This window comes from Bubalus kerabau, chromosome 19 (assembly GCF_029407905.1).
Source record: "Bubalus kerabau isolate K-KA32 ecotype Philippines breed swamp buffalo chromosome 19, PCC_UOA_SB_1v2, whole genome shotgun sequence".
NCBI classification, from domain to species: Eukaryota; Metazoa; Chordata; class Mammalia; order Artiodactyla; family Bovidae; genus Bubalus; species Bubalus kerabau.
Window position 1 is genome coordinate 33,349,794 of NC_073642.1, and position 142,539 is coordinate 33,492,332.

General features: G+C 53.6%; 1 protein-coding gene and 1 long non-coding RNA gene across 3 annotated transcripts; both read right to left on the reverse strand.

The window, feature by feature from the left end:
• Nucleotides 1–439: 439 nt before the first annotated feature.
• LOC129634180 (uncharacterized) lies at nucleotides 440–9,233 on the reverse strand. Its single transcript, XR_008705461.1, has 3 exons — nucleotides 9,114–9,233; nucleotides 8,435–8,751; nucleotides 440–617 (listed from the first exon to the last, which is right to left on the reverse strand). It is a non-coding gene; the product is annotated as an uncharacterized LOC129634180 (long non-coding RNA).
• Nucleotides 9,234–13,225: 3,992 nt separating this feature from the next.
• On the reverse strand, nucleotides 13,226–83,166 carry LINGO1 (leucine rich repeat and Ig domain containing 1). Of its 2 annotated transcripts, none has more exons than XM_055556059.1 (2): nucleotides 83,069–83,166; nucleotides 13,226–16,222 (listed from the first exon to the last, which is right to left on the reverse strand). In XM_055556059.1, the coding sequence occupies exon 2, from the start codon at nucleotides 16,208–16,210 to the stop codon at nucleotides 14,366–14,368; it is 1,845 nt and encodes a 614-aa protein (XP_055412034.1). In that variant the 5' UTR covers nucleotides 16,211–16,222; nucleotides 83,069–83,166; the 3' UTR covers nucleotides 13,226–14,365. The 2 variants fall into 2 exon arrangements, with proteins under 2 accessions (XP_055412034.1, XP_055412033.1); XM_055556058.1 differs by lacking the exon at nucleotides 83,069–83,166 and adding an exon at nucleotides 31,815–31,943.
• Nucleotides 83,167–142,539: the final 59,373 nt, after the last annotated feature.

Sequence of the window (142,539 nt, forward strand, 5' to 3'; positions counted from 1 at the left end):
AGCATGCATAGGTGGTATATTACCATTCAGCCCAGTGTTCCCAACTTGACTGGTGACAAGAATCAACAGAGCACCATCCCAGACATTTGGATTCAGTATGGCTTGACTGGGTCTGGGAATCAGAATTCTGACTTTGTCTTATCTGGAGGATGACTTGGGAAGCACTGATTTAGGCCATGCAGGGTAAACGTCTCACCTGGTCTAAAATGAGACCAAAGTAGAGGGATAGATGACACCACGGTGTGGACCCACCCTGGGAAGTCTTGTGAGTGGTGGTCTGCACGCTGGCTGTACATGAGAATCCCCTGGGGAACTCGAGAATCATATTACTCAGGCAGCACCCAGACCAATGAAGTCAGGATCTCTGAGAGCAGGATGTGTTTCTTCTTTCTTTCTTTTTTTTTTTTTAAGTATTTATTTATTTATTTGGCTGCATTGGGACTTAGTCATGGCTCATGGGATTTTCACTTCAGTATACAGTCTTTTCTCCAGCTGGACGTGGGCTCCAGAGGATGTGGATATAGTCGCCCCTGTGGAACGTGGGATCTTAGTTCCCCGACCAGGGATTGAACACGTTGGAAGGCAAATTCTTAACCACTGGGCCGCCAAGGAAGTCCCTGAGAGTGGGAGTTAAATAGCAGTTTAGTTGCTTTTAGTTTTTAAAGGTCCCCTGGTGATTTCAGTGTGCAGCCAGGGTTGAGAACCACACTGATCTAGAGAAAGTCACCATTTCACTGCACTCACACTCTTACTTACAGACCCCACCCCGCCCATAGCCTAAAAGAGGTGGCCTTCCCTATCTTCTGGCCCCGCCTCAGCTGATTGGACCAATAGTGGACACCGCATGTAATCCTGGCCCATCATAGTTTCTCTTGGGAATTTAGAATTGAACACAAAGGCTGAGTGAGTGGCTGTGGAGAGCTGAGGTTGCCCTCTTAAGGGAGCTGTGCTCAGTCAGACACCCCCTGGTTGGGTAGCAGAGCAAGGAGCGGGTGACCTGAGCCACTGTGCAGCCTGAGGCTGAGCCAAGAGGAAAGAGAAGCGGTTTCCTGTGATGAATTTCCCTTACGGCAACTCCCTTATTAGACTCCCTTATGGCAATCCTGATGGCAACCCCCTTGTTAAAGAGCATCTTTAAACGGACTTCTGTTCATTGCACTCAAACTGGATACCCCAGCCCAAGAGCCCTCCACCCCACTGCAGCCCCCATGGATCCACCCTGGAGGCCCAGGGAGGGGCAGCAGCTGGCGCCTACTGGGCACATGCCACAAGCAGGTACTTTCCGCGGGTTTTGTCTCCAAGCTTCCCAGCACCCCTGTAAAGTGGGAATGATTATCATTGTTCTAAGGGGAAGTGGGTGTTGTGCCCCAGCCTACCTGACTGATTAGTGTGGAGAGGAGACATAAAACTGGGTGTGCCAAACCACTTCCAATGCATCTTGCCGGAAGCCAGTTACACAGAGCAGGGCAGAGTGGAGGTCTTGCTGCAATAGGGAGTGCGGGGGCTGCTACTTGCCCTCCACCAGAGCAGGGACAAAGCATGAGAGGAGGGGGGCTGACCACTTGGAAACAATGCCACTGGGCCTTAGGCGTGCAGGGACGCACAGAGGACACTCACGGTAGCTGAAGCTGTGGCTGCTCTCATCACCACTGTGGCTGTCACACAGGCTGCAGAGTGCTTTGTGAACCAGCTCACTCCTACCCCATCCCGTGTGAGTCCTCATAATGTCTGATCCCTGTTGCTCTGATCACAATTTTAAAATATGTATTATTTGAGTGATTGGCTGGCTGGAGTCTGCTCCCCCATCAGATTCTAAGCTAGGCAGGAACTTTCCTCCGAACATTCCTGGTGCCTAGCCCAGTGCCTGGTGAGAGGAGGTGCTCAATGAATATGTTAAGAATGCGGAAGAGAGACAGTGCTCAACAGCAAGAATTATGACTCCATTTTCTAGATGGGGTGTGTGAAACCCAGAGAGGGGAAACCAAGTGGTCAGGATCAGACAGGAAGCAATGGATGGCTAAGCTGGGCGAGGACCTGACCCAGAGCAGGGAGGGAGGCCCAAGAAGACATAGCAGAAGTGAGATTTCAGAATGGCTGTAGGCATGAACAATTCTGGACAAATGAGTGTGGGACAGATGCCAAGAAGGGCCCCATGGGACTCCTGGGCACGAGACCTTTTTGTCCCCCATTCTTTGTAGGCAAGACTCCAGCAGCTTCCATGACCTTCTCTGAGTTCCAAAGGGAAGAGCAGTTGCTAATCAAGCGAGGAGCAGCAACAAAACCACCTGAAGCAGAGGCTCATCAACATTAGGTGACAGACTGTCCAGGATCCTTATTGTTGTCGTTCAGTTGCTCAGTCGTGTCCAACTCTCTGCAACCCCATGGACTGCAGCACACCAGGCTTCCCTGTCCTTCACCATCTCCTGGAGTTTGCTCAGACTCATGTCCATTGAGTCAGTGAGGCCATCCAACCATCTGTTGCCCCTTCTCCTCCTTCTTTCAATCTTGCCCAGCATCAGAGTCTTTTCCATTGAGTTGGCCCTTCACATCAGGGGCCAAAGGATTGGAACTTCAGCTTCAGCATCAGTCCTTCCAATGAATATTCAGGACTGATTCCCTTTAGGATTGATTGGTTTGATCTCCTTCCAGTCCAAGGGACTCTCAAGAGTCTTCTCCAGCATCACAGTTCAAAAGCATCAATTCTTTGGTGCTCAGTCTTCTTTATGGTCCAACTCTCATATCCATACATGACTACTGGAAAACCTGGGACCCTGCATACATCCTAATCCTATCAGCAACCCCACCCTATTGAAACTGCAGAAAAAAGAAGAATGCAAGACTGTTACTGCCTTGATCCTTATCACATACTCCTGCTTGACTATATAACTTTTCCTGACTCACCAAGGAGAGGGGTATAAGTCTTGAGGTGTGAGTCTACTGTGTTCCCCCTTTGCCTGTCAAAGTAATAAAGCCACTTTTTCCTTCTCCTCCATAATCTGTTCCCGTGTTCCTATTTGGCATCGGTGCACAGAGAGCCAAGATTTTGGCAACAAGATATAAAAGTGATGGTGGGGTCCTGAGTGAAGCCCCTTCCTTTGACAGAGACCTCTCTGATGGGGAACCACCCCTTCCAGCAGGTGGAATGAGCAGCTCTCTCCAAGGCTGAGAACCATAGGCCTGACCCAGAGCAAGCAGGAGGTGGGCCACAAGCTGGAGAAGGTGAAAGGCCTGCAGAACCTCACTACAAGGCCCATTAGAAAACGTGCTTTTTTTTTTTTTTAATGTGGACCATTTTTAAAGTCTTTATTGAATTTGTTACAATATTGCTTCTGTTTTTTAATGCTTTTTGGTTTTTTGGCTGCATGTGATATCTAAGCTCCCCAACCAGGGATCAAACCCACCACCTCTGCACTGGAAGGCGAACTCTTAATCACTGGACCACCAGGGAAGTACCTATCCTTGTTTTTAATGTTCCTAAATAGAGAGAAAGAGGGAGAGAGTTGAGCTTGTCTGTACAATAGGGAAAGACAACTATGATTGGTTGTCACCATGGGCTCTTAATTTCTATCCTGATGGAACAAGTCTCCCTCTTGGGCAGGGCACCCAGTATTGGAATGGGTCTGGCTCTGTGTCAGGGACAAGCCCTGCATAGCTCACCACCTGTGAGTCTCCTGGTTCACTGCCCCATGCTTGTTCTGAATGTCCTGAATGAAGGTTGGGGGCTGGAAGCTGAGTCGAGAAGGTGCCAATATATATATTGGGGAGTCCATAAGAATAATAACAGTAGAAGCAAACACTCACTGGTCACTCGCTCCATGCCAGACACCATTTGAAGTGCTTTGCAGGCATGATCTAATTCAATCCTCACAAGTTACATGGGCAACCTGCCCAAAGGCACACAGCTGGTATGTGGCAGAGCCAAGATTTAGACCCAGGTCGTCTGGCGCCAGATCTCATGCTCTTAACATCCTACACTTGCCACTGTGACCAGCCTTCACCTCTAGGTATGCTTTGTGTTTCAATGTGATTCAAATATCCAAGGTATGATTTTGCCTAATCCCAGTGCTGGCAGGCCCTAGGCCAGGGGATTGATTCAGAACTGGGGATTCAGCAATGGTGATGAGCAAAGGACTGTTTGGGGAAGTGACCTATATGAGCCAAAGGTTGCCAGGAAAAAAAAAGTGGGCGTGTGTGTGTTTGTGCGGGCGCGAGCATACATGATTAGGGAAGGGTGGGGGGATAGGGAGCTTCTTAAGCAGTGGGAAGAACATTTGGGTAGGTCTGGAGGGGAAGGAACTTGTGCATTTCAGGAAAAGGAGGTCAATGCAAGCTCTTGGGAACCCTCTGGAGCGAGGAAACCATACTGGGTCCTAAAAGCTCCCCCAGAGTCTTTGAGCCAGGTCCCTTCACAAACCTCCCTGGCTGAGTCCCACAAGGCACTTCTGGCCAGGATGCCGGCCTGCCGCTCCTATCCAGGTGGCCAAGCACCACTGCGGTTTCTCTTGGGCTCAGTATCTGGGTGCCTCTGAGGAGCCCCTACCATTCCTGCCCTCAGTCGAGTCGTGCCTTCTAACCCTGTAACGAAGAGGGTCCGAAGAGGGTCGGGGCACAAGGGTCCGAAGTGAGGGGTGGGGATAAAGGGAGGGTCCCGCGGCCAAGCTCCTCGCGGACGGCCCCTCCCAGTCCTAAGCTGGTCGCCTAGGAGACAGCTCCCGGTGCGCTCTCATTGGCCGGCCCGGCTCCGAGGGTGGGAGCTAGGCTCTGGGCTGCTTTCCGCACGTGCACGTGTGTGCGCGGGCTCACGTGTGTGTGCAGGGTGCGGGAGCCTTGAGCACCGAGCGGGTCTGGGTGCCCTGTGATCCCAGGAAGGAGGGAAGCGGCGGGAGGGGGGCGTGGACCCTTGGGAGGACCCAGATGGTCAGAGCTTGGTTGGTGGAGGCTTGGCCAGGGTGCACCTGTGAGCTGCGGGAGGGGGCTGTCCTGTAGATCTGTGCGTTCGTGTGAGTGCCTGGGTGAGAGGAGCCAGTGTGGTATACCAGTGTGAACAGCTATTATCTGTACCAGAGTGTACACTGAGGGTGTCTGCTTGCTTCAGGGGAAAGCCTTGTGTGTGGACACGTAAATTGCTGCCTGTGTAGGACAGTGTATGGGTCTGTATAAATGTGAGCTCTGCCGTGTGCACGTGTGCCCACTGGAGTGCGTGTGCGTGTGTGCACGTGTGTGGCAGAGAAGTGTGCATCTCCCATGCCTCAAATCTTTCCTCCATAGGCTCTCAGACGTCGTGTCACTCTCGTGCTCAAGCGCCCACCGTAGCTCCCCACTGCCCCATGGCGCCCTACAGAACACCCACCGCAGCTTCCCCAGCCCGCACACTCAAGTCTGCCCTCCCTGCCCCAGGAACACGGAGAGTCACCAGGGTCAGGGCTTCTGTCCCTGGTGCAGGGAAGGCTTCAAGGGCAGCTGTGAAGTGTTCAAAGCAGATTTTTCTAAAACTAAGCCATGGGGGGCTGGAGCTGAGGGCCTTGGGACCCTCGAAAAGCTGGGACCTACCTTTTCTCTCCCCTGCTTGCTCTCTTTACAGGAATGGTAACCTTCCCTTACGTCCCCACTGCCTGTGGGACTCCGGACTCCACAGCTGTGGGGTGTTTACAGGTGTTATTCCCTCAGCCACCTCCCTGCCCCATCCTCCCCTGCCTGCCAGTGTGTTTGGGAAACTTCCTTTTTTGGGAGGAGGGCTGGGGGCCAGCTAGGACCTGGGAGCCCATCATGGCCTCTTCAGCCTTCTGCTGCACCTCAGAACAACCTCCCATCTAGCCCACCCTTACAGCAGTCCTTTCTATCTCTGGGCAACTGCAGGAGCCCATCAACCTTGCCATGTCCCTATCCCTTCCAGCTGCCCTGCAGGACAAAGGAAACAGCTGTTCTCCTGGCTCCTGGCCAGCCAGGTGCCAGCCAGTGGCCGACCAGGCAGCCCTGCCCGGCACTTCGGGTGGCAGAGACTTCCACCAGTCCTTCTGTGGTCTGCCTATACTCTCTGGCAGAGGGTCTTGTCCCACTCCTCCTGGGCTGTCCTGCCTAGACGAGCTCTGGGGGCCCATCTGGTCCAACCCTAGCTGTGCAGAAAGGAAGGTGACGCAGAGGGACAGGGGCGCTCCCCAAGTGGCAAGAGACTGGTAGGCTCCCCAAGGAGGACTTAAGGTGATCTCCAGCGTATGTGTGGGGAATGGGTGCTCTGATGGCTGGGCCTCTGGGGGCCTTGGCTGTCCCAGCTCCAGACTGAGAGGCACCTGAGGAAGGCTGGGGGGACTGGGTAAGTGGGCCTGAGGTGGCCAGGGTCAGGGCAAGTTGAGGGGCCGGCAGGCCCCATGGGCCTCTGTTCCAGGTGACTGCGCAGTCAGTATGGCGCATGGCCAGGGGGATTTATGGGCCCAGGCGCAGGGCTAGGCCATAAATGTCGTTGTGCTAGAGGGCTGTAACTCTGCTTCGCCTCAGCAGCAGTGTGGGGGCAGGGAAGTGAGACAGGGGACACCGCTGAGTTCTGGGGGGAACCCTGAAGCTGGAAAGGAGTGGGGAGACCCGGCTGGTATTGTCCTCTCTCAGGCACTTGGGACGGTCGGCCCAGGGACCGGTGCAAGGCCACACCAAGCAGTGTCTTCCCCTCCTGGTGCTGGGCACTGGACAGAGCCCAGCAGACAGACACACAGAAAGCCTCACTCTAACCCGGCTCCATGCTGCTCGGGGCAGCCGCACACCCCTTCCCAGCTTGGGCTACTCCCTGTGCCCTTGGCGTGACCCGAAAGAGGCTCCAGAGCTGGCAGGCGATGGAAAGGGAGAGGGTTTACTGTGCCTGTGTCTCTCCTCTTTACGACGCTGTATTTTTTTAATGAGCTATGTAAATCTCTGCTGGTTGGAGAGCGAAAGTTACGGCCTCCAGCTGCCCCCCTCCTCTGGTGCTGGGTGCCCCTGGGGCCAGCCTGACCTTGTGCTTCCCATGGGAAAGCTTTCTGGATGCTACGGTGGTTGCCACCCTCCAGCTCAGCTGAGTCAGAGCTGGTGCTACTACTGACTCATTTTGTGACCTTGGACCTGTCACTCCCCATCTCTGAACCTCAGTTTGCTCATCTGCAAAATGGGAGCACACACTGTGCCTTGTGAGGTGCCACGTCTTAGCTGTGCAACTCTGCACAATGGCTAAGGCTCTCTGAGACTCATGTTTCTCATCATCAAACAGGGAGATGGTCATGCTGATCACTGCTCTGGGCTCAGCTCTGGACACTAGGAGTGGAGGACCACTGAGAGGGCCAGCAGTCCTCTCGCCTGCCTGGCTTTTTCTTTCCTCTGCTTCCAGCTTTATCTCCAGCTTTTTCCCCCTCCTCTGTTCCCCCGGAGCACCCTGTCACTCCATCCCCAGGCCTGACTGTCTCCATCGTGGTGTGTCTCAGCCCAGACTGGGAGTGAGGGGGTAGGGCCAGGGTGGAGCTGGTGGGAGGTACAGGGACAGCCATGCTCTGTTCCTGCTGGGGTCACGTCCAGGGCATGACTTGGCACAGGGGTTGGGATGTGAAGGAACTGGGAGAGGAGGGGGCTGGGGCTGAGACCCTGGAGCATCCCTCAGTCTCCATGGCCCTCAAGTCCTCAGCCTAGCCTTCCCAGACCCAGAAATCACCTGGCCTGGGCTGGAGTATAGAATGAGCCATAATAGGTTTATGAGGAGTCTGTAAATCCCTTTAAAGGCTAAGCAATCAGTTCCCTGAGGCAGTCAGAGCCAGGGCTTAGCTACATGGCCACTGATCTCAGACTTCTGCTCTGTAGTCCCCAGTTGCCTGGCAGGTACCAGGGCCAAATTGCTGGGCCTTGTGTATCATGCTCTCATCTCAGGAGCCCACAGAGATGTCTAGCTGACTGGGAGCCAGGAGGCAGAACTGATCAGGAGAAGCTTTGATCGTGACCCCCACCCATGTACTCACCCACCTGTGCCAAAGCACACTCTCCCTCACAAATCATTCCTATCCCACAAAGGAAAGGGGCTGGAGGAGGCGATGGAACCGTACCCACTTCACAGATGAGAAGCCTGAGTCTAGAGTGGCTCAAAGTAGAGACCTGCTTTCTTTTGCCATGAAGTACTTGTGCCCTTGAGTACTTGAGTATGAAGCCCGGCTTTGTCACCTACCTGGTGGTAAACCCCAGGACTGCTTTTCCTCCTTGAGCCTCAGTGTTCTCATCCAAAAGGCAGCACATGGGAACATATTCATGAAAGGATAAAATAAGAAATGTGGGTAAAGTGTCTGACCTGGTGCCTGGCACAGGCCTTGAGAAACAACAGCTCTTACTATGATTGCTGTATTACCACTGGTGTCCCCGCCACCTGCTTCTGTTTGAAAGCACAACGCACCAGGGGCAGCAAACGTAGGCTCAAGTCCTGGCTCCTACTTACCAGCTGTAGATCCATCTATAGGTCTGTAGCCATCACTAAGCCCCCTGTGCTCAGTTGCTTCAGTCGTGTCCGACTCTTTGTGATCCTATGGACTGTAGCACGCCAAGCTCCTCTGTCCATGGGATTCTCTATGGACACCGGAGTGGGTTGCCATGCCCTCTTCCAAGAGATCTTCCCGATCCAGCGATCAAACCTGCGTCTCCTGTGTCTCCTGCCTTGCAGGCAGATTCTTTACTGCTGAACTACCCAGGGAAGCCCCCTAAGTCCCCTGCTCCTGGGTAAACTTGTAGAGAGATCTGTGCACTAGTGAGCGGTTCCTGAAAGGGAAAAGGCACCTTTTTCCATGGGAGGTTCCTGGGGAGGATGACTTCCATCCGTGGCTACATCGACCCTCGCATCCAGCATGCCCTTTCACCATGTGACTCTGCAGCACCTCCCACCCCTGAATCTAGGTGGGCCTTGCCTTAAGCAATGGAATGCAGTAAAGGTGAAGCTGTGGGACTTCTGGCCTAGGCCTCAAGAGACCCGGCACCTTCCATTTAGCCCTCCTGGAGCACTGAGCTACCACAAGGAAGTCCGGCTAGCCTACTGGAGAGACCGTGTGGAAAGAGAGAAGCCTGCCAGCCTCCGGTCCTCCTAGCCTCCCCAGCTGAGACAACAGACATGGCCAGAAACCAACCTGGATCTTTCAGCCCCAGTCGGGGTTTCCTAGCTAACACTAGGCAGAGCAGAGATGAGCGGTCCTGACCAAACCTGCCCAGCTTATGAAGCTGGGAACAAACGAATGGTTGCTTGGTTTTGGAGAGCAACAACAGATAACTGATATAGTCCTTTAGCGCTTTCTGTACGGTTTTTACCCAGATTCGGTCTGGATGGGTGGAGCTCCCTGGCAGCAGTTGATTGGACAGCAGATGAGCACCTGACTCAGAGGCCGCTGAGGCATTGGCTGGCCACTGACCAATCAGATTTTTTTTTCCTCTGGAGCCATGAATGAAGAGATCAGAGATTCTAGCAAGGAAGATTATGAAGGCAGCTGAAGCTGGATTTTGGAATGGGAGCTGAGGATGACTTTCAGCCCTGTGCAGGCTATCATGTCATCAGGGGACACCAAATGAGGGAGAGCTTCAGTAAAGCTGATAGACGGTGGAAGCAGGTTCTGTGAAGGCCCCAATAAATCACTTCACTCCAGTTGGTCTGCTCTGACCTTGCTCCTGGGACCTCACGACCCATGACTTCAGGCCCTGAGTTCTGGGCTCAAGGTCCCCTGGGCCTCTTTAATAGCTGCCCAGGGTCTATACTGCTCCTCTGGCCACTCTTTTTCTATCCTGGGAAGTCAGGGGTGAGAGCTTAGAGTCTGCTACCACCCTCCTCACATGGGGCCCTAAGCCTCCAGTGGCAGATCAGAGGCTATGACCAGGTTTGGTTTCTACCCCAACCCCACTGGAGTTCCAGCTCTTTGGAATCCCCACTGTGTTCCCCACACAGTAGTTCAACCACCACTTCTCTGCCTGTCCATAATGACATCATGCTGATACAAGTGGTCACTACTGTACACCACACAGGTGCCACACCTGAGATGGTGCTTGAACCAAGGTCTGCCTGACTCCAAAGTCCATGCCCCAAACACCACTCTGCCGCATGATTCTAGGCAGGTTATTTTCCATCTCTGAGGGGTACACTGGGGTTGGGATTGGTGGGGGGCATAGCGTTTGCTGCTTCCTCAAATACTCACCCTGCTCAATGCTCTCCTTGGCCCAGTCCACTTGCTTGTCCAAGGGGAGGCTCCCAGTCTTACCACCTCTTCTCTTTATGGTATGCTGTCTCTTGCTGGAAGCTGTCTCTGGTCTTGGTCTTCTGGGAAGCAGGCTAAACTCTCAGGATTCAGTATCTTCCCTTTTCCCCAGTAGCTTGGACCCAGGGTGAAACGTGAGGAGAGCAGTGAGTATCCTATAGGACTTGATGAGAAAGGACACTCTGAGCCCACAACCCCACTGGGTCTGAGGCAGACTAGGACCATGCAGTGAGTGGTATCCATTCCTACTCTTTCTCTGTTGGAGGCTGTCAGGTCATGGAGAAAGTAACCCCTCCAGCCTGACATTCCATGCTATTCCACCTAAAATCTCAGGATTTTCAGCAGTTGAGTTCAGTCTTCTTTAGGTGAAGGTCCCATGGTTCGGAGAGGGCCATGCCTAAACCTAGGTTGCCGAGCTCCCAGCGTGGACTTCTACCAGTGTCCAGGTTCCTTTGCTTGGACCAACCCAGTCCCTCGACCCAGGGTGCTCACATTCCCCTGAACTGACTCTCTACCCCATCTGAAAACAACCTCACAATTTTCCCATGTCCTGAATTTCCTCAGGGGTCCGGTTCCTTCCCAATAGCCAAGACATTAGCCCTGCTCTTACCAGAACCTCGTGAGGCCCCAGGGATCCCGGAACCCCAGATGGGTTAAGTAACCATCACCTGGCTGCCTTCTGCGTGAGGATAGTGTCTACCAGGGAATCAGGGCTGGGGTGACGGAGAGCCTGCACTCTGGTCTCTCTCTGGAGATGGATAAGGTTCCTGGGTTCTTGAGCCTCATGTGAGACCACTGGCCTCTTGTTGCATACATGCTGCCCACCATGTTCAATGACTCCTCTCCCTCCCCTTGGCCTCCCCAAAGTTGTCTCCTGCCAGATGGGGGTTGCCAGGCCTGGTCCTGAGAAGCCCTGAGCCAGGCTTAGAAGTCTGCAGCTCTAGAACTTCCAGCACTGGTCCTGTTACTGAGAAGCTGTGTGACTTTGGCCAAGCTCCCACTTTCTCTGGTCCTGGCTCATCAGCAGAGTTGGACTCAACAGTAATGATCATCCCCACCATTGGCAGTGGGTTTACTGAGTGCCAGGCACTACATAGGTGGCGCTAGTGGTAAAGAACCAACCAGCCAATGCAGGAGATGCAGGAGACCCAGGTTTGATCCCTGGGTTGGGAAGATCCCCTGGAGGAGGGCATGGCAACCCACTCCAGTATTCTTGCCTGGAGATTTCCCATGGACAAATGAGCCTGGCAGGCTAGAGTCCATGGGGTTCCAAAGAGTTGGACACAACTGAAGCAACCTACCACAGCACAGGCACTACATCACTCAACAAATATACCTATGCTCCCTCATTTCACCTCCTAATGACCTGCATAAGATTGTCTTTATGCTACAGATGAGAAGACCAAGAGGCTCAGAGGGGTTAAGAAACAATCCAAACAGCTAGTAAGTGCTAGAATAGGACCTCAAACTCAGATCTGACCTCAAACCTCAGAGTCTTATCATCACTAGTCTAGGCTGCCCCAGGTCCCCCAAGAACCAGCCACCTTTTCCGCACCAACATCCTAGGATCCTATATATAGAGAGGATCCTATGTCTTCTCAGGGATAAAACCACAGTTCAGAGGGCTTGAGGCTTCCCCAGAGCCAGGGACAGTCTAGGGTGGTGGTTGGGAGATGTGGACAGTATACAAAGACCACACCGGCTGGGAGCCTGGAGCAGAGCCGGCTTTTGGGAATGTCTGTAAATTGAATGAATGAGTGACCGAGTGTTGACTCCATGCCAGACTCTGCTCACCCTGCCATCCCACCAGAGGCTTGGTTTACAAGTTGCTAGGCATGCCCTTGGGCTTCCCTGGTGGCTCAGATGATAAAGAATATGCCTGCAATGCAGGAGACCTGGGTTCAATCCCTGGGTTGGGAAGATGCCCTGGAGAAGGGAATGGCTACCCACTCCAGTGTTCTTGCCTGGAGAATTCCATGGACAGAGGAGCCTGACAGGCCCCAGTCCATGGGGTTGTAGAGTCGGACACGGCTGAACAACTTTCACCTTCACTTTCACCAGGCATGCTGCCACCTAGTTCATGCCAGCTTGGTGGTGGGGCGGGGGGTGAACCCAGGAGCTCTAACTGGAGGAGCTGCATTCTAGAAGTGTCTTGTTGTAGAAGGCTGACTTGTCTATTGCTTCCCCTCACCCCCAAGTTCAGCTAAGCCTGTGCCTATGGGTTCCTGCGTTGCTGGATTCTCCCCTAGTCCGAGGGTTAATCGGCAGAAGGGTCACCCTGAGCCTACCGTGGGGTGGAATCCAAGGAGTACCTGAGGAGAAAGGGGAAACTTGGAGGGGCGAAGGCAATCATCTCTGAACCTGGGGCCCCTCCCTGTCCAACAGAGGTCAAGGGGTGAGCATGTGGTCTGCAGGAGGAGCTACTGCCCCAGATTCTCGAGCCCATGGATTCTGGGAAAGTTACAAGGTGACCTGCCTGGCTCTTCACACTTCTGTCTCCAAGAACATCCCTTTCCAGAGATGAGGTTGGAGCACCTTGGTTTGGTGTGAATGAACGGGGCAATTCTGACTCTCCTGGTCAGCTCACATGCAGGTGGATCCCAATCCCAAACTGGGAACCCTTCAAAGCCCAGGGTAAGCTCAGAGTAAAGCCTGGTGGAAGATGAGGCAAGACTTGGGTGGTGACCTGGGTCCAGGCAGTCCTTAGGACAGCCCTAGAACTGCCTTCTCCAGCCTCAAAGCCTGGGTGCTTTACACGGGAAGTGGTATAAGCAGGCATTTGATAAATGCTTATGGAAAGAAGGCTTGGAAAGAGATGGTGTTCCCAGTCCCTGGATAGGTCCAGGTCAGTTGCAAGGGGCTTCTGGGGACCCGACACCAGAGTGGGTGGAAGTGATGATGCTCATGGGCTTAGTACTCCCCTGGGGGTCTAGAGCCCCAGCCATCCAGGCAAAGCTTGTGGTCACCGCTGGGCAGCCGTCCTGGGAAAATCCTCTGGAAGTCCATGGAGGTGGCCCACCACTGGCATGCCCCCAACCCTGACCCCCATGGAGATTGCTTAGAAGCCCTGCCCCCCATAATAATGAGATAATAATAATGACCATAATGAGAACAGTCACCCACACATGTGCACAGCGCTTTACAGGTTACAAAGTGTTTCACATACATCATCTCATCAATTCCTCACAACAGCCCTGTGAGGTAGGCAGGGCGGGGAGTAGCGTTTCCATTTATACAGATGTGGAGGCTGAGGCCCAGAGAGGGTTGATGACCTGTTTGAGGCCACATAGCAAGTTGGCAATAGAGCTGGGACCAGAGTTAGGCCTCGGCGCCCGGCTCTCTCCACTGACTGTGCTATCCTCCAGAGGACCCCAGCCCCTGTCCAGAGTCTCAGCCACACCCGAGCCAGGCCCCCCTGCCCCCTGGCAGTAGTGCTGCCTGGCAGCTCAGCAGACAGGCCCTCATCCCCACTGGGCAGCCCTGTCCCCTCCATCCGCTCTCTGCAAACAGCCAGCCCAGAGCTGGGCCCAGATCCACCACCCAACCTGCTCCTGGTGACCGCCCTGGCAGGGTGGGCAGGCAGGCGGGTGGGGCTGGAACCTCCTTCCCTGTTTTCCTGAGTGATCCCTCCCCACAGGGGAAGAGAAGAGAAAGGAAGAAGAGGAGGAGGAGGAAGAGAAAAAACAAGAAAGTGAGTTGGAAGAGGGCCCTGGAGCAATCAGGACGTCAAAAGTTTGCATTCCGACTAGCTATAGGAAATAGCTTTTTTTTTCTCTTTTTATTATTTCAAGTTTTCATAAAAATCCATAATTATTGAAACCCAAGTTACAGAGGAAGTTCGTAACTTTTTTATTGAACTATTGACTGTGCCGCATGTTGGTTCGTCAGCTTCTGACTCCAGTCTGTCAACGAGTGCCCCTGTGTAGGTGGGGTCCCCAGGCCTGGAATTCTGAGGTCCTGGTAGGAAGAGGGCAGGCGGTGAGGGCCGGCGGGGGCAGCAGGGGACGGGGTGGGAGGGAGAAAAAGTGTGTGTGCAGAGGGGTCGGGAGGAGGTGGGACGGACTGGGGAGCCCGCGGAGGGCGGCCAGGCCCCTCCCCCTGCCCAGCGCGCCCGGGGGTCCCTGCCCCCCGCCCAGTCCTCAGATCATCTTCATGTTGAACTTGCGAGGCGCGTCGGCGGAGCTGATGCCTGCGTCCGACTTGCGGGGCACGTACTCAATCTCGATGTTGTGCTTTGTGTTGCCCTTGCCCCGGCTCCAGAGAAACAGCAGCACCAGACAGAAGAGGACGACGCCCAGGAAGGAGATGAAGCCCATGGTGGTGGCGATGATGAGGGTCTTGATGTCGAAGGGGAAAGGCACGGTGGCGCGGGTGCTGTTGGCCTCTCCCTCGCCCGGCTGGTTGGAGATGAAGGCGAAGGTCTTGTTGGGCTGATGGGGCCAATCCGGCGAGTAGCTGCGCACATGCAGGTGGGCAGGCATGGAGTCGTTGCCGCCCGCGTTGGCCGCGATGCACAGGTACGTGCCGTTGTCCTGTACCTGGGCGTAGCGCACCTCCAGCGTGCCGTCGGGGAAGACCGTGAGCCGCCCGTTGCTCTTGGCCGAGACCAGGTGCTTGCGTGGCGAGAGCCAGAGGATGGCGGGCGGCGGGTCCCCATCCGCCCGGCACACGAACTGCACCGTGTGGCCCTCGTCCACGAACACCTGCTGGGCCTTGCGGTCCCGGATGCGGGCGCGGCGGCAGGTGAAGTAATTGGGCAGGAGCACGTCGGGGAAGTCCTTGAACTCCTTGCCCTGGACGAACTCGGGCGTGGCACACGTAGGCTGCTGCCGGTTGAAGTTGAGCCGCCAGCGGCGCCGGAACACCCACAGGAGCCTGCAGTCGCAGGCCAGCGGATTGGAGTCCAAGATGAGGGTCTCCAGGTTGCCCACCGAGTGGAAAGCCGACTCCTCCAGCGTGGTCAGCTGATTGCCGGAGACGTTGAGCACGCGCAGGTAGTTGAGGCCACGGAAGGCGTAGGGCTCCACCACGGCCAGCTGCCCGCCCACCAGCTGGATCTCCTGCAGCCTGAGCAGCTCATGCAACATGGAGCCCTCGATGGTGCTGATGGGGTTGTAGGAGAGGTTGAGGAAGCGGAGATAGACCAGGTGGCGCACGGCCAGGTAGGGCACAGCGGTCAGGTTGCAGTGCGTGATGGACAGGGACGTCAGGTTGAGGCCGTAGAGACAGTTGGGAGTCATGGTGTCCAGGTAGGGCCAGTGCGAGATCTCCAACACCTTGAGGCGGTACAGCCTCTTGAAGGAATAGTCCCTGATAGCATTGATGTTGAGGTGCCGCAGCCGCAGGACGATGAGACCGTGCAGGTGGGACAGCGCCTCGGTGGGGATGGAGGTCAGATTGCATTTCTCCAGCGTCAGCTGCTCCAGGCTATTGAGGCCGCTGAAGGCTCGGTGGGAGATGTAGACGAGGTCGTTGTCGCCAACCTCCAGCGACTTGAGGTTGTACAGGTCCTGGAACATGTAGTCCAGCAGGATGACGATCTTGTTCTCGCTGATGTCCAGCTTGGTCAGGTTACTGAGGCCGGTGAATACACCCAGGGGTATGAGCTTCAGGCGGTTGCTGCGGAGCCCCAGCGTCCGGAGGTTGAAGAGGTTGTTGAAGGCGCCGGGCTCCACGGCGCTCACGATGTTCTCGTTGAGCTCCAGCTCCTCCAAGTGCGGGAAGCTGGCAAACTCGTCCTGGTTGAGCGTTTTGATGCGGTTCTTGCCCAGGTCCAGCAGGCGGGTCTCGGTGGGGATGCCTTCCGGCACCGCCACGAAGCGCTTCCGGTGGCAGAGCACTGCGCGGTCCTGGGCGGAGCACTCGCAGCGGGGCGGGCAGCCCGTGGCCGAGCCTGACAGCACCGAGCCCAGCACCAGCAGGAGGATGGGCTGCCAGCAGGCCAGGAGGGGGCTGGGCATGCTCCTCGCGCCCCCCGCCAGCATCCTCTCGCTCACCTGCGGCCAGGAGCAAGCACAGGACAGAGGAGGTGGTTAGAGGACAGTGTTCGTTGGTCCCCTGCCCGGAGCCCTGTGTGCCCCTGTGCCCTCCTGCCCCGTCAGGATGTCCCTGACCCAGAGAGAGAGGCAGGGGTCCAGAGTGGCATATGACACCTGTCGGGGTTGTCAACACAGTGAGGTCCAGATACCCAGGCCAGGGGAACTCCTGCTGATTCCTCCTTGCCCCTTACCCTGCCCAGAGCCCTTCTAAAGGACTGTCCTACATCCCTGGGATCCAGTGGCTTCATGGAAGGGGTGAGGTCACTTCTGGTGATCCTGGAATTGGCACCCTAGGCTGTATCCACCTCCTTTTCATTTTACATTTATAGGCAATGGGACTCCCAGCGTGCATCCCACCCCCCACCTGGCACCCTGAGCTTCAGCTTCCCCTGGTGCTCATCAGGGATAAAGCTAGACCTGCTGAGCTGCCCTCAGGGCTCAGAGAGGGGATCAAAGGGCCTCTAAGAATGGCCAACAGAGCCGCACATCTGGGACCCAGTTGGGAAAGGGCTTTTGAGGTTACTGGGGTCCACCCTCTTGGCCTTCAGCCTGAGCATTTCCAGGCACAGAGACCATGACCCCCTCCCTATCAACAATGTGCTGACCCTGAAGCCAAGAACCCTGGGCAAACAGCATACCCAGTGGTTCCTGCCAGTGTCTACGAGTCTGCTCCCCATGGGGTTTCTGGATCAGTGGAGGGCACCCCCTTTCAGAAAGCCAGGGCCCAGCCCTGAGGCCTCCCCATGGAACCTCTGCAACTCTCACAGTCCTCCAGGTCCCCATGGTGACCCACCCAGGCTCCTGAGCTCAGAATCCTGCTCTTCTTTCCTCCAGGAATGCCCCTCCCCTCACCTGTGGAAACCCCATTTTCAAGGCCTAACTCAGAGTCCACTGCTCTGAGAAGCTTTTTCTGATGCCCAGTTGGAAGTGTACTTCCCTCCAAAGAACACCCCCCACCCCCAACCAGGCTTCATCTGTCTCTCTCTCCAGGTTCCAATCACTGTCTTCCGAGTACCAGGGTCCTGTCTGATGGGGGAGCAGTCAGACCCCCAGGGCCCAGAAAGGCACAGGCAGCCCCACATTGTAGCACTGGGGATGGGAGGCTTCTTACAGTTGGGTCCCGAGGAATGTGGGGACTTGGGTGGTAATGACTAGGGAGATCCGCTTGAGGACAGGCTGCAGGTGGTGTGAGTGAGGGGTGTGCGGGAACTCACCCCCCAGACACAATTACTCTCTCCTCGTGAGTTCAGAGGCCATTTGCTCCCACTTTTGCCCAAAATGCTCTTCCCTCCTCCAATGTTCCACCCCATGGGAAATTGGCCCAGTGGAGTACTTAGGGGGTTGGGAGGACTAGTCTGGACTCCCTGAACAATAGAGGTTAGACCAGATGGTCTCTGGGGTCCGAGCCGAAGCCCTTTTGTTCATGGGGTGAAGATCCATCCCACCCAGCCTGGCACCCTTGGGGCTCTGCTGGCATCCACACAGCCCACACCCATGACCCGGAGGGGGCCTCACTGCAGGAAGGGGATGCTCAGGCAGGGAGGATCCCATCGCTCTGCCCCAGCTCAGGGCCCTCTCCCGTCCCTCCAAGCTCCTCCCCACGCCTGCCCACAGCCTCCACTTCTAAAGCTATAGGTTCTGTCACCCACACTTCAACACTTAAGGCAGCTGGGGCTTGGAGAGCTTGCGGCTGCCCCAGGACACCCAGCCAGCTGAGGAGGTAGACTGGGGACCAGGACTCTGCTCTGTCAGACTTCAGTGACACCACCCACTTCCCAGTGCTCCAGGGTCTCCCAGGACTGACAGGAGCTCCCTGGTTGTTGATCGACTAAGTGACTGATTAGCCAGAGAGGGTTCCTGGTGTCACTGACATGTTATGAAATCTGCAAGGTTTTGTTATTCTCAAGGGCTTTGTCCACCACCCCCACTTCCCTCATCCCCTCTCATTCTCTCTCCAGAGTTTTCTGCGGTTTGGCCTCTCCCACCCACTCCCATCAGGCCATTTTCCACAGTCACACACGCTCCAATGACCCACCAGAAAAGCAAACATCCTGGCAGACGATCAATAAGTAATTGGGACGGCAGCTGGGGCTGGCGTGGTGTGAGCCTGGGGACCGGGAGAGGTAAATAGGACTTTTAGCACCCGGCTCAGGCTGGGCTGGTGGGTGGGGTGGGGGCTGCTGGAGAGGATGCCAAAGAATGAGAATTGGGGCAGTGAGTGCACAGGGTCCGTTGAGATGTTGGTAAGACCCTCATACAGACAAGAATCTGGCATTGAAGACCCCACCGCCTTGTCTCAACCTATGCATGTCCCTCTTCTTCCACTATTCCCCCCGGTGAAGCCACCCAGGCATCCCAGCTTCATCCTGTGCATTCCTGCCTCTAAGCCAGCTTCCTTTGGAGATCTCTCCCAGCCTCGCAGCCCCAGCAGCCTTTGTGACATCCACCCCCAAAGGCCACCTCCTCCATGAAGCCATCCTTGATCTACTCAATCAAAAATCATCTCTTGCCCACAACTCTGAAGCACCTTATATTTATTAGTAATGACATTATGTAACTGATGTATAACACATCTCATTCTAAAAATGATTTGAGCCAATGGCCAGCAAAATGATATTACATGATAAGAAGATAAAGCTAAAGGAGGCAAGCCAGTCAAGAAAGAATGCCACAAAATCCTGTGTAATGGTAAAAGGTTGGAGCTTCCTAGTGACCTGGGCAAAGAGGGAAATATGCTCCAAAGCTTCAGCACTTGACACCTCTCCTGTGTCATATGTTTAATTCTGGGTCAAACCCTCATGGGTGCATTTGTCCCACCTGCTAAGACAGTAAGGTGCGTGTGGGCAGATGGTGTGTCTGCAGCCTCAGGCCAAGGTGTGGCACAGAAAAGATTCCACTGAATGTTCTCTGGAAGGAAGTGTGTGTGCATGAGAGAGTTTTTGCAGGGGTTGAAGTCACTCTGATGAGGCTGACCCTGGAGTGAGTCCACTGAGCAAAGAGACACCTGGGGGATTCAAATATGTTGATAAAAAGCTGGTCAGCATTGCTCTGGGTGGCAGGCCCAGCAGTTACACCCACAAAGCAATGGACAGTTCCAGAAAGACAAATCCTCCGAATTGCCTCTTCCCTCACCTTTTATGTGTGACTGTCCTGGAAGATGGGGACACTGAGGCCTAGAGGGGCTAAGATGGCTTCCCACGCTGGCACAGCACACTGGGCCTGGTCTCCCCATCTAACACCCCTGAGGGGCCCCTGTCGTCAAGGGATGCTGACAGGCTGGTGTCTGAGGGGGTCACCAAACCTGCTGAGTGAGCAACACGCTGCTCCCGCCTGCCCTGGCACCATCAATCCCGCTGGTTATTCCTGCAGTGGCCCAGGAGAAGTGTTTTATACATTTTAATCAGTGTTTTATTTTGGATCCTTGCCCCCTGAAGGGCTTCCCACAAGGGTAAGAGTTTAAAAATTGGCCCAATAAATACAAAGGAAATGAACATGGAAGGCTGGCAGGTGGGCAGGCAGAGGAGAGCCGTGCCCGGGCCACAGCACACAGAGCCCACAGCAGCCTCTGTGTCCTCCCAACCCCAGAGCGGTAGCGGCGGCCGCGCCATCAGACCTGTGCTGCAGAGGGCCGCCTGCCACTCACGTCGGGGGCAGATGTGCCCCGGCTCTCTTGCTCCCCACACCAGCCACTCCACTGAGTGTCCTGGAGGACTCCTCCCCTCTCTGCCTTTTCCCCAGCTGTGCAGCACGGGGGTGGGGGGCGAGGGGTGGATGCCAGGGTTCCCTCACAGAAGTTGGATCTTCTCCAGCTAGAAAGTCAACAACATCTTCAAACCCATGTAGGGAATGAAGAGCAGTAGGGCCTCAGACCCCAAAATGCAGCTCTATAGGGGCTGGAAGGATCTATCTGAGGGTGGCATCCCTAGCTGGGGCCTCCCATTGGGGCTGTTCCCCTGGGGCTCCCTGCTAGCTCAGCTGGTAAAGAATCCACCTGCAGTGCAGGAGACCCCCGTTTGATTCCTGGGTGGGGAAGATCCCCTGGAGGAGGGCATGGCAACCCACTCTAGTATTCTTGCCTGGAGAATCTGCATGGACAAAGGAGACTGGCGGGCTACAGTCCATGGGGTCGCAGAGAGTCAAACACAAGTGAGCGACTAAGCACACATCCTGGGGCTTAGGGCTGGAGGGAGCAGCTGATGGAGACTGAAGAGGCATGGGATGACCCATGGGTGGGCTTGGAAAACCCCTGAGGGAGGTCAGGGGTCATTCTGTCTCCTAAGGCAGCATCTGAGGCCCCTGGGGGTGTGCGCATGCCACGACCACACACCCAGCCCGACCCATGGAAAATGATCAGACGCCAGCACTTAGGGAAGGGGTGGGACTAGCAGCTGCAGGCCATCTGCTACAGGCCAGGTTTAGGCTTTATCCACACCGTCTTAGAAACCCTCAACCAGCATTCAAAGAGATATTTCTTGTCCATTTTACAAATGAGAAAGGTGGAGGCTTCCAAAAGGGAATACATCTGACTCGAACTCGGCTCCAAAGCCAGGAGGCAGCAGAGCCTCCTGTTCCTGCGGGTCAGGCTGCCTGTGCCAAGTTACCATGTGAAACAGGACTTCTTTCAGACACACAGGCCAGGCCAGAGCCAGAGGAGGAGGGGCGTGTCCCAGCACTGCAAGGCTGAGGGAAGGCACTACAACTTAGATAGCTGATACAGGTCCATCTGTGTCCATGCGTCGTGTGCTTAGTCACTCAGTTGCGTTAGACCCTTTGCAACTCCATAGACTGTAGCCCGCCGGGCTCCTCTGGCCCTGGGATATCCCAGGCAAGAATACTGGAGTGGGGATCTTCCCGACCCAGGGATCGAATCTGGGTCTCCTGCATTTTACCCACTAACCCAGTGGGGTATGACCTTGTCCCTTAAATCAGACAACTTTCAGAAAATGGTATGTTGAACACACTGAATTTTTTCAGTGTTTCCCCACCATACCATTCTCCTTTGCCTGCTGCCACTGTCTATGCTAGAATCTCACCTAATTTGGGGTCGACTGCAGCACAGGAGGGAAGGTTCAGTTATTTTTGGTTTACGGTATCAATATTTCATGGTGTTCCCACTCAGTGTTCCTCAGGGACCGCAGGGAAATCCCCAGCACACACAGACATGAGAACCCTCACCATGGAGGCACCCACTGCCTCCCCAGGATGCGTGGCCCCCTGGGTCCTCAGCCTGGCTGTGTGACCCGGGGCAGCTGTGACAGGTTGCTCCCTCACTGCAGAATGAGGCTGTTTTGTACCATCTTGTCACCCTGCGTTTCTCAGGCTGGGTCTGCAGCGGGAGGGAGGAGGGAGACAGACCTGGGACAGGAGACTGAGGGCTTCAAAGAGTCTGCCTCAGGCCCCGCTCAGCTCTACTCCCCTTTCCTGCGTGCGTGCTAAGTCATGTCCGACTCGGTGCAACTTCATGGACTGTAGCCCACCAGGCTCCTCTGTCCACATATTGTCCAGACAAGAGTACTGGAATGGGTTGCCATGCCCTCCTCCAGGGGATCTTCCCCACCTGGGGATTGAACCTGCATTTCTTACATCTGCAACATTAGCAGGCAGGTTCTTCCCTGGTGGCTCAGACAGTAAAGCGTCTGCCTACAATGCGGGAGACCCAGGTTTGATCCCTGGATTGGGAAGATCTCCTGGAGAAGGAAATGGCAACCCACTCCAGTACTCTTGCCTGGAGAATTCCATGGACGGAGGAGCCTGGTAGGCTACAGTCCATGGGGTTGCAAAGAGTTGGACACGACTGAGCGACTTCAATGTCAATGTCAATGTCAATGTCTTTACCACTAGCGCCACGTGGTCAAAAGTCCTGGGCCATGAGCACATCCTGTTCCCACCACCACACCTTGAGGTGGGTCAGTTACTCAGAAAGGGACTTATGCAGGGTAACCGAAGGTTGGAGGCAGGTCAAGGTCTAGCTTCTTTGTGACTTGCCCTGTCCCCAAATCCCTGCCTCTCTGAAGTCCCTTCTTTGCTTTCAGCTCCAGGACAGAGTAGCTGGATCCATGTCATGAAATGATAGAGCATGTTTGTGGTAAGTGTGCCCGTTCAGAGGCAGCCATGACCACGTGGCGGAAAGTAGGGTAATGTGGGGCTGGAGTGAGGCCCGTCTGGAAAGCCCGTGAGGGCCGCACCATCCTGGAGCCTTGTCCCACAGCAGTGGTAAACCATCTGCCTATGCCTGGAGGTCTCCCGCTCAGCCTTCAGATTCCAGCTCAGGGGTGTTTCATGCCATGCCGCTCTTTGCAAGTCCCCAGGAAGAAGGGATCACCTCCAGGAGGAGGGGGTCCCTCTGGATCTTGGGTGCCCCCACACCAGACCCTGCTGGTGTGCTGACCTCTGTCCCTTTCTCCCTCTGCTGGAGCTTCTGCTGCCCCCCCCCACTTCTGGGTCCCCCAGATGGACAGTCCACAGTGCAGGGCTGAGGCTGATACAGCTCAGGAGTGCCAGGCCCAGCTTCAAGGGACAGAGGGCCTCCTGCCCCCACCACAGCTGCTGGGCCAGCTTCCCAGGACAGCTCCCAACTCCTGGTCTCAGCTCTTTATAGAGGCCTCAGGGAGGAGGTGTCAGGCTGAAACCCAGACACATTTCCACCAGCCAAGTTGGGGGCAGAAAGGGTGGCATTTTCAGCCAAGAGAACGGTGAGGGCAAAGATGTGCAGGGTGGAGGCGACTGATGTCCTGGAAACTTTGAGAGCATCTGAGGGCTCCTAATTGCTTCTCTCCTACCCCAAATCCTGACCCAGGTCCCAGGACTCCTTTTAAAGATCCTCCATTCTGCCTTTCCAGGGCTAATCCCTGCTGAGGTGTGAATGGCTGATAATGGCTTAAGGTGTGAGCTGCTAATGGGAGGAACTTGGTCTTCCCTGGCCAGTCTAATCCTGCAGGGCTCTGCTGAGAGCCGGGGGAGGGCAAGGGTTGCCTCCCGGCACAGGGGGGTGGGGACACAGGAAACTCTGAGAGGAGGGGTGAGCACCCAGGCTGAGCTCTGGCAGGAGAAATCGGGACCGACTAAGGCTGGCAGGCAGGCAGGCAGCTGAACCTCAGCTGTGCATCCGTCCATCTGTCTCCTCTGGGGCTGGTCAGCCCACCCTTTCCCTCTCCCTCTCCTCTTTCAGCTGCCACCCCCCTGGGAGAGAAAAATCAACCTGAAAGAAAATTGAGGTCACGTCCTTTGTCATGTATAATTCTTTATTTTCCTCTAGCTGTTGGTTCCAGCAGAGTTGCTGGGCTCCCAGGATGTGTGTGTGTGTGCATGTGTGTGTGTGCGCGCGCACGCACGTGTGTGTGTGTGTGCGCGCGTGCGCATGTGTGTGTATGTGCTTGTGTGCGTGTGTGTGTGCGCACGCACATGTGTGTGTGTGCAGGCACCTGGATGGCCTGTGTGGGTGTCTGGGCCTCTAGTCCCTCCTCCCGCCACTGCCACCAGCCCCATCTCCCAGGTACGCTCCCAAAGGTGCTCACCTGGCCTCTCAGCCACGGCTGGGCTGGAGGGTGCTGCCTGGGCACAGTGTGGCTGCCCGCCCATTTGCTAGGGCAGCTGCCCCTGTATGGCCCTGGGCAAACATTGTGCCACCTAAGGGAGGGACGCTCCTGCCCACCCCATCGCCTACCCCTCCAAGCACAGCTGGTCTCGAGAGCTGCCAGCCTTCCGGCCAGCTCGCAACCCCAGGCCATTTGCGGGATAAATTATGAATTTTAATTGTCAGAGCATCTTAGTGTTTAAAGGCTTCTATATATAGGCTTTGCCATCCTGGAGCTGCTGGCTGGGTGGGGAGGATACAGGGTGAGGCAGGGCCACTTCTGGGTGGGCAAACAGTCCTGGGCTCACAGGTCCCTAGCCGGGTCTCTGGCCAGGGCACCCTACCCTACCATGTGGTCTTGGGTGAGTCCTGGACCACTCCGGACTCTGCCTGTCCTTCCACAGGGTTGTTCCGAGGTGAGAGAGCTGGCCTGGGGGAGGCAGGAGGGAACCACTGATTCTGGGAAGCGTCCGTGTTGTCTGCTGCGGGCCTGCCTGAGTGGACAGCACTCCTGGTTGGCCCGGTGCTATCCCAGAATTGAGGAGGGGCAGGCAAGCACCCATGTGGCAGCCTGATGGGGCTCAAGGAAAGTGCAGGTCATGCACCCCCAAACCTCCCTTCCCATCTCTCTTCAGGCCTGGATGCCCACTCAGACCTTCAGGGACAGGAAGGTGCCCGAGAAGGACTTGGGCCCCCTCCACCGCCCAGGCCAGGGGCCCCTTGGGAGGTGCTTAGCAGACACGCCTGCCTCACCTCCCCTCAACGCCGCCCCTCTCCTCCAAGCCGGCTTTGTGGGGCACCCAGGGCCCTCTCCCAGTGCTCCAGTCTTGGAGGCTCTTCTACCTTGGGAACTTCTCAGGCTGGCGCATTTCAGGCATTGGAGGTCTGAAAATCAGCCAGTCCCTCCCCGGGAGGGTCACCAGCCTTGGGTTTGAGAGAGTGGGCAGGTCACAGCCTGAGAAACCCAGGGTGGAGACGGGGGAGTGGAGGGAAATGGTGGATCTAATTGTGGGGTCTGAAGGTCATAGACCTCATAAAAATGATGATGATGATGATGATGACGACTAGAAAAACCCTAAGAGAGGGCTTGTGGTGTGCTGGGCGTTATTCCAAGTACTTTACCTATGAAAATTAATTTCCCCTCACCACAACCTGCTGAGGTAGGTCCTATTATTGTTCCCATTGCACAGATGGAAAAGACAGAAGCCCAAGGAAGCTGTGTAACTCGCTCAAGGTCACAAAGAGGTTCTGTTGGTCCTGACCATTCTCATATACTGCCTTTCTCCAAATCAGGTTCAGGGCTGCTGAGCTACACATTCGCAGGCAAGTGGCTTTATGTCTTGGGGCCCTAAACTCCTCATTTAGAAAAGGGAAGGGCAGTTTGAAACTGCTCTCACAGGGCTGGGGGCAGAAAATTTGAGAAGGAAGGGAAGAGACATTTATATGCAGCACATCAACTAAATGCTTTGCAGACTGACCCACCTACCCTCACCACATACCCTATGATGGAAGTACCATTAGCCCCATTTTACTGATGAGGAAACTGAGGCTCCAGGCCATTAATTCACCTGGCAAAGGTCTCTGAGCTTGTCTAACTCAAGAGGCATGACAACTCTAGAGACCATCACTCAAGTGAGGAAACTGAGGCCTGAGAGCATCAGTGACTTGTCCAAGGTCCCACAGCACCTCGGGGTTGGGATTAGGGAAGAGGCCCGGCATCCTGACAGCGGCCACCTTCTCTCCCCAACACCTTAGCCTCTCCATTCATGGTGTGGCCAGGTCAGGGACAGATGAAGGTTTGCGTTTATTCTGCCCTGGAAAAGACTTAAAAATCACCCCCCAGTACATCACAAACCAAGGTCCAGTGAGGTATTTATAACATGGGACAGGCAAACTATAAATAAAAACCCTTGCCTTGTCTTGGCACTGACTGTTCAAAGCCCTCTCTGTTCAAATGAATCTTGGCCAACCTCTTGCCAAAGTCTATTTTCCCAACCCAGTATACATACTAATTTCAGTATCAAGTTCTGCCCAGTCACAACTGATGCCATCACCTGGCTGTGTGTTCACGAGAAGCCCAAACTTGGGAGGGCCCGGGCATCTCTGCAAATCTCTCAGGTTGCAAAGCAGAGGGTGCAAAAGGCCCAGAGCAGGCCCATAAGGCGGAGCCAAGACCCCGCGTGGAGTCACAGAGGAGGCCCATTCAGTTCAGTGCGTGAGCACTAGGTTGCTTCAGTCATGTCTGACTCATTGTGACCCTATGGACTGTAGCCCACCAGGTTCCTCTGTCCATGGGGATTCTCCAGAAAAGAACACTGGAGTGGGTTGCCATGCCCTCGTCCAGGGGATCTTCCCAATCCAGAAATCGAACCCCTGTCTCCTGTGGCTTTTGCATCGCAGGCAGATTCTCTACCTCTGAGCCACCAGGGAAGCCGCATTCAGCTCAGTACAACGAATCAAATGGAAGATCAGAAGGCTCAGCCTGGAAGATGTGCCTCGAGAGATAATGAGTGAGCAGACTGTCATGAGAGGTATGCAAGCAGAGACTGTGGACCAGAGACACTGTAGGAAGTCTTCTCTGCTGGGCCCACAGCTCAGCAGCCCCTCTTAGCTCTGAGATACCCCCACCTTACACCCTAGTCAAGAGAGCTGACATGGCCAGGTCCCCAGCCTCATCTGCAGCCCCATGCTGGACCAGATAGAGGGAGCCTGCTGCCCGGGCCCCCACCCACTCCACTCCCAGAGCCATGAGCAGGTTCCCTGCAGAGGGAAGCAGAGGAGGTGGTAGAGAGAGATTAATTCCCCGAAATGGGAAAAAATAGAAAAACACACACACACCACACACCCTAATAACATGTAATAAGAGGTTGGAGATGAGGAACAATGCCCTGGTAATGTCACCCTGGCGGCAATCAATTTGGGTGTCACATGAAATAGGCATAATTATTCCGCCAGCCCCGTCGCTCGTCTCTAACCAGCTCCAGGGGCCCGGGCCCAGGCGGGGAAAGCGGTGCGGAATCAATTGTTGGTGCACCAGGCTGGTAGAGGGAGCCGCTCCAAATTAGCTTGCCGGACCGCGGGGCTCAGCCCCTGAGGGCAGGCAGGGGCTTGGGGGCCTTGCAAATGCCCAGGAGCCACCTTGTTCAGCCATCCCTCACTCGCTCAGTGGGCAGGGGCAATCAGGGAGGACTTTCCAAGGAGGTGGGAACGGAGGAACACAGATACATGAGTTCATTCCTTGGGTCACCAAACTCTTACTGAGCACTCAGCCAGGCCAAGCCCCACACCAGGTGCCAGGGGTTTATCAGGGGGCTCTGCATTGTTAAAATGATGAAGCAAACTCTCCCTCTACCTCCCAAGCTGGGACCACCCTGCCCATCCGGTGGGTGAACACAGTGCCGCTAGGATTCCTTTGGCTCTAAATCTGTAGGGACTTGAGCGCTCCCTGTTCCTCCTTCATTCTCACCCACTGGGGAGAACTCCCTGACTGTTCTTCCCCATCCCTGAGCTTGGGGTTTGTATGGACAACATCTCAATACCTGGGAAAACTGAGGTGCACAGGGAATGACTGCTTAGTGAGCATCCATTACACACTGGCGGTTGCCTATCTCAACCCCCATTTCATACACTAGAAACTGTGAATTTCAGAAATGCAAATCAAGGCCGCAACATAAAATCATTCTACACTCATTCAGTCAGTCAAATTCAAGATGTCTGGGACGTCCCTGTAAGAAGGCCTGTGCTCTGCAACAAGAGAAGCGCCACAGTGAGAAGCCCTTGCACCGCAACGAAGAGTAGCCCCCACTCACCACAACCAGAGAAAAGCCTGCACAAAAGCAATGAAGACCCGGCGCAGCCAAAAATAAATAAAAGATTTTTTTTAAGATGTCTGGCCATATCGAGTGTGGGTGAGTGTGGGGAATAATGGGGATACTCATCTCCTGCTGGGGGAGGCATTAATGGCCCAACCAATTTGGGAAGCACTGTGGCACATTTCCTAGTGAAGCTGACAGTGAACACGACGTATAGTCCAGCAATTCTGCTCCGAGCTGTGTGCCCCAAGAGATGCTCTGCATGTTGTCTCAGGGAAGGGACCAGAAAGTTCACCGTGGTATTGTTTGTAAGAGCAAAAAGGGAAACAGCCCACATGTCCGTTAATAGAAGAAGGATAATATACTGAAGAATAAATGCAAACAACAGAACATTATGCACCAGTGAAAATGAATGAACTACACCTATCATTATTTGCAACAATATAGATGAAGCTTAGGCCATACAACATTGAAGAAAAAAGCAAATTCCAGAGGATGGCACAGTTTCCTGTCCCTTTTACAGAGTTCAAAAATAACTAAAATGGAACAATTTCTCTATATTAAACTATGATTTTTAAAAGGCAAGGGAATACTAAATAGATCATTTAGGGTAGTGGTTGCCAAGGGATGAGGGAGAAGAAACACACAGTAGATGTATATTGCTATTAAAGTGGTAGTGTTCAGGTTGGGAGGAGGGTCATGATATTCATTATATTAGTAGTAGTAGTAATACTAAATATATTAACTAATTAACAGGCCATGCCTGCACCAGTGAGCAAGAGTCCCAGACCAGAGGTCAGGAAGAAGGCATTCTAGACTGAGCCCCATGCTTGTAAGCTGGGGATTTGGGGGAAAGTCATTCTGCCTCTCTGGCCCTCCGTTTTTCCTTAGCTATAAAATCAAATCTCTGTACCACCTACAAGGCTAAGACAGAGAGTACATCACTGATACTAGGAGTAACAGCAGTTCTGGAGAATTTACTGTGTACTCTTCTAAATGCTTTGCACATACGAACACACACAGTTTTCATAATGGCCCTCTGTTATCCTCACTTTATGGATAAGGAGGCCAAGGCCCAAAAGATGAAGTATCAATAACTTTCCCAGAGTCACAGAGGTAGGCAGTGGGAAAGCTGAGATTTGAACCCAGGCATCTGCTTCCAGGGACCAAACTCAACAGCCTCACTCATGATAAAATGACATTGAAGGAACTGAACGCACACGAGGAGAGGACTGTTGTCAGAACAGCTCTACTGGGTCCACAGAGCCCAAGGATAGTCACTCATCACAGAAACAAAGGACAGCATGCTTCAAATGCATTTGGAAATGAACTTGCCTTCCCACACTCTTTCTACCAAAAAACAGTCCCTGGTTCTAGAATCCTGCTCTTTATGTCTCTGCCAAATCTTCTATTGCCTCAAGAGATACCCAGCCCCTCTGTCTTCCTAGAGGACCCCTGACTGCCGCAGTCCCCCAGGAACAAATCCCATCCTTCTCTGAGTACCCATGTGTACTACTGAATACCCTGCCGGGGCCTCCCTGGCCATGCCTGGGGCACCCTTGACGTCCCCCACCTCTGCCATCACAGGCTGAAGATACTGTGTCTCCTCCAGGTGGTTTTGGCCACCAGAACCAGCTGCTCCCTGGTGCCTCCCAGAATCTTCCCTATCCTAGAGGCCAGGCAGGGGAGCCCTGGGGCTGGGTACAGGATTGCCTGGAGTGTTCAAGGCAATCCATGGGGGCCATGGGAGGGTCTAGTCCAGAGCAGAACAGGCATCTCAACCGGGATGTGCAGAATAAATGTATAGATGAATTGGTACAATATTAGATGCAAACCAAGTACTGTGGGTGACTGGGGGAAGAGGGTCAGTGATGGGGAGCAGTCAGGGAGGCTTCCTAGAGGAGGAGCCAGGAGAAGAGAAGACCTTCTAGGTAGAAATGCTGAAGCAAGCCAGGTGATGGGGGGATATGTAAAGGGACTGGTGAGAATGGGACAGAGAGCCATCAGTAGGTAGCCATCAGGAGGCGGGAGGTCCCTGAGGAGAGCTAAACTAAGAGACCCCAGCCAGCAAAACCAAGGCTCTGGCTCTGAAGCCACACACCTATGGCCTCCCTGGCCCTTCTCTAGCCCCGTAGGACCCACTTCCTCAACCCCATGTCTGACACACTGCCTCACACTTCCTCGGGACCCTGTGCAAATCACTGCACTGTCTCATTTCTCAGCAGGAATGAATTTCCCCACCCTCCAGACCCTGCTCACCATTTGCTTCGGTGGCACCCAGAGAGCAGACCAGATGAAGCATCACTGGTACCAGGCATCCTGTCTGGCTTTATGCTGAACAATGACCCACCCTCAGAAGACTTTTTTTTTTTTGGTATCCCGCTGGAATTTGGGTCTTAGAAAATAATATCTAGTATAGGAAAAATGGGTGCTCAGAGGCAGGGGATGGAGAAACTGATCCCTAGGATCAAAGAAGATTACTGCAAGGGTAGGGTGGTCTCTCTATTGCCCTCGGCCCACAGAATATGATGCCTTGGCCCTGAGCACCCAGCCATCCCCCCAAACCTGGCCCCTTGCACTGGGAACCCACTCTAACTCCAGGCACGGGGGAGTACTGCCGCCTTGACCAAGCCCTACCCAAAGCCCACCTTACACTTAAACTGGCAGGGAGTGGGAGAGGGGGCGGAGACAACAAGAATACCACAAGGGGCCCGCCCTCGCCTTTGCTAAGCCTCCTTCCAGGAGGGGCCGCTGGGTGCTGCCCAGAGCCCCTCTCTGGGTTCCGAGGAGTTCCTGGCCTCTCCCTCCTGCTCCCTAATCCCTGTCTCCCACCTCAGGCCATGGGGAGAAGGCAGGAAGGGCAGGCAAGCTGTCCCAGCAGACTGGGTACTGGTGCCTTCCCAGAGGTGTGAGCACTCAGCCCCTCCTGGCCACACAAGGACAAAGGGTCTGGGAGCAGCTGACCCTCCCTTCCCGCACAGCACTCCTCGCTGGGTGTGGGGAAGCCTGGATGCCCGGGCTTATTGCTCCCTGGGCATGGGAGGCACCGGTGCTGAAGCCATCGGCATAATGACCAGCAGGGCTGAGCCGGAGCCATGGGCCAGGCAGGACTGCGCACCCTCCGGCCCCGAGAGCACAGGAGGGCTGAGGAAGGGCTGGCTGGCAGAGAAGGGGCTTGCCCAGATGGTACTGCCCCCACCTCAGGGCTTCCTGCCCTTCCACCCCTCCAAGGCAGAGCTGCTGCCAACCTCCCAGATGCCCCAACTCCCCTACCCCGACCCCAGGACCTCTGAGAACAAAGAGGAGATGCCGGTACAACCAGGGCTAGATGGAGCTGGGCTGAGACTCAGGGCAAGAGACAGGAGGGGACTGCCCACTGGGCCTGGCCCCACCCCTCCTCTACGCGGGATCCGCCTGGAGGTGCCAGGGGAGTAGGAAGCCCACAGCCCACCTTACAGAGGTGGGGGGAGAGAAGGAGGCACCTTCCTTCTCAGCCGGGTCCTACCTGCCACCAGCTGTGCTTCAGAATGAAAAGTGGGACAGGGGGGAAGTGAGAAGCTGGGGCTGAAGACAAAGGGGAGGCTCCTCAATGGTTCCTGGGTCCCCCTCAACCCCAACTCCCTCTTCTCCATTCCTCTAACCCCCGGTCTCCCCTCTCCTCCCCCTCACTGGGCAGGAGCTGGAAAGGGGCTGCTCCTAACCATTAGGGGAGAAGGAGGCGCCCAGCCCGGTACCCGTGAAGAAACCTGGTCCCTGACCTGCATCCACCGGCATCCACAGGGGTGCCTGGAGCAGGTTCGGGCTGCCTGGGGGTGTCTGGGGTCTATGGTAAGAGGCAGTCACCCAATGCTGAGCAGGGGGCTTACCTGCCAGGACGCCTAGTGCTCAGGATGGGAGGAGGGTCAGAGGACGAGCAGAACGGGGACCCCTCCCCAGCTCCGGGGTCCCAGCTAGCCAACCTGGAATCTGTTGCGGTGGGAGGAGCGGGAAAGCTTCATTTCTGAGGCTTCAGGGGGGCGGTCAGATTTGAGACCCCGAAGCGGGTCTGGGAGACGCCAGGGTGCCCCACAGACCCAAGAGGGCACAGCCCGGGCCGACGGCGGCCCCCAGGGGCGCTCGCCGCGGGGCTGTCTACTCGGGGCTGGGCCTCGGCCGCCGGGCTCACCTGCATTTCGGGCGCGCCGTCCGTCCGCTCGGCTCGGTCACCAATCGCATGTCTTCCTCGCCGGGCCCCAGCCCCTGCCCAGCCCCCTCCTCCGTCTCCTCCTCCTTGCCCGACACCTCCGCCCGGCAGTCCGCGCGCCCTCGCGGGGCTAGCCGTCCGTCTGTCTGCCCCACGCGGGCGGGAGCCAAGCCGGGGCCGGGCAAGGGCCCGGGAGTGGGGTGGCGGGAGGCCGCGGCCCCCGCGGGAGGAAGGGCGGGTGAGCTCAGAACGCGCGACGCGGGCTCTACGAGTCTAGTTCTGCACCCCGGGCTGGCCTGGAGCCGCCGCCGCCGCCGCCACCTCTGCCGCTGGGGCCGGGGTCGAGGCCGGGCGCGCTCCGCAGCGGGGCCGGGGCCAGGGCTGAGGCCGGCGGGCAGCGGCCGCGCATGCTGCTAGGAGCCCCGCGTCTGAAGAGGAGCCGGAGCGGCGCGGGTGGGGACTCCGCGCGCTCCGGGACCGGGACCACGACCCGCTGCCGCCGCCGCCTGCGCTGTCGCCGGCCGCCCGCTCCGGCTCCCGCGCCGGCTCCCGCCCGGGCTCCGCGCTCTGCCGCGGCGCGGGGAGGGAGCGCGAGCAGCGAGGAGCGAGCCAGGGAGGGAGGAGGGACCGAGGGAGGGAGAGAGAGAGCGAGCGGCGGGAGCCGGGCGGGGGAGGAGAAGGCGCGGCCGCAAAACCTAGGGAGGGGGGAGGTAAGGTGGGGAGCTCGGCTCCTTTCAGAGAAGGGGGCGGAGAGCGAGGAGCGCCCCGACCACCGCCCTGCTTGGATGGGGCAGCGAAACTGGCAAGGGGGAGCGAGCTAGGGACGCGTCAGCCTTGGGCTGGGGAACGGGGGTTGGGGGGGCGGGGGGGGGGTGCGGGAGCGGGCAGCGTCCCCGTGCTCCAGCCCAGCATACGGCCGCGCCCCTCCCGGTCCAGGCCAGCGGGGCCCCGGGGAGTCCCATCTGTGGTCCTCTTGGGTGTGTGTGCGCACCCTCGCGTGTGGCTACTTGCGTGTACTTGGAAGCGCGTGAGTGTGTTCACACGTGTTCACTGGGGTCATTGCACACTGCCATGGGGAACCGACCCACGCACGTGAACCCGCAAGCTTCCCCCCGACCAGGGTTGTTTGGAGGACGGCGTGGGAAGGGTCAGGCCAGGAGCCTCAGTCCTGCCTGCGCCTTGTCCCCTCTTCTCGGAATTGTCTGCGCATCCCCGGAGAGCCTACATCCTGGCGGCCGGGAAGCTCCGGGAGACCCGGGAGAAGGCGCGCTAGCCCCGCGGCTCTACCAGGAGCTAGGTCTCGCGCCCTCTTTTGCAGCCTGGGTCCCCGCCCAGCCTGTCTTCCTGTCCACCAGAGGGCAGCAGACCGCTGGGCCGCGGGCACTGCACCCAGAGACCAGCAGAGGGCAACGCAGAGCCTCAGGCTTGTCTTGGCTGTTCCCCGTACTGCTCCCCAAAGGTCCAGGGGATCCTGAGTTGAGGCGCATTCTCGAATAGGCCCAAGGAATGGGACCACTCCTCAAAGATCCAGGTCCTCCTCGACCGGCAGATACAGAGAATCGGCTGGTGGAGGTGTCTAGGCAAAGCCTGTAGAGTGGGCTACGACCCTTGGGACCTCACCTCCTTCCCCATAGATCCTGACATTCACTGCAGTTACCTGTCTAGCACGGTAGGGCCACCAGTGTCCCCCTACTCCCAGCACCATCTTGCTTCTCCACTGTTCAGCCTCACACACAACCCAGAGAGTTGCACAGACCTGTTCTAGCTAAACAGAGTTTGGGTCCTTCTCAGGCTCACGGCCACACCACAGCTCTGAACAGTCCTGTCTGGAGAACGATCTGCTGTATTCCGTGTCCATCCACATCCTAGGCCTAGCTGAAGCCCCTCCTAGCAAGTGAGGACGCTGTGCTGTGCACTCTGCATTCATCCTCCAACAACCCTGGGAGGAGGCGCTGTGGTTCCCCCTGTGACATAAAGAAGGAAACCCAGGCTCAGAGAGGTTCTGTCATTTCCGTGCAGACGAACAGCTAGTAAAGCCCGGAAAGGGAATCTGAATCGCCTTCCGGCGCTCCGAGTAAACCAGCAGGGGGCAGGCTCGGCAGAGGGACCTACAAAAGGCGGGAGGGGAAGAGAGGAAGCGACACCGGAGTCGCCGCCTTCCCTTCAACAGCCCAGCAGGCGACTCCCCGGCCCCTCGACTCTGTGCCGCCTGGACCCCCGTCCCAGGTTCCCCAGCTCCCCCACCCCGGCTGTTTGTGAGTTACCCGCGAGCTCCCGCCTCCCGCGCCGCCTCCTCCCACCAGCCCGACAGGAATAGACGCGCTCTAGCTCCTGCGTAAAGGCTCTGCCAGGCACCCGGCGGGCGCTCAGACCCGCTGCGGGGCGGGGGCGGGGGCGGGGGCTATTCCTGGTGCGGCGACTGACGCAGACACCGCGCGGCCAAGGCTTCTATCCGCCCCCGACTCACCTGCTCCCCGCCTCAGTGATCTCGACGGGGAAATGGGGGAGAGCCCACCGCTCCCGCCCCCACCCCGCAGGTACTGGCTGAGGAAGTTGGTGTCCTGGGATGAGGTCTTCTGGGGCCCACAATTGTCCCTCTAAACCTTGGAGGCAGCAGGGTCGAAGAAAGTGCTGTGTATCTCCGAGAAACTGCCCCCAGAGTCTTAGTTCTCCACGTGAACAGTATCCAAGCCATTTACCCCTCTGTTTCGCTCAAAGAACTGACCCCTCCTAGCACTCCTTATCTTATTTCACCAGTGGAAATGATGAGGAAGGGGAGGCTCTGGGGGGAAGTATTTAGAAAAAGACATTTTTGAAGGTCTAGCCTGGACCTGGTGAGAGTACACACCCCTGGCTTTGTCACCAGAGACCCTATGGGGTAGGGGGACTGTCACTGGGAACAGGTATCTTTACACTCCTATCTCGTGGGGTGATCCCCAACACAGTCCTCTTAAGGACACCAAGACCAGGAAGAATGTGGATTAGGAAGGCCCAGTCCAAGGCCCAGAGACCATGCCCTGTAGCTTTAGCTGAACAGTGTTCACCCACACCTCCAAGCCTTGGTCCTTACTGGTCCACCTGCTTGGCATGTCCTATCCCTGGTTCCCACCTGCATTGCAAGACCAAACTAAGACCATTTGCTTCTATTCCTCTCCTCCTCTGGCTGAAATGCCCTTAGAGGCATGAGTCCAGTCTCCTCCCTCTCTGTCCTCAGACTAGGAGCTCCCAAGAGCAGGCCTGAGACAGCACATCTTACGGGTGGGCACACAGCAGATCTCAGCTTCGGGGTGAAAACTCACCAAGTCCAAGTCACGCAGGAATTGATGGCTGGAAGGGGTCAGCCTGCTGATGCCTGAGTGCTCCCAGCAAAGTGGATAAGCTGGGGATTTGTCAGGGGACTCAGGAGGAGGGGCGGGGCCTCTAACATTTATAGAGCTCCTACTGTGACCCAGGGTCTGCTGTACTTCATCTCACTTTAAGATGGAGATTGCTATCCCCATTGTACAGATGAAAAAACAGGCTCTGGGAGGGCTAGTCACTTGACCAGGTTTATTCTGTATAAGAAGTAGAGCTGGGCTTTGAAGCTTTGTGTGTGTGATGTCAGAGCACAAGCTCTGCTCTCCCCACTCTGGGAAGCTGAGCAGACAGGACCTAGTCCCCCATGGCACAGGCAGGAATGGGTGGCACATATTGGCCTGCCAGCACGCCTGCTTTGTGCTGGTCCTGCCCACTTGCATCCCAGCAGCTCTCAGGGTTTTACGATGATGATTATTTCTGAAGGCACTTGAAATTAATGACAGCTCTAAAATGGCTGGGACAGTGGAGTCATTGCTGAGACCTCTAATTAGTAAGAAAAATGGAGGAGACCAGGAGCTGGGGAGGCAGGTGGGGGCTGGGCAAGTGGCACTGGGCATGAAGCAGGGCTGGGGAAGTGGTTTGGAGCCAGCTCCTAGCCGGAGGTCCCTGTGGAGCAGGTGGACACTGTATCCCATTTGAGGCCACAAATTTGATTCTGAGCACTCATTCATTTGCTGTGTCACCTTGGAGGGAGTCATCGCCCTCTCTGGGTGCACGTCTCCCCAATTATGCAATAAGGAGTTGACCTGGGGGGGTCTCTAAGTTTGAAGGGTTCTATGGGGAGAGTGGAATGAAGCCGTAAGAGGGGGCTCCTTGAAAGACGACCCTGAGTCCCTGGAAGGCTGAAGCCCAGAAGGTAGGGGGCCCTGTAGCCTCCAGGAGCCACCTAGAAAGCCTTCCATGTTGGGGTTGCCGAGGCTGCTGGTGTAATGAAGTCCTGAAGACTCAGGCTGGAGAGAAGTGGATCAGGAAGTGGCAGAAAATCCATAGGTCAGAGCCCTGTGCTGCCGCAGCTATGGAGAGGGTGAGGGATGGGGTGACACCTGAGGGGGCTGGCAGGAAAGTTCTCTTTAGGAGGTAGGCCCGGAGCTGGGACCAGGGTTAAGACCTTCCTGCTCTCTCTTCAGCCCTTCCCTAAGAGCCAGAAGGGACTCGGGGACTCCAGGGTCCCACCTAGACACGTAACAGAAGGTCTGGCTGAGGTACCTAAAAGGGAAAGGACTTACTCAAGGTCACTTGTCCAGGTGCGCCCTAGCTCTCTGTCCTGCCTGGGGCAGCTGGCACACAGGGACTTATTTATACAGTGGCTGGCTCCGTTGGATGAGGAGATGTGCTGGCTGACACGGAGGGACACCCACCGTGGGTAGAGGCTAGGGCCAAGACTCCAAGGGCAGGAATGTGAAAAGCCCACCCTCCCTTCCTTGGGGCATCCTCTTATTTATCATTAACAGCTTTCTTAGATCCTTAGACCTGAGACCCATTTCCTTGAATCCTTTCACCCACTCCCCTTCCAAGGCAGGGCACTATGTAGCCCCCTCCTTCCAGAAGCCTGCTCTGAGCCCCGCTGTCTCCTTCTCTGAGCTGGCCTTTGTATCCTTGGGCACCTCTCTAAGCCTCAGTCCCTCCTCTGTAAGACTGGGCGGATCAGTAGGACCATTTCATGGGCTGGTGTGAGGATCTCATGACAATATGCAGACACCCAAATCCGCAGATGTCCAAGTCCCTTACAGCTGGCCTTCTGAGTCTGTGGATGCAACCTGTGGATACGGAGGACTGAATGTACACCCTGTACTTGCCACTGGGCCTGGCACTCAATAGGTGGTTGATAAACTTAGGTACTTTTGATAGTTATTATACATACTGTTATGGCTGTGCTTGCCTCCTGACCTTGCAGCACGTCCTCTGTAAAGACAGGGGTCTACCTTCCTCCCGACCCTTCAGCCCATCCTCTGTAAAGACTGGTCTACCCTAAGGTTCCTTTCACATTCCCATCAGGAGAAGCCTGGGCCGAGTTCCTTATTCTCCGAGAATCAGGAACACCCTGAAAGCAGAGATTGATCTTGTGTCTCCTCCAGTTTCCTCAGAGAGCCTGAAGCCCAGATTCCAGAGAGTCTGGGGTGTGCAAATTACACTCAACTGAAATCCATTCATCAGGAAGAAGCCATGGGTTCCTCTGGAGAAGGGGGCCAAGGCATGGAGCCGGGTGGGCATGGATACTCTTGAATCCCCAATTCTTACCTCCCCTCATCTCAGGGGCCTCCATCACCCACGCTTCCTTTGGAAATATTCCAACATCGGCGACATTCACTTATCTAGAAACAATGTGGGCAGCAGCCTCCACTAGTTGGAATTGCACTGAGAATTGGGGGAGGCCAAAGCCTCTCGGGGAGCCCACAGCAGCCCACGGCAGGAGCCCACAGCAGAGATGAGGTCCTGGGACTGCCCCTCCTCAGTCTGCTGAGCTTGGCGCCTGGCTGCTGCATCCATAATGACTGAGATGCAGGAAATCTGTCTGAGGCCAGTCAGTGAAGGGGCTCGTCAGTCCACCCTGAAGTCCCTCCAGGGGAATAACTCATGTTCCTGACCTTGAAGTTAGCTCTCCTTGAGAACACAGGGAAGCCGTGCACTCCATTAAACACACACACACGATATCCAAATGATTAAATTGAGAGCAAAAACAAAAAGCAAATATAAAAAGTAGTTTGTATAAAGGGACACTCCCTGGCTCTTTGGGAATCTAGGCTCCAGGCTTGGCAAAGCGACTTTTCCCAAGAGCCTGGGCTTGGCTGTCCCTGCGGATCATGTCAGGGGGAACTCGAGCTAATGTGTGTAAACAGACAGCACTATTAGCAAATCCATTTATTAAGCACTTGTCTTGAGTTCTGTTGTGCAGGAGACTTGTTTATTAACTTAAGTCGGAACCTGTTATTAACTTAAGCCAAAGGCAGCATGGCAGCTCGGAAGACGTCCAGCCCCAGAGCCAGGCAGCCTTGAGTTCTGGTCCTGGCTCTGTCTCTAATTGCTGTGTGATCCTGGGCAAGTCACTTCGCTTTTCTGAGCCTCAGCTGCCCTGTGATAGGCAGCTCCTAATGTCCCCCAGTGGTCCCTGTATTCTGGTATTCCCCAGTCCTTGTGCAGTCTCCTCCCCTTGATTGTGGGCTGGACTAACTCACCCACTTCTAGTGAACAGAATATGGCCGAAGGGATGGGATGTCACTTCTGAGATTAGGTTACAGAAAGACTGTGGCTTCCATCTTGGGTACCCTCTCTCCATCACTTGCTTAGTCACTAAAAAAGGCCAGCTGCCATGTTATAGCCATCCTGCTGAGAAGTGTAAATGGAAAGAAACTGATGTCTCTAACCTAACACTCCAGGAGGGCCTGAGACTTGCCAATAGCCACACAAGTAAGCTTGAAAGCAGACCCTCCCCAAGTCCAACCTTGAGATGACTGATGCTCTGGCGGACACCTTGACTGTATCCTTGTGAGAGACCTTGAGCCAGAGGTGCCCAACTAAGGCTCACCTGGATTCTTGACCTACAGACACTGTGAGAAAATAAATTATTTGTTGTTTTAAACCTCTTTGTTTTGGAATGATTTGTTATGCAGCAAGTGGAGATAACTAATACATGCTTCATCTGTCAAGTGGGCATACAAATTCCTTCCTCCCAATATGGCTGGGGGCATTGAGATAATGCAGGAAAAGTGCCTGCTGCCAATCAAGGTGAAGGATGACACAGCAACTAGGTGGTTATCTAATACAGTTGAGGAGATGCACGTTCTGTGACCCAACAATCCCCTCCTGGGTATACAGCCTGGAGAAGCACTTCCACCGAAGACAAGCACAAGAATGATCCTAAGGGCAGTGTTTGTAATAGTGAAAAATCGGGACTCCCCTGAAGGCCCATTACAGGTAGCAGGCATGAACAGAGTGTGGTATACCATGAGTGGAATACTATGCAGCGTTCAAAGTGGACAAGCTAGAGCCACACGTGTCAGCGTGGGTACTCTCACAAACACAATGTTGAGGAAAGAAATCAAAGATGGTACCACTTATAGAAGGTTTAAAAACAAGCCCCAAACCCTGTAAGTGATGTATGGATATCTATATATATTTTTAAAAGCATAAACACACACATAAGGATGATCAAGTCTGACTCCAGGGGAGTGTTACCTCCAGGGAGAAAGGCAGGGGAGGTGTAGAGTTGGCCTGAACCCCATACTGACCACTTACCATGAGCACAGTGGATCTAAGTCACTCACTGAATCCTTTCCACAGCCCCATGGGGTCCATTCTATTATTCTTTCATCTTACAGAGGGGAACACTGAGGCACAAGGTCCTCAGGGAGATTTTCCTGGAGTCCAGTGGGACACCAGGATTTGGTTCCTCACTTTGTCACTAAACTGAGGGAGGCCACATTACCTCTCAGGCCTCAGTCTGTTCTGTAGCTTGGGAGAGACTTGCCCTTTGCCTCCCCCTTCCTAGGTGTGGATTGAGATGCTGGGAAAGTCTTGATTAGTCAATCTGAAATATTTGCAGAAGCCCCCATGAACCAAGTCTGGGGCTGGCTAGGAGAGACTAAAAACAAGGAGGTGTGGATAAGAGGGGGCTTCCCAGGTGGCACAGTGGTAAAGAAGCCACCTGCCAATGCAGGAGATGCAGGTTCAATCCCTGGGTCAGGAAGATTCCCTGGAGTATGAAATGGCAACCCACTCCAGTATCCTTGCCTGGAAAATTCCATAAGCAGAGGCCCCCCTAGCAGACCACAGTCCATGGAGTTGCAAAGAGTCGGATGTGACTAAGCACACATGTATGCACATGGACAAAAGGAGGTGTGAAGAATATGGTTCCATTCAACACAATTCAGTTCCGTTCAATTTTGCACAGACTTCATTCACAGACAATTGTTGAAGTTAAGGAATATTGCTTGAACACCTACAATATGCTGGGCCCTATATTAGGTGCTTTCCTAAATTAGCTCATGCACGCCTCAACCACAACCCAGGAAGGTAGGAACTATCATCCCCATATAATCAAGGGGGTGAGCAACTTCCCCAGACCACACAGTACAACTGGGATTGTCAGGATTTGCCCTCCCTCCACCCTTGACCTGCCCTCTGTTTGGTGTTAGGGGCATAGATGGGAAGGGTCCAGGCCTCATTGCCCTCTGGGGATCCTGGCCCCGACCAGGAAGGTCTGGAGGAGTTGGGAGGAGAGAGAGATGTGTGTGGCTGGAGCAATCAGGACAGGTTTCCTGGAGCAGAGTGGGGAGGGGCAGTTGCTTCAATGGGCTCATTAATGGTGAAGCAGGTGAAGGCATTCATCCGTCCATTCTCCCATTCATATCCTCAGTTGATGCCACAGCTTTCTCTGTGCACCAGAGCCCATGATCTCCCGCACAAGACGGCACAGTGCCATCTAGACTGAGGTGAGGGACGCATGGGGTGTCGTGCACACACAGAGCAGGGGCCAGGGAGGCAGGATAGATAACCAGGAGGTGGTGATAGCTGAGCTGAATTCCAAAAAGTAAGGGGTCAACCAGCAGACAGAAGGTGGGGGATGGGACTCCAACAGAGAACACCAGGGGCAAAGGCAAGGCCCTGGGACAGTGGGGAAAGACAGCCGACCCCATGGAAGCCAACAATGACCAAGGCGGTTCCAGCTCAGCTGAGAAGGGGCTGGGGGGCTGAGGCCACCACCATCTCTCTACCAGGTAGGGACAGTGTCCGCGTGCTGGGTTCTCTAACCAGCCGGGTCCCCACACCAGCTCAGCCCTATTGGGCAGGCAGGGCCCCTCTCCAGAGGGATTAAGAGCAGGCGAGTACGAACCATAACGGCGCATGTAATTATGTGCAAAAATGAAGGAGAGCATCTTAATAATTGATGGTGGGAGAGAGTAAATATCAGCAGAGGAACCCGGCTGTATCGCCACCCCGTCCCGTCTGGCTGGGACCCAGGACAGTGCCTGGCCGCTAATATGCCCATAAATTATTGAAGTTATAAAGAAGAAAGCAGGTGTCATGTCGCACCCATAAACAGCTTGTTAGCTAAGACTAACGAAGGGGCAGCCTGCCGCTTGGCATTGTGTGGGCTCCCCCCACGGCCTCCCTGATTGCAGAGGGAAGATGGATGGCGGTGGGTGTGGAGAGAGAGGAGGAGAGACTGGCCGCCCCCTCCCTGCCCCCATCCAGCATCGTGACCCACTGTGGAGTCAGGTGGTCCTGGGAAAGAGAGGAGGCCCACAGATGTAAAGAGCCCCAAATGGGCTGTGAACTCCCCTCACTGCAATATACAAGCAGAGGCTGGACCAAATGTCCAGAGGACACAGAGGAGCCAGAAGAACTCTGAGGTTCTGCCCAGTCGGACGCACTGAGGCTGACTGGGGTTACTGGGAAGAACCGGATGCTGGGGCCAGACACGCAGGGTGCACATCACAGGAGAGCCACTTGCCAGCTGTGTGACCTTGGACAAATCACCCACCCTCTCTGGGCCACTTCCCATTCACACTACCTGGGTCTAGCCACGCCTGTCTTGGAGGATTGTGGGGAGGATCCTAGGAGCATATGTATGTGATACTCTGGGTGTGCATAGGAGCCCCCTCTACCTCCCTCGTCCACCCCCACCCTCACAGGGGCTTCTAATTAGATCAGGCCTAATGAGGCGTCCCTCTGCCAGGCTCTGTTTATGCTTCATTTAAGGCCTACAGGACATTAGGAGGAAGAGAGAGACAGCTGAGGAGGGGAAAGGAGTCCAGCTGCCAGGGCTTGGCCACCCCAGGCTCCACCACACACAGGGCATCCCCACCCCAGGGAACAGAGGAATAAGATGGGGGATACTCCAGGGCCAGAGAGAGAGAGACCTCGGTGGGGGGGAGGGCGGAGTGGGAGGGTAGGAGGGAGGTTGGGAAGGCAAGCATTTTGGCTCCTGGATGATAAAGAGCTTGAACCTCACTGTCTCTCAGGCTGGGAGGTCTGTGGTCTCTAGAATGCTTCCCTCCAGGGGGTGCAGCCAGTCAGCCTGAATGGGGCACTTGGGTGCCCACGTTGTGGTCAGCTCTGCGAAGGGCCACACAAGACAAGAGGGCCTCCTTCCTGGGCCTAGGGAGGGTGCCCAGGAGAGGCAGCCAGATCCCCCTCCATAACCTGTGTGAGACCACACAGGGAGCTAAGGGCAGGCCTGACACCTGGGCTTGGCTTCCAGCAGCAGAAATACCCCCAGGAGAGCATTCCTTCTGTCTGTGGTTTCCTTCTTCCGGGCGAAAGAAAGGAATCCTGAGAGTTTCTATCAGTTATGCTTTGGGCTGGGCCTCTCCTCCAGGGGTCCCCTCTGCACCCCTTATCTGGTACACGACTGCTCTGTCCCACCATGGCCTTCTTTGCAGATGCACAGAGAGGCATCGTCACTGCCCAAGGTCACACAGCAAGTCAATGCTGATGCCTAGTGCCAGGCCCTCCTGCCTCTTCCCACACCTGCTGGGCTCAGCCCTGGAGGAAATGGGAGGCTTGCACTGTCACACTGGGTGCTGGGCACTGTGCTGTGACTGTTGGGATGTGAACACTCTGACAGCCATTGTGGTGTGGGGCTCCCAGGAGCACTCCTCTGCCTGAGGACTCCCAGGCACCTGCTTATCTACCTACCACCTGCCCAGTGGGATGACAGCCAGTTGGCCTGGACAGAGAGGAATGGAGGCATTTTGGAGGGACGGCTCTTGGGGCTGGGTGCTCACTCAGAACCTAAGGACACCTCCCCCTACCCCTGCCCAAAGAGGGAACATCTTTTGTCCAGGATCACAAAAGTCAGATGTGGGGGAGCTGGAACATGTCTATCTGGTTTCAAAGTCTGCACCAAACTAAATAGGCAGAGCATATAGAAGGTGCATAGGGTGGTTACAGGCTGGTGTGCACTTATGTGGGGGGGTGGGTTGATCAGGTCAGCCCCTCATGGCTCCCGGAGATCCGCACTGGTCCCTCCTTGACCGCTAGAGGGTCCATCACTCTATCTCTGTCTCTCCCTCCATCTCTCTGGCTTACTCTCCTTCTCTTAGAGGGTCAGGGAGAAAAAGGCAGGCCAGACTCCTGGGCCAGTGACAGGTGGACCTGACCATGCCCCCTGGATGGCGCTGGGAGCTGAGGAGTGGAGAGTAGGGAGGTTGCCTGGTCTGGATCGGTGGGGGAGAATAGGGCTGTCCAGGGGGTCAGGGGAAACACAGGGCCCTGGGGGTAGGACTGAGGGCTGGGCAACCCTTGAAGGTGAGAAGGACCCTCTCTCCTCCCTTAGCTAGGTCAGACCTTGATAAGGACTGCTGGACTATCAGCAATCATCAGGTTACACGGAGGGGAAGAGAAGCTCATTGGGGAAGGCTGGAGGGTGGACACATAGGGAGGACAGGAGCCTCAGGTCCACGGCACCTCCTTGGGTCTCTCCTGGTGACGTAGCTGCACCCCCTTTCCTGCCATTCTTGAGTGTGCTGTCCACCAGTCATAGCACTGACGTCAGGGAGGCTGGGCCCATGGGAGGACGCACCCCAAGCTCCATGGTTGAGTGTTTCCATCCCAAGAGGAGCCACAGCTCTGGCCCGAGGCAGCTAGGACCAGAGGAAGATCACAGGTAGGGATGTGAGAAACCCAGGCATCCTTTCTGAGAGTCTGGACCACCCCCGGCAAGACCCCTGGGACTTTTGCCCTCTTGTCTCCTCTCCCTCTAGTATGAGATTGGGCAAGGGGATGATGTATCTGCAAACAGGAATATGGGTGAGTGTGATGAGTGGGATAACCTTCTGGAACAAGGAGCCCTCTGGGCAGAGCACTTAGGCAAGTCCCTTCACCTGCTCCAAAGTACCGTGAGGATTAAATGACATAATGCATTCAGAGCCCCGGAATAGGACCCAGTGCCACAATTGGCCTTCAAGAGAGTGCACCGCTGTGATCCTGAGTCTAGTTGGTGCGGCGATGTCTGCTCTGTGTGTGTATCCAGTTTTTTGTGCTATGGTCTTATCATCATCATTATTATAACAGTGCTGTGTTGCAAATCTGTTTGTGTCACTGTTGAACGTTCGGTCATGTATGTCAGGGTTAAGTGACCTGAACAGGACTTTTCTGCATCTCCCTATTTTCAAAGCCCCGTCAGTCCACAGATGGAAAACCCAGGTCCCCATTCAGGGTTTCCGGCTGTGCTGGAGAGGAGCAGAAACTGTGGTCTACACCTAGATCGTGCCCGCCCTCTCAGTCCCCTCTCTGCCCATGTTGTCCTAGAAGCCCACCTCCCCCAACTGGCTGACCAGAGCCTGAAGGGCGGGTGAGTGAGGGGCACACCCTGGTCCCAGGAGTTCCAAAAGCAGACCTAAGTATCTATCTGCCCCTTGCAGGCCTGCTACCTAATGTGGCATTTCTATAACCAGGGAAATGAGGGTGGCACTGATAGAAGTATGAACGACACCAGGAGGGCAAGGAAGAACCCAGCACAGGAGAGGGACCCCAAAGCACAGCTGAAGCCTGGTTGACTTCTCACTGGTCACTCCTGAAGCTGGTGGACACAATGCTGGACAGTACCCTCAATTCCTTCAGCAATGTGTACAGAGGGCACTACTGTGCCCATTTCACAGATGGGGAAACTGAGGCTCAGAAACAGGAAGTGACTTGTCCTAGTCAGTGGAGCCAGGAATAGCAGCCAGGTCTGGCCCTGCTGACAGTCACAGAGGTTTGGGAATGGAAGGAGGACACTCCAGTTGGAATCTTTTCCAAGGGGTAAATGATGTGGCTCAGGTGGCAGCCTGAGGTGGAGACATCTAGAAGGCCCCAGACAAAGGGGGGCCCCCACACTGAACCAAAGCATGGGCTCATACACTCAGATGCAGTGTGTTCACACCACCTGCTGGGGTGTGAAAACCAGCCATAAATACCTGCATTGTCGTGGTGCTCATCAAGCAAGTGGGAAGAGAGGTCTGGTGTGCCCTCAGGAAATTTCCCAGTGACTCACAGACTTGTGGACCCCCGCTCTTGGCACACCCAGACACTCCTTGCATAAGCACATCCCCTAAAACTGGCTAGTCGGGGAGCCTCCTTCCCCTCCCCCCACCCACTTCCCAACTCAGGGGACTGAGGGGTCCACAGTAGGCTGAGCAGAGGGCTGACCCCGAGGCCTGCTCTGTCTCACTGCCTCTCTCCCCAGAGGCAGCCCAAGCAGCAGAGGGGGTGGTGCTCATCACCACGCATCCTGCCAGTGCCCAGCGCTCTCTCCCCACCCTTGAACTTGGCAGGGACAGCTCCACATTTAGTTAACATGCTGGAGGAGTGTGTTGGGGTGGAGGGGTACCTGCACAGCTCATGGCTAAAGATAAACGCCAGCGAGCGTCTGAAGTGTGGGAAGTGCTGTGAACAATTTCAGGCCCTCCCATCCCCCGGTAGGTTGGTCCCTCCAGCTGCCTCCCTGGCTTTGCCCACACCTGCGCTCACTACACAGCTTCCCGGTCCCCCTAGAGAGCAGGCTCCAGACCCACTTTAGAAAGGCCAGCAGCCCTCCCTGAGCCATCAATTAGCTCTGGGAAATGGAGAGTGAAGAGAATAGTTCAACATTTTGCTGCTAACTCTCCCCTCGTGGTGGACATTATTCTGTTCTCCTCAGTGGATCCCAGGAGCACAGGATCCCAAAGGCCCCCCAGACACTTCCTCTGCTGCAGGAGCCAGGAGGCCCCAGAAGAGCCTCAGCATGGCTGATGCACAAGTGCCTGAGCAAGCCTCAGTTTCCCCATCTGCAGATTGGGGATACTGCCAAGCCTGCCTGCTTCATGGAGGGGACAGTGACACCAGAAAGGGCCTTGGGGGTGTGACGGGGCAGACACCCACCTCCTGGAGGGGCAAACGCACCTACGCCCCACCCCCGTAGTCAGTTAAGGCACAGCTGGTTCCTGTCTCTGCTTTAGCTACACGTCAGGGAAGCGTGTGTGAACTAGGGACCCCACCCAAACACACGGCCCCCACCACTATTCCAGCACATGCCAGTGTGCCGGTGGACCCAGGTGTGTACACGATGGCACGCCCCCACCTCCACCCCTGGCATACATGCTGGCAAACTCTGGTTCTGTCCCCATGAGTCGTCCTGCTTCCAGCGCCCTGCTGTCATGGCAACCAAGAGAGCTGAGTCGGGGGCAGGGATGAGGAAACAGGAGCCTGGGGGAGCAGACTGGGCTGCAACTCACAATCCACTGAGAGGTCAAGGACTCCTTCCCGCCTCTCACCTCTCTCTCGGTGCTCCCAATACAGGTCACACAGCTCTGAACACGTGGAGCCCAGGCAGGAACCTGCAGTTTCCCCCACACCGCGGTGGACCAGAGCAGAGTTCCCAATACAGGACACACAGCTCTGAGCACATGGAGCCCAGGCAGGAACCTGCAGTTTCCCCCACACCCTGGTGGACCAGAGCAGAGCCCAGCCGGCTGTCTCTTCTGAAAACAGACCAGTAAAACCCACATTCAGGGCAGGGTCTGAGGGTCAGCCCCTGGCTCAGATATCTCCCTATGCTGAGCCTGCCATGACCCTTCTCCGTCTCCATCCCCACTGCCTGCGGTTCAAGCATCGGGTGTCCTCCCTGGGGTCTCTGACTTGTCTCTGTCCTCAGGGGCACCCAGGAAGGGCAGGGACTTTGACAGTCACAAGAGATGGGGCTGGGATTGGCAGGCAGCCAGGTACGATGTGCTCCTCTAAATGAGGCCCCAAAGAGAGGCAGGCCCCACCACAGACGGTGGAGAAAAATAGAAATGCCTAATACTTCCTGAGCGTTTACTCTGTGCCAGGTACCAGGGCCCTCCTGTAATCTAGGCATTCACTTATTTCCCACTCTCAACAGCTCCATGAGGAAGGTGCTCCTAGAGTGTCTCCGTCTTACAGGTGAAGACACAGAGGCACAGAGAAGCACAGTAATTTACCCAAGGTCGTAGGGAAGGAAGTGGCACCCGGGCACATTCCAGCATAGAGTGTGAAGACTGGGGAAGGCTCTCAGCTGGTTGGGTATATGGTGGGGGACCTAGAATTCATTTGTCTAACTGCATATTTTACAGGTACTAATGCTGAAGCTGGGAGGAAGGTTTCTCTTATAGCCTCCCTGGTGGGAGTCTAGGGCCAGGTGGGTGCCTGGCTGAGAATCAAAGCCCCTGGAGCCTCCCAGACCAGGCCTCTACTATGCCCCCTGTGCTGTCTTGCCCCTCACAGAAGGCACTAGGAAGCCAGAGCTGAAAGGGTCCCAGTTTGCTGCCAGGGCACAAGCCAGTGGAGAGGCAGGCCCAGCTCACAAGAGGGTCTGACACAAGATGAGCAGTGATCAGAGCAGGAAGGGATGAGAGAAGAACCCCAGGGAAGGGAGGAAATCCCAGGGGTCTCCCTGGAGGAGGCAGTCTTTCAGAAGTGGTAGGATCCTGAAATTCAGAGAATGCGACAGACATTCTAGGAGGAAGGAACAGTAGGTGCGAAGGCGTGAAGGTTGGACAGGGTGTACACAAGGCCCATGGAGTAGCCACAACTGCCCAGAATGGGGTCAGAGTCAGAATATGGTCAGAGGCTGAGTAGGAGCCTGGGAATTCTTCTCCAAGTCCTCCCTCCTCAGCACTGAGGGCAATGTTTAACTCATTGATGAGATGTGTCCTTTTCTAAAAGGCCAAGGGGCCCAAGGGGCTCCCTGAAATTGAGCAGGAAGACTCGCAAAAAAATCCCAGTGTTAAAGATCAGAGACGGCTTCTTCCATCAGAGCCTGTGCTGGGGCGATGACAGCCTCGCTGAAGGCCGTTCCAGGCAGCCTGAGACAGGCACTGGCCAAGCCTCGGTCCCCTCTCTGCTGCCATGCCCCAAGCCCTCTCTCCTTTGTCTGTTTCGCCTACCACTCCCTTCCATCCCCCCTCCCTCCCCTCTTTCCTTGTGTCTTTCTATCATTGTTCCTTTATTTTATTTTCAGCCCTCAGCACTTTTCCTGAAAAAGAACAGCTGGGCTGCTGGAGTCACAGAGGAAATATTTTTTTGACTACTTTGCAGATTCCCCTTCTCTATGAAAACTGACGCCACCATTGCTAACTGACAGGTGGACGCTGAGATATTTATTTCCTTGTCTCCTTCTTTCCTCTCCCTCTCTGGGCTCTGTTCCGGGGTATATGGGAAAGACAGGGCAGTCACACAGCAGTGGGAGGAAAAGGGTAGTAAGGGGTAGAACTTTGGCATCAGGTGGGCAACTGGGGCCCTCAGTAGCATCATTAATCCCATTTTACAGATGGGGAGACTGAGGCCCAAGACCACCCAGATACAACAGTAATTACAGTACTGACACTAAACACAGAGCTGGCATTTAAGGAGCACTTGCTGCGTGCCAGGTACTGTGGTAGACCTTTCGCATGCAATGAACCAATGAGGCAGATATATTACCGAGCCCATTTTACAGAGGGGAAAACTGAGGCTCACAGGGAAGTCACTAGGTCAAGGCCACAGAGCTGGATCGGTAGAGTGGACTATCTCCCCATACAACCATGCCCATGTTCATTCTGCCAGCTGCAACCCCCTGCTGCCCTCCAGATGGCTGGTAATGGGAGAATCAAGATTTGAAACCACATTTGTCTATGTTCTCATTCCAAAGCTGGACTCTACTCCATGCTGATTGCTGTTGCCAAGAAAACATTAGACAGCAGTTCTAATCAGAGAATGACCTGGCCTGATCCTGACCCCAATCTGATTCCTGAGGCTAAGGGGTACGGACCTCCAGACCAAGCCTGGCTCAGCCTCTGACCTGCCCTCTCTGGACCTCAGAGACCCTGCTAAGCGGGGGAGACTGGACAGGCTGAGCCCCAGGTAGCAACACAGGAACTAGGGCCGAGGGCCCCCAGGACCATGCTGAGCAATGCATGCCTCCTTCCCAAGGGTCCCTTTGCTCATCCTCTTCTCCAGGGCTGGAGAACACAGGCAGGCCCCTGCTCCTCTGGGATTCTAAGCTGCTCCCTGTGGCCAAAAGACTCAAGGAAGGGACAACAGGAACCCTGGCCTGGGCTGAAAACCTGCTGGTACACACCCCAGTAGCCATCAGAATCTTGCACACACACACCCAGGGCACCCCTGTAAGGCCAGGAGGCCTTCAGCTCTGCATGTGTTATTGTGGGTCCTGATCTGTGTACCCTCAAGTCCAAACTTAGGGACAGTGCCTTTAAGACACATCCAAGGAATGACGATCAGTCCTGCAAGCTAAGAAAGGCTGTTTGGATCAGAGCTGGCAGTAATATAGGAGAGCAGCCTGTGTTATCTGCAAACCCGCAGCCCTCCTTGGCCGTCCAACATAAATGTGTTTAAATAGCAACACAGATGTACATGTCAATGGGAATGTTCTAAGCTAACGTGTGGCTGGTGTAAATGTTCATGACTTCAGAGTAAACATGATAGGTGGCAATGCTGTGTTCAATGTACACATCCAGTCTTTGGTAAGAGAGAGGGCTTCGTGAAAAAAATGTCTAGTTGACGTGAGATGCACGTGTGGGACTAATGGTAATGCATGTGTTCACATAGATGGAAAGTTAAGGCAGATGGGGCTGTCTATCAGAGATGGAAATCATGGTAAGAAAGGGTGGTACAGTGAGAGCAAAGCCCCAGGGGCACAATGTGGAAAGGAGAGAAGGATTCCAAGTGGGGACGAGGGTGCAGAGAGAGGCTGGGGCAATGGACTGTAGCCCTGGGGTCGGGGTGGAGAGCCTGCTCAGCTGAGGTCCAGACTGGCTGGGGAAGGTCTCCAGCGGAAAAACAGAAGCCAAGGGAGCCAGAGTGCACTGAGGGGACCTTGGAATCCGTGTGCCCAGGTGGACCCTGGACCCGGCCTGGGCTCCCACAGGCTGCCCCTCAGAGAAGAGCAATTTCCAAGACTGCTCATGACCAGGCAAGCGAGACCCTACTAAACGGAGAGTGGGGAGGATAAAAGGGGGGGCATCCTTCCACCACGACCCCAACTCTATCATCCCAGGGGGTCGATGACAGAAAAATAAAACTAGACTGTCAAGAAGCCTTAGTTCCAGCCCTAGTCAACCACCAGGTAACACTGGTCAATGGACCTACGATCCCAAGTCTCGGTCTTCTCACGTGAAAAATGGAGGTTGACAATTTATTTAAAATATCCAAAACAGGCAAATCTACAAAGCCAGAAATTAGCTAAGCTATTGGTGAGAGACAGGGGTGTCAAGGGGAGTCAACGGATTTGTGGTTTCTTTTGGTGGGGGGGGCGTGGTCAAAGATGTTCTAAATTTAGTTTGTGGTGATGGTTGCCCAACTGTATGCAATACTAAAAGATATTTAATTGTATACTTTAGATGGGTGAATTTTATAATATATGAATTATGTCTCCATAATTTACACCCAGTAATTCACACATAATTCACACACGGTAGTAAAGAATCCGCCTGCCAATGCAGGAGACGCAAGAGACATGGGTTCAATCCCTGGGTCAGGAAGATCCCCTGAAGAAGGAAACGGCAACCCAGTTCAGTATTTTTGCCTGAAAAAATCCCATGGACAGTGGAGCCTGGTGGGCTACAGTCCATGGGGTGGCGAAGAGTCAAACATGACTGAACACACACACAAAGATAGTTTAAAATTGCATAAATAAATAAATGGACAAATTATTTCTAAAAACAATGTTATACATTGAAGATATTTTGTAATAAATATACTAAAGAAAAAGAAAAACAATGGAGAGTGTGATCATACCACCTGTGTGGTTCCCACATGAGATAGGATGAGAAAGGGCTTTGCCAACTGTAGAGTGATGCGCAATGTGAGGTGGAGGAGTCCTGGTCCCTGGGGCTTTGCTGTTGATTGACAAGCACCAGAGAGGCCAGTTTAATGTCTCCATGGTGTGTAAGCATGTGCACAGCATGTACATGCACGTGTGTTTGTACGTCTTTAAGGCCTGAGGCTCTCTGAGACTCTGCCACGGGGTTTTGAAGTGAGGGGGAAGAGAAGGAAGTGAAATTTCAGGATAATCTTAAAAGCGGAAAAAAAAAATTATTACGTGTCAAAAGGAGTGGAGAGGCTTAAATGGCTCCCAGGTGGGACACAGAATAAAACAGTCTTTGCTTTTATTTTTCAATTGTCTCCACGCAGGGAAGACAGGCAGAGGGTCGTCATAGCAACCCTGGGCATCCGGCAGGGGGCGGCCTGGACTCCGCAGGTTTGTCTGGGTTGAACAGGGTGAGTCAGCTCAGCAGACCCTGGAGGATGGGGCTGGGTCCAGCCCTGTACCTGTGTCCTGGAGGCCACCAGTTCCTCTTCTTCTGGGGGCGAGCACAATGGGAAAAGGACAGACAGGAGTTGCCTCATGGTGGGGCCAGTCCAGGTTCAGCCTGGGAGCTGAATCTGAAGGTGGAGAAGTCTCAGGATGGGGATGGGATGAGATGGGTGGCTGAAGGCTTGCCGGGGCAGTAAGGGAATCCTATGTGGTAGTTACAGAGGGGAGAGGCCATGCATGGCCAACAGATGATTGAACAGGATTGGAATAAGTGTTGGAGGGTCCACCCTGGGTGCTGGAATGGACAGGGCATGGTGTGGAAGCTGGTGGCTCTCCCAACCACCCCTGAGCCTGTGTTAATGGAGAAGTTATCATTTTAGAGGCTACATCTAGAGTGAATTTGACTCCAAAGGTAAGGGTCAGACAAGAGAGAAATGGGGAGAAGAAAAATCCTGATTGGAGGGACTTCCCTGGTAGTCCAGTGGATAACTCTGAACTCCTAATGCAGGGGGCCTGGGTTTGATCCCTGGTCAGAGAACTAGATCCCACATATACAGCAACTAAGACCCAGTGCAGCTAGATAAATTTTTTTCATTAAAAATGAAAAAAAAAATCCTGATTGGAAAAATAAAGTAGCTATGGAAGATTCACGCATCTGGGTACATACAGAGGCCACTTTTAATGGAAGTTTGAATTGGGGGAAAGAAAGAGTCCTACATTTGTGAAAAATAGCTGGGAGTTCACTGTCCCTTTCACTGTGTATTCCTAGCACTGACATTCAAGAAACACTTTTTGAATAAATGAATGAATGGCAGAGGTCTGACTGAATGGTGTTCAGAGCATTACATGCGAGCTCTAAGGAGGCAGCTGACACCTCCTCTCTGATCATTTGCAGGTTGGTATTGAAAGTTAAGCAGCAAAAGAAACCAAGCTGACCTAAAAATGCAAATGAGGAGGTTGCTGGCCCAGGAAACCAGAGGAATCTGAGCATCACGTGGCCCAGGGCACACCCAGAGCGTCTGGCAACCTAAACTGGGGAAAAGTGGTCACTGTTCCTCTTAACGCCAAATGATAAAAACCCGCATTTGTATCAAGTGTGATTGATAAGAGTCCATTCCTACCAAGAAAGTACCACATTGTGCCAGGTGTTCAGGCTTCCTTAGGTCCTGCTTGGACTTAATAAACCACGATTCTGATACACGTGCCAACCTCACAGTCTGACATCCTGGAAGTTACACTTGCCAAACAGCTTCAAATGAAGAGCAAACACATAGGCAGTGGGAAGTCTTTGATGGGTAAGTAACTCCAGCTGGTGGAAATGTAGATTCTGGGGCATGGTCAGGGTGGACCCCTTCACCCATCGACTTTTGCTGCAGTCTTGTTTCAAAGGAAAGAGGCTTTGCAATAGTTTGGGGCTTGGGATCTTTGGATCTCTGGGTTTGGTCAAGCCCTCAGGGACTCTCGACTGAAGGCTGAGCAAGGGTAGCCTTGGGAGAGAGTCATTGGGAGACCAACAAGCCTTGAGAGACCTTTCAAGTCCAAGAAGTCAAGAAATGCCTCAGAACAAGACACCTAGAACCCATTTCCCATTCACGACAGAACCCTGCTCCCTCTACTCACCAAGGAACCGTTCCCCTGGTGAAGGCCCACATGGCTTCTGAAAAGCAGGCAGTATATACATCGTGGGGTCAAAGGGCATGAGCACACCTCACGGACCAACCAGCTTTGGCCAAAACTTTTGTTTTCTCTGTGAATCAGGGAATCAGTGGGACAAACCATCCTTCAAAAAGCCACTGTGAGGACTGAATAGGACAATGAATACTCAAGAGCTTCATTCACAGTAATATGAACTAAAGAATTACTAGTATTCTTGTTGCTGTTATTGATTCACTGGGTAGAAGGGGGTCCCTTCCCACAGTCCCTGGAGATTCAGAAACCTGTCTGGGCCTTCCAGCAGCATCCCTGCTCTGAACTATGGAATCTTGGCTGACAGCTCTTCTGTCTTCCTGATCAGCCCCAACATCTCTTGCCTGTGGCAGCAGCTGGGGAAATTGTGTGTGTGTTTGTTGCTAGAACATGGGGAAATCACGTTTCTCCATGCAAATATATACTCCAGGTGACATCTGTCACTCACATCCACACCAGACGCACCCCACCTCTAAGCCATGTTCCTGCTGTTCTCTACTTAGAACCTGCTCCAGCTGAGTGATTTGAGGTCCAGCTCCCATGCCTCTTTCATCAGGGAGTCCTGGATTTCTCCCAGCCCAGCAGTGGTCAATGCCAGGATCTGGGAGGAGAGGACAAGAAATCAGGCTCAATCCATAGCCTGTCTGGTTTGTGCCATGACTGGTAACCAATGAGCCTCCCTGGGGGGAGTGTGCCTCTGTCACACCACCTGGTCTTTGCCCGCTTACCTGCCTGTCTCTCCCTCTGACTGTGAGCTGCTGCAGGGGAGGGCAGGGTCTGACTTGCTCGGTGAATATAGGGTGAGGAGAAGGGGAAGGAAAAGCCACCTGTTTCCCCAGTATAGGGGGAAATGCTGGTTGGTAGAGAAGCTCTCAGAAACCGGATGTCAGAGGTAGGGGTTGGGACCTAAGTCAATCCCTTCATTGGAGGAGACTGAGCCAAAATGAGAAAGGGACTTGCCTAAGGTCACACAGACTTATGTGGCTGTGACTTATGTGACTTAGGACTCAAGCCCAAGTCCTAAGTCACTCTGTATGCCTACTGTCCCCTCCTTGCCCCAGGCCTTGGACTCTAGGGCCTCCAGCCAGGGAGGGCGGCACCTTCCTGTGTAATGAGGGAAGGTGCTGAGTGAGAGGAGGGGTCCTTGGCTTGGTGGGCCACCCAGACCACCCCAGGCCTTCTCCATGTCAAATGCAAGATTTGTTGAACAGAATTGAATTTACTGTTCGATTGTAGGAGATGTAATTTGATCTAGGTCCTATGAAGCCCTTAATAAAGTCAAGGTATTACTGTTATCTCCTGATTTTTTTTTTTTTTAATGTGTTAAGAGGCACTGGACAAGAGGTGCTCAGCTGGGAGCGAGGGAGTCTGTCTGCTTGTCCTGGATCTGGTGTCACCACGCCATATGCCCTGGAGAAGACACCCCTCTGCTCTGTCCCGGAAGCAAAGGTCTTCATCTTCAAGGCAGGGACTGTCCGTCAGCCCTGATGACATGAGAGGAGATGGCCAGGAAAGGAAAGGGGGTTGATTCCCTAGGAGTTGGAAGTGCAGAGGAAGACAGCTAACACTAACTAGGCACCTTCTGTTTGCCAGGGTCTCCATCCCCTGTAGCATATTGTATGCTCCTGGCATCTTTGGGGGGCAGGGTCATCAGTAAGGAATGTTTGCTAAGATCTCACTTTTCTTCTTTCAGGCATGTAGTAAGGCATTGGACTTCCCTGTTGCCTTTGAAGTCGGACACGGCCATGTGACTTGCTTTGACCAATGAACTGTTAGTGGAAATTACCCATGTGGCTTTAGAGGGAGCGTCAGAGCCAGTGCCCCAACTGGGCCATGCCTCTTGCCATTGCTATGGTATTGTGGGCACACGTGTTGAAATGGGGAAAGCTCCTTCAGCCTGGTGTCCTGAGTGACAGTTAAGAACGGACTCTCTCGCCCCCAGTTCCAGTTGCACAAGAAATGCAACTAAGATATCTTAAGTCTCTGAGATTTTTAAGGCTGTTTGTTATTGCAGCAAAACCTCCCTAGCCTGACTGATACAGTGCTGCTCTGGACCAGTTTTCTAGATGAGGAAACAGAGGCTTAGTGAGGTTCAGTAACTTGCTGGGGAACCAGAGTGAGTAAGTAGTTCACTCAGTCTCTATATACCTGATGCCAAGACCACACTCTTCCTAAGCTGGGGTTCTGCGTCTGCCAGGCTGGCTAGGGATGGTCAGGCTCCAGTCAGTGGGGATGGAGGCCCACTGCTCAGCATCCACGTCTCCTCATTTTCCACTCCACTGAGTGTAGTGTCCCTGTAACCCTTCTGAGTGGCCCGTTGGAATGGCCAGATTAGGGTCTTTCAGTCTGTGAGGGCTGGTGGAGGTCAGAAGCAAGAAGTTTGGGGAGGTCATGGATACAGTCCAGAGTTAGGCAGACCTGGATTCTAATCCTGGTTCTGCTACCCTAGCTGGGCGAACTTGGGCAAGATACTCTCCTTCTCTGAGCCTCAATCTTCTCAAATGTCAAGTGGGAATAATGCTACTTCCCTAGATACTGTAAGAATGAAATGAGATGCAAAGATCTTGTCACGTGGTAGGACCTGCTCCTTGGGCTCCATTATTACTGGAGGCAACATACAGGGCTGAGGCCACTTCACCCTCTATCCCTGCCCTTCCTACCTCCTCAACAGGAATAAAGGCAGGCTTCCCTGCTCTGATTTCTCTTGTTATTGTTGTTGTTGTTCAGTCTCTCACTCGTGTCTGACTCCATGGACTGCAGCAGGCAGGCTTCCCTGTCCTTCACTATCTCCCAGAGTTTGCTTAAAGTCATGTCTATTGTCCTGTTTCCTCTAGACACATCCTAAAGGAAGTTTGCTCCATCATCTTACAGGGCCCTTCTCAGCCCCTGGGGGAGTGAAGGAGAACTCTGTGACTGCATTTACAAAGGGGAGAGGCTTTCCCAGCATCACACAGCAGAAGGTGCTGGTGGAGCTGGCGTCACTGTGCTGGCCTCCTTGTTCAGTAGCCCCATTTGCCAAAGGTCTGGAGGGGGCTTCCCAAGAAGGAAGCCTGGCTGCCCAGACATGCCAGGCAGGGCTTCCAGGAAGAGGAGTTGGGGGAGAGCTGCAGATTCAGTGGAGGCAGTGGTCCTACTTTAGAACTGCCCATGTGGCCCCGTTCTACCATAGCCCCAACCTCTTCTTCAAGTTGCCATCCCAGCCTCTTCTTTAAATGAATCAATTCTAAAGGAAATCAACCCTGAATATTCATTGGAAGGACTGATGCTGAAGCTCCAATACTTTGGCTCCCTGATGTGAAGAGCCGACTCATTGGAAAAGACCCTACTGCTGAGAAAGATTGAAGGAAGGAGGAGAATGGGATGACAGAGGATGAGATGCTTGGATGGCATCACCAACTCAATGGACATAAGCTTGAGCAAGCTCCAAGAGATAGTGAAGGACAGGGAAGCCTAGCGTGCTACAGTCCATGGGGTCACAAAGAGTTGGACATGACTGAGCGGCTGAACAACAACATAGCCTCTTCCTGCCAGCCCACTCTTCTTGATCCAGAGAGCCCCTCTATACAGTGCTGCTTCTCCACAGCATGGCCACATTGGGTCATGCCTCTGCTTGGGGCAGTCATTCCTCCAGGGTCGGGACCATATGAACTCATCCTTGTGTCCCCAGCGAATGCCAGGGATCATGTCCAGAATGACCACACTGGCAGCTGCCTTTAATGAGATCTGCTCTAGCCCCTGGGCTATGTGCACATCACACAAATCCTACAGGGGAGGGATTATGAGCCCATTTTACAGAATGAGGAAACTGAGGCTCAAGAAGGCTCACTCGGCAGAGGTACTACAGGTAAGAAGAGATGGATCTGGATTTACAGCCAGGTCCCCAAAGCCTGTATTAACACACTCACCCCTCACTCCCTGACCAGATGGGTGGGTGGAAACCATCCTCTCCTTTCAGCTCCCCCAACCCTCCCAAGCCTCATCTCCCACCTCCTGCCTCTGCACCATTTCCTGTTCTCCAGGCAGCCCTCCACACCTGCCCGGGCAGTGTGGAGTCCACCACCACCCAAGGAGTCTGTGATGCACTCAGGTTAGACGGATGCCTGCCCCTGACCAGGAGTGGGGCCCGAGTCTTCTGCCCGTGTCTGCCCCAGTGTACCTGTCCACAGGGGAAGGCTCAGCAGACAGGGATAAGGGTGAAGAACCCAGAAAGGGCCAAAGAGTTGACCTGAAACCTTGAGCCGGGCACAGGGTTGCATGTTTTAAGGACAAGGTTTACCCAAGGCCTGCACAGGGGGTCAGAGGGCACACAAGGCCTCCTGTGGCCCCGGGACGAGCTCTGCAGGACACAGACCCTGATCAACCATCCGCAGGAGCTCCCACCCTCTTGCTGCTGCCTCTGTCTTACTCCATCTCTCCCTCCTTGCCTTTCCCACCCCCTTCCCCTGCCCTTTTTCCCTTCCTAAAAAACACAGAAAAAAATGGGATTCAGAAGCCTACACCGCCTGCAAAGTATGGTTCAGCCTCCCCAAAAGAGGAAATGCCAGCGTGCGGGTTCTCATGGCAACCCCAGCTCCTCCCCGCCCAGCCGCCCTGTGCCCATATGGTGAGATGCGCACGGCGCTGACTCAGCCGGGCCTTGGGGTCCCGGGCCTAGGCCTCAGTGTGGTCAGTTTTGGTTTATTCGGCTGCCTTGGTCACAACCTACCCTCCTGAGCAAACAAGACCACCTCCTATAGGGACTCTTTGGGGGTGCTAAGCCCTACCCAGGATGCAGGCAGGTGGGGGCAATGTTCAGGAGCTGCTTCGGCCCCGAGAATGGGAATTCTGTGATCTGATGCAGCCTTTGAATTCTGTCTTTCAACCTTCAAGGCAGAACAGAGTGGGCTGGTCAAACAGGGTCAGAGAGAGCTCCCCTGCCTCCCCTTCCCTCTGCCTTTGCTCCCCATGCCCTGGACGTTAGGATTTCCATGTCAGGTGTGGAGGGATGCAGGAAGCAGGATGACCTGGAGAGGGTTTCCTTGGTCCTAGCAGCCGTGCTCCAGCTACTTGCCCCCACCCCATCCCAAGCCACAGCACGCCTGCTGGTCTCGGAGCTGTGGAATGAGGAACCAAGGCTTGGGCCCTTGCCATGGCTAAGCTGCCCCAGGGCGCTGTCTGCTCATGTGTCTAGCTGTTCCCCATGCCCAGAGCAGTCCTACCAGCCTCCTGTGTGGACTCCTAGTTTTCCAGGCCAGTTGGCATTTTCATGGCTAATGAAACGGAAGCTAGTGCCAGGCAGGCTTGGGGACAGCAGGGCTGGCGGCTGAGAAGCAAACCTTCCAGGGCCTGGCACCCACGCTGCTTCCTTTTCCAGGGCCCTGCAGGACTAGACAAGCACAGCAGGGCGGCGCAGGGATGTCTAGGTCCCTGGTACTGCCTGGATCCCCACCTGACTCGGAGCAGCTTTCCAGACCTCTGTCAGCCCTAGGTCACCTTCAAAGATCCACCCTGAGTGGGTTAGGTGCAGTGGGAGTCGACTGGGGGACCCAGGCCCCAAACCTGAGGGGAGTGAAGATTGGGACCCGCTTAGTCTGGCTTCATGTACATGGTTCCCTCTGCCACTGTGCGGCCATCCTCCCGGAAGCTCTAAACCCAAAACTTGCCTGTCTTGGTCCTTCCTGCATCTTCTCATCTCTAATCTCTCTCCCTATGTCACACACATGTCTACGAGTGTCAGAGTCAGGACACCCAAAGGGGGCGCAGCTGACCCTCAGGCGCACACAGGTGGGGCCTAGAGAGGATCGGAAACCGCACAAGTTCACACAGCAAGTCTGAGGTCAAGTTAGCCCTGAAATAGGGCTCCTGGCTCCCTGCTCAGGGTCTCTTGGAGTATCAAGCTGCTTTCTCTGATTCTCCCACTCGGCTGATGGGAGCAAAGGGAGGAGGGAAGGATGGATGGATGGATGGATGGGTGGATGGATGGATAGATAGATGAGTAGATGGATGGGGGGGCTGTGGGGAGTCGGGAGCAGAGATCCAGGAACAGATGGGCTTTGAGGCTCCTCCGCAGGGGCTTGGGGGAGGGGGAGGAGGCCTAGAGAATCTGGAACTGTTACAAAGTTGCGAGTTAAAACATTCTTCACACTCCCGCCTCCTTTACTGTTCTGATGCACCAAGACGTGACAAAAATGTGTCAGATTTTTTAAAAACCACACACATACACAAATGCCAGTCCCCATCTCTGCCGCCCGCCCAAGCTTGGGCCATCTGTTCCCCGGGGGTGGGAGGGGAGTGGAGCTTGGCAGTCGGTGTCAGCATTCTGGTCACCCCCAACCCTGGGTCTGGACCAACAGCCTGGCCCAGAAATGGCCCTCCGGTAATGGCGGGACGTCTAGGAAGGTGAGGGCTCAGACACTTGGCTCGTCCCCAGCCATGCTGGCCCACCCTACTGCCAGACCACTGTCACCTCTGCCCACCCTGGGGTCCAGTGCACGCACAGCCCCTCACTGAGCTGGGCACTGCCCCTTCTCTCCAATTTGCTGTGTTTGTGTGTACAAGGTCTGGGAGACCCCCTCATGATGTATATAAGAAACTGAGGCCAGAGAGGAGGAGAAGCTTGCCCAGGTCCAAGTGCATCCCCTCATTCATTCATTCAACGAATGAGTGTCTTCCAACAGAAGGGTGGCGAGGACAAGAAAACAGGTGGGCTTCGTGGCAACGGCTGGAGGGGAATCAGTGAGATCAACCATCGTGATGTGTCTGGGACTGTCCTGCTTTTGGCACTAAAACTTCTGCATCCTGGAAATGCCTCGGTCCCAGGTAAACCGGGATGACTGGTCACCTGATGGGCACTTTAAGATGGGCATACGTGCATGCGTGCATGCTCAGTCATGTCTGACTCTTTGTGACCCCCATGGACTGGGGCTCCTCCGCCAGGCTCCTCTGTCCATGGGATTTCCCAGGCAAGAATACTAGAGTGGGTTGTCATTTCCATCTCTAGGGGATCTTCCCCACCCAGAGGTCAAATCTGTGTCTCGTGTCTCTTGCAGTGGCAGGTAGATTCTTTACCACTAGCGCCACCTGGGAAGCGCTGGGCACGTATGCGCTGAGTCCAAACATGGGGACTCGATGTGAGGGTCTGAGACTCTGAGAAAGAAGGGGCAGGCTCTAGGGGTGGGGGAGTAAGTAGGCCCTGGAAGAGAGTAGGGGTTTTACTTGGTCACAGAGTCAAATTTTACTGTGGTCATAGAGTCAAATTAGGGAGCAGCTGGTGCACAGGTTATAGCCTGTACAGAATTTTTTTTTTTAATTCATCAAAGGAGACTTCCCTGGTGGTCTAATGGTTAAGAATCTGCCTGCCAATGCAGGAAACACGGGTTCAATCCCTGGTCCAGGAAGATCCCACATGTGAGTGGGGGGGAACTAAGCCTGTGCACCTAATGCCTGTGCTCTGCAACAAGAGAGGCCGCTGCAGTGACAAGCCTGCGCACCTCAACGAGGAGTAGCTCCCACCTAGAGAACGCCTGCGTGCTGCAACGAAGACCCAGCGCAGCCAAAAATAAATAAATGTTTAAAAAATTCATCAAAGCTGGAGACACCAGCTCGGGTATGTGAAGCTGGCAGAGACTAGATCTTGCCAGGCCTCTGAAGCTTCCCGAGAGAGTGGGGACTTTAGCCAAAGAGCATCAGGGAGCCACTGAAGGGAATGAAAAAGTGAAAAAATGTGTTAGTTGCTCAGTCGTGTCCGACTCTACGTGACCCCATGGACTGTACCAGGTTCCTCTGTCCATGGAATTCTCCAGGCAAGAATACTGACGTGGTTAGCTGTTCCCTTCTCCAGGGGATCTTCCTAACCCAGGGATCAAACTCAAGTCTCTTGCATTGCAAGGTGGATTCTTTACTGTCTGAGCCACCACAGAAGGGTATAATGTGGGCTTACTGTGGTCAGATTTCCAAGTAAGAAACCCAAAGGCCACAAGTTGGTCAAGCCTCTGTGGAGGGCCCCAGAACACCATCCATTGCTCTACCCACCCCCAAATATAGGAGAGTCTGGTCATCCTTCAGGGCCCAGCCCAAATGCCACCTCCTCTGAGAAGTCTTCCCTGATTGCTGAGAGAAGCAGGGGCAATCATGCCCTACTCTGGTCTCCTTCAACCTGAGGATCCGCAAGTCTGGGTCCCAAGGGAGCCCTCATCACAGTGGCTACCCTGCCAGCTCCCACACTTTGTCACACTGGATCCTCAAAGCCATCTGACCAGATCCATTTCCAGGTGTGGCCACGGAGGCTCAGAGAGGGGAAGTGGCTTGTTTAAGACCATACAGCATTTGATGGTTGAGGTCAGTTCAGAACCATGTCACTTCTGTCTAAATTCAGAGCCCCTGGGGCCCTGCCCACAGCAGTGTTGTTGGCAGGGGGCCGGGGGAGAGGAGGGAAACAGAGGATGATCGGCTGTCTTCCCCTGGAGGAAAACATGAGTGGTCATCACCAGGGTAAGCTGGATAGAATGGGCTGTGGGGCGTAGTAGCTGGGTATATGGGAAAACCTGGCCACGGCTGGGAGATTTATAATGGAAGTCTCCCAGATCAATTACTGAATTACCAGGCAATCTGACCTTGAAAGCTTGCAGGCAAGAAAGGCTGGAGTAAGGTGAGGAGGTAGCCTGGGAGCAAGAGCTCAGCCTCCTCCAATAGGGGAGGGCGTGCCTGGGAGAAACAGGAGACCGCCTGGTAGAGAGGGAGAGGGGTAAGGACTGAAATGCCACCACCATCTCACACTCGTCTGTTGTAAGTGGTGAGGTCCCTGTCAGAATGCGATCAGCTCTCCTCGCCCCTCACTGCAGAGCTCATCAGGGCATCCTTCTAGATAGGAGAAGTCCTCACAGTAAGTTTCTCTTCTCAGAGCCTCTGTCCCCCCACCTACAGAATGGGGATCCTGTCCCAGCTCCACTCACCTTATAGGGTTTGTCTGAAGCTCATGTTAAAAAGCCCAGCTTATAGAGGGGCTCTGGGGCACGTGCAGCCTACAGTAGGGTCAAGAGTGGAGCCATGGGAGACGTGGAGGGGTTCAGAGACCATAAAGGACATTGCATTTGGCTTCTCAGGGGGCCCATGTGATGATCCTAGGCACCAAGGGCCCTTCTAAGGGGTGCTCTGAGGTTCCTGGGGGAAGGCTGCCAATCCTGGAGCACCAGCCTCCCAGCATCTCCTGGGAGAACCCTGAGCCCCCAGGGAGCAACGGAGACTCTCTTGCCCTTGCAAGGCGACCCCAGGTGAATGCCTGACACAGTTTGCAGGGCAGACAACTGGACTCTCTTCTGTGTACTGAGTGGGAGGTAATCCCTGTACAATGGAGATGCACTGGTACTTCTCTGTACAACTGGATGGGGGTTTGGAGGCGGGAGAGGTTTGCTCCCACTCCCTCATTCTCCTCCTGCCCCTCAACACTGTTCCCTTATCTTCCTACCAACAAGAAATTCATTTGGGTCCGTAGATTAATTATTAATAAATGGCTTTATACTGCTTTTTAATACTCATACAGTGTTAACAATAGTGCCTGACCCACAGTAAAAGTTGAGTGTTAGTGATTATTATTGCTATTATTATTAATACAATTATTATAATGCTCTTCTGTTCAAATCCAAATACCATAAGCAGGATAAACTGCTATCAGTCACTCACACCTTAGTATGAATTAGTTAAAAACCATCTTGCTTTCCTGCTCACCCATTTAAGATCAGCTTCTCTTGGGATGAGGGTAAATTTGAAGCTTGTTGGGAGGGGGGCACATAATAAGAAACACCTGGGCCTTGAGCATCAGATTTCAAGGTGAAGATGCCCAGGTCTTCCTAGCCTGGCTAGGGGGAAAAAATTGAGAGTGAGGGGTGAAAAGCCCTCAGGGGCTGAAGAGTCTGCCCCCTAGTTCTCAACTAAACAGGGCATCTGGTCTGGGAGCAGGAAGACTCACAGAGGAAGGGGTGAAATGCTGCCCAGAGCACAAGTCTCTTCCCAAAACAGGCAGGGGGGAAGATGTGGGGCTCTGAGCTGTGCCCAAGCCTGGCTGCCTGCTTACCACCACTCTGGGCACTGCAGGGGGGGATTGGGGAGATGGGGATGGGTTGTGGGGGTGATTACAGGCAAACAGAGTGGAAAATGAAGCCCTTCAGATGGCAAATAAGTTGAATAGAAATGAGACGGGCAGAGGCTGTGATAAGAATGGCAATGCTGGGCAAAGGTGAGCTGATTCTCAAACAGGCCCGGCTAGGAAAACAGAGGGTGGGGGAGGTGATCAGCTTCACCCCTTGCCCTGAGGGGTGGCCAGGCTGCAGGGGCCAGGGTGCATACCCCAACACTCACCTAGAACCAAGAAGGCATAGGGACCCACAAGTGGTGGGGTGAAGTTAAAACATGAGTGACTGTGGTCAGACTTGCAGAGGAAGTTCTTGGCCAGCAAAAGGCACCAACTGGGGAGTCCAGTGCCCTAAAGACAAGTGTCTGCCTCTCTCAGAGGAGCTGGTCCCAGCTCTGCCTCAAGGCATGAAGCAAAGCCCGCTTTGCTGAGAGTGTTAACCTGTGGGAGACCCCTCACCACGGGCAGGTCTCTGTCCCCTATGGGCAGGCACTGCCCCTCCTTATCCATAGGTCTTGGGAAGGCTTCCTTTGGGCCTCAGTGTGTGCATCTGTGAAATGGGGATAGCAGTGTTCACCCTGCCAGGCCGTACGAGACTCCAAATGAGACACAGTGCAGGTCACTGTCCGTTCCCAGCTGGGCCTCCATCCCTGAGGGCAGGGTGGAGACAAGCCCTTCCCTGGCACAGGGACTTAGACATCGTTTGCCAGGTGAGCTGGTGGTCACATCTTCACACCTCTCTAGATCCTGCACCCCCTCCCTGGCTGACTTCCCCACCCTCTGCTTCTTTCTTCCTCCTGCCCTTCCTGAAGTGGGCTGAGCAAGCTGGCACAGGGCAGCCCTCATCACACCCGGGCATGAGTTGGCCCTCTACCTTCACTGGGGCTCAATTTCCATCTGTACATGCTGACCCAGAGGTTCCTGTAGACACTCCAAGGGCTAATGGCTCTGGACAGGGAGAGGTTGTCCCAGATTCTGCCTCAGTCTTCATGGGTCATTTTGACCCGGGACACGGCACGCTGCCCAGCTCTCCTCCCAGCCGGATCCTGCTTGGGCCTCTGAATGGAGGTGAGAGGAAGAAGGCCGCGGAGGACCAGGAGCTACTTCCAGCATGATAACTATTAACCAGGCTGGCAGATTGAATTATACCTTTTCCAGTTCCTTACCCTATTGATCCGAGAGGACTCACATGTGTGAGCAGGCGTGTGCACCTAGCTCGCGGGGCTCTGGGGGCTCCAGTGCACGCGCTGAGTCAGTCAGCTTTGCAAACAGATGGTGTGCTGCCAGCTCGGGCCCTCCAGGAGGGAGCTGAGCTTGCCCCCAGCGCCCCACCCTGAGGGGTCCTGAGCATGTGCTTGCGGCCTGGCCTGGCCAGGGCCACAGGGAGAAAGGGAAGGATGGGCTCTGGCGTGGAAAGAAAGGAAGAGAGATGGGACTGGCTGGGGCCCTTGGGAATGAAGGAGGAGGAAACTCCTCTCACAGTTTCTCAAGGAGGGAGCAAGTTGTCCAGGAGCCTAGATGAGGCCACAGGGACCCCAGTCTGAGAGAAAAAAAAAACAGTCCTGCTCTGGGGCCCATCTGAAGAGGCCGTGCATGACCCTGCTCTCACCTCTACCTCTCAACACCCCCTGCACTCCATCCTCTCTTTCCTGACCCTCCTTAACTCCTGTTACAGCCAGGCCAGTGTTCTCCTGAGTCCCCCTGCTTGGGGGTCTTCACTCCACAAGGGGCTGGTGAGTCAAGGGAGGCCGACCACCCTCTCCGTGGCCTCAAACACAACTCCTGGAGCTCCTAAAGATGGATGGTCTCTGGTTCCATATTTCAAAAGAGGTTCTAAGTCCATGAAGCAACTCCTGAGCCGTCCTGTGCACACACATCCAATACAACCACACCAGTGACACCGGCATTTCAACAGCCAGCCCCCACATGGCACACATGTGTGCATGTGCGCTCAATGGCTTCAGTCATGTCCGACTCTTTCAAACCCCATGGACTGTAGGTTCATTTGTCCATGGGATTCTCCAGGCAAGAATACTGCAGTGGGTTGCCATGCCCTCCTCCAGGGGATCTTTCCAACCCAGGGATGGAACCCGCATCTCTTATGTCTCCTGCATTGGCAGGTGGGTTCTTTAACACTAGCACCACCTGGGAAGCTCACATGGGACACACATGTACACTCTGAAAAAGACAAGCAGTGTAGCAGGCTCTGAGCCTGGAGGCTCTCGGATGAGCTGAAGCCCTTGCAGGCAGGCCGCTTGCTCTCTCCCCACACCTGGTAGGTTAGGAACTGGCCTCAGCGGGAAGCTGGGGGTGGCTGGGGTCCCTTCTTCCACCTGACAGCCCTTTCGAGTGTCTCACCTGTGTATGCATCACATCTGGAGGCTACGGCTGACTCAGTGGCATTAGGAAGTCCTTCCTCCATCTACCTAAATCAAATCAATTGTCTATCCTTTCACTCAACAGATATTCTTGGGCAGGCACTGAGGACCCAGTGGTCATGCCCTGGCAGAAGGAAGGAAAAATCTCCCGGGTCATCTGAGAACTGTGTGCTGGGTGCAGTAAGGAGGAAGTGGCCTTGGTGTCTCCAGGGGTGGAGCGGGGAGAAGGTGTCCCGAGTCCCTGGGTGACTTACACCACGGCAATTCCCCAGGATCCAGTTTTCCCAGCTGAACAGGAAATCCCCCTCCATCACTCTGCACTTAGTCCCAAGAATGTCTCTCTGAGCTCAAAGGGTGTGGCAACTTAGGTCCTGTCTCAGACATTGACTAGCTGAGTCCATCCTGAAATGGCAGTAATATTCTTGGCTGTTTCTCTGTCCACTTTCTCTTGGAAACTCCTTTCTACCCGTGAGGCATCCTACTCAGACTCCAGATCCTGCAGATTGCCCCAAATTCTACCACTAGGGTCCCTCCTGTGTCAGGCATTCTCTACATGGGGTTGCGTGCCCCCTCAGTTGTGTCTGACTCTTTGTGACACCCCGGACTGTAGCCTGCCAGGGTCCCCTGTCCATGGAATTCTCCATGCAAGACTCCATTGCATGGTTGCCATTCCCTTCTCCAGGGGAGCTTCCCAACCCAGGGATTGAACCCAAGTTTCTTGTGTCTCCTGCATTGGCAGGTGGATTCTTTACCACTAGTTACCTCGGAAGCCCCCTACATGGGGTTGCTATTAGATGAGCCCCAGCTCCAGCCAGGCCTCCCCGAACCACTCCTCCCCTCATCCCCAGACCCCAGGGGCTGAAGCTGGAGAGTCAGTGGGAGATGGGAGAGCTTCTGCCACCCTCCATGCAATCAGCAGAGGCTGGCAAAAATGAACTGTGAGTCCCGGGGCCTGGCCGGGGAAACACGGAGGCTAGAACATGAGGTCACCTGGCAGGGAGGCCCAGGGAAGGCCCACAGGGCCTCTGGGGCAGGACTGAGACAGGCCTCGGCCTTCAGACCACAGTCTGAGTTTGCAGCGCTGAGCATCTGCTGGGGAAGGTGGGGAGATGCCACGGAGCTCTCCCTAGGAGACTGACCCAGATTTCTCTCCCTCTCGCTCTGCCACACAGGAACACCGGGTATGAGCGTGTGTGTGTGTGTGTGTGTGTGTGTGTATTATTCTCAGCTCTGGCAGGTGGAGGGGTGGGAAGGGAGGAAGCTTGTTGAAAGCTCTGGGAAATGAGAGAGAAATCCTCCCCAAATCCCTTGCTCTGTCACTAATAGCTAAAATATGCTCTTGACAACAAGGTGAAAGGCCCAGAAGACACTGGCCTGACCTTCCCCAGGGAGCTGCTGGCGCCCCAGGCCCGGCTGTTGAGGGAGAGCCCAGGTCTTGGGTGGTCAGAGCTGAGCCTCCACGCCACCCTCTGGCCTTCCTTTCTGGGCGGTGTCCCACAGGTCCCACGGATGCTGCCCTGGAAGGCAGTGAGCTCCTCGTCATGGGGGCTGTACAAGCGGCAGCGGGCAGGTACCCAGTCTGAGCTGTCCCCTTGATGCCACGCCTACCCACAGTGCCTGTCCCCAAGGGATTGGACCTTAGTATCTGGGGGCAAGCCTTGTGAGGGGGAGGGCCTTGTGAAGGGGCGGGCCTTGTGAGGGGAAGGGCCTTGTGAGGGGAAGGGCCTTGTGAGGGGGAGGGCTTGTGAGGGGGAGGGCCTTGTGAAGGGGCGGGCCTTGTGAGGGGGAGGGCCTTGTGAGGGGGAGGGCCTTGTGAGGGGGAGGGCCTTGTGAGGGGGAGGGCCTTGTGAGGGGGAGGGCCTTGTGAGGGGAAGGGCCTTGTGAGGGGGAGGGCCTTGTGAAGGGGCGGGCCTTGTGAGGGGGAGGGCCTTGTGAAGGGGCGGGCCTTGTGAGGGGGAGGGCCTTGTGAAGGGGCGGGCCTTGTGAGGGGAAGGGCCTTGTGAGGGGGAGGGCCTTGTGAGGGGGAGGGCCTTGTGAGGGGGAGGGCCTTGTGAAGGGGCGGGCCTTGTGAGGGGGAGGGCAGAGCTGCCCCCAGGCCCCCCAGACCCAGCCCCCGCGTGTTGGGGAGCTTTCTGGCTCGGGAATGAGGATGAGGGTCGTGGGGGGCTGCTGGTTGTGGCCAGGGGCACTGGTGCACACATACACAGAATTATCCTGCCAGGGTCACACTCCTTCAGACACACACACATGATGTACACAGAGACCTGAGTGTACACACAGAAGCAGGCTGTACACTCAAGCATGAGCTGGTAAGCCCGTAGACCCACCAAGGATATGTTTGGTTCCCTCCTGGCTATGCTGGGCCCCCTGAGGCCTGTGAGAGAAATTTCCCCCAGAGACTACTAGGGGCTCAAGCTAAATCCTTGAAACCCTTTCCATGGTAAGACTCGAGACAGAGGCCTCCTCCTTGGCCACATTCTAGGCTCCCTACCTGACCTCTGACCTCCACAGGCCCTGCATCACCTCCTCTCCAGCCAGGCCTTCTCTGTGCCAAACAAGGAGGCCACCCTGGCTCCATCCTGAACCCTGATAGCTGGGGTGTCTGTCCTCCTCTCCAGCCAGGCCTTCTCTGCACCAAACAAGGCTCCATCCTGAGGGCCACCCTGGCTCCATCCTGAACCCTGAGAGCTGGGGTGTCTGTCCTTGCCAAGAACCCCAACATCCCGCTGAAGCGTGTTGTTGCTGTTCAGTCGCTCAGTCATGTCCAATTCTTTGCCACCCCATAGACTGCAGCACTCCGTCCTTCACCATCTCCCAGAGTTTCCTCAAACTCATGTTCATTGAGTCAGTGATGCTGAAGGGTGAGAGAAACGCTATGCTCACCTACTGCTTGTTTGAAACCCTGGGTGTGGCCTGCCACTGTCGGGCCTCAGTCTCCCTTCTGCCCATTAGGACTGACCAGCCTGAAGGGGCTGCTGGGAGGACTGGAGATGTACAAGGGTGGATGCCTCCATGGTCATGGGCACCCTCCAGGCCAGCCGCAGCCCAGAGCACCTAGTTCCTGAGCCCGAGGCGACCTCCCAGCATGGTCAGGGGATCCTTTGTCCTCATACACACCCTCCATCCCCTCACCATGCCTGTGTGTACCACCATCCCTGGATGCTGACCCGTCCACACCTCACCCTGCACCAGGAAGGAAAGGAGAAACGCTGAGCTTCCCTGAGGCTGGGACCATTTGCAGAAGCCCTGGCCTCCGTCCTCACATGCCCTGCCGTACATCTCCCCAGCATCTGCAGGGGGGACAGCGTGCACCCCTCCTTCTGACAGCAAGCCCTCCCTGTCTCCACAGCCAGGCCCACCGGGTATTTTGTAATTGAACTCCTCACCTTTTCCTGAATCTGCCCTGGTCTCGCAGACTCACAGCCTCCACACAGGCTGTTCCTTTGCTGTGATGACCTTCCCTCTCTGTCAGTCTGAAATACTTCCCTCTCCTTAATGAATCTTTTCAAATGTTTCCTCCTCTGTGCAGCCTTCATGCCTCAATGTTATACCCCCATGACACTCTGGCACTGCCTCCATGGGGCAAGTTTCACCTTGCACTGGTCAGATGTGCCTAAGCTCTTGTCCTGACCAGGCTGTGGGCACCCCAGGGCATGGCTGGGACCTTCACTCAGTATGTTTAAGGCCCTCCAAAGGGCCTGGCACTCAGGACCCAGGACCCAGCAATTATTTATTGAATAAATGAATGGACAATGCGAGCATGTGGACATCCTTGCCAAGGCCCAGCATAAGCTGAGACACAGCTTTGAAGGTCTCTTTCGAGGGGGGCAGATTACTTTAGGGAGTCTTGCAGTCAGACGCTGGTCTCTCATTCAGCAGACACCACCAGCAGGGCATACGATATAGGAAGCTCCATCCTCAGAGAGTGCACAGTGCCCTTGGGAGCACCAGAGAGCCTTGGAGGGGAGCCATCTGCCCGACGCAGAGTTCAGAAGAGCATGTTGTTGCCACCACTACCCTTGTTTGCCGACTATGAGCACCTGCTGCAGGGCCAAGGAAGCTATGGCCCCTGCCTGCCCTAGGAGCTCACGAAGTAGAGATGCAGGTAGAGGAAATGACTTGATGGGCTAAAACTCGAAGCAGGAGAGGGTGGCTTGGGAGCCACGCATCCTGGTTCACGCTGTCCACCACTTAGCAAGCCATGATCTTGGGCAGCTAGCTTAATTGCCTTGCATCTCAGTTTTCCTCATCTGTAAAATGGGGATGCTATGTGTATTTATTCCATAGGGTTCCTATGAGGATCAAATGCTTACAAGCTGCTTTTAACAGTGCCTGGAACAGAATAAGTACCCAAGGAACAAGAACAGCCACTATTATTTGTTTCATCATTAGTTAGATGGCAACTCGCTCCGGTACTCTTGCCTGGAAAATCCCATGGACGGAGAAGCCTGGTAGGCTACAGTCCATGGGGTCGCAAAGAGACGGACACGACCGAGCAACTTCACTTTCCCTTTTCACTTTCATTAGTTAGAAGCAGCCCCAGACTAGGGCTTCCCAGGTAGCGCAGTAGCAAAGAATCTGCCTGCCAGTGCAAGAGACACATGACATGTGAGTTCAATCCCTGGGTCAGGAAGATCCCCTGGAATAGGAAATGGCAACCCACTCCAGTATTCTTGCCTGAAAACTGCCATGGACAGAGGAGCCTGGTGAGCTACAGTCCATGGGGTCACAAGAGTTGGACACGACTGAGCATGCATGCAGACTAGGCATGCAGAGAATGGGCAGGCTGGCAGCAATGGAGTTGGAGAGATGTCTAGGGCTGAGGAAATCAATCTGTTCAGAGGATGTTTGGTGTGGCTTTTTCTGCTCAAGGAAGCAAAGGATCTAAAGAGATCTGGGCAGAGGGACCCTGAGGGAGGTAAAGAAGGGATGGTGTCAGCGGATGGATAAGGAGGTTCCTAGGGGTCTGGGAGTCCTCATGTCAGCCCTTGTGTGACATACATAGATGAAAGGAAGTGTGCCAGGCCCTGCAGGAAGGGGTGGTGCACGCCTTGCCTAGGAGGCCAGCGTAAACAGGGAGATGCAGATCTGAGTGTGGCAAGACTCGGGGTTGTAGTAGGGGGCATTTTTCAACCTGGAGAAGGGCAGAGGGCTGAGGAGCTGGTCTCCCACCTCTGGCTACCTGGGAAGTCCTCCTGGAGGCTTCCTGAGCTGTGAAGACATTAGGCTGAAGCTACAGGTAAAGGGTTCACATACAGGGAGGAGAAGCTGGTGATCTTGCTTGAAGCCCAGGTTCACTGTGCAACTTCAGGCATGTTTTTTAGCCTCTCTGGACCTTAGTTTCCTCATCTGCCAAATGGATACATTAATTTCCCAGAAGGTGTAAGCCACTATATCCTCCTAGCCATCCTGGTAGGACAGGGAGGGGCGAGGGGCCATGGGGTGAAGGGGGCAACCTGGAAAATGAACTGTCTTGGGATACATAGGATAAGGAGTACTCTAACAGTCTGTGCTCAAGGAGAACAAGTGCCTGGGGAGGAGAGAAGAGCTGTCGACCTTCTGCTCAGCCCCTCCCTTCTCCTTCTCCCTACCTAAGACCCCCCACACAACATCAGCCATGTCAGTGTGACATTAACTGGCTGACATTAATAAGCCGGAGCTCCTCCACTTGCCTGCCAGACTGAGCCTCAGCCGTGGAAGAATTGCTAATTACAGCCACAATATGGAAATATCAATGTTGGACATCAATATTATTGCCTCTTGCATCCCTTCCTGTTGATTTGAGATATCCAGGGCTAACAACATTGAATGATGACAGAGGGGAGGAGAACTCCATGTGGAGAAGGGAACACCCTCCAGTTTGATTCATTCATGAAACCAGGGCCCGTTTCCTCTGAGCAGGGTCTCCTTTACCAAGGACCAGGGCCAAAGCTGCAGGTAAAGGGTTCATACACAAGGAGGAGAAGCTAATGATCTTGCTTGAAGCCTGGGTTCACTAAGCAACTTTAGGTATGTCCTTTTGCCTCTCCAGACCTCAGTTCCTTCATCTGCCAAATGGGTACAATAATTCTAATCCTGCCTACCTTGTGCAATATGGAGGAGTGACTGAAGTGCAAAAGCAAGGCTTTAGAAGGGTGACCTTCAGTGCAAATACAGAGGCTTCATGGGCCAGAGGAGACAAGTGAGACAAGGGTTAGAGGCTCAGGGGCCCTAACAAAGAGACAGACGTGTCCCAGTTCAACGAACTCTCAGAAGCAAAGGTGCTCCCCTGTGGCCCCACTCAGAGCTCCAAACAAACAATAAGCCAGAGAAAAGAGAGGCAAAGCTTGACTCATGTGCAGCACACCAGCTGCCACCTCTGAGCCTGAGCTTGGGAGGACTTCAATGCTTTCAGTGCAAACCCAAGAGCCTGAAGACTCCCAAGGTGGGTCACAGACAGAAGTCACACACAGGGTGGACTTCCACCCACCAAGAGGGTCTCCTAGGTAGCCAGCCCGAGAAAACAGGGCACAGCAGAGAAGCACCTTCAGGAACAATCCAAACAGTGGTGTGAAACGCACTGTCCGTGCCAGGGTGCATCTCGGACACAGGCGTGCGTAAGCACACACACTCAGAACACACATGCACGACCAGGTTCACCAGTGAATGTACAGAGGCTAAACAAGCGAACACACTCCATGCACACCACAGACACACATGCACGCAGCCTGTCTTAGGCGCAACGCCAAGCTTCTTCCTAGTCCATGGAAACCTCTCCCTGTAGAGAAGGAAATAAAAAGCCCCATGAGGCCTTCCAGGCTCATGTGGCCTCTCAAGCTGTGGCCCAGCCAAGCAGCAGCGATTAGGTGGCTGGGAAGCGAAGCCCAGCATGGCCTGAATATTTCACGGGAGATTTTGCTTCAGAGAAAATCCCTTCTTTGCTCCATGCATGTCAGGGTATAATTACCCATTAGGTAGTGGAGCAGAAACCTGGGAAGATGTGCATGCAGCTCTGAATCTGGGCCCCTCGCTCTGCCTTGCCTGCGGGCCTGGTTCCAGCCTGGTGGGGCCCAGCCCCACCTCTCACCGCCCCTGAGGAATGCCATTTGGGACACAGGGTGTCCTGGCTCAGGGTCACCTCTCTCCTAAGTTCTCAGCCTCTGTCCCTAGCTCAGAAAGGGACAGATCCTTTTGCCCATGCACTCCCCACCCCCGGCTCTCTCTGTAGGGTCTTAAGACTGTCTGGCTTATCTCACCCCCTCATCTTTCCCCTTCTCCTCTCAGTCCATCAAACTGTTTGCAGCTCCCTGAACAAACAGAAAAGACAGAAAGGAAAACTAAAACAGAGAAACAGAGAAGAATGAGAAAGAGAAGATGGAGGGGAGGTACACACTAGAGGAAGAAGAGAGGGCCCTTCCACTGCTCCCTGGAGTTCTCATCCATCCCCTACCTCACTAAGGCTCAGCCAACAGAGTGGAGAAAGGGGAGGGGGCTTCAAAACTCCAGACTTTTGCTTCCCACAGGGAGCACTCTTCCTCACTCCTTTTCCCAAAAAAATAAAAGGTCCACTCAGCTTAAACTAAACTCAGGTGGCATCTCCTCCAGGAAGCCCTCCAGACTCCTCCCCAGGTGAGGAGGCTTCCCTGGCTCCTACAGCCTCCTGTGTCTCTCCATCACTGTCCTGTAGCAAGGGCTGGAAGCTTAGATGCCTACAGGGACCAGAGGGGAAATGACAGTGAGTAAAGGGGTGTAAGTCATGCAGTCAGGAGCTGGGTTAAGACTTGAGAAGGGGAGAGCACGCGGCCTGCCTAAGGCATCAACACCAGGTCACTTTATGGCCCAGTGATTCCACTCCTGAGAGAAACCCAAGAGAATGGAAAACATGTTCCCACAAAGTCTATGACACAAATGTCCACAGTGCCCGTATTCCTAATTGCCCTCAGGTGGAAATATCTAAACGTCCATGAGCGAATGAATAAACAAAATATAGAATATCTGCAGACTGGAATATTATTGGGCCATAAAAAGGGTTGAAATACCGACACGCGCTACAACATGGATCAACTGAAAACATTCAGTTATGGGCAAGAAGCTAGTCACAGAAAGCCATCTCTTGTATGATTCTATTTATATCAAATGTCCAGAATAGGCAAATCCATAGAGACAGACAGAAGCTTAGTGGTTGCCAGGGCTTGCGGGGTGGAGACAGGAGGAGTGACTGCTAATGGGTACAGGGTTTCCTTTTGGGGTGAGGAAAATGCTCTGGAATTAGTGATGATGGTTGCATAATCTTGTGACTATACTAAAAAAGACTGAATTGTACACTTTAAAGTGGCCCGTTTTATGGTATGCAAATTATATCTCAATGAGAAAAAACAAATGGTTTAAAATGGAACAAAACATATCCATCAGCCACATCCCTGGCTGGGGCCTCCAGTTTTCAACTTCTAGTTTATACATCTGTCTCCTCTGCAAGAATGGGGAGTCGGCCCTACCTGAGGCCAGCCCCTCAGTGGTCCCCAGAGCTGGAATCCCACAGGCAGGCACTTCAGCCACAACAGTGACCACGGCAGCATGTGAACGCAGGCCACATTCATATTTCGCACAACCTCCCTCAGAGGGCCCTGGTCCAGTCACTCAGGCAAGGACCACTGAGGCACAGGTTCAGGGTCAACTGAAGTAGGGTCACACGACAAGCTGGAGACAGAACTTTGAAGCCAAGCCTCCCAAGCCATTGCAGGATGACCAGGGCCGCTGGTAACCAGCCTCTGGTGGACAGAGGAAGTTGGACACAAAAGCATGGGCATTTCTGCCACTGCGTCCTGCCCAGGCCTCAGATTCAAGTCTAGCCGCCAGATCTGGGCACTGTGGTGAGCCCTTTGCTCCTCTCTCCTCTGTCAGCACCACCCCCCAGAAGCCCACAGTTACTTCCCACAAGTCCTAGGCATGGCCAGCACCGTGACCTAGATGTCCAGCCCTCAGAGGCCTGGACACGTAGGTTCCCAGGGGCAGAAGCTGAGCCTCTTGTAGAATGGCCTTCTGGTGTAGGATGACCAACAATCCCCGGACTGAGAAGTGCTAAACTGGACAGTCCTGGGCAAAATGGGACGGATGGCCACAGTGCCTGAGAGGTCCATCTCCTTTCTTAGTCCCAGGGCGGGTCGCAGAGCATGGGGGCTCCTTTCTTCAGAAGCCTTTCACCCCTTCCTCTCACGCTCACTTTCTCCTCATCTTGGCCATCCTCCCTTCCAGAACCATCCATCAGCAGAAAGGAGCCCTCTCTCTCAGCTTCCCCTTCAGGTCCGTCAAGGGCAGCAGGTTCCTGGCACTAGCCCCATGAGCCCCTGTGTTTGTGAAGACACCCTGGGAGCCACTGGGTGGACAAGAGGAGAGGCCGGGGTGAGACCGTTTACTCCTCCTTCAGTCACGGCCTCCCTGTAAATTGTCAGCTCCCAGAGGGCAGGAACCTACCTCTTGTTCGGTTCAGATGTGCCTAGTCTAGATGACTAGGTGCCCATTTGCTGAATGAACGACTGGGTCTATTTTCCATTCCAAGCATTCCTACAGTAGGTTTGAACTGCTAAAGAAGGCTTCAGGTGGCCATGAAGGCCTCCTCCCTCTGACCCCTCATACCTCCCAGCCACCCCTTAACTCACTGACAGTCCCCACGCCTGGCACCTCCAGAGACCCCCAGTCTTCGCTCCCATAGGGCACCATCCTGGAGTCTCTCTCAGGCCTGTTCTTGGGCACCGAGCTCAGTGAAGTCTGACTTCATCACTATCTGCCCCCTTCCGTGAGGCTCTCTCCCCAGCTGAGCCCTGGAACACCTTAGGGAGGGTGTGCAGGTGAGAAGGAGGGAAGAGCTAGGGATCAGCCCAACTGCAGGTTGCCCAGGACCTGGGTCATCCTCGAGATGGAAGGGTGTCCAGGTGTCTCAGGGTCTGTCTGGCAGCACCTGGGTGCGAGGCCAGGGCTAGCAGAGGAGAGGAGGGGAGGGGAGGGAGGGGAGGGGAGAGAAGGGACAAGACAGGGAGGAATAGGGAGGATGAGGGAGGAGCTACTCTCAGCCCCAGAGTCCCAGGAAAGCCGAGTCAAAGTCCAACACAGTGATGAACGGGTGGGACAGCTGGTCACACTTAGACACAAATATCCCCCAAAGATGCAGATCACCACCCCGCAGTTCAGAGTGAAGTAAAGGGGGAGAAAAGGTCCTCCTAACCCTGTTCAGACAGTGACCTTGAGCCTGGTCACACACCGTGTGCCCGCCCTGTTCACACAAGGAGCCCGACCGTCCTCCCACACGAAGCCCAGGCCCTGGTCCCATAACTCTCCTCACGCTCTGAGCCTGAAGCCTGCTCACACGCTGAGCCTCGACGGCCCTCGCACACAGGGATCCCCCACCCTCCTCACACAAGGGGCACCAATCCTGGTCACACACTGAGCGTCGGCCCTCCTCTCACACTGAGCCCCGACATTCTTCAAGTGGAGAAACCAGACAATGGCCACAAATGGAGCCCTGACTCAGGTCACACACTGAACCGTGGCTTTCCTCATGCATGGAGTCCTGATCCTGGTCACACAGGGATCCCCCACCCTCCTCACACAAGGAGCACCAACCCTGGTCACACGCTGAGCACGGCCACTCACTACAAGCTGACCCCTGAGCCTCCTCACACATGGAGCCCTGACCTTGATCACAAACTGCACTCTGACCCTGGTCACACTCCAAGCTGACCATCATCACGTGCTGAAGCCTCTACACAAACGGAGTCCCAGCCCTCCTTACGCAAGGAGCACCAACCCTGGTCACACATGGAGCCCCGACACTAGTTACAAATTGAGCCCTGACCCTCCTCACACATGGAGCCCGGACCTTGTCACACATGGAGCCCTGACCCGCAGGGCAGACTGATGCTCAAAGATACGGAGGAGGTTCCAGCAGCATCAGCCTTTCACCTCCCCCATTCCTCAGGCCTGGGTGACAGACACGGTTTCTGGGTGTCTGAGACAGAGCTCAGCTCTGAGTGACTGTTGGCAGCTGGTGCCCAAGGTGGCTCATGGTGGCTGATTTCTTGACCTTCTCAAGACCAAGACTGAGCAGGTGACAAGCTCCTCTGTGTCCAGGACACAGCATGTGTCTAGAAGACACCAGGTCCTCTAGGAGCCCCAGCCCCAGGCTTCCATGGCGAAGCTGCCATGCCCATCCCTTCCCCTCCCCAGCCCAGCAGAGCTTGCTCCCTTGCTCCTCACCATCCCTTCCCCTCTCCACAAGGATCCAGCTTTACCTCCCTCTCTTCCAGGAAAAAGCTGTGAATTTCTAGGTACCTGTCCCCTCTGCCTTCCCCCTCCCCCCTTCCCCCTCCCCTCTCCCCCCTTCCCCCTCCCCCCTTCCCCCTTCCCCCTCCCCCCTTCCCCCTCCCCCCTTCCCCTCTCCTTAGTGAAGTTGCTCAGTCGTGTCCGACTCTTTGCGACCCCATGGACTGTAGCCTGCTAGGCTTCTCAGTCCATGGAATTTTCCAGGCAAGAGTACTGGAGTGGGTTGCCATTTCCTTCTCCAGGGGATCTTCCCAACCCAGGGATCGAACCCGGGTCTCTTGCACTGCAGGCAGACGCTTTACCATCTCAGCCACCTCTTCCAGGAAAAAGCTGTGAATTTCTAGGTACCTGTCCCCTCCGCCTTCCCCCTTCCCCTATCCTGGCCTTCCCCAGCCCACATACACATGCAACAGGCCCCATTCAGTGTCCTCAGCTGACTGTCAGTTAATCCCTGCAGAGGTGTTAGCTGATAATTAAGACGTTAGCTGAGAACTTAACATGTGATTCCGTGCCAGGAGTATTTTGGTTTTAACAGGTTGCTCTTTGAAATGGGAAAACCTTCAAGACCCAGCCAAATGGCAGACGGGGGATGCTGAGGGGGTTGGTGGGGGAGGATATTTTGTGCCTGGAGCCCTTCCAGCCTTCCTGAAACCCACTCTGTCTCACCTCCCCTGTCATGGGGTGGACAGAACTCAGGCATTGGAGCTGCCTCCCAGGCTTTCTCCACCTCCTTCGAGTTGATGCCACTGGACACGTGATGAAACCTCACTGAACCTCAGTTGCCTCATCTATAGATGGGTTTATAGAATACCAGCCTTGCACACAGGAGGCCCTCCACCCTTCAGAGCTCCCACCATCTCCAACTTCCCTTCGCTTCTTCCTTCCACCTCTCACCTCCTCACACTCTACCCCTAATCAACGGCCAAGTCTATTCTCTGAACCCCCTACCATCTTTCCCCAGGCCATGATCAATGGAATCAAACTGCAAGGCCTGGACAGACATGAGACTGTGGGGACATTTTTCAGATGATGGGAAAGGAGCTTCAGAGCAAGGAGAAAGGACAGCTCACTCAGTAAACAGTGTCCAAACAACCGGCTAGTCATTTGGAGGGAAACTGCTTAGATAGCTATCCTCAAACCACACCCATAGAAACATTCTGAATGAACCAGAAATTTAAATATTTTTAAATATTATGCGTGCTGCATGCTCAGTCGCTTCAGTCGTAACTGACTCTTTCCAACCCTGTGGACTGTACCCCGCCATGAGAGCTCTGTCCATGAGATCCTCCAGGCAAGAATACTTGAGTGGGTTGCCATCTCCTCCTCCAGGGGATCTTCCCGACCCAGGGATCAAACATGCATCTCTTACATCTCCTGCATTGGCAGGTGGGTTCTTTACCCCTAGCGCCACCTGAGAAGCCCCTTATATATCATAAAGAAGTAGAAAACAACATAAGACAACTTTTCAAAACTTTTTGGTGGGTAATGCCAGAAACTCTAAAGGAAAATAGTGATGGACTTGACCGCAGGACCATTTCAAACTTTTAAGGGGTTTTAAAAAAAGTTCTATAAATTGAAATGACCAAAAAACAGCCACAAAACTGTGAAAAAAAATTGCAACATATGGCAGGTAAAGGGTTAAATCTCTCATCCTCTTATAAATCAATTTGCTCTTGCAGGTCAATAAGATGCATTTCACACACTCTCCCACCAAACAAGGTTGCCTGTGACCTCCCCACGGCTAATGCATGATCAATGCTCAGTCTGCATTGTACTCGACCTCATGCTTGAAACATGCCTTGCCCTTGGCTTCCAGGAGAGCATACCTGGCTTTCTTCCACCTCACTCATTGCACCTTCCCAGTCATCTTTTCGGTGCCTCCTCAGCTCCCTCACTTCAGACCAAAGGAGGCTCCAGGACCTTCTCTGAGTCCTTCTCTTTTGTACCTCTGTGCTGCGTTTAGTCGCTCGGTTGTGTCCTACTCTTTGCGACCCCATGGACTGCAGCCTGCCAGGCTTCTCTGCCATGGGGATTCTCCAGGCAGGAATAACGGAGTGGGTTTCCATGCCCCCCTCCAAGGGATCTTCCCAACCCAGGGATCGAATCTGGTCTCCCACATTGCAGGTGGATTCTTTACCATCTGAGCCACCAGGGATGCCCAAGAATACTGGAGTGGGCAGTCTATCGCTTCTCCAGAGGATCTTCCCAACCCAGGAATCAAACCAGGGTCTCCTGCACTGCAGGCAGATTCTTTACCAGCTGAGCTACGAGGGAAGCCATTTGCACCTATACTTACTCCCTTCATGCTCTTATCCAATTTCATAGCTTTATGCTGACGACCATGTATTTGTATCTCCAGTTCAGACCTGGGCCCTGAACTTCACCCTCATGTCCATTTCTACTTAGATGTCTACTAGCATCTCATACTCTACCTCTCCACAGCCAGGGCCCACCTGGGCGGTGTACCAAGCCCCACACTCAGCAAGGTCCCAGGCTTAGTTTAATGCTCTACTCTCAGAACTTTGAAATTCTTAATATTATTTTTTAAACAAAAAGCCATACACTTCATTTAGCTCTGGCTCCCATACATCATGTAGCCGGTCCCGTCCATAGCCGAGCTCCTCTCCTCCCCTACATCAAACCCACTGTTAATCAACTCACTCTGCTCTGTGGATGGCAGCAGTCCCATCCTTCTCCTACTTGGGCCAAAACCTTTGGAATCACTGTTATGGATTCAACGTTTGTGTCTCCCAAAATTTGTACGTTGGAACCCCAACTCCAAATGTGATGGCGTTTGGAGGTGGGATGTGACGTGGGTTAGATGAGGTCATGAAGGTGGGGCCCTCATGATGGGATTGGTAACCTTATAAGAAGAGGAAGAGACACCAGGGCTCAGTCTCTCCGTGTGCACACAAAAAAGTCACATGAGCATACAGCGAGATGGTAGTCATCTACAAGCCAAGTAGAGGGTCCTCGCCAAGAACTGTGTCTGCCAGCACCTTGATCTTGGACTTCCCAGTCTAAAGAAGTGTGAGAAATAAATGTGTGTTGTTTAAGCCACCCAGCCTATGGTATTTGATTATGGCAGCTTAAAATGACTAAGACAGTAATCTTTGGCTCTCTCTCTCTCTCACATACACACACACACCACCTCATCCAATCTGCCAGCAAATCCTATTGGCTCTACCATTAACATGTACTCAGAATCTTTTCACTTCTCCCCACTTCCATCAAGACCCCCTAGTCCAAACCCCACCATCTCTTCCCTGGAGCATCACAACCGTCTACCACCTGATCTGCCTGCGACCATTCTGGCCCCCTTCAGTAGCTGGAGTGATCTGGCTAAAATGAAATTCAGATTGTGTCATACCATTATTCAGAACCTTCCATGTCTCCCTGCTTTCCCCACTTCATTCCGAGGAAAAGCCCAGGCCTTAGGGTGCCCACCAGGCCCTGTGAGGTCTGGCTCTTGATCCCTCTCTGGTCGCACACTCCACTCTCTCCCTCCCTCACCCTGTTCCAGCCACACTGGCCTTCTCCCCTAGCCCTGAACAGGCCAGGCCTACCCCTAACTCAGGGACCCAGACATCTGTGTGACTCATTCTCTTGCCTCCTACAGGTCTTTTCTTTACTGCCGTCTCCCAGCGAGGCCTTCCTGACTGCCATAACCAAGTGTCCCAACACTTCTCATCCCCACCCTGCTCGCTTTTCTTCTCATTAGCACTTAGCACTCATACACACACTAGATTTCACTTGATTATCTGTTTTTCCTTGGCTGTCTCTCCTTCACAAGAGCTTAAGTTCCACGGAGCAGGAATTTTGTTTTGTTAATTTCGTTCACTGTTAGGTCCCTAAACAAAACAGTATCCAACACGTGGTAGATGCTCAATTAATGCTTATTGAATAAAGGGACAGATGAATAGACGAATAAGCTGAGGATCTGACATGAATAAGCACTTGATAAACAGGCAAACAAACTGAAATGGCCAAAGAACACACATGAATATGCCCAATCTCACTGGTGATCAAAGAAATGTAAAATCAATCAGTTTTATCTACCAGGTTGGCCTGGATTTAAGGGAGTGATAATGTCAGGCTGGCAAGGGTGAAGGGACAAGGCCTCTTGTACGCGACAAGTCAGCACAAGTTTCTGGAGGTTGATCTGGCCTGTGGGTCAAACCTGGAAATGTGCGTGCCCTCTGACCCAGGCAGTCCACTTCCAGAAACACCCCTAAAGGAGCCGTAGCACAAGTGCACACATATGTAGGAACTGGGAGGTTCCCTGAGTGAAGTTTATAAATAACCAAACACCAGAAACATCTAAATGGCCCTGGACAGGATTAATAATTGATAACATAACTTAAAGACTATCCATACAATGGGCGTAAAAGGCAGGGAAGAACACTAGAATGATCTATACAATAATATTAAGTGAGAAATCAAGCGACAGGGCAGTATAACTAGTGTGATAGTTTTTCCTTTTAAAATATGTTTCTAAGCACATAGAAACAAATCTGGAAGGATATGATATATGGAACTAGTTAGCAGGGGCTAGCCTTGGCAAGGAAGAGATTTTGGGAAGAGCGTGAACTGCATGCTTTAGATACTTCTACAGGGACTTCCCTGGTGGTCCAGTGGCTAAGACTTTGCCTTCCAATTCAGGGGATGTGGGTTTGATCCCTGGTCAGGGAGCTAAGATCCCCATGCCTCACAGCCATAAAGTAGAAAGAATACTGTAACAAATTCAATAAAGACTTTAAAAATGGTCCACATTAAAAAAATCTTAAAAAATAATCTATCTACATTGTTAGATCAATAGGTAGATATAGGGAACATATGACCTTAATAGTTGGAAAAATTACTCCACCTGAGGAGAAAACACATCCCTTGTCTCCCCAGTGCTGAAGGATGCAGAAATAGGACATTCTAAGCCCTCATTATCTGGCCCTGCCTCATCCCTGTTATCCCACCCACCTCCATCCCCACACCCCAGCACTCTGGGTTCCAAGCTCACGAAACAATTTTATATTCCTGGTTCCTCTCACAGCTCCACACCTATCTCACAGCTCCATTCACAGGCACAAAGGCCCAGCCGACCCCACGCAGTGACCTCCTCAGCCTGAATTCTGCTGTCAGAGAGCCAGAAGGGGGAAAACAAGGACCCCAAGAGCACCCTTCAGAGCCAGCCCTGCAGCCTCTAGCGGGAACCCCAGGTCTCTGCCCCAGGGATGGCTTGCAGGATCTATTTACTGTGGCCTGAGCAGGCTTGACCACCCCTGGCTCCAGGGCCCCCTCTGTAGGCCATGGACACAGCTGCTCTGGGGGTGCCAACATGGGCCCAGCAAAGTGGGGACTGAACAGAGGAAGAGGGGGCTGGGGTTTCAGCTCCCATTAACATTGCCACATTGAATCAATAGAATCATAGGTCCCATGCAATATTTGGGACATACTTATGCTGAAAAATGATCTGTTGTCTTTCTGAAGTTCACATTGAGCTGGACATCTTGTATTTTTTCTGGCAAGCCTAGCTCCCACCACATCCCAGCTCTTGACCCCAAGCAGAAAGCCTCTACTGGGGCACCCAGCAGCAACTGAGAAATGTCCTCTCTCGGGCCCAACGCAGAGGGATTAAAAGTGATTAAAAGTGAGCAGGGCTGTTCTCGGTGCCCGAAACAGCGCCTCTGCCCTGGGGGTGTCCTGTAGACAGCAAGGACCTTCCAGAGTAAGAGCCCCCACTCACAGAAGCACACACACCAGGCGAGTGAAGACGGCAGGTCAGGCAGGGAAAAGCCAGTGACAGCAATGGAGGAGAAACCTCATAGGCAAAAGCTCCCACTGCTGAAAGAACTTGGCAGGTGTGTACCACGAAGGATCCTTAACCAGCTGCAGACAGCGATATGTGGGAGCCACACGGGGGCCTCTCCGTGTCTCGGGGACGAGGCCTGGTTTGCAGGGGTTGCTGCTGAGGTGGCCCGCCTCTTGGAGGTCTGGAACTCGTCCCCTGGAGGCCCTGCGGGGGCCTGGGGGCTTCAAACCCCACGCCATGTGCCCACTCCTCCCCCCCCCCCCCAATCGTCCAGACAGGGGATCATCCACCCAGTGCCCGAGGACCCTACTCTTAGAGTCCTCCCACTCAGTGCAGAGACACAACGAGGGAGAGCCCACCTCCATCTCCCCCTACCTGGGTCAGACTGCTCCGGGAGGCAAACAGCCGGGCCTCTGGGGGCCGGAGGCGTGGCAGGGGGAGCGGCGGCCCGTCCGTCTCGGTCCCAGCATGCACTGCGGGAAAGAGCAGGGAGGTGAGCGCGGACAAAGCCTGGGCCTCTGCAACTCGGGGGTGCCCAGCTCAGCATGCGCCCCCCGCCCCCGAGCAGATCCTGACCCTCTGCCCCCGGGGGCTCAGCGCTGCCTCCCACTTCAGCGAGGGGCCTTCTGCCACCTGTCTCCCTGCTATCTCCTGGCTCCCTCGATTAGCCCCCCAGGTCTGGCATTTGAGGCCTTGTCCAAACCCCTCACTTCTCATCATCTCACACTGTCTTCGATAGGTCAGGCCCACCTCGGCAGGTTTTGTTCACCACACACACATACACACACACAGACAGTTCTACCTCATTCTCTCTGAGATTCCCTCTGCTGCCCACCAACCCTTTCCCCTGCCTGCTGGAAGCTTCAACTACATGTCCTCACCCCCAGCACCTCACCCCAGCATAGCTGGCCTCTGTCCCACCACTGCACACAATACCCTCTGCCAGGATCCCCACTGCCCAGGCCAGTCCTCCTGCCCCAGCTGCTGGGCCTCTGGCCAACTGACCTCTCCCTCCTGTAGGAGGCTCCTGACCCACACTCCCCTCATTTTCACCACTCCTCCTCACACATGGCCCCCAGCTGCCATGTTCCCTCCTTCCCTCCTTTCTCCTCCCTGGACCACTTACCCACACCTGTGTTTCAGTAACCCTCTGTCCATGCCCCCCAGGGGATCCCATCATGCCTGGAGGAGAGTCGAGGCCCCTGACCTGTCTCCCGCCCTCTCCTCCCTCCCTCAGCTCCAGCTGCAAGGCCCGCCCTGCAGCACACCCCACTCCAGCTCCACACAGGCCTGGCTCCTCCTCAGCCAGGTTCAGCTCAAGGCACCTCCTCAGAGAGCCTTCCCTGACCACCCTGCACAGGAACCGCTCCTTCCCCGAGTCACACTGCTCTGAGTGACTGACGTGTCATTCGGTGTTCCCTGTCTCAACAATCCCACGGCGAGCTTTATTTCCAGTCAGGTTAATTGAGGTATAATTTACTTGCAGTAAAATTTACCCTTTTTTAGATAAAGAATTCTAGTGAGGATGTGGAGAAAGGGGAATCCTTATGCACTGTTGGTGGGAATGGAAATTGGTGCAGCCGATGGAAAACATTACGGAGGGTCCTCAAAAAATTAAAAATAGAACTGCCATGTGATTCAGCAATTCCACTTCTGGGTATATAGCCAAAGGAAATGAAAACACTATCTCAAAAAGATAGATGCACTTCTGTGTTCACTGCAGCATTATTTACAGCAGCCAGCACATGGAGACAACATAAGTGTCCATCAGTGAATGAATGAATGAAGAAGGTATGAGATATATACATATACATCTATATGATAAAATTATTCAGTCAGAAAAAATAAGGAAATCCATTTGTGACAACACGGATGGACCTTGAAGGCATTATGCTAAGTGAAATAACTCAAAGACAAATACTGTATTGCAGAATCTAAAAAAATAGAAATAAAAAACTAAACTCTTAGGAAAAGAGATCAGACTTATGGTTACCAGAGTCAGAGGGTTGGTGGAGAAGGAATTGCAGGAAGGTGGTCAAAAGTGGTAAAGAGCTTGCCTGCCAATGGAGAAGACTTAAGAGACTCTGGCTCAATCCCTGGGATGGGAAGATCCCCTGGAGGAAATGGCAACCCACTCCAGTATTCTTGCCTGGAGAACCCCATGGACAGGGGAGCCTGGTGGGCTACAGTCCATGGGGTCACACAAAGTCGGACACGCCTAAAGCAACTTAGCATGGCACAGCAGGGTCAAAAGGTACAAATGTCCAGTTACAAGATAAGTACGTGCCAGGGATAAGCACAGCATGATGACTATAGTTAGCAGTCTGTTACACACGAAAGTTACTAAGAAAGTAGATCCTCAGAGTTCTTATTACAAGAAGAAAACCTTTTTTATTCTTTCTTTTCTTTCTATATATCTATATGACATGATGGATATTGGGTGGTAATCATTTCACAATATATGTAAAGTAAACCATCATACCATACACCTTAAATGTCTACAGTGATGTATATTGATTATTTCTAAATAAAACTGGAACAAACTTTACACTTTTTAGTGCACAGTTCTGAGCTTCGATAGCTGTATATAGCACATAACCACTACTGCAATTAAGATAAAGAACAATTCTATTAACCATCCATATCTGAAAGTCTCCATGAGTTGTCCCCTTTGTAGTCAACTCCCCCTATCCCTGCCTCTCATAACCACTGACCTGTTTTCTGTCTCTATAGTTGTGCCTTTTCCAAAATCTCATACAAATGGAATCATCCATATGTAACCTTCTGAGTCTGGCCTTGTTCATTTATCAAATAATGCATTTGAGATTTACCTGTGTTGTTTCTTGTACCAGAATTTCATTCTTTTTTATTGCTGAGTAGTATTCAGTTGTTTATCCATTCACCAGCTGAAGGACATTTGGATTTTTTCCAATTTGGGGTGATTATGAATAAAACCACTATAAATATTCACATACAAGCGTTTCATGAACATAAGTTGTTATTTCTCTTGGGAAAATACCTAGCAGTAGGATTCCTCGGTCATACAGTAAGCATATTTTTAACTTTATAAAAAATAGCCAGACTTTTTTCCAAAGTGACTGTGCCATTTTTCATTCCCACTGGCAACATACAAGAGTTTCAGTCACTCTGTACCCTCACCAGCAGTTACCATTGTCAACTTTGTAAAAGTCAATGTTAGAGATAAGCAGTGGTATCTCATTTTTTTGGGGGGGGGGTGGCTATCAAATCCAAGTTTATTGGGGGCATTTGTAGAATTGCTTTAACTCTCATTGTAATTTTGATTTGCATTTCCCTACTGACTCATGAAGATGAGTGATTTTTTTTTAATGTACCTGACTTTTGTTTTAGTCCTATCACTATCTGAAAGTACATCTTGATTTAATTCTTTCTGTTTATTTTCCATTTCTCCCATCATATGTGAGAGCAGGGACTGTAAGATCTACTCCTGCAATATCTGGAACGGTACCTGGTACTGGATAATGGTGATGATGCTGATGCATTTACAAAGTCCTGATCATACGCCCAGCACCATTCTGAATACTTGACAAATACTAACTCATTTAATCCTGACAACCGCCCTAAGAGAGACAGATGCTATCCCCACTTTAAAGAGGAGAAAACAGAGGTAGACAGAAGTAATTAACTCAGAGCTAACAAGGCGCTGAGCAGAGCTTCAGTCTCTGGTGTGCTGGAGTCAAGAGTCTGGAGTCATGATCAATACAAGAACATGGCCCATAGCAGTCACATTTGCTGAAGGAATGAAAATGTGGAAGAAAGACAACTCAGTCCAGCGTGCCATAGACTGAATATCTGTGTCCCTTTCAAAATTCATAGTTGAACCCTAATCCCCAATGTGATGGTATCTGGAGGTGCAGCTTTGGGGAGGTGATTAGGTCATGAGAGTGGAGCCCTCATGAACAGGATTAGTGCCCTTATAGAAGAGACCCCCGAGAGGTCTCTCGCCCCTTGTGCCATATGGACACACGGTGAGAAGAGGGCATCTATGAGCCAGGAAGCTGGCCCTCACCAGACGCTGAGTCTGCCAGCACCTTGATCTTGGACTTCCAGCCTGCAGACTGTAAGACGTCAACTACAGTTGTTTATAAGCCACCCGGTTTCTCTGGTATTTTGTTACGTAGCCCAAACAAAGATACATAGGCTTCTAGATGCTACCTCTCGGATATTTCCCCTCCAAAGCTGAATTCATTCTCACTGTTGATTCTACTTCTTCTCCTAAAAAATTCATTTTATGTTGGTATTGCAAGCAACCGATAGGGACAAGTGGGGTGAGGTTGAGTCAAACCTAGAGCCTGGTGGTGAAGGGCCCAGGCCTGCCAAGGGGGTGATTCCTTTACAGGGACTCTTCCTCAAAGCTTTTCCCACAGCTCCCTCCCACACACTCGGGGCCTCCCCAGGTGGAGAGAATGAACAGGAAGTCATGGCCTCGGCAATTCAGAAACCCTCGCTCTGAGAACATCCCATAACATAAAACCCTTTGTCCAGACTTCACTTCTCACTGCTCACTGAATGTCTAGCACATTTCCTCCATGCCCTCTCCCCAACAAAATGTCCCCACATTTCCTCAGCCCATTTGCAGGGAGTTGAGACCATATGGGAAGTTCCAGCCAGTGGGCTGTGAACAAAAATTATGCGTCACCTCTGCGCCAATGCATTTAGGAGCCCGTGTGCCCCTCTACCATTTTCCCTCCTTTGTCACTGTGGCCAAAGAAAGCCATGAGTTCCAGGGGGCAGCTACCACACGGTTGAGCTTCAGCCTGGGTCCCCTTGTGACTAAATGGACCAGCTCCTGCCACCCTCTCCACTTCCCACATCGGTCATGTAATGTGAATTCATATGGTAAAAGAAGAAGGGAGCCTTGTCACATTGAATCAGGGGTCCCCAGCCTCCAGGATCTAATGCCTGGTGATCTGAGTTGGAGCTGATGGAATAGCAACAGAAAGAAAGTGCACAGTACGTGTAATGTGCTTGGATCATCCTCAAGCCTTCCTCCACCCTCACCCCGGTGGGAAAATTGTTTTCCATGAAACTGGTCCCTGGTGCCAGAAAGGTTGGGGACTATGGCATTAAATCACTGAGAGGTCAGAGAGAGCTTATTAGTGCAGCACTTCACCACCCTCCCTACATCCCCACCAGCCACATGGGGGCATATGGTTTAAGAACGGATTTGGTTGACTTTCTGGGTGACAGAACAATAGGAGCCCCAAAATAACTAGGATTCCCGTGAGAGATATGACTTCAGTTCCCAAGTTGAAGGGTTCCCTGTGTTTACAAGGGAAAGGGGGGCAGTTCCTGGCCCTTCCACAGGATCCACTAGCAGGACAGTCCCCACCTGGAGAAGGGAGGTGGGAGCCGAGTCAGCTGGGAGCATCTTTACGACAGTGAGGGCCTTGGCCCACGTTCGAGGACTTAAACTTGACTTTAGAATAAAGGCTGGTACATCTTGAGTTTTATCGCTAACTCAGGCCTGGGACCAGCTCCCAGAAAGGCCCCTGAACTCCAAGTTGATTTGTCCTGGATGGACAATTTGGGATGGGGGAGAGCGCAGGAAAACTCAACCAGGGCCTTGAAGCCACAAGCAACAATGCGCCGCAAGTTTAACTGTAGATTTATGTTTTGAACTTATTGGAACTCTACTTTGGCAATTATCACCTTAAATAGTGTGTACTCCTATGGGACAACACAGGGAACAGGGGAGGAGGCAGCCCTTCAGGATGACAGCAGGAGGCTGGTAGAGGACCTGGGGGGAAATCCCTTAGTTTATATAGGGTCCCTGTGACTTCTGGCCTTTTCCAAGAAGTGAGATTTGGCTGCCATAAAATACACTGCCTCTGCTACTCACACTCACCTCAAACTGGTGCAATGCAGCTTCTCTAAGGCCAGTAAAAAGACTCTTCTTGAGAATGAGCGCTGGGTGCTGGTGTCAGTACTTGAATGTGTGCGTCCAAAGGCCCGTAGTTTTGACCTGACGCCAGGGTAGATGAAAACCGCAGCACCGCGTGGCTCCTACGGAGATGCTGGGGTGGGCTGGGGGGGCACTTGGGTCAGGGGCAGGGGCGGGGTTGTTTAAAGTGAAGAAGCCCCGGGAGCAAAGACAGGCTCTGTGGAACCTGGGGACCTGGGGACTGGGGGCTTCCAAAGGAGCGGTCGTGAAGAATCCTCTCTTGGAGGCTTTCGGGTTGGGGGCCTGCAGTTTTTGGTGTAGCTGGTCTCTGGGAAAAACTTAAGCGAGTTTTGCCATCCTTTTGGTTAAGAATAAAAGGGTGTGACTGATACAGTATAACTGAAAACTAAACCCTACAAAGAAACAGGCAAGAACTGCTCCATTCTTTACCACAAGCGTTTATTTACTTGGGGGCTTATTTTGATGATGAGAAATTCATAATGATAAGTTCGGTGATTTCGGTGAGCTTTTTGGCTTAGGAGAAAATTTAAATTGGGTGCAGACCCGAGGTTTTAACCCAGTTTGCATACTTTGCCCCCAGCCTGATGGCCACAGGATTTGCTTAGACATGCTAGCGCTAAGGAACCATGCCCAGAATGTGCTGTGCTTTCTCCTTTTGTTTCCTGGAGGCAAGTTTCCTGACCAATGATGCTGAGAATTACTCATCCTGGGGTCAGGGCTCCAGCAATGGCTTGTGGTGAGAGCAGAGATTTGGCTGACGCGGGGTCAGCTCAGCCCCCTGGCTCGAAAGTACACTCGGACATCCCCACTCAGGGACAAGGGGTTTCAGGCTTGGACGTTATGCTCTGGTACCCAGGGACCCAGGCAATGTTGGGATGGATGCACTGGCTCATGGAAAATGCCTGACTAGAACTGCTTGGGGGAGGATTCCCTGAGCACAACATGAATCGTTTTCCCCTGAATGGTTTTTGCTGACTGACTGGGCTTTAATTCACTGTCTGCTAAGGGTTTGGGGGCTGAAAACAGAGGATGAAGTTTCAAAGGCAAATAAGAGACGTTCCTGTGGGGGATGGAGGGACAGCTGGCACACAGGAGAGAGATGGCAGGCAGAGGGAGGGTGGGGCTGGGAGAGGGTAAAGGGCACGGACTCCCCATCTCGTCACCGTCGCCGCAGTCAGCCTCCCCGAGAGCTCAGCCCTCGCTGTGCTAGGTACTTCCCACTCGCTGACACATTCAGTGCCCACCAGCACCCCAGGAGATGCAGACTGTCACTGTCTGCGTTTCTTTTATTAATTTTAAAAAATATTTATTTATTTGGCTGCACCAGGTCTTAGTTGCAGCATGTGGGGTCTCCAATCTTTGTTGTGACATGCGGTATCTTTAGTTGAAGCATGTGGGATCTAGTTCCCTGACCAGGGATCGAACCTGGGCCCCCCTGCATTGGGAGTATGGAGTCTTAGCCACTGGATCACCAGAAAGTCCCACTGCCTGCATCTTCAGGATGGGGAAGCCAAGGCACAGAGAGGGGTAGTAACTTGCCTTATTTGGAATGGGGCTATGTTTCAAACCCAGGCAGTCAGGCTGTAGCACTCATCCTAAGAGTCCCTGATGAAGCTGGGTTGGTCAGGTTAGACTTGAATGAAAGGCTCCTCAGTGCCACTGACAGGAATTCTATCTGTGTGTGGTCAGATCCAAGTTGTCCAAAAAATCCACTTTCTGCCACTAGCTCTGTGACCTTAAGTGAATTACTTACACTGAGACTGGCTCCTTACCTATGAAGTGTATTTCATATGACAGTAGAGATTACAGAGCACGTGTGAGTGTGTGTGTGTGTGTGTGTGTGTATGCGTTTTGCCTTGTACAGTACTTGGTAGAGAACAAAAACTCCACAAAAAGCAAACACCACCCCCCTACTGCCTGCCATGGAGCCAGAGCACAGATATGCCCATCTTCAGAGCTTCCAACCGTGTACATGGGCATGCATGTACTCACGTGTACACATGTATACATGTGTGTATACTCGTGTGCACATGTGTCCCTGTCGTGTGTATACTTGTGTGCACATGTGTCCCTGTCATGTGTGTACTCATTGCACATGTGCCCCTGTCATGTGTGTACTCGTGTGTACATGTGCCCATCATGTGTATACTCATGTGCCCATGTGCCCCTGTCATGTGTGTACTCGTGTGCACATGTCCCTGCCAAGGGGAGCACTCACGTGCATGTGCACACATTTCCCTTCCTCTCCCATCCTTAACTCAGGCTGGTGGTGGCATCAGCCACGTGTTCCCCAGCCAAATACCCAGACATCACTCGTGAGTCCCTTCTTCCCCTCTTCACCCTCACGTTCCCTCACCATGGTCAGCCAATGCCTGAATATTTCTCAATCGCATCTTCTCCCAGTTCTCCCTCACCCGCACCCCAGCAGCGTGCAGTCCCCACTCCACTCACCCTCCACACAGTGGCAACCAGAATGACCTTTCCCAGTCGCAAATTTTACCTCACTCACACGCCACTTAAAACCCTCCCAGGAAGCCTAACCAAGCAGGATGTAAAACTGCTGCTGCTGCTACTAAGTCGCTTCAGTTGTGTCCGACTCTGTGCGACCCCATAGGCGGCAGCCCACCAGGCTCCCCCGTCCCTGGGATTCTCCAGGCAAGAATACTGGAGTGGGTTGCCATTTCCTTCTCCAATGCATCAAAGTGAAAACTGAAAGTGCAGTCGCTCGGTCCTGTCTGATTCCTAGTGACCCCATGGACTGCAGCCTACCAGGCTCCTCTGTCCATGGGATTTTCCAGGCAAGAGTACTGGAGTGGGTTGCCATTGTCTTCTCTGAAAACTTCTGAGTTTCACATAAAGCCCTAAAGAGAAGCCTGACAGACTTGCCTGAATAAAGATCTAAAGCTTCTCTATGGTCGGAGATACCATAAACAAAGTTAAAAAGATAAATGGCAGACTAGGGGAAATATTTCTAACACACATAACAGACAAAAGTTTTAAAATCCCTAATATACTAAAAGCTCCTTCATACCCATAAGAAAAAGGCAAAAAGAAAAGAAAAATAGGCAGCGGATATGAACAGTCAATTCAAGAGAAGAAAATACAAATGGCCAATAACCACATGAAAAGCTGCTCAGCCTCGCTGGGGAGAAAGAAAGTGTGTTGAAACCACAGTGAGATGTTTTCCTGGACTGGCGAAAATTAAAAAGCTTGATAATGTTCAGTGCGGAGGGCAACTGGGGAAATGGCCCCCCGCAGATATCAAGGGTGGGAGGGAGCAAAAACTAGTCCAACCTTTTGGAAGAGCAATGTGACAGTACCTATTAAAATTTAATAAGCATACCCTGCGCCAGGGCAACTCCGCGCCTAGAAGCCTATCCTACAGAAAGGCTTACACGTGTCAGCCAAGATATATATACGAGGATGTTCACTGAAGCATTATTTGCAAGAGTGAAAAATTGAAGGCAACCTAAATATCCATCAACCCAGGCCTAGTTACATAAATTTCGTTATGGCCAAACAATGGAATATTAGGCAACGATTAAAAAGAACACGGGAGATCTGTATTCCGTGACATTGACAGATGCCCACAGCACACTGGGAAATGAAAAATGGAAGTTGTAGAATAATGCATATAATATGATTCATTCCTTTTCTTTTTTTAAAGATAACACACAGTAAATATGTTTATAAAGGCACAGAAAAAGTTCTAGAAGGAAGCACACCAGATCAACAACAGTGGGACCTCGGCAGAATGAGATTTAAGGGCAAAGAAGGATATTTCTTAACAGGACGCACTTCTGTATTGTTTCAGTTTTTACATGAGCAGATATTGTTTTTGTGGTTAAGAAAGAAAAAGAAAAAAAATGCCCCATCCACAGGCACTCAGTGGCTGTGAGACAAAGTCCAAACTCCCCAGGCGGCAGCTGAAGTCCGGGACACCGCCCTTGTGCGCCGCCAGCCCCAGGTCTCCCACACTCCCTTTCAGGTCCCCAAACCAAGCCTTGGTCCCTGCAGTTCCGTCTTCCCGCAGCGTCCTTTCCTGCCTTCCACGTTTCATCTTTCAGGTGGCTCCTCACGTATCGCCACCTTCTGGAAACTTTCCCTGAACACTCCCCCACACCCTGCTTCCACTCTCCCGGCAACGGTGACAGCCAGCATCCAAGGAGCATGTGTGTGTCTATGTCAGGGCTGTGCTGTATGCTTTACTCCGTATCGACTCCTTCGATCCTCACAGCAACCCTAGGAAGGTCTGTCATCACCTTATTTAATGCATGAGGAATCTGAGGCACAGAGGGGTTAACCAACTTGCTCAAAGTCACACCGCCAGCAATCAACAGAGCCAGTGAGTGGCAGTGCCAGGCAGAGCATGCGTGAGGCCCTCTGCCAGCACTCAGCACCCAGGACCTATACCTTCCAGGCTCCCAGACTTGCCTAGGAGTCCCGAGTTGGTAGGTGGGTGAGGTGGGGGTTTGCCTTGTTCCTGCCCCCAGAACCTGGGTGGGTAAGCGTACACAGGGAAATCTGCTGGGGCGACAAGCCAACTCCCAACATCAACCATCCAGTGCTAAAGGAAGCAGCTGGTCTCCCCAGTGGGGAGAGCTGGGACCAGCTCAGCTGGAGGCCAGCTGACCTGGGACTGCTGAGGAATGGCATGGTTTGTGGAGGTGCAGCCCCTCCCGGGGCAAGGACCCAAGCGACTCCCTGCATACCTACTGTGAGCCAGGCCCTTAGGGGTCACGGGCCAGGGAAGCCAGGGGCCAGGAGACTGCTATGCCCTCCACGTGCTGTGAGTCAGACACATGGAAGCCAGGAGCCAGAGAGGGGGACAGTGGGATGGTGCTCAGAGGAGCAGGGGCCTGGCTTCTGATCAGGACAAAGCAGACGGGGGTCTCTGTGAAGTGGCATCTGGGCCCAGCCCCAAAAGATGAAGGGGGATCTGGGCAGATGGAGCGGGGAAGGGAACTCCAGGGGGCTGGAACAGCTTAAGCAAGGGCTGGAGGTGGGCAAGTGTGGAGCGCTCTGGGGAAGAGTCACTGGTTTTGGCTGGAAAACAAGATAAGTAGGGAAGCAGCAGTGGATGTGGGGGTGCGAGATGCTGGGGCCCTTGGAGGGAGCAGCTGCCCACAGCAAGGAGGGGACAATCTGAAGCACGTGGACTGCCTAGGACCGGAACCTGTCAGGCAGATCCACCTCCACTGTCAGCTCGTGACAGTGGCCTAGTTCCCCACCTCGGTGCCCTCACCTATAGAAAATCATGCAACTTCCAGGACTGGTGAGAGAATTAAACTAGACAGTGGTTTGCAGCACCTTGAACCTGGGGAGGCAGGGGAACATGTCTGGTGGGGGCACCGTGCTGGAGGAGACAGAGCGGCTCGCTGGGGGCATCGGCCTTTGTGATGAGAACTGGTGTGGGCATATGCCCCTCAAGGCCCCCCAGCCCAGCAAAAGTACTCAAATACTAGCCTTGTGTTTAAAGCACAAACTCCAGACGATGTGATTTCAGACTCTCTTCTTTCTTAAAGACATGTGAGAGGCAGAGCCTCATGATGTTGAGCAGGTCTCTACCCATCTCGGGGCCTCAATCTCCCCATGTAGGGGGTAGGTGACAGGTTGGGTGGTTTCTCTAGGCCTGCTTATTCAGAAGGGGCTGAGCCGTGGAAGGAGGGAAATGGGCCAGGGGTGATGGCAAGGAGGTGTGGAAACCCAGAGAGATGGGATTCAGAGAGAGGAGGGTCAGGGATGAAGGAAGCAGAAGACGCTCCTTCCTGGGCTAGTCCCCTAACCAGCCAAGGGCCTCCTCACACCACCTACTCCAAGGCCCACAGCCCGTCAGAGCCCAGGGTGTATTCACTCAGTTGGGGGTGGAGAAGCTGGAAGAAGTGGAGCTCCATCCTCCCAGGGCAAGTTCACTCCTGGGAACAGCAGAAACAGCGATGGGTGGGCCAGGAGGCGGGTAAGACGGGGGGTCATGCCCCACTGGGCTACTTCAGGCTGAGTGCCACTAGGCAAGTCCCTGCATGGTTCCATTTCCTCTTCTATGAGATGAATAAATATGCTTTCCTTGCAAGTAACATTATTACCGGGGCCCAGTGCACCAGCAACCTGCCTTATAGGTGAGCCCTTTGGTTCACCAGGAGCTGAGCAGGACCTGGGGGAGTCTCAGCCAGCTCTGGGAGTGGGCGAGAATCACTCACCCCCAGGAACCCCCATGACCCCCATGGGTGCCATCCTCCTCATCGCTCACAGGGACCCCATCTTAGCCTCCCCACTGGCCCACCTACAGCACTGCCCCCGCCCACCTGCTGCCAGAAGAACTCTCTAAGTGAGGCCCACCTCGACTCTAATCACTCGGCTGTCACTGTTTGCTTGTCACTTCCCCCACCAGCCCCGTGGGCAGGAACTACATCTGATTCATCTTGGCCGTTGCAGAGTGTGGGGTCTGGCACGAGAGTCCTGCCCACAGGCAGCAGAGCTCGCAGTGGGGATGAACAAGCAGGACCATTCACCCCTCCCACCCCAGCACCTGTTGCTCTATTGAATATTCATGACAGTGCTGGGTTCCACGTGGGGCTGGGGGCAGAGCTCAGTCTTCTGGGATCAGGGCTCAGCACGGGGCTGGGATCAGGATTCAGTCTGTCCGGGATCAGGGCTCAGTGGGGCTGGGGTCAAAGTTCAGTCTTCTGGGATCAGGGCTCAGCACGGGGCTGGGATCAGGATTCAGTCTGTCCAGGATCAGGGCTCAGTGGGGCTGGGGTCAAAGTTCAGTCTTCTGGGATCCAGGCTCACTGCGGGGCTGGGGTCAGTGTTCAGTCTTCTGGGATCAGGGCTCAGTGCGGGGCTGGGATCAGGGTACAGTGAAGGAACTTTTCTGCCCTCTACCATGAAGGGCTCAGGACTTCTCCCAGCCTTACCCCCTGCTTTGAAAATAACTTCTCCTGCCCCTGGAGTTCTGGGGCCTGTCTTGAGTCCCCACCCTGCCCACGCTCTACCCAGGCAAGGCCTGACCTATGCTCCACTCCAGGCAGCCATGGAGTGGAGGCAACCCATACTCACTGTGCTCAGCCACCACCTGACTCCTGCAGAAGGGGTTCAAGGCGGGAAGTGCTTCCTTGCATCCCTAACTGGCCCTCAGAAACACAGCAAGGACAGTCAGCCTTCTGGCCTGAATGCGTTCCCAAGCCAAGGAGAAGTTGTTTTGGGTTAGCTCAGGTTTTTCTATTAGCCACCCCACTGTCCCCACTCTATTAGCCTAGATGATCCAGTGCCAGTGGAGGTAAATCCAGGTCTGGCTGAACATGCAGGCAAAGGTGTTGGCTGGTACGTGGCAACGAGATGTGCCACCCAAACAGTTCCTCCTATCACAGTGCCTGAAATCCTCCGTTGTGGTCCTTGCTTGAAGTCAGTCTTGTTGACCCTCCTCTGAAACCTCCATCCAGAATCAGTTTTTAGCTGGGCGTGGGGACTGCCAGATCCCTCGGCCCAGGGTGACTCATGTCTAACCCAGGTTTGGCACTCACAGGGCTCAGAAATGGGAGCTGAATCAGGGACTGACCTGAGTGCATGTCAGAGTTTGGCAGGAGGCTGCCCGCGCCCCTCAGCACTCCCACCCACCCAGCCAAACCCTCCACTCCTTCTGCCTGCTACTCCCAAGCAGAGGGTCAAGTTGGTTTGCTGGAAAGACACATGGTTCTCATTTTAATTAATTAAAGAAAAATCTAATCACTGCATTAAACTTCTCATTACTCCACTTGAATACCCGTTAAGTAAATTTAATTACCAGAGGATTGGGTTTCCCAGCCTCTTTCATTAGCTTCTGATAAGATGGGGGAGTTGGGAGGGAAGGGGATGGGAAGCAGAACAATGCCATTCTCAACCCACAGAGGGCAAGGTGGACAGTATACTGGGGCTACTGTGGTCAGGCTTTGGTGTCTCCCTGAGGACAGGCTTGGCCCTGGGCGTGGGGAGACCCTCCTCCCAACTACCTCTAGAAAGGAAAAGGCCTAGAATTTGGATACAGTCAGTGCTGAATGCTTCATTTACAGCCACTCTTGGTTATTTATACCCCACCTCCTTCTAAAAGAGTTTGAGGTTGCTAAGAACAGCACAAGCTGAAAAATAACAGAAGAAATCAGAACAAGGGAAAGATGTGCAAGAGAAGAAGAGGAAGCCAAAGCCAAGGCTGCTGAGCAGCTACATGCCACAGCATGCCGAGCACTTATCAGAAAGGGGCCACAAACCAGCTATGAGCTTCCTAGCAGCCAAGACAAAGACAGCAACACATTTCGGCACTAAGGTCATAACCAACAGAGTATTCACAAGGAAATGCACACCAAACCTTGGTCTTTCCATCTATAAAAAGGGCGGAGCTTGAGCATGAACTAAAGGAAATGACCATTGGCGGAAGCAGTCAGCTAAGGTTTCCTAGAGCAGGAGAGATCTAAACTAGGTCTTGAAAAACAGGATGGGACAGACTCCATCTTTAGTAATCATTTATTATTTGTCTTCCCCAGTCAGAGGCATCTCCTTTCTGCCAGCAGGACTCTGAACTTCCTTTGAGCTTCTCAAAGGAAGCTTCTCTCTCATTCCCGGTCACATGGTTAAGGAAGGACAGACCCTTACCCCAGCCCACCCTCATTTCCTGTGTATCCAATTAAAGGATCACAATTATCTTAACCCTGTCAATAGGACCCAAGAGATTTACAGTCACCTGGGACTACAAATCCCAAGTCCCAACTCCAGGACTTTTATTTGTTCTGTCAGAAAAGCAGGTTTTGTCTCTAGCCGAGACCCCAGATTTCAGCCTGGTAGCCAGTAGCCCCGGAACCTGCTGGGACATCTTAGGATTACATCATGTGAAAAGCTACTAGGAGTGCAGCCATCGCCAAAAAAAGAGAAGCAGAGAATTACAGACAGAAAACAGTCCTGGTCACATTGTTGAAGCGACTGGATCAAGCCCTGCCTGAAGCCCAGCTTACCCCCAGACATTTCAGTTACATGAGTTGATAATCTCATTTTATTGGAATAAGATTTTTGTTACTTGCAACCAAAGGGGTCCTCACAGACACAGTGTTCAGAAAGATATCCTTCCAGTTCCAGAGATGTAGAAGGCTCAAGCATTCCCAGGAGCCAGGGAATGGGCAGGGTGGGTATGACACCTACCGTGACTGCCACTGTGCCCCACTGAGTCCTGAAGCTTGAGGAGTCACTTCGGTGCAGGCTGGGATGAGGAATAGGCTGGGGAGTGGGTCCAGGAGCTGGGCAGGGACAGAGCCCCGAAATGCTGGCAGGAGGCAGGCTCAGTGCAACCAGGACATGGCTGTGGAGTCCCTAGAAAAGAGGAAAAGCAAGAATGAGCAGTATGGTTCACATGGGGGACATCGGGGCACAGGGCATCAGGCAGACAGTGGTCACACCTTTACCAAGGTGAGGCCAGAGTCAGCCAAGTCTGTCTTCACTTCCTCACCCCTTGTATGTTGCCACTTACCCCTTTACTGCGCCCTCACCCGGAGTACCTCCAGGCTGCAGAAGCGCATCTGTAGGAGCCCTTCCCTCTGAAGAGAAGGGAGGGTGGGGGAGGGGCGTGCAGGCATGGCTGGAGTCCAGGTGCTGTTGCCAGAGTGTATGTGCCTGGTGGCAGGTGGAGGGCAGGGGAGCGTCCCCCTCAAGACTGTGGGCTCATTTCTCACAGTTCCTCTTCCAGTGAGTGCCCAGAACCGGGCCCAGGGCCTGAGGCAGCCAGAACAGGACAAAGGTGAGTGAGGCAGCTATCTTCTTTGATCGCTGGTCTGGACTTCTAAGTGGCTTCCCTGGTGGCTCAGATGATAAAGAATCTGCCTGCAATGCAGGAGACCCAGGTTCAATCCCTGGGTCAGGAAGATCCCCTGGAGAAGGGAATAGTAACTTACTCCAGTATTCTATGGGCTTCCCAGGTAGCATTAGTGGTAAAAAACCCACCGGCCAATGCAGGAGACATAAGACACAAGGATTCAATCCCTGGGTCAGGAAGATCCCCTGGAAGACGGCATGGCAATCTACTCCAGTATTCTTGCCTGGAGTATCCCATGGACAGAGGAGCCTGGTGGGCTACAGTCCATGGGGTCACAAAGAGTCAGACATTGCGAGTCTGACTGAAGAGTCAGATTGAAGCGACTTGGCACACGGGACTTCTAAAAGAATTCTAGAGAGGACAATGCTCAACCTAAGGGAATGAATACTGGTGTTCCAGGCATGGGCAGAGAACAATGTAGCGCCTGTGAGTGCCTTCCCATCTGAAGAAGCAGAAACCATCTACTCTGCCTTCACACTGGCCTCCTTTGGGCACTGATCCAGCTTGGGGGGGCCACCTCTCAAGGGGGTGATAAACACAGTCTTCCCCAGCTTCTCTGAGGCCAAGTGGCACCTTTGGGGAGGGACAAAGGGTGGAGATATTTCAGACTCAGGACACTGCCTGCAGTCCTGGCCGTTGGAAAGTCACTAAGCCCCTTTACCCCTTCATGAGTCCTCTGATCTAAGGGATACTGGCTTGTTTCTTGGCTCCATAAAAAAGGCACAACAACTGAGATCCTGCGTCACAGACACTCAGCTGGCTGGGTCTCCAGAAACGTCTCTAGGCCGGTGCAGTGGAATTGAGCTTTCTGCAACGATGGGTGTGTTCGATACCTGTGCTGCCTGATATGATAGCTGCCGGCCACACGTGCATGTTGAAATGTGGATACTGACACTAAGAATCTGAGTTTTCTTTCCTTTTATTCATTTATGCTATGCTATGCTAAGCGCCTTTGACTGTGTGGATCACAATAAACTGTGGAAAATTCTGAAAGAGATGGGAATACCAGACCACCTCATCTGCCTCTTGAGAAATTTGTATGCAGATCAGGAAGCAACAGTTAGAACTGGACATGGAACAACAGACTGGTTCCAAATAGGAAAAGGAGTTCGTCAAGGCTGTATATTGTCACCCTGTTTATTTAACTTATATGCAGAGTACATCATGAAAAATGCTGGACTGGAAGAAACACAAGCTGGAATCAAGATTGCCGGGAGAAATATCAATAACCTCAGATATGCAGATGACACCACCCTTATGGCAGAAAGGGAAGAGGAACTCAAAAGCCTCTTGATGAAAGTGAAAGAGGAGAGTGAAAAAGTTGGCTTAAAACTCAACATTCAGAAAACGAAGATCATGGCATCCGGTCCCACCACTTCATGGGAAATAGATGGGGAAACAGTGGAAACAGTGTCAGACTTTATTTTTCTGGGCTCCAAAATCACTACAGATGGTGACTGCAGCCATGAAATTAAAAGACGCTTACTCCTTGGAAGGAAAGTTATGACCAACCTAGATAGCATATTCAAAAGCAGAGACATTACTTTGCCAACAAAGGTTCGTCTAGTCAAGGCTATGGTTTTTCCTGTGGTCATGTATGGATGTGAGAGTTGGACTGTGAAGAAGGCTGAGCGCCGAAGAATTGATGCTTTTGAACTGTGATGTTGGAGAAGACTCTTGAGAGTCCCTTGGACTGCAAGGAGATCCAACCAGTCCATTCTGAAGGAGATCAGCCCTGGGATTTCTTTGGAAGAAATGATGCTAAAGCTGAAACTCCAGTACTTTAGCCACCTCATGTGAAGAGTTGACTCATTGGAAAAGACTCTGATGCTGGGAGGGATTGGGGGCAGGAGGAGAAGGGGACGACAGAGGATGAGATGGCTGGATGGCATCACTGACTCTATGGACGTGAGTCTCAGTGAACTCCGGGAGTTGGTGATGGACAGAGAGGCCTGGTGTGCTGCGATTCATGGGGTCGCAAAGAGTCGGACATGACTGAGCGACTGATCTGATCTGATGCTAAGTCACTTCAGTCGTGTCCGCCTCTGTGTGACCCCATAGACGGTAGCCTACCAGGCTCCCCCATCCCTGGGATTCTCTAGGCAAGAACACTGGAGTGGGTTGCCATTTCCTTCTCCAATGCATGAAAGTGAAAAATGAAAGTGAAGTCGCTCAGTCGTGTCCAACTCTTAGCGATCCCGTGGACTGTAGCCTACCAGGCTCCTCTGTCCATGGGATTTTCTAGGCAAGAGTACTGGAGTGGGGAGCCATTGCCTTCTCCGTTATTCATTTATATTTAAATCTAAATAGTCACACGTGGCTAGCTGCTACCATATTCGATAGTACATCTCTGGACCAACCCTTGCCTAGCCCCTGGCCCCAGTGCTATGCATGCTCAGTGGTGTTGGACTCTTTGTGACCCCATGGACTATAGCCCGCCCAGCTCTTCTGTCCATGGAATTTTCCAGGTAAGAATACAGGAGTGGGTTGCCATTTCCTAACCCAGGGGATCTTCCCAACCCAGGGGTAGAACCCGTGTCTCCTGCGGCTCCTCCATTGCAGGCAGTCTTTCCCTCTGAGCCATTGAGGAAGCCCCCCTGGTCACAGTACCCAGAGAAAACTGAGGTCCAGAGAGGAGACAGGATTTGCCCAAGGTCACATAGAGAGTGGCAAAGGCAAAATCTAGAACCTAACTCTTCGGACTCCTAGCCCCAACTCTCGATAGTGCCTACTGCCCTTCCCGTGTTGGGCTCATGTTCTCCCATCCTGATCAGCCCCATCACACAGAGTCTTGCTATCCCACAAACCATGCTACTGCTCCCAGGACAGGGAATCAGGCCACCTTTGAAGGGATCATCTCTCCCAGCCACTGCTGCTGGCCCATCCCTCAGGCCCCTAGTCAAGCAGCCCCAAAGGATATAGCTGGGGAAATCATTCATCAGAGAGGAAGTGCTCTGGGCACAGAGCTGTTCACTGCAGGGTTATTAATAACAGCAAAATGCTGGAGGCTGCCTAAACATCCCACAATAGAGATGTTGCAGTGCATCATGACACCGCTGTTTGATGGAATATTATACAACCACTAAAAATGATAAACACAGAGGCTAGTAGCCGCACAGAGCAATGTTTACCTAACAATATTGAACAAGAAACAGAAAATGGATGAGGGTGGGGTGGGGTTGCAGTGGTGTACAGCACCCTGTGCTCACTGAGCCCACTTATATCTGTTATCCCAGCCTGCACTGCAGCATAATGACATCCAGAGTTCATACCCATTCCAGAGATGGAGGAGATGAGGCTTCAATAAGCCAACCATAGCCCTGGTGACATGGGGAGGGAGGGCTCGAATAGGGCTTGAACTCTTGATTTCTGACTCTAAGGACAGACTTCCACAGCTGTTTCTTTGTGCCATGATGGGGACGTTAACTTTTGTCCTCTCCTTTTTATTTATTAACTCATCTTATTTAACAGATACATTCTAAGTGCCTTACAAACGTGGGCTCATGTGATCTCTACAATAGCTGTAAGAGGGAGCAGTTGATACTCATTTTTTTTGATCAGGAAACTAGGGCACAGAGGTCAAGGGTCACTTCTACTTCCCACATGTTCTACAAGCCTTCAGCGTTGTCTTCACAGGAGGAGGGCAAGGTGACAGGGAGGGAAGAGCTGCTGACTTGGAGCAGCAGAAACACAGGTGTATGTGTGCAAGCACACGTGTGTATGTGCGTGTGTGGCCTCCCTTTCTAATTGCATGGAAATTCTTTCTTGTAGCAATTGAAAGAAAAACGTTCCAGAAATAAAATATTGTACCAAAAATTCTTTACAAAACAAGCACAAACACAAAGATGAAAACCTATTCAAAATTAAAGCTACTGATACATCCAAGAGACTGTGAATGCAATCCAGCCCCTGGCAGCCAAGCTCATGTCTCCAGGCTTTCCTGCCAGTTTCCTGACCCCGGACTCATCCCTCCTGCCTGGGTGAGATCCTCAGCTCAGAGGGCAGCGAGGAGCGGCCCTGTGTGCGAGTGGACTTCAATAAACACCTCCGGAGCCCTCGGCACAACACAGCAGGCCAGCAGGCAGACTTCAGAGCCCGAGCTGCTGCGGCATACTGTCGCTGGCCAGGGCTGACCTCGAAAGGCCAAGTCATCCAGGCCTCTGCCTCCAGCCCCAGGCAGCCCCGCTCCACAAGTGGAACAACCGAGGCCACCCAAAGGTAAAAGACCTCATCAGAGGCCACACTGCTTCTGAACAGGGGAACGTGTGTGTCCACGTGCCTACGTGTGCATACAACCCACACGTACATGTGTCTCCCGTGTTTGCTAAGTCGCTTCAGTCGTGTCCTACTCTTTGCGACCCTGTGGACTGTAGCCCTCCAGGCTTCTCTGCCCATGGATTCTCCAGGCAAGAACACTGGAGTGGGTTGCCATGCCCTCCTCCAGGGCATTTTCCCCACCCAGGGACCGAACCCTTTTCTCTTAAGTCTCCTGCATTGGCAGGCGGGTTCTTTACCACTAGCACCACCTGGGAAGCCCTGTGTGTCTCTCATGTGTGCGCATAATTAAAATATTCGCTGATATTCAGCTTATACACATACTACACACAATGATGATTATGTTACTAACTGCTACCATATCCACAGTGGTGTTTCTATTTCTCCTTTACATTTTTCTGTTATTTTTCATTCTGTCACCAGATACTTACGAGCACTTACTATGTACCAACTATATTATAGGTGCTGGAGATTAATTGGGGTGCCCCTCACAGGGATGGGGGTACAGACGATAAACAAATAAAGAAACAAGATAGTTCCAAAGAGTGACAAGTGCGATGAAGATAAGCCTGGGCACGTGAGAGAGAGCACCTGGGATGGGGCTCAAGGGTCCCTCGAGTGGGACGATCCGAGGAGGCCTTTCTGCAGAGGCCACATCTGAATTTACATCTGGACAATAAGAACTCAGTCAACCTAGAGCAGCAAGAATGGGGGAGCCTGGTGGGCTTCCATCTATGGGGTTGCACAGAGTCGGACACGACTGAAGCGACTTAGCAGCAGCAACCTAGAGCAGCAGAAAAGGGCAACGAACAGAGTGGGGAAGGAGACTGGTGTTTCTGAGGAGCAACAAGCTGTTTGGCTCCTAGAATGAGACGGGCAGAGGTGGGGCAACTGTGGAAAGGAGGCCACAGAGGGAGGCTGGGCCCTGAAGGCCAAGGTAAAGCTTCGGCCTTCATCCCTAGCGCAATGAAGAGTCACCTGGGAAATGATGGGACGTCTTGCTGGTTGTGAAAAGTTCCTCTGGGCTGCCAACTAGAGACTGGATTGAAGGGGAGCGGGCCCAGGAGTAGGGGACCCGTGGGCTGGCTCTGGCAGTTGCCCAAGACAGGGAGATGTGCCTTGAGCCAGGGTGAGGGAGGGACTAGACAGATTGAGGCTATATGCTGCTGCAAACACGGCTCATCAGCAGTTGGTTGATGAGTTGGATGTGAGGAGGTGGGGGTAAGAAAAAGGAATCAAGGATGACTCCTAGATCTTCTACCACGGACACAAACTGCTTTTACCACCAGACCCCCCACGAAAAAATTTTAAATAACCGTTAAAAAATAACAGCAGATGAGCCACCATGAAGACCGCCACCCCACACACACTGAGTCTCACACACCCCAGGGTGCATCTTTCTTTCCAAACCCCTGCTGTGTTCTCTGGTCCTGCATGTGGCACACAGGTCAGGAAAGAGATTGGGTCCCACCCTCAGGCTGGCAGGAGACAAGATTATCCAAAAAGACAGGACAGGGCAGGACGGGGGAGGGTGTAGAGGGGCTGGTCCAGAGCAGGTTTTAAAGAACATGCTGACCGAACCTGAGAAGTTCTAGCATGGGGCATGGGACTGGGGAGGCAGGGCACAGCATCTGGGAAAAGCATGAGTTTGAGGGTAAGACCATCCTGGGTTTAAGTCTCCGCTTCACCCCCGGCCCACTATGGGACCCTGAGTTAGTTCCTTTGCTTCTCAAGTCTCAGATCCCACAATCCTCCCATTCAACGTTGTGATGAAGACTCAGTGAAGTGATATATGTCAAGAACTGACATTTATAAATATTAGCACCTTTCCCCTTTTGTTTAAAAAGGGGCTAAAAAAATCAATTTAAGCTTAGACAGGTAAACTTACATCTATCCCAATCAAGATTCTGGAAGTGCTGCCAAGAATGCAAGGAAAGACAATGGTAAGTGTCAGAATCTCATGACCAAAGAGTCTTGTGGGATAACTGCATGTCCTCTCTTGGCTGCTCAAAAGAGTGACACGCACTCCAGCCAGCCAAAAGTGAGGCCCTCATACATCCTTGTCGATGAGACAGAAAACCATGGGCTGGGCTTCTCAGTGGTTAGCTATATAACCACGTCCAAGAATGTGGGATAGTGAGGAGGACTGGCCCCTGGGACGGAATCTCACTGGCATCAGCAGGGTTGGTCCTTGGCCCTTCCTGGACCAACTTTTTTTGCCAGAGGCTAGAGACTAGGATGTGGGCTTCCCCAGTGGCTCAGTTAGTAAAGAATCTGCCTGCAAGGCCGGAGACCCGGGTTTGAGCCCAGGGTCGGGAAGATCCTCTGGAGAAGCGCATGACAACCCACTCCAGAATTCTTGTCTGGAGAATCCCATGAACAGAGGAGCCTGGTGGACTACAGTCCAACTCACAAAGAGTCGGACACGACTTAGCGACTTTCAACTTCAGAGACTAGGATGGAGCTTCGAAGGGTAGCCTGGAAGGGTCAATTACGTAGTCAGGATCCCCTGTTCAAAGCCCTCCACTTAGCCAGGAAGGGGCCAAAGTGGACAAGAGAGGGTTACTAGGCCCTGGCTGAGTTCTGTGAGTAGCTCCAAGAACGGCCAGGGAGTTGTGGCCTCTGTGGATCCTGGTGGCCAGGACTCTCGGGGGCTGGGTAAGCCAATCACTCCAACTCTGGAGATGGTGCAGCCATGCTCCATCATCAGTGTACCTGTTGAGATGGTTTTGGATAAAGTGAGGTCTGTGCACAGGGGCTTGACAGGAAGAGGTGGGCCTGAACCCCATGTTCCCCGGGGAAGCCTCGAGCGCCTGGTCAGGACTTTAGGTCCCTGGCTTTGGCATTTATGGGCCCAAAGAGCAGTGCTAGGCCCAGTGAGAAAAGATTCCAGGAAGAGAGATCTCTCTTTAGCAAGAAGAGTAGTGACCTCTCTGTCCCTGGGGGCATGCAAGCAGAGGTCTGGAGAACATATATGCTAGGTAGGGATTTGCACTAAATGTGGGGGTCGCTTTCAGCCATGGGGTTCTTTAATTCTATTCACATGTGAATCAGTACTAGATTATGTGGATCAAAGAAGGTGTTATAGAGAGTGAAGGGAAGGCAAGATAATGCCCAGAATAATAGTTATTATTATTATTACTACTACATTATGGATCACCAAACATTCCCATCTATTCTCGAACTCGATCTTCTGCCCATCCCAGAGGCACAAAGGATGATTAACCCCATTTAGCAGACGTGGAAACTGAGGCCCAGAGAGGGAATGGCACTAGCCTGAGGTCCAACAGCACGTCAGCCCAGACTGAGGGGCCTTCCCCTCCTGAATTCCAGTGGTCATCCCCCGACTCCTGCTGCAGAGGAGGGAGCAGGAATCTCCCTTCCAACCAGGGCTCCTCTCCATTTGCCAAGACTCCCCATCCCTGAAGGTTAGAGGCTCTCTTTGTGCACCCCCACAAAAGACCTTGGAATGGAGTCCCAGGCCAGAAGGTGTCTCCTCCCAGGTTATACGTGTCCTGCTCCCCGCCCCTTTCCTCTCACTCCCCTATGGTCCTGGCACAGCCCCTTAGGTTGGTTCCTTCAGACCAGATTGAGGACCAGACACTAGGCTTTGCCCAGGAAATGAACTCAAGGGGAAGTGTCCCTCCTGCTCAGCCTTATTCTTCACCTCACACCTACACAGGCAGCTTGAGACAGGAGAACCAGAGCCCACCTTACCAGGTATCCCTCCAGAACACCTTCCCTTTTCCAAGCCAGAGGGTCAGAGAGAGGGCATCTGGGCAGGAGATGTGACAGTGTCAGTGAGTGGGGAGACTGGGACCACCGAGGCAGGAAAGCTGCCACCTTCTGTACCACCCCATGCCACATCATACATCGAACCCCAGGATACTCTTGTGAGCCAAGGAGTAGCATCTCACTTTACAGGTGATGGAATGAAGGCTCAGAGAAATTAAGAATTTGCTCAAATTCAAAATACTAAATTGAACAGAAACAGCCTGTAAGTTCTAGAGCCAGGATTTGAATCCAGGACTGGCTGGTTCTAAATACCCTGTGCTTTCCCAGGCTCCCTGCTGCCTCCACAGAAGTGCAAGGAAGCTCAAATAGGCAGCCTGGTGAGCAGATGAAAGGGGGGCAGTGGTGGCAGAGAGAGAAGACAAGACAAAGACAAGACAGAGATCAGCAGGGACAGACGAACTGACAAGCGGACCCTGCAGGGGCCAGAAGGAGGCAACTACAGAAGCCCCAATCTTGATCAATGAAAAGCCCCCAAGTGCCACCTCTGCAGCCATCTGCTGCTCCAATTTAGCTACTAGTCTTCCCTAGGTCCTCCGCAGGATGCCCAGGTCCAAGGAGCAGAAGAAAACTCCCATCCTGGGAGCACCCCATCAGTGAGGGTGTCAGGTCAGATCCCTGGGTCAAGGAGGTGGGCAGAGAAAGAAAGGGGCCAGTCTGTCCCTGGGCAAGGCCCTCAGCCCAGCTTCTGTTTGCCCATGCCAGGCTGGAGGGTCCACCTGCCCCGACCGCCCAGCAGGTACAGCATTCCTGCCGGCCCCACGTGTCTGGAGGAGCATTCTGGGCTAGCCAGGTGTTCCCAGGTCCCGCTGGCAGCCGAGCACAATTGGTCTGTCCCCAGAGCATGCAGGGTTTAGCAACAGTCTTTCAACTGAATATTTAAGAAGAAAATTACCCCTCCTGTTTTTCTTTTTCCTTAAGAGAGAGAGAAAGGGAGGGAGCAGGAAGCCAGCAAAGGAGGGAGAGGGAAGGAGGGTGGGAGAAACCTACCGCATCACTGCAGTCAAGGTCACAGGCATCGTTGTGGGGCAGTCGCGGGCAAGGAGCCTTTAATCTGGGAGTTCAGGCCAAGGAAACTAAACGCTGGAAGCTGGAGTACATTACTGCCCTGAATGATCTGTCGGCTTCTATTAGGCTAAATATCTCTGGATAATAGGGAATTATCCTCTGAAAAGGCAAACTGCCGGCCTCTCCAGGGAGGGGGGCGCGGTGGGAACCTCTCATCGTGAGGGCTCTCCCACGGCGGTGGGGGAAGGAAGGAACAGGCCCAGCTAGGAAAGCCGCCCCCACCCCACACCCCCTCCCGGGAAAGTCACAGTCACCAGCTATGCGAAGCTTGTGGCGGGTGCCAGCACCCCGCCCTCTCCTCCCCAGACTCTCCCTCCACTAAGGAGTCTGAAAAGATGCTAGACGTGGGGTCGAGGCCAGACAATGCCTCCATGACAGCAGATGACCCTGGGTGAGTCCCTGAGTCCCTCTGAACCTCTGTTTCCCCGTCTGCTAGATGGAGCTAATAATACTCACCCGAAGGCTGTGCTGTGGGGAGGATGACTGGCGCCCAGCCCAGCACAAAATGGGCACCCAGGACAATTCTGCTCACGCCTTTCTGCCCACTGGTGAGGACCTCCTCTTCCTCCCCTCTGCCTCATCCTCACTGGCCCCCCCGGGGCATCACCCTCTCCACCCCATTCTGTCCACTGTGAGGACCTCTTCATCCCCTCCTTCTCATCCTCACTGGCCCTCGCAGGGCATCACTCCCTCCGCCCCATTCTGCCCACTGTGAGGACCTCCTCTTCATCCCCTCCTTCTCATCCTCACTGCCCACCGTGGGGCACCACTCCCTCCACCCCATTCTGCCCACTGTGAGGACCTCTTCATCCCCTCCTTCTCATCCTCACCGCCCACCGTGGGGCATCACCCCCTCTGCCCCATTCTGTCCACTGTGAGGACCTCTTCATCCCCTCCTTCTCATTCTCACTGGCCCCCGCAGGGCATCACCCCCTCCACCCCATTCTGCCCACTGTGAGGACTTCTTCATCCCCTCCTTCTCATCCTCACTGGCCCCCGCGGGACACCACTCCCTCCGCCAAGAAACTCTCCCTGACCCCCACCTTGGGTATCTCCTACAGCCAGAACCCCACCTCCTGGGGTTCTGGGCTGTGCCAGCTTCCAGTGGTGGTTAACATGAGAGCCCTTCACCTTCAGGGGTTCCCTCTGAACTGGACAGTATTTCCGCCTTCCCATCCTCCCCAAGCCCTCTCACCCGCATGACTGGCACTCAGGACTCTGCTCAGATGTGCAGACTAGGGCTGTAGGAAGCCAGGACCAGGCATGGAATGGGTCCATGGAAGGGCATCACTCATGGAAACACATTCAGCACCAGGGAAGCTGAGCCAGGAAGCCAGAAATTCCAGAACATGAGTCTGCAATGGCAGCCAGACCATCTGTAGGCTGGCCAGGGCACAAGGCAGGGCTGGGCCAGGTCAGAGAAGCATAGCGGTGGGACTTAGTACTGGGTTCCTGGCACAGTACTGAGGCCCTGGAGGTGCTCAGGCCAGGAAGGGTCTTAGGTGTCAAGAGGGGTATGGCTGACCTGTGCGGGGAGAGGAAAGGGTCAAATGAGTAGCTGGGTGTGGAGCAGCGACATCCTTCTGAACATCATGGGTGCTCATGTCCAAACAACACTGTCCAACTTTGTCAGTTCAGTTCAGTTCAGTTGCTTAGTTGTGTCCGACTCTTTGTGACCCCATGGCCTGCAGCATGCCAGGCCCCCCTGTCCATCACCAACTCCCAGAGTTTATGAGTTGGTGAAACATGAGTTTCTGCCCATGAGTTTCACCAACTCATGTCCATTGAGTCGGTGATGCCATCCAACCATCTCATCCTCTGTCATCCCCTTCTCCTCTTGCCTTCAATCTTTCCCAGCATCCAACTTTGTAAAGTCCTTTAAATCCACTAGTTCCTTTGATCTGCACAGCCTTCAGGTGAGGGGACAGATTGTGCAAGCATGCTAAGTTGCATCGAACTCTTTGCGACACTGTGGACTGTAGCCCGCCAGGCTCCTCTGTCCATGGCATTCTCCAGGCAAGAATACTGGAGTGGGTTGCCATGCTCTCCTCCAGGGGATCTTCCCGACCCAGGGATTGAACCCACGTCTCTTACATCTCCTGCTCTGGCTGGCGGGTTCTTTATCACTAGTGCCACCTGGGAAGCCCGAGGGGACAGTTCAGGGATTACTGTTAGCAGTTCCTTAGTTTGTTCATTCAACAAGAACTTGCGGAATGCCTGCTTTGTTCTAAGCATTGTTACGCCTCACTCAACAGAGGGGAAACTGAGGCCCAGAAGTGCTGCCCAGGAAGTTCCATGGCCCCATGGAGTGGGCGGAAGTCCAGGTTGCTGTCAGTCTCCATTAGTGAGAGGGGCCACAGGGCCTCTGCTATAGCCCCAGAGACTGCAGGAGTGATCGGGGATGCCCATGGGCTGGGAGACCCAGATAGCTTCCGGAGATGGGGAAGGAAGTGGGCCAGATGCCAGACAGGAGCTGTGGAGAGGGGAAGCCCAATGGTGGGTGAAGGGGGATCATGGGCGGGAGTAGGGAGGGGCCTCAGTCTGGAGTGAAAGCACCTCTTCCTTCGAGGCGGGGTGGGAAGCCAGAAAGTGTGAGGGGAAGAAGGGAAGTTCACGGTGGAGGGTGCTGATCTCTGTGGGTAAAGGCTGGGGACAGGGCGGCAGAGGCACAGGTCAGGAATGACCAGGCCATCAGCCCCACCCGAGGAGAGCAAGCAGCATGCAGGCAGGGCCAGAGGGTGGGGGTCAGGGGTCAGAGTGGGCCCATCAGGAGGACCTGGAGCCTGGCTGGGTCCCCTAAGATGTCTGAGCTCTAGGGGAGGGGCAGAGGGCAGGGAACCCCAGCAGGGAGAAGCAGGCCCCATGACCGCCCTAATGGGTGCCCCACCCAGTAGCCTCAGGCTGCCCTGTGCCCCTAGGGGACTGAGAACCTCCCTGGGTGTGGGCTCCCAAGGGCCCAGGCATGGGAAAAGACCAGAGCAGGCTACATGCCTCCGGATTCTCCCTGCCACTGAAGGGAGCCCCTGAGTCAGCTCAGGAATGGCTCTTCCCTCTCAGTTCCTCAAGCCAGCACATCCACTCTGAGCTGTCGCCAGCAGGCTCCCCACTGCCCTGGGCCCTCCTCTCCTCATGGGTAAACTGAGGCGGACCTCACCTCTCAGTGACCAGTCAGGTCAGGAGAGCCCTGCCCAGTGCCCGGATGCACACACATAGGTGCGCACAGATGACTGGCCCTCCTGTCCCCGGCGGTGGAGCCTCTCTAGTCCTCACAGCATCCGCAGTGCCTTGCACGCACTTTTGCTCAGTTCACTTTTATTGCACTTTACAGCTAACCAGCTGGTAGCGGTGAAAGGAGGTCAGAATTCTGCCCACTGGACGCAGTGGGGAAGGGGCCGAGAGAAAGCAGGACAGCACGGGAGGACGTGGCAACGCCCCGCGGAGCAGATGTGAGGATGCCCCAGAGGCCGAGGTCGCTGGGGCGGCAGAGGCCCCTGCTCTCACCACACGCATTAGCACTCCTTAATAATTCAGCAGGCGGGGAGGGGGGGGGGTGGCCAGGGGAGGGGAGTGAGGGCGGCGGGGAGGGGGTCCACCCAAGGGGAGGGTCCCAGGGCAAATGGGCCTCGCGGGCCCCAGGCCTCCTCATGGCCCCCAAGCCTTGTGAGCTGCTCCTCCAACTCACCCTGCCCACCTCAGAAGCCAGGCCCTGCCCAACCAACAAGAGCATTGGAGAGAAACTGACACAAGTCAGAAGGAAGGAAGAGCCACTTCTGGGAGGAGGGGCAGAACCTGGAAGGCTTCACAAAGGAAGTGGCTTTTCAACTGCTCCGGGTCTCACCTGGCTTTTCTGTGAAATAGGACTGTATACTCCTCCTCCTCTTCTTATTGCCATAACTACTACTACTAATAATAATGCCTTAAGTATCTGGGGTGCTCACTTGGTGCTAGGCCCAAGTGTGAACACTTTGTTCCCAGACAGATTGAGGTGGAGCTGAGGCCAAGCCCACCCCCTCCTAGCCTCCCTTTGGCTGGACCAGCTGGTGGAGGGTTGACTGAGGTCTGAGCCTTGCGCCAGCTGGAGGGAGGTTGGTAGGCAAGATGCCAAGGTCTGCGAGTTGCCCCATGTTGTCAGCGTAACTCCAAGTGAGTTGGGTGGGGGGAGGGGGTGGGGGAGGGAAACTTCCAGAGCCAGGTCAGATGCAGCAAGGTCAGAGGTTATGCAATGACCATGGTGGCAGCTGAGTTTGGCCCTCCCAGTGTTTAAAACACTGGTGATGAGTACGGCCTATACCTGCCACTTCAGCCTAACCATCTCCCACAGGACCAATCTCACCTACATGCCAGCTTCCAGAAGTTCTCTGTTCTGAAGAGGCAGGGCAGGTAAACTGCACAATGATGCTAGGCAGTAGGTATTATTGTTCCCACTTGATGAGGAAACAGGTTCCGGGAGATTATGTCCCTTGCCCAAGGTCACAGATGGGAATGGCCAAGCTGGTACTCACACCTAGGACTATTTCTAACAAACAAGGAGATGCCAAAGGCTAAAAGGCTCATGGGGCTGAAGTTGGAAGGTGTCTCAAGCACAATCAGTAGGCGTGGGAGAGGTCTTTGGGGGGTGAAGTCTTCCTGGCTCCCCTCCCAGTGGCTTCAAGCTGTCCACAACCAGGACTCAGATGGTCTGGCAGTTTGAGAAGATGAGGAGCTGAGAGGCAGGGGACGGTAAAGGAGACCTCTCATGGTGGCTTCCAGCAGCCCTCTGCCTCACCCCAACCCTGCCTGAAACATCCATCTCCCTGGTGACCTGATGTTGCCAAAAGGGCTTGAGAAGGACTTTTTTATGAGGCTGGGGTAGGGGGCAAAGGGTGTGGTTAAAGAGAGATGAAACTCAGCCCAAAGATAGAACAAGACCACCTGTGGACTAAAGCTAGTAGCAGAGGATGGGAAGGGATGGTCAGGAAGGCCCAAGGGAACAGGTCTCACAGTGCCTAGACTCCCACTATTAGAGCATAATTCCTTTGAGTTCCCAGAGGTGTTTGGTTTCCATAAGGCTTTGAACCATCTAAGAATACTGGAAGTGGGGGGTAGGGCTCTGAGGTTATGGCCCCCCTCCTCTATTGATATACTGTGTTTCTTGGCACACATGTCTTTCCCACTCTACTCCCCAGCTGCCCCATTTGTAAGATGCCCAGGCCTGAAGGCTGGGGGACACAGAAAGGGAGTGGAAACACCCTAGACCAGCAACCCCTCCCAATGCCTGTACCAACTAGACGCAGGCTTCATGCTCAACATAATCCTCTGTGGTCTTTCTTTAACCTCTCAACAAGGCTATGACATAGATATCGGTACTCCCATTGTCTAGGGGAGCAAACTGAGGCTCACACAAGAGAAAGGACCCTCCGAGCCTCCAGGAAGAGCTTCAGACAGGTCCTACGAGTGCTGTTTTGTTCAGCACGCTGGACAGCTCCTAGCCACTGCCTTCCTTCTGGGCCACCACCTGCCACCCCGACCTCTCACACACACACACACACTCTTAGATATGCCTGCTTTTCCCAACTCCCTCATCCTATATAAATTTCTCCTAGCTTTCCCTTACTGCTCCAGCTGCATTGATCTCTCCTGAGCTCCTGGCATGGCTGTGATCTGTGCACACAGCATTGGGCCCTAGGTCAGTAGTTCTTGCTCCCTTTTACTTCTCTGACTTAAATCTCATTCTCTCAGCAGCAACCTGAGGGCAAGGAACTATCTCCCTCTCTCCTTTCTCTACCACGGTCTGGGCACACAGGGTGGACTTGTGGAAATCCACTGACTTTGGATCGGATGTGGGTGAGAATTGGCTGGTAAACTCTAGGCTCATCATTTTACTTCATTCATTGAGTTTCAGGTTCCCCAGCTGAGAAAAGAGCTGATCCTGTCCATCTCACAAACCTACTGTGGTTTACACAGAGTGCAGAGAAGCCATGCGAGGAGCTGCTACCCCCCTGACAGTGTGACTACCTGCTGACACCCTCTTAAATAGCCTCCTGGGACCTCATTCAAGTTATGGACCACGTCCCCCCATGAAATATTCCAAGTGATTCACAAATACGTGGATTCTTATCACTGAGAAAAGTCTGAGCCTAGCAGACAGGTCAGGGAAGCCCAAAACCAAACAGCTGGTACCGTGCTTGGAGTTCCACTATTAGAACTGATGCCTTTGTGGGCTCATGAGTGTTCAATTGCCATAGTGGCTTTGAGCCTGAAAGCAGAAACACCTAGGAATATTGGCAGTGGAGGTGGGGTCCTGGGGTTCTGGTCCCTCTTCTCTACTAACATACTGTTACTTAGTACAAGTGTCTTCTCCTCTCTGGCTTGCAGCATGAAGTATCCAGGCATCCAGGAGGTGAGATGGCCCTCTCTGCACCACTTCCTGGAAGGACAGGAGAAAATGCCTGTAGGAGTGATGTCAGAGGTGCTGGGAAGGACCTTCTGAAGCTCTCAAATCCAGGACCATGATGCCCAAATGCCTCCACTGGGATTGCCACACTCCTTTATCCTCCAACAAAGACCAAAGTCAAACTCTTGGTCTTTAGGGGACCCAGCAGACAGATGCTACCCATTCCTAAGCCCAATGAGGACAGGCCTGCCAGCATGCCTTGGACCTTGGAGAAGGGTCCCCTCATTTATCCTCAGGCCCAACTGACTTATCCAGGGAGCTTCAACCTGAGAAAGGCTGAACTTACACCCCCAATCTAGATGGAAAAGAGAATAAGATTCCATGGGAGGCCTGGGCAGGAAGAGCTCTGCTGAGGCCCCTTCTCTGGACCAGGAAGGGATGCTGAGGGAAAGAGGGGAAAGAACAAAGAGTTCTATCCTGGCTCCACCACTTAACTAGCTGGCTGACTCCAGGATGTTGCTTTACCTCTTTGAGTTCCACTTTTCTAATCTACAAAGTGGCAGAATAATCACACCATATAGTGTCCAGTAGTGGCAAGTTCTGGAGGAACCGTGATCAGATTCCTGGCCAGGGTTTTGGGTTTTCTCATATCAAAGCCCAGAGTGCGTGACATCAGCTATGGACAAATAAATAACATGTCCCATGGGGAAGATGAGCACTGAAAGCTCAGAGGAAGTATGGATAAGGTGGGTACCAAACCCACCCCAGCAGGGTTCTCCCTAGAGAATCAATCTGAGTCCTGACCCTGGACACACACTGGGCCCAACCCTGGTTACGCTGAACCTTGAACCAGAAACCAGCCACTGCAGGCAGTCACCACCAGAGACCAGTGTCATAGTTGGCCCTAGGGAGGGCTATCAGACTCCCATTTTCCAGTAGAAAAGCTGCTGATAATCTTCCATCGAATAAATTGGCTCATCCCCAGTGGGGAGGGGGCAGGGGCCTGTGGGCACAGTGTGTGTCCTTGGCCTTTTGCCCCTCTGTTCACACCCTCCTCACCCCTTTGCCCTATACCACTGGCTTCTGTCTAAAGATGCACCCCACACACCTCAGACCTGCTTCCATCACCCTGGCCATGTTTTCTAGGCCCCCTGACCAGTTTTGTCCCCTGACCATAGCCCCACAACCCAAGCCCTTGGTATGTTTTGCCACTCTGACCTCAGATGGTTGAGATCCTGGGATGGTTGTGGGGAAAGGCCCCTGGTCTTATCCACTCACTGGGCTCCCTGTCCAGGTGGGGAAGCTGAGGTCACTGGGGGTGAATGGCAACCCTGGGATTTCCATCCTGGTCCAGCACTTTTTTACCTGGCCTCTGGCTGCCAAAGGCCTTCCCTTCTCTCAGTGGCCCCCCACCCAGCCATCAGAGGAGGAGCCCCAGCAGATGGGGGTCAGACAAACCCCAAGCCCCCTCCCACATCCAGGCGGGCAGCAGGAGGTGGCGAAGCATCACGGAGCCACCCTGTCCTGGGCTCCTCTGTCCTCAGAAAGCCCCAACTCAAGGTTAATTTTGGACATCTTCTCAGGCTGAACAATTGAAGAACTTTTCCAGATCCTCCCTGGCATAATGGGGCCACAGGGGTGAGTTGCCCCCACCCTTCCCAGGGCAGCTGAGGCCTCCTGGCCCACAAGACTACAGTGTGACACTAGACGGGAGTGTGCATCTGAACGCAGACCTGGCCCCGGGGGAAGACCAAGGTGGCAGTGCGGGAGACGACCTGCCCACCCAGGCTGACTCATCCTTTTGGGTAAAGCACTGCCCTTCTCAAACACAAGACTAGGCAAGGGTGGGGGTCCCTTCTAGAGGTGATGGCTCTGGGTTCCTATCCTGGCTCTGAGTACTACCAGCTGTGTGGCTTTCTGAGTTTCAGATCATTCATCTGTAAAATGGCGATGATAAGATGTCAGTCACCTGGCTGGTACCACGATGATCCTGACATCCTTGCCATCTCCCTCAGGGTGTCCCACAAACCCCTCATCCTTCATCTTCCTCCAAGTATGCTCCCCCTGCTCTTGAGCTATTGCTTCTGTGAATGTCTCCACCATCCACCCAGCTGTGCATTCCAGAAACGTGGGAGCCCCTGCAACTCCTCCCCGACTCTCACCCCATCCCAGCCAGCACGAGTGCTCAACGTATCTCCAGTCCAAACTCCTCTCTGCACCTCCATCCCAGGCAAGCCCATCACTGTCTGCTGGGCTCCACCCTTTGCCCTTGTGCCTCTCCCCTCTGCTCCCCATCTGCTGGCAGCCAGTAAATTAGATTATGTCCTTTTCCTGCTTAAAACCCTCCAGCAGCTTCCACTTTCTCTTAGAACAAAACCTGCCCACCCTCCTGGCCATGGTCCACAGACTCTGCCTGACCCACCCCTGCCCACCTGCCCTGACACACCTCCTCCAGCTTTCTTTCTCCTACCCCATAAGTTTCCTCCCAGCTTCTCAACACACCAAGGTGTGGGGCCCCAGCTCCCACCAGCATGGAATGCTCTTCCCCGCTCCTTGCACACAGCCCCCTCCTCTTCATCTGTCCAATTAAGGGATGAGACACCTCCTAAAGAAGCCCTCCCAGATTACCCTGTCTCAGGGAGCCTGGAGCCTTCCCCACCTCCGCATTCTCTATCATTCTCTTGTACCACTTGTCACAATTTGCAATTATACATCTATGTGTTTGTTTACTTGTTTATTATCTGTCCCCCCCCCAACAAAAGCTGTGAGCTTCACAAGGGAAGGGGCCAGAGCTGCCTTGCTCAGCCCTGTATACCCAGAGTCTGGGCCTAGTTAGATGCCCGATAAATAGGAATCCCCCCTGAGGCCCATCACCCCAGAGCCAATCAGAGAGTCCACCCTCCCAGCTTCCTCAGCCAGTTCCAAAAGCCATATCTGGAGTCTCAGAAGAGGACTTGGCAGGCACAGACACCCAGAAAGGCAGGATTCTGCCTCCCTGGCTGGTGCCCATGGCTGCAGCTATGCCAAGACACCATGCAGATACCCTGCAGGGAACAGCGCAGTGAGGGACACAGCAGGGCAGGACCTGCGGCTGTTGAGACTGTACCAGGGGCTGGGCATTCTCACGGCAAACCATCTCAGCAGGCAGCAAGCAGTGGGCGGGCATGTGCCCACATCTGATGCTCCAGGATAGACAGAGATGAAAAAATAATCCAAGCTCGCCCCTCTGACTGTGCCTTCTCAGTGTTGGGCTCTGGCAGGTCCCTGAGCCTGGCCCCACCCACAGCAGCCTCAGGCAGGTCAGCCCTCCACGGGGCACACAGCCCATAGCACCCAGGCTCAGGACAACTTGACCTGGGTTCAAGGAGAGCAGTGGCTACGTATGATTGGGTCTCACACACAGGGTTCTCAGAACTCAAATCATGGAATTAGATCAATGTGACCTCTCCTGGAAGTGCTGGCAGGGCAGGGGGTAAACGGCATCTGTGCCCAGCATCGGGGATCCAGGCATCTCCCTGATCCCTTCAACATCCTCCTACATGGGTCCTCCCCCAAATTCAGATTCCTGTCTTTCTGCCAGCAGGCCATCCAGTCACACTTTCGCATCTGCCTTCTTCATCATCTCTCTTTCCAGATCTCATCTTGATCAAGTCCCACTTCACAAAGGAAGCACTCCTGGACCCCCTGGGCCCAGGGAGCTCCTACAGAGGCAGCCCTCTGCTCCTATCACTGCTCCTGCAGGTGAAGGTCGGCACCCCTGGGAGACAGGGTGGAGACCTGGTGAGCAAGGTGGAGGGCCGGCAGCAAGCAGGGCCAAGCGTGTGCTGTGAGTCCAGCTCTTCCTGCTCCTTAGCCAGTTGTGCCCTTCTGAAAGGAGGGGGATGGGCAGGCAGGATCGCCCCCAGGATGCGCTGGTCTGATGAAGGAGACTTGGCTACAAGGTCCAACCCTCCTGTCAGTCAATCATTGAGCAAACCTACACTAGGCTCTGGGCACTTCTTGGATGCTGGGGATATCAAAGTGAATAAACCCAGCTCTGGGTGACTACTGGCAGAGAGGACCACACAGTAACATTCCCGCACGCTTGCCTGTTCAGGGCCCCCGAGGTCCTGGGTGGTGCACCGGCGCGTGGAGGGAGCACTCCGTGGTTGGCAGTCCAGGATGCTGAGGGAGCCGCCTAGCCCAGACGGGGAGGGCTTAGGGATCCTGGAGACAGACTCCCTGGAGGAGAGTGTCTGTGCTGAGATGCAGAGTGTGACAGAGGCTAGGCAAGGGGTGCAGGAGGGGCTCGGGCAACTGTCACTAAACCCCAGGAGCCCTGTCCTGGCACTCAGGGGCCTCCACACACAGACTGCCCCCCAAGTCCTGATTGCCAGGCCTATGGGGGGAGGGAATTTGGCCTCTTCAAAGCTATCCTAACACTGGCGCAGCAGCCCCCCTCCCCAGAGAACCACTGCGCCAGGCTCCACGGACGCCACTGACATTTCCGCATGCCGCCATCTCCCAGCCGTGGCCCACCTAACTAGTCAGTGGGGACCAAGGCGGTCCCAGGAGACTCCCAGAAAGCTGAGAACTGAGAAGTTCAGGCTGACACAAAAGCTCTATGTGGGCGGGCATCTCCAGTGAAGGGCACCCTGATGGTCTCTCCTCCCCTCCCACTGCAGCTCCTCCAACATGGTGCCGACCTCAGGGCAGGGTGAGGCTGGACGAGTGGCCTAGGCTGGGCCCAAAGCTCTGGCCTGGGCACGGCTGGAGCGGGGACCAGGAAAGGGGAAGAAAGCATCCCTGAAACAACCCCTCAACGTGCACACACACCCCCCGGGCTGGAGGTGTATGAGAGAGGAGAGCCACCCCCACCAGGACCACTGAGCGATGCGCAGAGCCACTCTTTAAGTCAGCAGGGCGGCCACTCTGTCTGGCATTAAGCAGAGGAGAGAGAGAAAAGTCCCCACGCAGCCTCTTCTGTGAAGGGAAGCAGTGAGGATTCACTCCCCACTACACACCAATGCCAGGCATCCACATGGGCAGCCATGCCCATCTCACCACACCCTTAAGCAGAAACAGTGCTGACCATTCTGCAGGTGAAGAAATTTAGCTCAGAAAGGTCATGTGACTTGCCCACCATCACACAGCCAGGAAGAGAGGGGCTTAAAATCAGGTCAACATCAGCAGAAGGGGTTTTAGCCAGACACAGAAGAAATCCCCCAAGGGCTGGAGAAAACTTCATCCCAGAAGGCTGGAGCCCCTTCTCAGGAGGCTGCTGAGGAGGACTGGGTGAATGGCTGAGGGCAGGGTCCTGCCCTGCTATTGACCCTGAGGGTCCCATTCCACTGTGATTTTCTTGGACCACCAGGAAGGTTCCATCAACCTCCTGGAGGGTAGGCTCGAGAAAAGCTGGGAAGCTCCTGAAAATGGCTGGGGGAGGCTCTGAGGACAAGGTACCTATCCAAAGCTGCTTCCCCCAGCCCTGGCCACTCTGCAGCTCTGCTCTCTCCATGGGAGGCTCTGACCCCCTGAGGCCACCAACGGAGACAAGGGTGCCCAGATCCCAGAAGAAAAGGGACCAGAAAGGATGAAATGGGGGAAAGGAAAAGCTCACCCCTAGTGGCCAAACCAGCCAGCGGTGAACCCTGCCGGGCGGTTCTGACAGCGCTGGGCACCAGCTCATCCAGAACCTCCTTCTTGTGTGACATAATTACAGTTCTCCCTGTGTAATGAGACGGTTTTTAAAGGCCATTCAAAAGAAATTTCCTATAATGAGGTGAAGGGGTTTATAGTATTATACATCAAAGCGGCTGCTAATTGGTGGGACCTGGGCTGTGTCCTGGAGTGCAGCAATGGGAGTTCCATGTCTAAAGACGAGGAGAGCAGGGGGAGGGATGCCAAACCCTGGGAGGCAAGACGGACCCTTTCCCAGAAACATGTCTGCAACACCAACAGGTGTCCTGGAAGAGCAGACAAGAGCCCGGAAGGCTGACAGAGCTGCGGCTGGACAGGGGAGAATCTCTGGGGTATGGTCACAGGGGTGGGTTCAGGAGAAGGAAAATGAAGGTCCTGGTTGAATTGTGTCCCAGATTCATGTCAACCTGGAACCTCAGAACATAGCTAAGATGAGGTCATGCTTTATTACGGTAGGATCTTGCCCAGTGACTGGTGTCTTTATGAGAGGAGGGAATTTTGGACACAGACCCACAAACAGGAAGAATGCCCTGTGAAGATGGATGTAGAGAGTGGAATGATTTTTCTACAAGCCAAGCAATGCCAAACAACCATGAAAAGCTGGAAGAAACAAGAAATTTCCATCCCTAGAAACTCCAGAGGGAGCAGAGCCCTGCCAACACCTTGATTTCAGACTTCTAGCCTCTCAGTTCAGTTCAGTAGCTCAGTCATGTCCGACTCTTTGCGACCCCATGAACTGCAGCACGCCAGGCCTCTCTGTCCATCACCAACTCCCGGAGCCCACACAAACCCATGTCCATTGAGTCGGTGATGCCATCCAACCATCTCATCCTCTGTCGTCCCCTCCTCCTTCTGCCCTCAATCTTTCCCAGCACCAGAGTCTTTTCAAATGAGTCAGCTCTTCGCATCAGGTGGCCAAAGTATTGGAGTTTCAGCTTCAACATCAGTCCTTCCAATGAACACCCAGGACTGATCTGCTTTAGGATGGACTGGTTGGATCTCCTTGTAGTCCAAGGGACTCTCAAGAGTCTTCCCCAACACCACAGTTCAAAAGCATCAATTCTTTGGCACTCAGCTTTCTTTATAGTCCAATTCTCAGAACTCAGAAAATAAGTTTCTGTTGTTTTAATCCACTAGGTTTATGGTACTTTGTTATGGCAGCCCTAGGAAATTAATATAAATGACCATTCTAATAACTGCAACTATCCAGCGATTTAAAAGGCAGCCTCAAAAGGTGATGAGCACCCAGCCTCTAGAGGTGTACAAGCAAAGCCAGGAGTATCCCCATCTCCCACTGCACTCTGAACAGATGCTGGGGCAGGTTCATACTTAGTCCCGCATCTGACTTCACTGTATGAAGTCCAGAGTGCTGGAGGAAAGAGCTATCATTCCCGTCCCTAGATTTGGAAACTGAGGCTGAGAGAAGGTAAACAACCTGCTCAAAAGCACAAGGTAGCCAGTCAGTGCCGACGACAGGTCTGGAATCCTGGAGTCCCCAGTGCCAGTCCTGGGCTCTTTCAGGCTCATGACCCTGAGTCTTCCTTCTGTGCCTCCCCTGCCTCTAGATTCAACTGCAGTTCAACATCCTGAAAGGCAGAGAAAAACCCATGGTTTCCCAGGACCCAGGTGTTCCAGACTGAAAATGGAACACTGCTGAAAGCCTAGCCCAACTCTAAACAGAGGCTTCCAAGCAACACTGGCTGCCCACTGCGTCCTGGTACAGTCACCAGCCCCTCACAGCATCTGGCTCAAGGAGGTGCTACCCTGGCCCACAGACCCTTACTGAGCACCTACTATATGCAAGGCCCTTGGCACAGTGTGGGGTGGGGGTGAAAACCAGGGAAGGCGGGATATTGCATCCCCTTGGGGACCCAGAGTTCATGCGGATCAGACCACCCAGCAAGATCTCACAGGGTGTCCCCAGACCAAGTGTGACCTCGGGGTAGACATCCTAGGCCCTCTCCTGGGGCCTCCAGAGAAGGCAGCTGAAGGATGGGAAGCGAGAGTGTGGCGTTCTCCAGCTCCTCCCAGGCTCCAAGCGCCTGCAGACTGCACCACACTCCCACCTGCGCCTGGCACTTGGCTTGGCTCCGTTACCCCAGGAGCTAGAGAACGGCGCGGAGGCCCCCAGCTCTGGCACCAAATGGAGCGTGAGCACAGCCAAGCTCACCAGCCTGGGTGGCCCGCTCTAAATGCTGGCTAATTGGCACTGCACGGCGGAGGGATGGAAGGAGTGGGCTTTGAAGTCACCTGGTGTGACTTGTCCAGCAGGAACAATGGGCCACCCAGCCCAGTGAAGAGTCTCGGCTCTTTCTAATTAGGCGTCGCTTTGAACACGGAGGCCTCAGATTAATGAGGTTTACGGTGCTCAGTTTCACGGCGTGGCGGGCTGCCGCTGTTCTCTGATCGCAGTTTGATGCCAAAACCTTGTTCTCTAAATCAAAGCTTCTCCCAAAACTCTGCTTTCTGACGTGCCTCGGGTTTCTGCAGGGTGTCTCTGCCAGGGAGCTAAGAGCCTTCACCTCCATCGCATCACTCCCAGCGCTGGCTTCTGTTTCGCTGAAGAAGACTTCACAGGGCCATGACACCCCCCACAGCCCGCCCGGGAGGGTCAAGGAGTGGCCAAGGCTAGCCCCGTTTTGCACCGCTGGCTGGCCCAGCGCACCCCCAGGGGCCAAGAGCCCCCACTCTGGCCTGCAGGCCCCTCTGCCTCAGCTCTTGGCGGCTTCAGGCGTGCTGGGCCACAGAGAATCCACTGGCCAATTTCCCACTGTTGGCATCTGTTCACAAGCCTTAGGGACATCTGGTTCACCAGTCTTGGAGAAGATTGAGACATCGTGGGAGTCGGCCTGCAAGGCCTCACCCTCCGCCTCTTCTGCTCTAGCAGAAGCCTCCTCCCCACCCTTGCTCTGGGCTTTTGCTCACAGCTCCTCTCCTCTCTCTCCCTGGGAAGGCCCCCTCTCTCTAAACTCATAGCACCCTTCAAATCCCAGCCCTGCCCCTTGCTCCTCCTTCACCACCACAGTCACCAGACCTTTCTTTCCCCTTCTGAGATCCTCCAGCCCCACATCCCTGTCACCTGGAGCAAGCATTTCTTGATGTGTATTCCATTGTTTAATGCTACTTCCTTGGCTCATGATTTTGTCCTGCCTCCCCTGTGACACTGTGGCATGGGGACTGGAACAGTGTCTATGTCACCTCGGTGTCCCTCCCACAGGAAAGACTGGCTGATAATACAGAGCCTACCCTCCCTGGGTGCTCCAGAATGCACCTAGAGAAAAGATGCCATCCTGCCTCAGTTTCCCCATCTGCCAAATGGGAACGAGGCCCTCACCCTGCTTCCTTCTAGGGCTGCTGGAGCATCCAGGCTGACCCTGACAGAACCATGTGTTTGGGGGAAGCGAGGCAGTGCAGTGGGTAGGGTATGCCTGGAGCAGGGGGGCAGGATCTGGCAGGGATGCTAGGGACCCCAAGGGTTCCCCTTGCTGGACAAGCAAGTTTCTCGCTCTGAGCCTCAGTTTCCCTAAATATTAACAAGGTTGGCTCCAGGACTCACAGGATGCACGTATGAACTCACTCAATCCTCATGACCACCTGTGGAATATATACTGTTATTAGCTCCATTTCACAAATGAAGCAAGGCCCAGGGAGGTTTAAAAAGCAGCTTATTGGTGGGAGGAGGCAGAAGAACTCAATTCTAGGCAGCATGCTAGCTCCTGAACCTGCCTTCTTCACCACCGCACTAACTTTCAAGGAGGCTTCAGCCAAGCTTCCACAGAACCCATCATTTCTGAACTTGCTTAACCTCTCAGGCCTCTGTTTTCCCATCTGGGGGATAGGTATACAGTGACATTTATAGATGGCTTCTGCTAGGCCGTCTTCCTGCGGGCTGAAGTGCTCCCCACTCCTCTGAGCCCCTTCAAGACCTCAGCTCCAAACCTTTCCCACCTAGAATTTTCCTGCCCCTTGGATGCTTACCCTGTCAGACTGCCTCCACCATCTCCTCCTTCCACCTTCCTGGCCACTTCTCCTCATCCGCTGAGAGGCTCCCATCTTCCTCTGAGCCTCAGCCCTTGTTACCCTCTAGGTGACCTCCCCACGCTAGGGATGACCAACGCTGGGGTTCCCTGTTCCCAGATCTCCTGTCTCCAGTGACCTTTGGCCTCCACGTCTGCCAGCTCCCATCCTGGGCCACAGCCAGGCCCTTGTCTCCAACACAGTTTCCAGTCAAGCCTCCTTGCCCAGCCCACCTGTGCCTCTCCTTAGCCCTCTTGCCACCACTCTCTCATCACCCTGAGATCTTCACACCTCCCTCTTTCTCTCACTGCTCTTCTGTCCTCACCCTCTTTGTCTAGTTTGAGCTCCATGATCCATCAGTATAATAAATCCCTCAAACGCATTGCCTGCCTCTCTCCTTTGGCAGTACTTTCATGAAACCCGTATCTGGAGAAATCCAACTAGCACCTTCTGGGCACCTAACACTGAAAAGTCAAATGTGCTTGGAGAAAATGAGCCTGCCATGCACACCGTCCCCTCTGTGAGCTCAAAATCTCAGACCTCGAGTGGTCCCAGCACTGCCCAGCAGTCCCAGCTCGGTCATGGGCTGGCTCACTTCCTGCTCTCCAACATGACCATGTCTCCCCGTCCCTACTTGCCCCGTACCTCCCAGCTCTGTCTGACCTGTCATAAAGCACCAGATGTGAACTCCCTCCCTGCCCACTGCAGATTCCAGAAGCCCACTTTCTTCTGCCTGTATCCCCTCTTCCTGCCTGTGGAGGGGCCATGCTGCCTGTCAAGGGTCCATTGTTCCTCCTGGGCTCTGAGCCCATCACTTCTGGTCCCAGGGATTTGGCTCCCACCACTACAATGTCTCCTGGCATCACCCATCTTATCATCTATTGGATCCACCATCCTCCCCCATCAGCAGTCATGTTCTGCTATCTCTTGTCCTTTAAAAACCCCTTTCTTAATTATGCTGAGGTTTTTAAAAATTCAATCTCAGACGATTCTGTAGTGTATGATTCCATTTATATAACACTCACAAAGTAACAAAACTACAGAGACGGAGGATAAAGTAGTGGGAGCTGCAGGGGAGGGACTGTGGGGAGGGGTGGGGTAGCCTCATGGTGATGGAACAGTCTGAATCTTGACTGTGAGGGTGGCTATCAAACTACACATGCAGTGCAATTACACACTGAACTGTAATGTGTAACGTTACAACGTGTAACTGATCAGTTACACAATTAACATGTAACTGATGCACGCATGTACACTCACATACACATACGACTGGGAAATCTGAATGAGATCTATGACTTGACCAATGTCAGTGACCTGGTTTGATATTTGCTGTGTATTAGAGCTACACAGAACATTACCACTGAGGGCAGTCCGGTGGAGGGGTATCCGGGACTCACCTAAACATTCTTTGAATTTTCCTGTGACTCTCCCCTCTCCAGCCCCCACTCCATCCACTGTTTTTCCCTCTTCACAACATTTCTAGGAAGAGCCAACTACGCTCTTTCTCCCTTCTCCCTCCAGCCATCTTCAACCTACTTGAAGTTGGATGCATTCACCCCTTCATGACACTTCTCTCTTCCCATCCTGGCCTCCTATTGTCAAAAGCAATAGTGTCTCCATCTTACCCACCCTCACAGCATCCTCAACCATGGCTGTTTTCGTCCTTCTGTTTGGAACCCCCTCTTGGCTTCTGGGGCTTCCCTCGTGGCTCAGCTGGTAAAGAATTCTCCTGCAATGCGGGAGACCTGGGTTCAATCCCTGGGTTGGGAAGATCCCCTGGAAAAGGGAAAGGCTACCCACTCCAGTATCCTGGCCTGGAGAATTCCATGGACTAGATAGTCCATGGGGTCGCAAAGAGTTGGACACGACTGAGCGACTTTTATTTGGCTTCTGAGATGCCACCATCCTGGCTTTCCTTGCTCTCCCAGGATGTGCCCTGTCAGCCTCCTATGCTGACTCTTTCACCTCCACCCACTCTCCATGCAGGAGCCTAGGCCCCAGACCTGGGTCCTCTCTCTCCACCATCCAGATCTCTTCCTGGGCGATCTGTGCCTTTGTCCACAAACTCCACCTACAGCCATTGGCCCCCGATCTCCACCCCCTGCTCAGTCTCTCCCTGATCTCCAGCCCTGTGGACCCAGCTATCAGTGGACATTTCTGCTTCTGGAGGTAATCAAAACGAAACTCCCATCTGACTCCTGATCTCAAACCTCATCTGGTCCTCCCCATCTCAGAAAATGGCCACAGTGGCTCAAGTCACGAATCAAGGAGACCCCTTGCTTCCATCATGTCTTTCTCCCAGTTATATTTTTTTTGGGGAGGGGGGGCACCACATGTTTTGTCAGATCTTAGTTCCCCAACCAGGGATTGAACGGGGGTCCTCTGCAGTGAGAGTATGGAGTCCTTAACCACTGGACCAGGGAATTCTCCCAACTCTTAGTTCTGCCTCCACGATGAGTCTAAAATCATCTTCCTCTCTCCATCTAAACGGCTACCACCTTGGCCCAAGCCTCCATCACTTCTCTGCCTTACCCTCCTACAGCAGCCAGAAAGCTCTTTAAAAATCATAAATCAGATCTGTCACTCTCCGGCTTAACCCATCAGGAGCTATAGCTGGTCATCACCCCTTGGAAAACATCGCAGTTCCTCCGCATAGCCAGGGTACCAGGCCAACACCCTCATGTGAGATCCCCTCCCTCCTACCACACAGACGCCTCTTTCATACTCGGGGCCTCACACAGGTGCAGCCTCACCTGAGAGGGGCCTGGGCCCCACCCCACAGGTGTCCCTATTCACCCCATCACTGCACCAGCAGCGATTTCAGATCCCCCGTGTGCTGTTATATTGTTCGTGTCTTCTTTTCCCGCCAGCCAGAGGGAGTTTGTGCATCAGTACCTGGTGCATAGTAGGCGCTCAGTCGTGCTTGTCAAGTGAATGAGCGAGAGCTCCCCGGTCTCTGCGCCCCCGGCAGCATCCTCTCTCCCCTGATGAGGCTGGCTCGCCTGTGCATGGGGGAAGGTGCACGTGCCTATAAATATCCACATGATCCACTCTCCCCAAAACAGTAACTGACACCCCGATGACTCGACGACAGGATAATTCCCCCACATCTTGCTGGAAGCTGCTTCCAGCGGTAAAAGTTTGCTGTTTTATGGCCCTGAGAAGACATCAGCTATAATGGGCTAAAATTATAACCCGGTACACTCATCTGTTTAAATACTCTTGGAAACTGAACACTCCAGCCTGAGCACTATTCCAGGTTGCCCTGGATGCCACTGAGGGGCCTGGCTGTGTGGGACACACAACGCCCAGGGCGGGGTACAAGCCTGTTCTACAGGGCGACCGTGGTCACAGGTGGAAGGCCGTGGTGCCGTGTACCACATCCGGTACGCTGCAGGCACTCACTGAAGGGCACTTCCCATTACTTTCCCACGTCCGTGGGACACAGGGAGGAAATGGTGCAGCCTGCTCTGCGTGGGCCCACCAGGCAGGGTGGGGCTCAAGGGGTGCAGGGTGCATGAGGGATGACGTAGAGCAACTGGAGTTGGGCTGAGGCTGAACACCGCGGTTAGAGTGAGTGGAACCCTGTGAAAAGGGCATGAACTGTCCTGAAAGGCAGTGACCTCCTGTCACCGCCGGTGTCCAGCGGAGTAGGACATTGTAGGGAGATGGTGTGGACCGGCTGCTTTTCTCCAGTCTTGCAGCGTTGGAACTGGGGCCACAAGTGGACTAGCGCTTCAGGATTAAACAGACACCTATTCAAATCCCACCTCTGCCGCAGTTCGGGTGACCTGGGGCGAGTCACATTTCAGGGCTCAGACGCAGTTTCCTCATCTCCACAGAGAGATAACATGTACAAGATCTCTGCAGGTAGTTGGTGCCTACTAAATGTCCTTCCCTGCCCGGCCTCCCTAGAATCAATGTAAGCACAGCCATCTGGGCCCTGGGACTCTCCAAATATTCTTCCTGCCCGGGCCCAATAGGTGCTCAGGTCCACCCATGTATCTGGACCCCTAGTATCTACCTGGACCCCAGCACCGGCACCACCTCCTCCAGGAAGCTGCCCCAGGCTGCTTTGATAGGTGCCGGGCTCCTCCCCCCTTGCAGGCTGTGGTACACACTGGGTGGTGGAGGCGGGTGGGTCTGGGCACATGTGCCTACTGCATCGCTGGTATCTCATGGTCAGTGGGTTGGGGGAGGAGAGTGTGTTCTGTGTGTGTGTGTGTTCAACAATTACGACAGCAAACATTTATCAATACACTGCACTTAGTATGTACCAGGCACTTTATAGGCAACTAACCCATTTAATCTGTACAACAAAGTTATGAGGGAAGCACTATTTTATCTCTGTTTTACAGATTAGGGAACTGAAGCTCAGAGAGGTTCAGTGACCTATCCAAGGTCACACAGCACTAAATGACAAAGCCAGAATTGCACCCAGGCAGAGTCGGTGTGCCTAACCTCCACCTGTACCATTCAGCCTCGCAATGCAGATGTGGGGTCCCCGCTGTAGGTGCTCTCACAAGTCCTGAGAGGGTCAGAAGCCATCCCAGGTGAACAGTGGTGGGGCCTCATGACCCTGGAGGCCAGGACACATACATAAATACTCTCACACAGACTTCCATACGGATGCAGGCATTAGTGAACACGTGCACACTCATGCACACAAAGGCGTGAAGAGCCATCCCTACCAGTCCCATTGCCCAGGAGTCTCTCATCTCTCCTCTCCCCAAGTCACCATGGGTGGGGCAGTCACAGGGGGAGTCGCAGACACTGCCCACCCCTGGTGTCAAGTCTATCCTAGATATTAAAACCAAATCCTGTTTGGTCCCTATGGTGGGATTTATTTATATTGGTGGAACCTGGGGACTCACAGAGGGTTGACACTCCTTTTAGGTCACACAGTAAGTCAGGACAAAACTAGACTAGTGCCCAAGCCTAGAAAGCTCCCAACGAATGCTTTTTCACACCATCCCGGGGTCCCCTCCACAATCTCTGATTCCAGACATCTCTATTTCTGCTTGCTTTGAACAGGACAGAAATAATAGAAATGAAGAGAAGACAGAAGAGAAAGAGAGGAAACAGAGGCCAGAAGCAGACCTGGGAGAGGAGAGGAGAGGAGGGGAGCAGCAGGAATGTCTGAGCAGCGAGCTGCAGGGGGCCAGGCTCAGCTCGCCACCCTCCTCACCCGCCTGCCTGAAGCTGCCTGCTTCCAAGAGGAGCGCAGCGAGGCGGGGGTTAACTCTCTGCTGTGGAGCAGAAAATGAGGTTCCAGTTATTAGTTGATTTATTGCTCTGTCCTCAATCTGCGCTCAGGTCCTGGAAGGAAATGTTCCACTCGAAAGCATTAAGCGTCTTCAAAGAGCAGAGGCATTAAAAATTGAAATCATAAAATAGACACGTAAATACAGTGGAGGTGAGAGGGGGGCAGCCCCCTAGGCAGGCTGAGGTGGGGGTTGCAGGCCCAGGTCCCAGCAGGCCTGTGGGGCCACCACACTCAGGCAGGAGCCAGCTGTGTCTACAGAGGCGAGGGGGTGTTCCTGCCCAGAAGGGGCACCCCCCCATGGCTCACAGTGCCTGAGACCCCTCCATTAGCATACCACATCCTGGGTGGGGGGCAGAGAAATCATCCTATCTTTGAAAACACATTCCCTCTTGGGAAGGGGACAGCCCCAGGATAATAGGGGGAGAGACAGGAGAGGGGAGGCAGGACTGAGCTGATTTCTACCATAGCCAGTGTGTTGGCAAAGGCAGGGGCAGCCCTGGGAGGCTGGGGCAATCGCAGCTCCTCTGGCAGCAGGCTGCCCTGTGGGAAGGGAACCCCAGCAGACAGGCCCCCAGACAGGCCCTCCTCAGTGTCGCTCAGACCCCACTGCACATCCAGGGCTTGGCTGGGCCATGTGGGGACCAGCCTACCCCAGTCATGGCTGGGTCTCGGCGGGAATGGCCACGGAGGGTCCCTACTCTGTCCTCAGCCCTCCTCTGGGCAGCGGAGTCACGGGCCAGGTTATATAGCCCATGCTCTTTCCACAGAAGGGCAAGGGGGCCGGAGAGCTGCCAGCAGGGTCTGAGCCCCGCCTAGAAGGACAGTATCTCCAGTGTCCCCAGTGGGCTGGCTCCCGGCGCGGTCCACAAACACGTGTACACATGGGCCACTGGGGCGGATTCTGCCACTGACAGCCTTTGTGATCCTGCTCACAGAGGAATGAGAGGGGGCCTTTGATGGCAGAAATCTGAGTTCTGGGCTGGGGTCCTCCACAGACGTGCTATGTGACTCTGAGCCTGGCCTTGCTGTCTCTCAGCCTTGATTCCTCACCTCTGCTCTCCTGGTCCCATCTCACTCCCTTCCAGCTCAGCTCCCCTGGGGGTGAGAGGCAGGTGTCACCCCCACCTCCCCGTCTTCCTTCTCGTCCTCTGTCCCTTCTTCACTTCACCTCTCATCCTTGCACATCAACAGCCACCGCCATCTCATTCGGGACCCTCCCCCTGCCCCTTACCCTCCAGCTCACCCCCCTTCCATACTCTCCCCACTCCCACCCACCAAGGCCAGGATGGGGGTCACCCCTCAGCTCACCCTCAATTCTAGAACCACTCCTGGTCCAAGCACCTCTTTCCCCAATATGTAATTTTTCTTAATTGGGAGCTCATCAATTATCCCTATGTTTTCCAGAGGAAATAAACAGCAATTAGAGAAATAAGTGGTGTTTTTATTCTCCGGGATACTCAGCAGCACGGGGCCCCCATCATCCCCACCTAATGGCCAGCCCAGCCGCCTGCAAGGTCCACTCTCCCGCCCTCTCCCCACATCCATCCCCACATGTGTGTGAGCAAAGGGCCTGCCACCGGGCCACCCGGCAGCAGGTTGCCTCTTGGAATCTGCGTGAAGAACCATAAATCGCTGAGAAAGGGCCTCTTTCCCCGTGCAACAGAAGGTTAGAGTGTTTAAAGAGAGCAGTGGAACTGTTTTTATTAATCAGAACTGCTATAAAGAAAGCATTTTAATTAACATAATTATCCCGATTGAGAAAAGCAGTCCTTACTCCATAGATACTTTTCAGACTAAAGATGCAAGCTGTCACAATCAGTCATAATTAAGTAAAGCGAGCCTTTTTTTTTTTTTTTTTTTTTTTCCCTCTCGCTCCCTTCCCCTCTTGGGCAACCGCTCCTCCCTAGGTTAGATCTCAAAGTAGAGACAAGGCAGATGTCACGCCTTCCACGGGTTCATACTCTCACATCCCGGCTGCCTCTGGAGTTGCATTTCAGAGAGGGTGCGCCCCTGGTCAATGGGCCCTGCACCATGACCCCCTCTCATGCCTGACCTCAGAAGGTTCTCCCCACCTCCTCGGGAAGGAAGGAGACAGACCCATCTCCAGAGGCATCCACCTCAACTCCCTGCTGGATGACAAGTCCTAGAGCACTGTTCCTCCCTGACACTTGCGGGGACTTTCCTGGGCCAGCTGACCCAGAAGGAATAATGGAGGAGGACAGCCAGCCAGTGGGCACCCCTGGTCCAAGCCACCTGGATGCTCAACCTTCACCTCCTACCTCTCCCATCTATTCTTGACTCAAATTCAGGCCATTTAGCCACATAACAGCTAGAAATCTGTTCATACCACAAATCTAAGTGTATAACTCTCCTCATTCCAACTTAAACCCCTTCTTGGGGACTTCCCTGGTGGTCAGTGGCTAAGATTTCAAGCTTCCAATGCAGGGGGCCCAGGTTTGATTCCTGGTCAGGGGAACTAGATCCAGCATGCCACAACAAAGAACTAAGATCTAAGACCCAGTGCAGCCAAATAAATAAACTATAAATATTTTTAAAAAAATCTTCGTGGACCTCACAGAGGCCTGGCCCAGCCCGCTTCAGCCACACCTCCCACCATGCCTCCCCAGTGTTTCCTCATCCTTCTCAGTTCACATGCCATGCCCTCTGCTTGTTGCCCTCATCCCTCCAGCCACCACCGCCCACGCTCTCAGCTCTCCTGTTCATCCTGCAGTGCCTAGCTCATGCATCACCCCCTCGGTGAAGCCCTCCTTGACCTCCAGACCTGATCCATCCCCTCTTAAACCCTCTCACATCACTGCATCCCCGCCCCTTGCTAGTGTGTGCACGGTGGCCTTACAACAGTGCTGTGATTCTTTATTTAACTTTAGTTTCCTCTGTTCAACTATAAAGTTCAGAAAGCAGCCAGACACTTTATTGTTTTGCTTTGTTTGACAGTATTCCTGTTTGTTCACTGTTGTGTCCCCAGTGCCCATGACGGTGCTTGGCTTGTGGTAGGTACTTAAGAAATACTCATGGAAGGAAAGAAGGAAGAGAAGGAGGAGGGAGGAGAAGAAAGTCCTGGCTCAGGGCACGCTCCGGTAGACTGTCACAGCCCCTGTGTCAGATGAGGGCATTTCACGGAGGAGGTAAGGACTGCTGAGGGCATTTTGAGGAGGTAAGGGGTCACCCCAACAAACTATGAAATGTCCTACTTCCCTCATCCCATCTCAGCATCATTGCCACGCTGTGCTGTGTGCTAGTCACTCAGTCGTGTCTAATTCTTTGTGACCCCATGGACTGTAGCCTGCCAGGTTCTTCTGTCCATGGGATTCTCCAGGTAAGAATACCAGAGTGGGTTGCCATGCCCTCCTCCAGGGGATCTTCCCAATCCAGGGTCGAACCCAGGTCTCCCTCATTGCAGGTGGATTCTTTACCATCTAAGCCACCAGGGAAGCCCTTCAATACTGGAGTGGGTAGCCTGTCCCTTTTCCAGGGGAATCGTCCTGACCCAGGAATTGAACTGGGGTCTCCAACATTACAGGAGGATTCTTTACCAGTTGAGCTACCAGGGAAGCCCGTCAGCATCATTACTCTCCCCATTTTACAGAACTCGACACTAAGGCCTAGAGAGGCAGGATCAAGGTTGTGGTGAACCAGTGCAAGAGTCTGGGCCTGTCTCGGGCTCTGAGAATGTCTGTTTTGAGGTGGGACAACAAGGGAGGAGAGAAATACAGAAGTACCCACTGTGGGTATAGTATTCTCCTTGGGCTTGGGGGATTGAGAACTGCTAGGAGCACATCTTAGGATGTGTGACTTTGGACTTCTCAGCCCATCTGAGCCTTAGCTTCTCCATCTGTGAAATGGGCAGTCTGGAGCAGGTACCATCCTCTGCCTTCTACCCATGACCCCTACTCCCACTCAGCTGACATCTAACACCCTCAAAGCTTCAGACCCACCCTCCCCCTTCCCCTGAAGAGCCAGAGATACTGACAAACACACCTGCTCACCCAGGACGTGCCACCCTCCGTGGCCACCCAGGGAGGGTGACGCTGGGAGCCTGCTGCTACCCGAACCAACACCTGCAGTGTGACACGTGCGTAGGTGACACCACGGGCATATCTTACCCAGACATGCTGCCGTTTCCTCCCTGAAAAGGTGCTTATTTTTTAGTACCTCTTAAATAGGAGACGCAAAGTGTATTGTCAGCGCTTTTTAAATGGCTCGTTAATGCCCCCGTAAAGCTCAGCGCTGGCCAGAGGAAACAGCTCACTCCTGGCCCTGGTGTGGCCTGAACTCCCTTGCAGTCTGTGCTCTGAGTAGCACCCATGCTGAGCCCTGCGCTGGACTCTGGCATTGCCAGGAACTAGACAGTTCCCAACAAAAATATGCCCAGATCCCTACTAGGGCCACAAGATTCAGTAACCCTTTGGGAATGGCTGGGAGCAGACTTGGGCCCTGCCTGGTAGAAAAACAGTGGAACGAGCATGGGCTTTGTAGTCAGGTGTCCTGGATTCAAGTTCCTTCTTGGTCACTTACCAGCTGTGTGACCTAAATCCAGTTACCAAATCTCTCTGAGCCCCAAGTTTCCTCACCTATAAAATGGCAATGCTAACTCCTGCCTCAGGGCTTTTTTGAAGAGCGAATCAGGTAATAAAAACCAAGTGCCGACTAACATTAGATTTTCAAGGTATGGTAATGGCTTCCCTGGTGGCTCAGATGGTAAGGAATCTGCCTGCAATGCGGGAGACCCGGGCTTGATTCCTGGGTGGAGAAGATCCCCTGGAGAAAAGAACAGCTACCCACTCCAGTATTCTTGCCTGGAAAATCCCACGGACAGAGGAGCCTGGCAGGCTACAGTCCATGGGGTCGCAGAGTCAGACACGACTAAGTGACTAATACTTTCACTTTCTTTCAATGGCATTATGGTTATGTTTTTTAAAGAGTCCTTACCTTTTAGAGATATACCCTGAAACATTTATGGATAAAATTATACGATGTCAAAATAACCCAGTGGTGGCGGGGAGTGGGTGGGTACAGAGGAAACCAGTCTGGTCCTGAGTCCCCACTCCCTGATGAGTATGTGGTGTTCAGTAGTCCCTCCACTTTCAGATAGGCTGACATTTTCACACCAAACCATCACATAGGCATCCAGCCAGCACGTGTTCATTAAACCCAGGGGCATGCTCTCCCAGCCACTGAAGCCTTGGACCCCTTGCACAGCAAGGGCCAGCAAGACAACATAAAACACCAGGAAGGAGCGTGGGGTGGGAGCTGAACCTTCATAGGGGTACCCCCAGAGGCTCCTGCCATCCACAGAAGGGGAGACAGGGAGGTGAGGGGCCCCAGTAATCCAGAGACTTGGGATACCCTGGGAGTCAGGCAGCCTCTGTTTAAGGGACCCAGGGACCATGGCTTTCCCCCTCTGAGCTCCAGATTCCTATCATCATAAGGGGGTGGTAACACCCCACCCCACTTGACCTGTCTGACCTGCCCAGGGTAGCAGGGGCCCAGCTTGAGGCAGGTGCTTAATCTCCCTTGGACTGGCCCCGCCTTCCTCAGTAAATTTAAATAAGGCCGCCTTCAGCTCCTGAAGCCTGGGGTGGGCAGGCCAGCTTCCTACTGGGCACAGGGATGCAGACCTGATAAGAGCCATCCCGCTCTCAGGAAGCACCCAGGGATAATGTCATTTTGTAAACTACACAGTACGCAGCAAAGCCTCAGGAAATGGGGCTGAGATGACTCTAGGACTGGGGGAAAAAGGGAAAAAGGCAATAGTAATACAGTAGGCATGTACCTATGTGAGAGTTGGATCATAAAGAAGGCTGAGTGCTAAAGAATTGATGCTTTCAAACTGTGGTGCTGGAGAAGACTCTTGAGAGTCCCTTGGACTGCAAGAAGAGCAAACCAACCTGATTTCCTAAAGGAAATCAACCCTAAATGTTCATTGGAAGGACTGATGCTGAGGCTGAAGCTCCAATACTTCTGCCACCTGACCTGAAGAGCCGACTCATTGAAAAAGACCCTGACGCTGGGAAAGATTGAAAGCAGGAAGAGAAGGGGATGACAGAGGATGAGATGGTTGGATGGCATCACCCGCTCCATGAACATGAGTTTGAGCAAACTAGGAGATTGTGAAGGACAAGGAAACCTGGTGGGCTGCAGTCCATGGGGTGGCAAACAGTCCCACAGGACTTAGCGACTGAACAACTCCAACAATAACAACAGCAGCAACAACAACAATAGGGCCTGACTCACTGCACCGGGTCACAGGCTTCACCTGCTCCTCTCCCCACCCCCGCCCAGGTTCCCGGTACCATTCTCCCCGCTGAAGCTGAGGACATCGAGGTGCGGAAGGAGATGTTACAGCAAGAGAGGGCCGAGCCAAGCCCAAACCTGCCACCCAAGCCCAAGGGCCAACAGGGCGAGAAGCCGCTGGGGACACGCGATCACCCCAAGGGGCCATCAGCGGAAAGTGCCCAGGCCGGGAGCCTGTGGCCCCACTGAAGCCAGCCCGCTCCAGGCCTCCGTCTCTTCACCTGTGAAATGGGGGCAGGTGCCCAGCCCCACCTAGCGTGCACGAGGGGAAGGCGGCACGGGTTGGAGAGGAGGCCGTATCTCGAAGGTTCCTGAGGGAGCCGAGGCGGCTGTGAGGTAAGTCGGGGCGCGGGGGTGGGAGGCGAGAGAACGAGACGGATCTCTCTCAGGCTCGGGCGCTGTGATATTTTCCCCGGGTTATATTTTTAGATGGACTACTTTCTGGCCCCTCCCCCTGCCTCAGTAGGAGGAAGAACACCGAAATAGCTGGGTGTGCGTGTCTGAGCAGCTATATATAGTGGGCACACACCCTCACCCAGGGCTTCTCCCACTCACTGCCCCCAGAGCCGGAGCCAGGCGGGGACGGTGCCCTCCTCTTGCCCAGGGGCCACGGAGTCTGCTCGACTGCCCTGGCTCCCTCCAGGCACACCCCTCACCCCAATACATGCCTGTGCACACATACACACAGCCAGACACACGTCCCCAGTGGCTGCCGGCTCGGACCCGTCTCAGGGGGTCGTTGGAGAAGGCCCAGAGCAACCGGCAAGCCCCCTCCCAGGGAGGGTGGGTTGGGTGAGGAGAGTAAGGAGATGATTTCCAAAAACCTAATTCTAATTCTCTCGGCCTGGGGTTTGCTGGTCTACACACCGCCATCAGGCTCCTTTCTTGGACTTGTCAAATCTTCAGACTCTGTCACTTAGCATCCTTAGAAGGTATATCTGAAGTCAAACATTCCCCCAAACATGCCCATCTAAGTTCTCAAGTTTGGATGGGGAAACTGAGAGCTGAAGCTGACCAGCCAAGTCAGAGCCACTTGCAAGCTTCAAGCTCACCTCTCTGAACTCAGCTGCACGATCAGTGAAGTGGGGCTGAGGCAGGCTGGCTCCCACCTCATGGGCTACTGTGAGGAGTGAATGGAGTGAGGCATATGAAGCCACCGTTCTATAATGAGAAAGGGCCATGAGCGCCCAAGGGCTGGGAAGAAACCCACAGTCTCCCTTGGCCAGAGGCCCAGTGGGCCAGGCTCCAGCCTCATGACCAGGGACTGGTCCATTTCCACCCCACATCCTAGCCTGGCAGGTCTCCACCCAGCCCACAGCAGGTGCTTCCCAGATGGCATGTGGACCCACTTACCACCTACCCTAGGAGAGCCTGAGATGGCACTCTGGCCTCCTCTCTGTCCTCCCACTGGTCACATAAGCCATGGTAGAGGGTCAGGGTAGGAAGACTCACTCTCATGACCACCCCCCTCCAGATAGTGGGGCTCCTCCCCAGTGTCTGAAGCTGATTTGGGTGCACCCAGTCCAGAGGCAGGCCTCACTGGACTTAACTGATTTCTTGTGCCAGGACCTAAGCAGGACAAAGAGCCCTGGATGGGGAATTCAGTGACTGGAGTCTGAGTCCTGGATCAGCCCTGTGATCTTGGGGGTATCAGATTCCCCATCTACACAGGGCAGGGAGTGGACTCATGGTCTTTGGGAACCTTGGGATCACAGTCCACTCTGAGCACAACTGACTCCCCACAGAGACTTGCAGCCATCATCTTGCTGAACCCTCAAAATTCCCCTAAGGGAAGGAAACAATGGTCATTTTTCAGATAAAGAAACTGAGGCCCAGGGAGGGGAAAAGGCCTGCCTGGGTCACACAGAAAGCTGGTGGCTCCATGGGCGGCCTTATCAGAGGTGGAGCCTGCATCACCAAGCCTGGGGAGGCCAGGACACCTGGGATGCCTGTGCTGAACCACTGGCTAGCAAAATTCCCGACCATGTGCCAACGAGAGGCGGTGTGTGAGCCGGCTCCAGCAGGATGGCACTGCTACAATGTGTGTGAAACCTGTCCCCTTCCTATACCCATCCTCTAGTCATTGTGCCCAGGTTCAGAACTTCATTCTTCTATCTCTAAGATTCCATTTGGTTTGGTGGGTCTTTAGCCCAGAGCTTCCATCAGCTGAGGATCCAAAGTGAGAACTGCCTCTTGCTGGCAAATGTGGGACTGTGTGCCTTCATCTAAGTCATCAGAGGATTGGGGCAGAATGAGGCCAAGGCCCTAAATGCCCCCCCACCCGGGGACCTTCTTCCCACAAACCAATATCTGCTGTGGACTCCTTGTGTCTCTGATCCTGTCCATTTCTCCTGAGTATACTGCACCCATATCTGTCCCATCACAGAGCCCCAGAATTCACCCAGAGGCCCCAGCAGCCCTGGAGATGGGTGGGGAAGAAGCCTGCATCCCTGAAGGGACCCACACCACCCCAGTGGGGCCGTGGGTACCTGCCCTGCCTAACTGGGCCTGGGTACAGCAGAGCCCAAAGAGGTGAGGAGGAGGGACTCATGGCCAGGGCAACAGCCATCCCCCAGGTAGAAAGGACGTGGGTCTGATGGACCTGGATATATAGATATTGCACAGGAAAGAATTAGCTTGCAGAAACTTAATTCATCCTGCATTAAGTTTCTGGATGGAAAGTGAAAGTGTTAGTTGCTCAGTCATGTCCAACACTTTGTGACTCCACAGAACATAGCCCATCAGGCTCCTCTGTCCATGGGATTCTCCAGGCAAGAATACTGAAGTGGGTAGCCATTCCCTTCTCCAGGGGGAATGACCCAAGGACCAAGCCCAGGACTCCTGCATTTCAGGTGATTCTTTACCACCTGAGCCACCTGGATATCCACATACCAAAAAAAAAAAAAAAAAAATGAGGTTGGACCCTTAAGGTACACCATATACAAAAATTAACTCAAAATGAATTAAAAATCTAAATGTAAGCCCTGAAACTATGAAACTCTACGAGGAAAACATAAGGGGAAAGCTGTATGACATTGGACCTGGCAATGATTTCTTGAATATAACACCAAATGCACAGGCAACAGAAGCGAAAATAGACATATGATGCTACATCAAACTTAAAAACTTCTGCATGTCAAAGGAAGCAAAGTGAAAGGGCAGCCTACTGAACAGGAGAAAACACTTGCATATTACATATCTGGTAAGGGGTTAATATCTAAAGAATTCCCAGAACTCAACATCAAAAACCAAATAATCCAATCAAAAAGTGAGCAAAGGACTTGAATAGACATTTCTCCAAAGAAGATGCACAAATGGGGGGAAAATGAGGGGGCCCTTCAGACTGAGCCTCTTCAGAGATGACTCCTGGGGTCAAGGCTGTTTCTCCTCCCTCAGACTAGGCCCACTGCCCCTCTACCCCTGGCTGCCCCATCCCATCCCAGTCCAGCCAGGCCTGGTGGGGATAGATTCTACCACAGTGCAAGCGTTTCAGGCAGCTGCCTTGTCCTGCACCAGCAGTATGATTAATGCTCAACCTGCCAGGAGCCCATTCATCACAGCCACGCCACAGCCCCACAAGCCCAGGCCAGGTGGGCTGCACTGGGGCCTGCCTGAGTCCTGACCCTCAGAGTCTTCCTAGCTTCCTGCCAGGCCAGAGACCAAAGCCTCACTGAGGGCCAGGGCCTGAGTGATGGCCATGTCTGGAGCTGGGCTTTCTACAGCCCTCACCACCTCACTCCTGCCCCTTCCTTTCAGCCTCCAGGGAGGCACGTCCAGCGGTGGCTCTAGGGGATCAGACGGAGCTAATAGGAGCCTATCTTGTCTACTCCCTCCCAGCTACGTGGCCTTGCAGGCCTCATCTTCTCTGAGGCCCTGTTTCTTCATGGGTAATATGAGTGTCACGTTACTCTACCAGTCCACTGGCTGGGTCAAATGCTTGGAACATAATGGAAGTGTAATAAACAGTGGGCCCCACCCCTTTCTCTTGAATCCAGAGCGCCTGAGTTCAAATCCCCATTTGGCCACTTATGAGTAGTGTTACATTGGGCAAGTTACTTAACCTTTCTGTTTTCATTTCTTCTTCTGTGAAACGGCCTCATGGGTTGTGGTGAGGATTAAATAAATAAAGATTTGTAAAATGCCTAGAACAGCGCCAGGCACATAGCGGGCACTTAGAAAGCATCACTCTGTAATTGGTATGCTGATGGTGTCCTATTTCACAGGCTGCCTCGCGGGGCTGGACGTGGCTGAGTATAAGCAAGATTCTGCAAACTGGAGATCCCATCTTCTGTGACTGCTGAACATCCCTTCCCTTTAACCTTCCTTCTCTGCCCCACTTTATGGAGACTTCCATCCCTTAGGAGCCCAGGAAGCACTGGGAAGGTGGCAGGGAAGACTCCGTCCTGCCTCTGAGCAGCTCAGGAGCCACTGATGAGGTGGGCATAGGGCAACCCCAAAAGGCTGAGCTGGGCTCAGGGCTGAGAGCCAGGAATCCAGGCACAGGGAACTGTGGCTGGTACTCAGGCGAGGGGGAGACACTGGAAGTTCTTGAGGCAGGCAGGCACAGGTGGCCTCAGACCCAGTGTGTCCACTATCTAATGCGCCCAGAGCCTTTTCTTCCTATTGCATCCTATTTTTCCTGCCCTGGATTCTGTCTCTTAGTATGCTTGGAAGCCTTCTCAAATATTTGATAGAATAAAGTAGGTATAAATATATAATAGGTAACACATAAATTGGGGAAAAAAAAAACCACCTTTCTCCCACCACACCCACAGCTCCTCCTCAGGTCATGGGAAACTCAGGGCCTGAAGTTTGGGGGTGGGGACTGGGGGTGAAAGTTGTGGCAGGCTCCAGCCCTGCCCCTCTTACCTCTGGTCTCTAGTTGCACACAGGAGCTGGGAGGGTCCTGTTCTCATCCTAGAACATTCCACAGCCCTGCTAATAACAACATTGATATCTATGAGTGGAATTTGTTGAGTGCCTACTATGTGAAAAGCCTCACTCTTGGTGGGCCCATGAGCACTCCAGCTGATCCTCCAACAGCTCGGCACGGTGGGTTGTAGTATCATTCTCCCTTCTCCAGCTGAGACAACTGAGGTGCAGGGGGCTCAGGTAACATGTCAACAGTCACACAGCTGGTAAATACCAGAGCTGGGATGCACAGCAGGCTTTCTGATGCCACAGCCCAGGTTCTTAACAATTACCCATACTAAAAAGGACGTGTCACTGCAGCGCTATTTACAATAGCCAGAACATAGAAGCAGCCTAAATGTCCATCGATAGAGGAATGGATAAAGATGTGGTGCATATACAGCTGAATATTACTCAGCCAGGAAAAAAAAAAAATGAAACCGTCATTTGCAGAGATGTGGATGGGCCTCGAGTCTGTCATACATAGTGAAGTAAGTCAGAAAGAGAAAAACAAACATTACATATTAACATATATAGGTGGAATCTAGACAAATGGTATAGATGATCTTATTTGCAAAGCAGAAATAGAGACACAGACATAGAGAACGAATGTATAGACACCAAGGGGGAAGGGATGGTGGGATGAATTGGGAGACTGGGATTGACATAGATACACGGTTATGTGTAAAATAGATAACTAATGGGAACCTACTGTATAGCACGGGGAGCTCAACTGAGTGCTCTGTGACCTAAATGGAAAGGAAGTCCAAAAACAAGGGGATGTATGCATTGTCGTTGTTCAGTCGCTCAGCTGTGTCTGCCTCTTTGTGACCCCATGGACGGTATACATATAGATCGCATACAAATCCCTTATGACCCCATGGATACATGTATACATATGGCTGATTCACTTTGTTGTACAGCAGAAACTGATGCAGAGTGTAAAGCAACTGTACTCCAAAAAATATTTTAAAAATAAAATGGGATAAATGAATAATAAAAAGGATATGTGAATTCCCTGGTTGCCTAGTGGTTACGATTCAGTGTTTTCACTGCCATGGCCCAGGTTAAATCCCTGGTTGGGAAACTGAAATCCCACAAACCATGCAGTGGGGCAAAAAAAAAAAAAGGCTGAAAAAGGACATGAGACTGGGCGGGGTGCCAGGGGCTCAGCAAGACATCCCTGAGACCAGGAGTCCAGCCCCAGCCCCCACCCACCCTTTCAGGGGCCGACCCTGCCTCGCTGACTTTCTGTGTCTGCATGGAACCAGGCTCTCTCCTCCCCTCCAGCTGTGTTAACAGGCATGAGCCTGGGGAGGGCGGTTAGGTTAGGATGCATTCACTCCACAAGTAGCAGGGCAGGAAGTGAGCAGGCACTGTGAGGTAGCAAGCTGGGGGATAAAGGCCTGACTTTTCACCAGAGTGGCCTGAGCCCCTTCTGAGCCTCAGCTTCCACATCTTAAGAACAGTCAGAACCTGCTGGCAGGCTAGTTGAGGTGGTGCATATCAGAGGCCTCCCTGGGGCCTGGCCCACAGGGCTGGGCAGGATCCTGACTCCCTAAGCTTTACAGGCTCTCCCAGGACTGCCCACTGAGATAAACCAGAGCTGGGCCCCACCAGGTCAGAACCCTACCCCACAACTGCCTAGTCACTACACCTTCTTTGCCTCAATTTCTTAAGCAGTAGAATGGGTATAATAGAATTATCACTAACCCGAGCCTGGCATACAACATCTCAGCCAGTAATTATTTTAATTATCCTGGGGCACCTCTAGTCCATGCTAGAAATCTCCCTCTTTCTGGTTGGGGGATTGGACAGAGTCATGTGCAGAACATGATTAGGTGCCAGGCACCAGGCTCCAGTGTGGAAGCCACCCCCCGGATGCCAATTCCGCAGGAGGTGGCAGAGGGCCACCCGGCTGCCCCAGTCTCCCAGGAGCATCCAGCTGAACAGGGAGGACATGGACACATAGTCACACATGCACACCCAGGACCACGCATGACCACGGCCCAGAACAGCCAGAGCCTGGCACTGCAACCCCACTGGTTCCTGGTGCCCGGCAGGCCCCCCAGGACATAGGCCACAGTGGGGTTCAACCCCACCTCTGCCTCTTCTGTGACTTGGATCAACTCGCCCTCCCTATATGGGCCTCCGTTTTGCATATGGAAACAGAGCTAGTGATAGCCCTCTCCTCTATGAGGGCTGAACGAGGTTAGTGTGTGAAAACTGTGCTAGACGCCCGGCAGGTGGCACGCGCCAGTTCTTTCTCTTCCCCTCTCTCCTCCCTGCCTGCCACCTCCACCTGCCCTGCCTTTCAGGCCAGCCCCAGCATTATAGCCGCTGCCTCCCTGCACCCCGTTTAAAGCAGCCTCTC